This window comes from Lepisma saccharinum, chromosome 30 (assembly GCF_977018435.1).
Source record: "Lepisma saccharinum chromosome 30, izLepSacc3.1, whole genome shotgun sequence".
NCBI lineage: Eukaryota > Metazoa > Arthropoda > Insecta > Zygentoma > Lepismatidae > Lepisma > Lepisma saccharinum.
Window position 1 is genome coordinate 1,467,905 of NC_139258.1, and position 136,524 is coordinate 1,604,428.

General features: G+C 39.2%; 2 protein-coding genes across 5 annotated transcripts in view; one reads left to right on the top strand and one right to left on the bottom strand.

Moving 5' to 3' along the window:
- LOC145981899 (oxysterol-binding protein-related protein 9) overlaps positions 1–16,198 on the top strand; it is a 340,511-nt gene extending 324,313 nt beyond the window's left edge. For all 4 annotated transcript variants that reach the window (XM_083115391.1, XM_083115393.1, XM_083115392.1 and 1 more), the window contains 4 exons: positions 6,112–6,331; positions 8,709–8,830; positions 11,651–11,756; positions 13,530–16,198. In XM_083115391.1, the coding sequence (XP_082971517.1) occupies positions 6,112–6,331; positions 8,709–8,830; positions 11,651–11,756; positions 13,530–13,640 (559 nt within the window). In that variant the 3' untranslated portion in view covers positions 13,641–16,198. The remainder of the gene's footprint in view (positions 1–6,111; positions 6,332–8,708; positions 8,831–11,650; positions 11,757–13,529) is intronic.
- An 18,674-nt stretch (positions 16,199–34,872) lies between these two features.
- On the bottom strand, positions 34,873–85,738 carry LOC145981859 (uncharacterized). Its single transcript, XM_083115309.1, has 3 exons — positions 85,665–85,738; positions 42,572–42,940; positions 34,873–38,354 (listed from the first exon to the last, which is right to left on the bottom strand). Exons 1-3 carry the CDS (start codon positions 85,693–85,695, stop codon positions 35,425–35,427), a joined length of 3,330 nt encoding a protein of 1,109 aa, XP_082971435.1. The 5' UTR covers positions 85,696–85,738; the 3' UTR covers positions 34,873–35,424.
- Positions 85,739–136,524: the final 50,786 nt, after the last annotated feature.

Genomic DNA, 136,524 nt, shown 5'->3' on the forward strand with positions numbered 1-136,524 from the left:
TTGGAGTCTCATTGTGGACACGCTGTATATGGTCAGCCAGTCTATGTCTCTCTTGAGGAGTTTGGATATTTAACATTTGCAGGAGGATGGACTTTTGCAAGTGTTTTGTGGACGGAATTCGGTGTCGAACAATGGCCAGGAAGAAATTTAGGACGGAATTTAGTCTATCTAAATTTGAGGGGCATGCCATAGACCAGATCGGAAAACAGTATTCAATTTTAGGTAACACAAAAGATTTGTAAAAGGTGCAAGTATGCAAGAATGAAGAGAGTTCAAGTGCTCCTGCATAGCAAATTGATTAGCACTCTCACCTTTAGTGTAAGCCATCCTAAAAACATCTGGGCAGAATTGTGCTGGTGCCACATATGGGAAGAGCAAACCGAGAGCGGAACAAAAGTTGCTGGTTCCCGTCAACCGGGCTGCTTTGCCTAGTTCGAGCATCAGACCGATCTTTCTCCCTGACCTTTCGAGCAAATGCTACAAGTTTGTATCGCATGGATTACAAAGACCAAGTCTACAACGAGAGCTTTCATTCTCTTAAACCTCCGAACACACGGGATTGTGCTCCGACGTGGCAACAGCGCCAACTTCTGTCACCCGCCTAATTTCATGGCTGTGCAATTAGTTGAAGTTCCCAGTAAGAGCTCCCAAAATTTCGGTGTTGACCCAGCATCATGAGGACTTTTGGGAGCTACTTGACAAGATGAAGTAGCAGTCTCCAGTCTCGAATGCCAGAAAACATTGGCGATGGCACTCGATATACTGACTATGTGTCAACCAATCAAAAAGCTGCTTGGCAAGCCTTGGCTCTCAATGTAGCTACACGGAGTTTCTTGTAGAGGCTAACTCAAATATAAATTAGAATCATTCTGTACTCTGCATGGAACTGTATTGAGCTCAAACTGGTTAAACTTACAAATCCTAATGATCCAGAACTTCACACCCTCGTGAAATACTGTATTTGCTGGTGTATAAGATGCACTTTTCCCCTTTAACCCCATAAGTGTGGAATTTGTTGAACAAGTCGCTAGTGGAAAATGTAGTTTTTTTTGTCAAATTCAGTGTACGCCCTCTGCATTGTACTGCTGTAGTGTGGAAGGCGTGTGTATATATATATATGCTTTGTTTGGTTCAACTATATTTGATTTATTGTGGCATATATAGTCACACAGATGTTTGCTGTAGTAGAAACAAAAATTAGTAGCAAGAGAGGAAAAAGACGGAAGGAAAGAAGAAGAAGGGAAAAATTAGTTTCATCTTCTTTTTTTTTATCTTTTTCCTCTCTTGCTACTATTTTTTTGTTTCTACTACAGCAAACATCTGTGTGACTATATATGCCACAATAAATCAAATATAGTTTAAACAAATATAAGGCATATATACCAGGTGTGCCGGTTAATAATTCTTAATTGATCCGAAAGAAAACAAGTGTATCTGGGGAGAAAGGTAACAAATACTTTATTCAAAGTATGCACCATCGCTAGCTATACATTTTGCCCATCTGTCTGTCAAATTGTGGATGCCCTTCCAGAAAAATTGTTCACATTTTGAGGTTATCCAGTCAGCAAGCCATAGTTCGACATCTTCGTAATTATTGAAGTGTTGCTGGGAAAGTGAGTGAACATCGATGAAAACAAGTGGTAGTCCGAAGGGGCTAAGTCTGGTGAGTATGGCGGGTGGGGCAAGAATTCCCAGCCAAGTGCAGAAATGGTTGTCTCTGACGCCTTTTGCTGTGTGTGATGAGGCGTTGTCGTGCTGCAAAATCACTTTTCCATGTCTTGTCGCCCAATCTGGGCACTTTTCCATCAATGCATGGTTCAAATTGATGAGTTGTTGACGGTAGCGAACGGCATTCACTGCTTCACCTGGTTTCAGAAGCTCATGGTACACCACACTCTTCTGATCCCACCAAATGCACAGCATTGTCTTCTTCATTTTGAACCTATTCGGTTTTGCGATCAGTGTTGAAAGTTGTCCTGGGTCAACCCATGACTTTTTGCATTTTGGGTTCTCGAAGTAGATCCATTTTTTGTCCCCAGTCACTATCCGATGCAAGAAAGACTTTCTTTCATGCCAAAAAAGCAACACTTCACACACCGTTCTTCACTTTTCCATTTGTCTGTCGTTCAGATGATGTGGGACCCATTTTCCTACCTTGTGGGTCTTTCCCATGGCATGAAGATGATCAGATATGGTTTGGCGACCAACATTTAACTTCTCTGCCAGTTGTTGTTGCGTTTGCTTATCGTCTTCATCCAACAATGCTTGCAATTCGTTGTCTTGGAATTTTTTCGGCTGGCCCGGACGATCTTTGTCTTTCAAGTCGAAATCACCACTTTTGAATCGTCGAAACCAACGTACACTCGCATTTTTCGTTAGGGCATTGCCACCGTACATTTCCACAAGGATACGATGGCTTTCACTCGCGTTTTTCTTTTGATTGAACAAGAAAGGCAGGACGTGCTGCACATGCCCCTTATTTGGTTTGAAGGTCAACATTTTCCCCACACAAACCCAATATCACGATCACTCGGTTGCACATCCACGGCGTTTTGACAGGTACTGTCCTGGCAACACACTGACATAACAGTTGAGACTGTGCACCAACCCTTGCTTCCAGCGCCATCCAGCGACGAAATTAAGAATTATTAACCAGCACACCTGGTATATATACGCCCTCCACACTTAAGGGGTTAAAAATAGATCTGAGAAACAGGGTTCATCTTCTACCCCGATATTCATTTGCCTTCAATTCTGGAAATGTTGTTCTGTTCTGAGTTAGACAATTTCTTTGTTCTTGCGGTGTGTGGGGAAGGAGATTAAAATGTATTCTTTCCTAATTAGATTAGGTAAGTTATTTGCTCCACATGTTACTTTAGATTTGGTAATACTATCAATTAACTATAAATTCAGTGATGAAGCTTTTTCATCAAAAACATGTACAAAAAAAGGATGTGCATCTTATACACTGGCAAATATGGTAAGTTATGTTGTAATATGTGAGCAAAATGTGCCAAGCAGTGTTACAAATGAATAATTTTTAGGGCTCGTCGCCATGCGGTCTAAGGCACCTTGCTTTGGATGACGACTGCATTACGGCATGGGTTTGATCTCGGGTTCAGTCTCGGCGATATTTCGACCTGTGTATAGGGCCGGTGGCAATCCCCCATCGTGAGGAAATTGGGGAGCTTTGAATGAGTAAGCGTAATCCAGTCGCGGAGTCCTACTATAACGGCTGGAGATACGTCGGGCTGATTCCCCGACTATTCCAATACTGGTTGAAGATCTCCATGCTTAAAGGTGAAGGAAAGCGTGGAGGGAGACCGGCAGCCGGTAGGTAAGCCAAGGCCCTTCATGGTCTGTAGTTCAAAGGACCCCGTTTTTGCGGACCCCGTGAAAGACACAAATGCCAGAAAAGTATCGGCTGGTATCGGTAGATGAATTCCAACCAGTACTTTCCGATACCACTGGTATGGGCCGATTCCAATACATCGGCATCGGCTCAGCCCCCCTAAATCTTTTTACAAAGGTTCAATTTATAGTCATTTTGACTCCAATTTATAGATACACCCTGTAGATGGAAAATTCTGTATACACCCCTGTTCAATAATGATCGTTCTCATGCACTTATGCTTTGTTGATGACAACCCTCTGCAACCTTGAGTGGGATATTTCGTCTCATCCAGCATAAAACATTCATTTGACTGTCCAATTACCACTTGTTTGAACCACTGGAGGTTTTAAGAGACAAAGTTCACGGAAATTGTGTGAAGGTGCTTTCACAGGCAACGGAAGGGTTTTCGAAAAGAAATGCAGAAGCTTCACAATTATGGAATAAGTTAATGTTCTTCTTGAAGGTTCATAGAACCACTTTTAGTACATGCAAAATAATCTAACAGTTATTTTTAATGTTTTTTTATTTGATTTTATCTGCGACATTTCGTTCTGGTTTCCCTGAACTTTTTCAAGCTACACATACTGGGTGGCCAGAATTAAAGTTACCCAACTTGGAGCCCACTGTAGCCTGTTTGAGGCATCGTAAAACTCTGAAATTTGGTGAGTCCACTATGCAGACCATGGGAAAGAGGATGGTGATAAAAAAAAAAGTAGTTCAATTTTCCGCCACCAGGTTGAAATGTGGCACTGTACTTCCATGATGGGTTGTAATAATGACGTAAACTGCTCCAGTATCGGGAACAAGAGGGTCTATCCGCCACTGCAATAACCACTTTGGTGACAACTTCTGCAATCAGCCAGCAACCCATTCCTGCTGCAACACCCAGTTCTCCAGTCTCTTCAAATTTCTTCATTGTCTTTCTTAACCCATGCGTCATGATGGGCCCCCTTCAAAGTCCTTTCGCATGACGATAACCTCGCATTGCAGCTGCACTATGACTACCATTCTGATAAAACAACTTCACCAGCAATGCACGTTCTATCTTATTTAATGGCATGGTGATCACTTCCTAACTTTTGTTCAGCACTCATGTTAAGTGATGTAGCCGAGATATTAATTAGAAAGACATTTGTTAGTGGCTGGAAGTTGCGAGAAAATAATCTCTCGTTTATTGCAAGGTAAAGGCAAATCCATAACCAATTGGAACAGTTTTCGTCATTATTACAACCCATCATGGAAGTACAGTGCCACATTTCAACCTGGTGGCGGAAAATTGCAACTTTTATTAATCCAAATGAATTCATACATTTGCAAGTGCCCTGAGCCAGGATTTTCACAGTTTAGCTTTTATTTTTATTGGCAAACGAAAAGAGAAGCTGTGGCCTCCTGATGGTGCAGTGGTAGCGTCATCGCCTTGTAATGAAGGGGTCCTGGGTTCAATACCTGAAGGAGGCACACTTTAAACTGTAGGTCCAGTCCTGATTAGCCTTACTGTGCATAAAGTGGCCTTAAAACTCCATATCGATGAAAAGAGAAGCTGCGTGGAGAATAAAACAGAATTCTCTCAATCCGTTTACTTGGTCAGTGTCCTTTGCAGAACAATCTGTCTGACAGGCAGAAGATTATTGCAAGATCAGGTATCTTCAGGTTGATTAGGTAAATTGGAGTTTGAAATTCTCATACAATTGACAGTTTTTCGTAGATCAGCACATCCTGTAACATTTGTGACTTCTGTTTGGAGCTGTTTGGAGATGTTTTTTTGAGTCTTGAGTCTGCGAGAGAGAGAGAGAGAGAGAGGGGGGGAGGGAGGGGAGAGAGAGAAGAAAAAGAGAGAGAGAGAGAGAGAGGTGTTTCTCTCTGTCTCTTCTTCTCCCTCTCTCCCTTCTCTCTCTTCTGAGAGGTTTCTCTATTTCTATACCTCTCTCTCTATCTCTCTCACTCTCTCACTCACTTTCTCTCTCTCTCTCACTTTCTCTCTCTCTCTCGCTCTCTCTCTCTACTTTCTCTCTCTTTCTCTACTTTCTCTCTCACTCACTCTTTCTCTCTCTCTCTCTTTCATTCTCTACTTTCTCTCTCACTCACTCTTTCTCTACTTTCTCTCTCTTTCTCTCTCTCACTTTCTCTTTCTCTCTTTCTTTCTCTACTTTCTCTCTCTCTTTCTTTCTCTACTTTCTCTCTCTTTCTGTACTTTCTCTCTCTCACTCTTTCTGTACTTTCTCTCTCACTCTTTCCCTACTTTCTCTCTCTCTCTCACTCTTTCTCTACTTTCTCTCTCTCTCACTCACTCTTTCCCTACTTTCTCTCTCTTTCCCTACTTTCTCTCTCTCACTCTCTCTACTTTCTCTCTCTCTTTCTCTACTTTCTCACTCTCTCTCTCTGGAAAGGGAAGGAAAGAAAAAGGAGAGAAGGAAAGAAAGAAGGAATGAGAGAGAGAGCTGAAAGAAGGATGGAGAGAAAGAGAGAAATTTTCTCAATACATTGGAATCACAACAGACCCTTTATATTGTTAATATATTTGTGTGGACATATATGTAGGTGGTGAGAGGCGGTAATACGTAAGGTTGAAATAGAGAAAACATCTGCTAGAACTCCTAAATTTTTTGAAAGTTCTCCTTGAAAACCGGGAATTGTCCTAGAGTAGCCACCCTTTTACAACAATTCATGTACTTGTGTTATGTGTTGTATGGGTAGATAACGTGTCTGGCATGTTTTAGGTCCATATTGACGGTGCCATGGATTGAGCTAGGGGGTTCGGTGTCGATCACGTGTGCCAAGACTGGGTATTCTGCCAACATAGAGTTCCTGACGAAGCCTTTCTATGGAGGAAAGAAGAATAGGATCACGGCCGAGGCCTTCAAGCCCAACGAGAAGAAGCCGTTCCTCAGCGTGGCTGGACTTTGGAATGGAGCCATGGAGGCGAAGTGGGCTGATGGGGTAAGGAAGGGTGTTTTGAGTGCTACTGTACGTCAGGTGTATCTTTTATTTAGAGTAAGGTATGTGTCTTTCAGTTGATTGCAAAGTTTTATGTACACGATGATTAGAAATATGTACTTCCAACAGTTCCCGTGCATATAGCACCATGCCACGAAGGCACATTTAGGAAATATGAAGGTAGGGCTCCACACATTCTTGATCTTGGCTATTTTGGAGTACTATGCTCTGGCTGCCTTTATCCCACAGGGTTTTTTCCAGGGCAAGCAAGGTAATTTTTTTCCAGGGGGGGGGGGGCTAAGGGGACATATTTTCCTCCAAAATAGTGATGCCCTCTCAAACAACACTATTTCAGTCTGAAATTATCATGTTTCTTCAACGAATTTATAATAATTAACATAAATTACTGTGATTGAAATGAAATTATGTGTGAAATATATAATTTTTAGGTACACGTTCATTTTCCAGGGGGAGGCCATGCCCTCCTCTTCCGGACACCCATGCCTTTGATATGATATGAGGCTGGGTCAGCCCCAGAGCTGCTATATGTGGGAACAAGGCTAGAGAAATTCTGACCTTAGATCACCCACCCTGGGAATCGAACCAGAGTCTCCCATGTGGCAGTCAGATGCCCTACTGATGAGACCGGTGTCTCTTCCAACAGTTATATGAATTGTTAGACTTGATCGTGTTATTGATTCTTCATTATCATCCTTTGCAGTTTCCTGCCTCTGGCTGGGTCAAGCCTCTTCATTTTCTTCTGGTCTTCCACCACTCCTCTCTTTCCACTGTGTTCCAATCTTGTCCTCTTCTCCTAACACTCTCCTCTATCTACTCTTTCCACCGACATCTTGGTCTCCCGCTTGGCCTTATTCCCACTCCTTGTGCATTGTAAGCTATTACTGGTAGTCTTTCTGCATTCATCCTCTTCATGTGTCCGAACCATCTCATCTGTGCCTGATCTATCCTGTCCTGAAGCTTCACCACACCCACTGTCTGTCGGATCTCCTCATTCCTTATTCTATCCCTTCTAGTCTTCCCCAATATAGCCCTTAAAAATTTCATCTCCACTGCCTGCTTCTTTCTTTTGTCTCTCTCTGTCATTGTCCAATTCTCCGTATGTAATTATTGGCGCATAGTATGTCTTGTATATTGCCTTCTTGCATTTCATAGGTACATCCCTGTTCCATAGTAATCTTCAAACTCTTTGATGTAGTCCACCCCATTTGTCCTCTTTTGTTTACCACCTCATATATTCTTCCACTCATTTTGAAATTCATAATTTTTTAATTGAAAATGTGTGAAATTGCCTGACATTATTCAGTAAATTATATATGTATGTATGTAATTTACTCTGAATCATTGTGTCCATAATTTGGGACAGTGATCTGCTAACCTTGCCCACTGGACAAGAACATTTAATATTTCAAGGATCAAAATCTACAGATAGACAATTTCCTACAGAAAGAAACAAGTTATTTTAATAAAACATTAAAATACTGACCAAGGCAGAATTTATATTATAAAAAATATATACAATAAAAAGGTAATGTTTCCACCTTCTAACAGGGTCTTCTTCAGATGAATATTCACAATAGACAGGGTCCATACACAAAACAACAGGAAGGCACCAGTCCTTATCTTAGAACATTTCCTGTGAGGAATTCCTGAGTGTGGAATCTCCTGACAGGTAATTGACACTGCCTGACAGGTGATTGACAGGTACCTGATGAGAGTCTGTGCCTTATCAATTCCTCCACTAATGGACCTAAACAGATTCCTTATCTCCTTTACGCCTTCCCCCCTGTCTTCTTTCTTCATTATTCTTCCTTCTTCTTTCATCCTTCCTTTCTCTCATCCTTTCCACTCTTAATTTTTAAGTTCTTTTACTGCTGACCAATTATTGTTGTCAATTCCATACATGGTTTGTTTATTTTCGAAAGAAATGTTTCAATTAAAGTTTGTCAAATATCTGTGAAACTACAAGATTAATAGAAGAACAGGCTCTACAAGAGTTGTTTAAGAGGAATAAAAATATTAAACAAAAAATAGCTTTCCGTGTTTTAAAATTGAGTGACCTTCAAAATGGCCGCCTACTATAATATACATAATAGCGTTCTCTTTCCCCCTTAAAGTCAATTACCTTTTATTTCAAACATTTCTTTCAAAAATGCTTCGTTTGTAAGACATTTTGAGTTTTTAACTTAAATGGTCCACCCTGTATACAGTGGAACCCCGATTTTGCATTCCCGGATTTTACATTTTCCTGTATTTGAAGTTGTTTCAGCTTGGTTTCCTGAAAAACGTGAAATCGAGGTTTTACTGTATTGATTATGAGAACCACATTCTGTGTTAATTGTTTCTTCCTTTCCTTCTACAGAGGACAGAGACCTTTGTTGATGTGAATCAGATGGTAATAAACAAGAAAAAAGTGAAGCCTATTGCTGAGCAGCTGGAGCATGAGTCCCGACGGTTATGGAAGGAAGTTACAGCAGGGCTGAGGTAATGCTCTACGTTCATCTACTCCTATTTTATTTATTCACTTCAAATGTTAAGCACTCCCTTATTCCATTTTCAGGAGCTGGGAGAAAATTGACAAAGGTTCGACTTACAAACAGAAAGATTAAATTATCTACAGAGTTGTCACAAAGTGGGCGTACCCTTTATTTTCAACACTACGATGGTTATGGTTGAATGCTTGGTATGGACAATACCCGATTGTTTAAGAGTCCAGAACATCTGTATGGAGACGGTCACTTTCGTACCACAGACAAATGCTAAGCAATGTTCTGCAGATGTTTACGGAGATAATGTGGGGTCACATTCATGAAGGCATCTTCCACGGCCTATTATTTTTGACTGTTTGATGAACCCCCAGAGAGCATTATCAGGTGTTGAGGTCAGGACATCTTGGAGGCCACAGGAAGAGAGCTGGGTAATCGTCAGAACCTCTTAGTCGCCCACCCGGGAAAAGTCTTAATAACATATTGATGCACGTGCGCTGTGCTATGAAAATGACAGTCTCCATATCAATATTCTAAACTCTTAAACCATCATGTATGTGTCCATATCATGTCCCGCACCGTGGCTGTGCAGTCTAAAGCGTCAGGTCTTTCGGCTCCGGTTACGGGACACACGCAGGTTCGAGTCTCCGGGGGGAAGCGTAACAACTTCTCTCCTGAGATTTCAGCCTCTGTGTGGGACCGGTGGCCACCCACCTTGTGAGGAAATTGGGGAGCTACGAATGAGTAGCGTAACCTGGTCATGGCAACCCCTACTGGGGGTTCGTCACCTTGACCACCCCGTAACTGGTGGGGCTGACAGTCAGTAGGTAGGCACTGGCCCTCGCAGGCTGTTGCACCATGGGTTATTATTGTTGTGTGTCCATATCCAGCATACCATAACCATCGTAGTGTCGAAATTAAAAAGGCTGTGTATGCCCACTCTGTACAATGTGACTTAGTTCTTCAGCATTAAAAACAGAGTGAGCAGGCCATCCCAAATAGCACTCTCACCTAATTCGATCCCTCACTGGGAGCTCCGAAGATTTCATTGTTGCCCAAGCATTGTGAGGACCTTTGAGGAGTTACTTGAAAAGAAGAAGTAGCAAAGTGTCATGTGTGACGCTATGTATATAAATGGACTAGTTTACAAGACCTTTGGAGTTGTCAATATGTTAGTAGTAACAGATTGTGTGTTGTCTTTTATACATGGAATTCGTTATAAATTGTTAAGTGGTATAGATCGACCACAAGGAAAAAGACCTTGGGACGAAAAGTCCCTGCGCAGCTTTCCCTTCTTCCCTCCACCTCGGGCCACGGGAGTACGGTGCACAGGAGTCGCGGGTCTGCGCAGGTTGTTTTGCTCGTGGTTCCACTATAATTTGGTGTTAAATAAATTATGTTTGGTTATGCGATGCATATCTTTTAAAATCAACTCAACACCTTGGTGCAAACTGCATGTGTTTGAATACACAGAATTATTAAATGGTTCCACCTTCTCCAAATCCAACTGCGTACATTTTCTTAACTTCAAACGTTGAACTATAAAATTACTACTTTGATTGTAATAAGTGTTAAAGTTATTTGAAGAAATAGTCAAAGTATCAATTTCAAGCACTAGCATATATTGTGTTTAGCGTACAAGAATATTACAGACAGAAAAGGAACGAACGAGGAAAAATCAACGTCCATGGAGTCGAGACTGCTAACACAGAATACTCCGTGATGTACCACACATACTACTCACCAACATTGATAAGTTCTACACTCCGCCACCAGTTGGCAGCACAAAGCAAATACACATCATAGAATGCAGTGTTTCTATTATTCTTAACAATAAGATATGACCGTATTGGAGATTTCTTTGAACAATTTCTTCTCTGGTAGTATTGGAGAGAATAACTCACATAAAACTTCATAAGGTTTGGTGCCAACTGCAGATATGAATCGAGGAACTGAGGAACCTGAGAAATGTTGAACACCCAGCAGTACGTTTCCAAATAAGCGTTGATGGTTCCTTCCTCTGGATCATATTTGTCAAATCCTGACATGTACGACATGATTCCTACAGCAATAATTAATTCCAATTAATCATAGACAAGAAAAGGTAAAAGGTAAAGTGCTCCCCTGTGCTTAGCACCATGCCATGAAGGCATGTAGGGGTAACGCCCTAAACTTTCTTGATCTGGTCGTGAGTGGGGGTGATGTGATCAGCATCATGCCCCTGACCGCCTTTACCCCCCAGGGTTTCCCCCAGGTACCCATGTCATTCGACGCTGGGTGGGTGCTGGGGCCACTTGCAATGTTAGAAAAGTTCCCGGATTTGAACCGGCCGGGGATCATAGACAAAACTCACCTAATTCTGTACAGCGCCGTTAATATTTTCTATTCCAAATTTTCCTCGCCATCATTTAATACTTATGTTGTGTATTCAAAGACATGCATATTGCACTCAGAGTTGATTTTAAAAATATATGCACCATATAATGCAACATCATTTATTTAACACCAAATTGCCACTTAATAATTTATAACGAACTTTATGTGTAAAAGACAAAACACACACTGTTACTACAAACATATTGACAATTCCAAAGGTCACACACACCACGACACAACCTATCAGGTGGCGATGGTGACTGAACTTGATCCATTGACCATGTATGTGCTTGTTAGGCCTATAAGCTCAAGATAGCTGTTTATGTCATGGAGTTTTGCTTAGTTTGGAGATTGTGAGATGTCTTCACTTATATGTTATGTTTATCTGTATGTATGTGTGGAAACTACATCAGTGCTATTAAGTGTGAATTTCTTCTTGCAGCCTTAATGATATTGAGCGAGCAACGGCTGCAAAATTTGCTTTGGAACAAAAACAGCGGGAAGAAGCGAGGGAGAGGAAAGATACTTGCGGCAAGTGGAACACTAAAGTAAGTACCCTCACACCACCCTCCCCCACTAGACCTCAGGCTCCCTGCCAAAGGGGGTGAATTTTATTTCCGCTCCATGACAATGTAATGGTCACATTTGAAACACAAAATTCGTCTAAAATAGCATATCTTTTACCAATGACTGTGCAAAGTGTGGTATAAACGATGCCTAAATCTGCAGTGATTTCAGTTTTAGTTTCATGTGGATTAGGGTCCACTTACCATGTGAATTTTACTCTTTCTGTTCTTTATGGCCGACCAGTAGCAACTGAAAGTGTTCACTGAATTAACCACTTTTATGTTTTTATTATAGAACAAGGCAAATGTCAGCTATCAGCATCTTTTTAACGTGTGTATTTTCGTATCATGATTGCGTACAAAAGAAAATTCATCTCATGTTCTGAACAACTGCGACAAATCTTTCTCATCTATGCACTGCCTCTCCTTGCCTACCCTGTGACACCGTGTTTGTCTTTCCTGCAACTTGAGACCGACCGCCAACATCCCTGCCTATCCTGTTTAATATTTCAACTCGCCTTGCGTTTTTGTAACGACAAGAAATGTCTGATGTTGTTGTAGCTTGGTTACATACAAGCCAAACTTAATTTTATGAAAATTAATACGTACAGAGGCTGTTCAGCGTATGTTTGACCAAAAGCGATTCCGTCCCCCTGTGCTCAGAATGAACTTGCCCAACATGTTTGTCAGTGAGTATGTGAGCTGTAAGAGTGGTTGTGTTTTCTCACTGGGCCGAAAATCCTGCCCAAACTGAGCCACTTTTGAGAGGAGTACGTTGTATAACTTTTCCAAGTGTTTGTGCTTTCTCACTTGGCCGACAATGCCACCAAAACTGAGTCGCTTTTGGGAGCATTATGTTGTAGCCCTTTACAATGCAAAGTTTAGTGTGTCAATGATCAGGAAGTAGTGTAAGAGCAAGGATTGTGACGTTACTTTGACTTAAATAATCAAGAATGTGATCTGCAAGTATGATTGCATGACCCCAGCGTTCGATTCTGCAACAAAGTGGATGAGAACACAGCGATGCACACAAGCCACCACCAGTATGCAGGCAAAACTTCAGCATGGCCATGCAAGAGAATCCACCGACCCAAACACAGATGGCGAATCGTCTAAATATGTCTTTGGAAACTGTTAACCACATCTTGCACCTGCATACTGGTGGTGGCTTGTGTGCACGGCCGTGTTCTCATCCCCTTTGTTGCAGAACCGAACGCTGGAGTCATGCAATCCTTATACTTGCCGATCACATTCTTGATTATTAAAGTCAAAGTAACGTCACAATCCTTGCTCTTACACTACTTCCTGATCATTGACACTGAACTTTGCGTCATAAAGGGCTACAACATAACCCTCCCAAAAGCGACTCAGTTTTGGCAGCATTTTCGGCCAAGCGAGAAAACACAAATGCTTGGAAAGTTACACAACGTACTCCTCCCAAAAGTGGCTCAGTTTGGGCAGGATTTTCGGCCCAGTGAGAAAACACAACCACTGTTTCACAGCTCGCACACTACACTGACAAACATGCCCGACCAAGGTTGGGCGAGTTCATTCTGAGTGCAGGGGCAAGGAATCGCGTTTGGTCAAACATATGCTGACAGCCTCTGTATAAATGCATTACGTACAAATAAAGTTTAATTAACACATTTTAAAATTATATTTTGCTGGGACATACAGTAATTTACGTATAAAGCAGTCTCAACTGGACATCGTCATCGGTTCACCCGTAATATTTATTCATTCTCTGTGTTGCAGATGTTCAAGGAAGCCGGCGAGAATTGGGTATACTGCCATCCTCTTGCGAGTAGGCTGTCTGCCGGGAAGGAAGCACATTCCTCGAGAAAAGAACCGACACCGAACCGATAGTGTGCAGTCCCCGACGTGTTGTATTTCCAATAAAGCTGCTCAGCACACCGGAAAGTGAGGATAGTTTCGCTTAGTGACAAAACAGTTGCCAGGTTGCGGGGTTCGTGCTGACATTGTAGCAAAACCACTTTCGTTGTTCACATTTATCGTAAGAGTATGCAAGTGAGCAAAAATTAATAAATACTTGTGCATCAAGACAGGCTGTGCGGAGGGTGCTAGTTTCACAATAGAGAAGTGCATCTACTTGCTTCGGATAGATTTGTTTCCTAGCGAGAATTAGAGAAGAAAGCGAGAAATATGTACAAAAAAATGCATGATAATTTAAGGAAAGAAAATATAACAACTAAATTGGTAGCGTAACACCAAAATGGTTCCTTGGTATTTGAAAATAGATGTGTGTGAATGTTTTCTTGCGTACGGATCAGCGTACGTATAATAATAACGTATGTATGGGTAAAACTGCATGAATTTCTCTCATGTACGTGACGCTAGTCACACAAAAGTATGCCTTATATATTTCATTAAGGATAAGTTCTTGTTATCCTTTACACATAAATTACTTAGAGTAGATGTCAATTAACAGAAATAATTCCTTACCACTTAAATGTCCAACAAGAGCAAACCAGGAAGCTTAATTTCTTATAACTGTGACACAACTGGACTGTTGCATTCTTCTTTCTGTCTTAATTTGTGTGCAGCAAAAATTTTTACATTTTTACTATCATTTTAATGTATACCTGTTGAGAACTTAGGTTGTTCCTAGTTAAAAAAGGTAACAAAGACATTTACTGTGAAAGCAAGATCAAACGATTCCACTTTATATAACGGAGAAGCATGCATTCCACTTTCCTATTAGTGTTCTAGGAAGGGACCATGTACTCAAGATGTGCAACGTATGTAATTGGAATCAAATATACTTAGAAAGTGTATTTTAGTGGTCGATATTGTACCATTTATTCTGATTTCCGATTGCCTCATAATTAGGCAAATCTTGTTTAGGATTCAGGTTAATAATACGTATACAGATAGTCCCTCTTATTTATATATTATTATTAGTGCATGACTATTAATACAAAAGGGAATTGTACGTAGTTTCCTTGTGTAATGAAATCAAGTAATCTGTATTAGTTTAGATGAGTTATTAATCAGATTTCAAACAGATTTGTTAGCTGTTCAATTATTTAGTATAGCGACATAGTGAACATTTCAAGTCATTAATCATATTATTTTGCATGTTAAGACAAAAGCAAGAAAATCATGAAAATATTTTCCAAAGTGTTCTTGCATTTCACTTTTGTTTTAATGTGGTTTATTGCGTTCTTTGTGCACAAAATTATCATGGTTCGTGTCGACTAGTATCAGAAGTGCGGCTCACGTTCTTAAACTTATATTTTGATTACGTCCATTGTTGAATATTACTTTCAATTTTAGTTCATGCTTTCTGAAAACAACACTCTGTATCCATATTAGTGCAGTTTGATAATTATTGGAAGGATATAGTTTTCACTAAAGTTGCAATTTTCGACTGGTAGGTATTTTAATGATTACTAATGCAATATTGATTGGACGTGCTCTATTCTTTGGTAACGTTCTGCGTTGTCATGTCAAAGCTTGTTTTGAACCACATTAGAACATATTAGTGAGAATAGGATAGAATAGATGCATGTGGAGTGTAATCTGTGTATTACTGGTAAAAGAACCTCTTAAAAGTCAGTGATAAATAGAGGCATATCAGATTAAGGCATTCTCGTACCATGTAACGTATTGGAATGTGAAAGGAACTGAATGAATTATGTCAAGTGATTTCTTGAAAGAAATGTAAATAAAAGAGAACGTGCGTGAGTGTGTGTGTGTGCGTGTGTGTAAAGAGATGAAAATATATTCCTAGAATGTGATAATTAAAGAGAGAATAGGAAATGTAAGAAATATTCACCAAGCGTGCACTTATAAAGTGCAGTGTTATGAGACTTGTACGGTTTGACTTATGTACTTCTTCTATTAGAGTATTTATTAGTTTACAAGTTTCAAAATAAAATGCAGTAATGAAGCGAATACAAAAGGTGAATGTACTTCCATCAATTTAAGATTTTGTTAGATCTTTTGTGTGTATTTACATGGTAACAAATTCTATGTCATTGGTAAAGAAAATGTAATAATAAGCATAATTATTAATCGATTGTATGCACAAAATAAACCTGCATGCCACGAATGTTGCCATCGAAAGTTGTGATAGGAAAGTCTCACTTGACCGAATTTTCTCTCTTTCAATAGAATTAATATTTTTAATTTTCAGAGCCTGTAATCCTTTTTGTAATCAGTATATAATACTGCTCGTAATTACTCAATATTCTTTGTCTGGAAACTTTTTCCAGGAAGGCTTTCGAATGTAGAAATATCCTTACTCCAGCTCAGGGTAAAACTTTCGTTTGCCGAGATTGTTGTTTACTCATTTTCTCCCTTAAGAATGTTTGTTTATAATTTAACCATAAAGAGAAAGCAGGGCATGCAGATCGTTTGTGAGAGCAAACAAAAATACAAATAAATTGTTGTGTTTTCTACTTTCTGGATTTTCTTTTTCCCTACAGATTCTAGAGAATGCAAGACTTGCTTCTTGTTTAGCAGTACTCTTTCAATAGCAGAAAAAAAATTGTATGGTAAGTTATGCTCAGGGTACAAACCCTGTGAGGAATATTGGGTCTGTAACATAGACATTCATTATTAAATGCCAATAAAAGTTATTTAGGCCGTTCAGAATTGATTGAGACTGTGCCCTGTGTGCCTTGGACTGTGCGCCACCTGAGTTCCATTTTCCTAGCGGCACACAGCACTCTGTGACGCATTTGTTTGTACACCTTCACTTGGCAGCAGCTTACTTGTGCAAAACTCCGACTGCACTGTGAGAAACAATTGCCTGTCACGTGGTGCTGTGTGCAGCTAGGAAAATGAAACTCTGGCGGCGCACAGTCCAAGGTCATTGCTATTACACACCACCCTCAACTCCATTCTCGGTTGCGGCCTATAGGCACACAGGGCACAGTCTCAATCAATTCTGAACGGCCCAAGTATTTACAGTGAAATCCCAATTTTTAATCTTGGATTTTACATTTTCCTTCATTATACATTCACAGTACATATACAGTTCCAACATAGCAACATGTCATAAAATTTTCCTCGATTTTACAGTTTCCTGCATTTTAAGTTTTTTCACCTCGGTCCCCTCAAAAACCCTCAAGGTTCCACTTTACTTACAACTGCCGCAAATTGACTTCGGACCTCACAACAAAAGCACAAAAAATTACATCTTTATCACAAGCCAGAGGCTAAGTCCCGAATCATTGACTTTTTGATAAAAGCAAGAAACTTGGTAGAATTAATTGTTCTATCATTAAAGATATTTTCAGTCAGGTAGCCAATCGATATCTGCGCTCAGACGGCCGCCATCTTGAAACATCCGCCATATTTGATTTTTTTTTTATTTGATATATCTCTGGAACTGTGTCCCCTATCAACATCCGGTTTTCTCAGAAATGTTCCAAATAGTGTAAAATTTCATAATAAATCAATAAATCTATTTTTGAAAAATAAGAAATAGAAGTTTTTCAGAAAGTCTTAATAATTCTCAAACCAAACAATGGCATTTTCTTTTTTTTGTAAGATTACTTAGTGTTTGTTAGAAGTGTTTAGACGAACTGAACCCCTATTTTTTCTAGATTTATAAATTTACCTTAAATAACATTTTAAGAGAAATACAATTTACAAACAAGTCAACGTAATTTTTGAAAAGAGAATCATTGTTAAAACTTTCAACTCGCCATTATTCTCATAAAATGTTTTGTAGTTTTTTCTGAAAAACTTCTATTTCTTATTTTTCAAAAATAGATTTAATGATTTATTATGAAAGTTTACACTATTTGGAACATTTCTGAGAAAACCGGACGTTGATAGGAGACACCGTTCCCAAGATCAAATCCAAAAATATCAAATATGGCGGATTATTTTCAAGATGGCGGCCGTCGGAGTGCAGATATCGATTGGCTACTCGACTGAAAATATATTTAATGATAGAACAATTAATTTTATCAAGTCTCTGGCTTTTATCAACAAGTCAATGATTCGGAACTTAGCCTCCGGCCTGTGATAAAGATGTAATTTTTTGTGCTTTTGTTATGAGGTCCGAAGTCATATTGCGGCGGGTGTACTTGACATTTCAACACGTACATATATGATTTTTCAAGAGTAAGCGAAGCTCTTTAGTCTCTTTAGTTGCAGCTTATAGATGTAGTCACAGTAGCACGTCCACATCGAAATAATATATACACAATTTTATTTTATAAAACTTGTTCATTGCAATAAGGGCCGAGCCGATACTCTTCCCGATTCTCACCAATCCCGATGCTTCAAAATTATGACAATTATAATTTCAAAATAGTCATTAATTTTAGTGGGTGAGCAGTTAACTGCAATCATAAGCATCAATTTGCCAGAAATTTGCTTCAAAATATTCAAGAAATACGAGGTGGTATCAAAAGGTTTCGAGACTAGTTCTGTAACATGCCAACAGATGGCAGCGCAAGGCTGCACACACAGGCACAGGGAGCACCAACCTTCATAAGTCAGTGCGCCAAGAGACATCGTCCTGTGTACATCGTGAGCTGTGCAGCTAGTGCTCTTCTGACCACGTGCATTACCACGTCTGCGATTTCATCATGGACAGCAAGTTAGAACAACAAGCGAACGTGAAATTCTGTGTGAAGCTTGGCAAATCTGCCACGGACACTTTTGACATGATTTGGCAAGTGTACGGCGATGCTGCAATGATTCTTCACAGTGGAAGAGCCCATCATCTCCACGACCGAAAAAGGCGAGGCAGGTCCGCAGCTCGACCAAGTGCATGCTCATCGTCTTCTTCGACATTCACGGCATTGTGCATCACAAATTTGTCCCCAGGGGCCAGTCCATCAATAGCAAGTTCTACTGCCAGGTTTTAAGGCATCTTGAGGGAGGAAATTCGGCGAAAGCGACCAGATCTGGGGCATGCGAAAAACTGGCTGATCCATGACGACAATGCACCCTGTCACCATGCTCTCCTCACACGTGAGTTTCTCACCAGAAACAAGATGATCGCACTTCCGCACTCACCCTACTTGCCAGATTAGGCTCCTGCAGACTTCGCCATCTTCCCGAAACTGAAGATCCAGCTCAAAGGTCACCGTTTTGACACCATTGAGAAGATCCAGCACAAATCGCAGAAGATGCTGACACGCTTCGAAAAGAAGAATTCTAGGACGCATTCCAGCAGTGGCAGAAATGCTGGGATTGCTGTACAAGGTGACTATTTTGAAGGTGATCGTGTGTAAACGTAGATAAATAAAGTACTTTCTTGTAAACAGAGCTAGTCTCAAAACCTTTTGATACCACCTCGTACATCAGATTATTTAAGTACCTGGGTTGTTACATAATCACAAAATCCATTTTTTCACCCAATATTGGTGAGAAATTAATGGAAACTTCGAATTTTGTATAATTTACGGATTATTATACTCTGCAAAAGTGTTGCGGGACATTTTTTGTCCACCCTATGAAGACCAAAATCCCGAAAAAGTATGAACCGGTACCTGTCAATAAAATTGAACCAATATCAATTCCTAGTTGTTTGAACCTTGTTTTGTAATTCAATATTTCAAGAATGTTAGAGAATGAAGCATTGAGGGTGCCAGGTTTTTAGTAAGCCACTCTATCCTAATTACATCCTTGGTAGCTTGGACAGTTTCTGGGATAATAGTCAATGCAGGCAGAGTGGTGTAACTTTTTGGATCATGTGTCTTTTTATAGCAGTGGTATTTATGATGTGAAGGAAGAACCAATAAAAGATCAAAAGGGGTTTGTAAATTCCAGAAGGAAAATTAAGAAAAAATCACCCATCCTAATCCAGAGTTTGAAATGTTTTCTTCTTTATACAGGGTACAAATCAATAAGGAAGTTTTGTATTCTCATGTCCGAGTGCTTGATTCTCAAGTTTTCTACATTATAAGTGTTGGGCATTTTGTGGAAATTGCAGTTTCTATTCTAGAAATGTGGAAACAGTCACTTCAGAGGGAAATATTGTGTAAAATTAAAAATTTTCAGTCTGTCTGGAAGTTACTAATATTTCACGTTCCGAGAGTTGGGAATCCATCTGATCACAAATTTTCTGTCCCGTGCACAGAAAGGCTAATCGTGAAAGACAGCAGATTAAGTTCTTATGCAAATTACCCTAGTGGTGGGGATGCTACATGAGAAATCTCTTAACTGGGCGAAAGCTCCTTTCCTGCACTTTAAGTACTGCCCCCCCTACTTTTTTGAGAAAAATCCTGCTGACAGCCTTGATTAAGCAATTAACGTCCAATTATAAGCATGCATATTGTATTGGTAAAAAAGATGATCTGCATTTGAGGTTTAAATGAATGGAAACTAATTACAGCCTACTGTATATTAAGGGCGTTCGGAAATGAATTGCACAAGCATTATATAATCCACATTTGTTATATTGTACCTGCAATACAAAGATGTACATTACCAGTAATCTCCCCCTGACTGAATGCACCGCTCCCATTGATCGGGAAGTTTCCTGATGTCTGCAGAGAACCACTCTCTTGGAGTAGAGTTGTACCACTCACGGACAGCGGTCTGGAGTGTTTCATTAGATTGAAAGTGTCGACCACGCAATGCGTCCTTCATTTTGTCGAACAGTGCATAATCCGAGGGGGCTAAAGCCGGTGAATATGCAGGATGTGGGAGCACCGTAAATCCCATTGTTGCCAATGCCTCCTGTGTTTGGCGGCTCGTATGCGGCTTCGCATTGTCATGCTGAAGAATCACCCCGAGAGCCCATTTTCCTTGCCGCCTCGGCTGAATTCTGCGTCGCAGCTTTCGTAGAGTTTCACAGTAGCTGTCGCTGGGTAGTGGGAAGCCAGTCCACCAGCAAACTTCCATCTTCATCCCAGAAAACTGTACCCATTTGTTTCTTGGGAGCGAGAGTCTGTCGAGGTTTCTTGGAGCGTGGACTTCCAGTGTGTTTCCATTTCATGGATTGCCTTTTTTCTCTGGAATTTCGAAGAGGAACCAAGATTCGTCGCCAGTCACCAGTCTTTCGAAAAAATGGTCTCTCTCTTGGTTGTAACGGCGCAACAATTCTCTGCACATGTCCACCCGCTGTTGTTTCTGCTGATCCGTCAGATCGCGAGGCACCCACTGAGCACAAATTTTCCTCATTTGCAGATCCTCATGAATGATTGCATGCAGAGTTGTTCGCCCGAAACCAGTTTCACGTTGCAGTTGTTCAATTGTTACACGTCGATCTCCCACAATCAAGTTGGAAACACTTTGGATTGCTGCTAGGGTACGAGTTGACCTTGGGTGACCACTGCTGACACCTTTGTCAACACTTTTGTTTCCCCTTTTGAAATTTTGAACCCACTGAAACACTGTACTCCGTGAAGGCGCTGACCCACCACAAACGGCCACAAGTCGGCGATAAATTTCAGATGCCGAAACACCCTCTTTAAACAGGAACCACGTAGTCCACCTCTGACCACGAGAATCACCTTCCATTTCGTAGCTTCTCCACGTATTCATTCACACCCGTTCACGTTACGAGTCAGCAATTCTCTGGAAGTGGCGCTAGAAGACCCATCTTGTGGTGGAATGTAGAACTATGTCCGACCGTTAAGCAAAACAAAGTTCGCTTGACAGATGTTACTTGCAACAACGCAGTGTTGTCAGTCCAATTCATTTCCGAACAACCCATATAGTATTCTGGGGAGCTCTTGGTGAATATTTATAAGATTATTAAGACAGCAAATCAACTAAGTTCATTCCCTTTCTCCTCTCTAAATTCATATTAAAGTTTTCTTCACGAATCTAGTCGCAACTATTTATTACTTACGTGAAATTTAAAAGATTTCGTAATTCCGCGTTGCACAATTTAATGGTTCAATCCTATTAATTTCGAAGATCCACTGTCTACATTCACAAAAGGGTACGCCGTATGAAGACAGTGGATCTTCGAAATTAATAGGATTGAACCATTAAATTGTGCAACGCGGAATTACGAAATCTTTTAAATTTCACGTAAGTAATTTTAAACCGCGTTTACCGCAACCACCATGAACTATTTATTACTTTTAGCAATTCCATAAGATGATGTGAGATCACCTGTCTCCCAAGGAGAATGTCCGTGATGATTTTTGTAATAGATAAAAGCATGAATAAAGTTAGCCCCAGCTAGCTAGATAGTGAAGAAACTCAAAACAACATGTGCAGGCATGCTAATTGCGACCACTTCCAACACTCGCTGTGACGTCACCATGCTTCTCATACACCAAGGTATGTTTGTAGCAGGTTTCATTACTTTGTGACCAATAGTTTGATTTTTATAAGCAAAAATCAGGGACCGAGAGCGAGTGAAACACACTGTACCCAGTGGCGGCGATTAGACGGCAGTTGCCCCCCCCCCCCCACACACACACACACATTTTTCGCCGCTTTTACCCCCGCACTATGCTAAACTGTATCTACAAAGGGAAATACACCCGCCCCAAAATGACTTCGGACCTCATAACAAAAGCACAAAAAATTCAGAAAATTCATGTGAAAAGCTATTATTTCAGATTCCATAAAAAAAATTTCATTCCATGTCCAATATTTAGGCTTCGTTTCCATGGAAACCTTTGTAACAATGGGAAGTTGAATCTCATTCTTAGGACTTAAATTACTTCCGAAGTCTTAGTGATTCCATGCCCATGTGCATCCAAATGTTTCTCAAACGTAAAGGCAACATGACTCTGTATGCATTTTTTGCGGTATCTAATAGCTTAATAATAATAGCTTCTCTCATGAATTTTCTGTATTTTTTGTGCTTTTGTTATGAGGTCCGAAGTCATTTTGCGGTGGGTGTATACTGTCTTTGTCCCCCTAGTTTTGGCACCTTGCCCCCCCCCCCCCCCTGGTTTTGGAACTCAATCGCCGCCACCGCCTGTACCTATCTCTAGACTGGAACTCGCTACTTTCTTTTCAGCATACGAAATAAGTTGAGGCACTAAGTAGGTAGAAGCTGCTGGATGACTTTGCTTGCTGGAAACCACAAGGATAATGGCGTTCAGAACATTGCATTGACATGATAAGTATACTTTAATTTATTAGTCACAATTAGTATTAGCAGGCAAAGGTTAGTGCAATTGTTTACCCAGAACTTTCCATCTGGAAGAGTGTAAGTAGGGTGATATTTGAATCCTGGGCTGAGGAGGAATTCCCATCCCTTGGGTCCTCTTTCTCTTTGAGGGTTGGATGTTATGTATATATGAGGGTGGATCAAATGAAAATGGAACAGTGGATGTATTGGGCTATATTTATGAATGTGAGTGGCAACAACCCTGTGTAGAGTGGGAGGTAAGGAAGGAAACCCCTACCACATAATGAACTTAGATAACTGCACACGATACGAGAACGTATCAAAAAGTTTTGAGACTAGTTCTGTAACACGCCAACAGATGACAGCACAAGGCTGCACGCACAGGCACAGGGAGCATCAACCTTCATAAGTCAGTGTGCCAAGAGAGATCGTCCTGTGTACATCGTGAGCTGTGCAGCTGGTGCTCTTCTGACCACGTGCGTTACCACGTCTGTGATTTCATCATGGACAGCAAATTAGAATAGAGCGAACGTGAAATTCTGTGTGAAACTGGGCATCTCCGCCACAGAGACACGCGCGCTTCAAGAATGGAAGAACTACACTGAAAGACGGCACGCTGACGTAGTTCTTGGCAGACTTGGACCTTCTGCTATTGGGTCTGCAGCCTGGGGACGAACTTGGCAGCAACACGGCGCATGTTCAAATCACACGTGAAGATTGCCTGCACTGTTCCGTATGACACACCGACAATGGCATCAATGTTGTGGATTGTTCTCCGATGATCCTCATGCACAAGTTGCCGAATAGTTTTGACATTTTCGGGTGTTGTGCTCGTTGAAGGTCGTCCTGATCTCTCGTTGTCTTCCAGTGATGTTCTTTCACTCTTAAAGCGTGCGCGCCACTCAAAACACCTCGCACGACTCATTGCAGCATCACCGTACACTTGCCGAATCATGTCAAGCGTCTCTATGGCAGATTTGCCCAGTTTCACACAGAATTTCACGTTCGCTCGTTGTTCTAACTTGCTGTCCATGATGAAATCGCAGACGTGGTCAGAAGAGCACCAGCTGCACAGCTCACGATGTACACAGGACGATATCTCTTGGCACACTGCCTTATGAAGGTTGGTGCTCCCTGTGCCTGTGCGTGCAGCCTAGCGCTGCCATGTGTTGGCGTGTTACAGAACTAGTCTCGAAACTTTTTGATACGTCCTTGTATGTGTAGGCGGTCGGGCAGCAGTATCATCCGAGCAGCAATCAAGGCCAAACTGCCCAGCCTGTTGTCCTCTGGAGTGGTTTTGCTGCATGACAATGTGCGGTCACATACATCAACTGTTACAAAGAACACAGTGACGTTTGGGTGAACACTGTTGGAACACCCACTGTATAATCCTGACTGAAAAGGCATTGAAGTGTCAGCGCTTCCACTCAGACAATGTTTGCAACTGGTTCCGATCTCAGCCAAAGGAGTTCTACGAGCACTGCTTGGTGAAACAGTGGGACAAGTGCTTGTGTAACTTTGGAGATTTCGTTTGGAATAAACCTTGTTGATTTCATTCTGTGGCCCCTGTTCCGTTTTCATTTGATCCACCCTAATATAATTTCTATGATACCCCAATGCTTCAAGAGTATTTACTGTGTCCTCCACACTGGGTGTAATGTTTTCTTTTTTCCCAGGTTTAAAGGTAGGTGTGGTGCTGAAATTTTGGGGAGTGGTGTTGTTAAATTTTGAAGCATAAGTTAATTTCTTGTCCATTGTAGAAGGGGGAGGAGAGAGGTCAAGTGTTGCCAATGCTTTAATACATTACAATATTCTGAATGAAACAATAAGTATTTTACATGCAGGAGTGCAGTCAAATAACTATGCCATGCCACCATGTGAAATCCTTAAAAAGACTTACAGAGACAATATCAACACCGAAATGTAAAGAATAAAAAAGTTGTTTCAATAAAATGAGAACATTTTTAAATACATTAATGAACACCGTTGCCGTCGAGTAGATATTGCCTAGGACATTTTTTCTACAGCGGACAGAAGCAAAGAGGGAGGCCGTTCCGCTACCCTGAAGAGGCAACAAGGGAGAAGAGGACGCCAATGCAAGGAAAGAGTGCGGAAGGACTTTTGGGTTATTCATATGCCTGTTAAGGGGCCCTGTTGCCGTTCGTACCTACCGGATCAGCCAGTGTTGTCACATGGGATTGGCAGAAAAGAGCTAAATCCCGCCTAAAATAGGAATACAATTTCTGTGAAGCAACTAGAGGTAGACTGCAAAGCCAAGGGGATTGAACTACAACTGAGACTAGTTAGGTAATACACGAAAATATAGTTCCTTGGTGTGATTCGTGATTTGGACAAACCTTGCTCCAAAATACTAAGTTGGCAACAGTAGTAGTACGTACAGCTGGGCTTCCCTTCCACGAAGGAGTTCTGTCGTCTGCTCAGTGCTCACCACACAAACGTCAAACTGACCCGAGAAAAGTGTGGTTCTTCTTCTTCCCCTTCGCACCTCATTGCAAAGAAACCGAGACAGATGAAGAATTGAAAAGGGTCTACCACTATTCATTGGATTTTCGTGGTAACTGTCTCATGAGTGGGGTAGTTCTTTCTAGGAGTGTTTGTGGCTAAATCACTGTGCTGATTGCAAAACAAGAACGAAATGAACAAATATCTACTTCGAAGACATGTTTTCTTTACCGGGGGGGTGGGGGAGGTGATAACCACTAGCAGGCTTAATTGTCGTGCTGATAGCCGGTAACATTTTTGAAAATGTCACGCCACCCCCACTGGACAATACAATCGAGGGATCGCAGGTTCGATACTCAGATCCCACTTCAAACTGTAGGTCCAGTCCCAATTAGCCTATTTGTACATAAAGTGGACTTAGAACACAAACAAACCAGGGACAATACACTGGTGCACTTTGGTAGCTGGAACAAAGATGCAAGAGAGGTGCAACTATCATTGATTGCCAGAAATCGCGAGAATTTGCCAATAGAGCATTCATAATGAGTGTTCAGTTTCTGAAGATCTACATAACTTATCAAAATGATTTGGAAACATCCTCAAAATGTATAAAGTTCCTTTTTGAGCAGAGCGGGCCTCTTCCACTGTCTGGGAGTAATTGTTTTTATTGTATTGTGTTTGTCCCATGCAGGTTCCTTCAGCGGGTAGAGCCGCCGTGTCATGGCACTACCCTCAGAAGAAACGCATACTTCGCCAAGTATTGTTAAATGAATGCATTGATAGTTTACAGACAAGAAGATTCGAATCTTGCAATCGGTCAAGCGTGACGTGACGACCGCCCCAACCTCCTCACTGCATGCCAGCTGTTTCGTTCGGACCCTCGTGAGGCAACTGTCCGTGCCGCCCAAGAGCTGGCTTAACCAGTTGACACACGTGCAGAGGGTTGAAGAAGTCTCCGCGAGGAACATTTCCACCATGAGCAGAGAACAAAGTGGCAGGGAACGGTTTAGCCCATAAGACACCAGCCGTGCCCGTTTTCGCCTGGCACGGCGAGGGAATTTTCGCAGTATTGACACAGTTGCCACCTTCAGAGAAAAGTCGCTAAATACGACTGATTTGTAAGACCCGTTCGGGAAGTAATTTCTGCCTACTTTTGGAGAAACGAACCTAGTATTTTTCCAAAGTTAAATTAATATTTTTGATAATAGATAGATGCACCAAGAGGGTCATCCAGACTTTTTTTTTAAATATAAAGTAAAAAATCCTATGATGATGCCAGTTTCCTTTGCAATTTTGACAATTTCTTTTCTTAACAAATATATTTTCGACATCCAGTTAGAATACGTGTGCATGGGGGAGGAGAAGGTGATAGGAGTTGTTTTTCCTTTCCTCTTGTAATTGTTATATTTTTTAGGGAAGTGTCCTGTACATGGACGTCCGCAGGATTTTTTCCAGGGAGGGGCAAGGAAGGTATTTTTTTCGAGGGGCCAAAAAGTCACATTTTCCCCCAAAAGAGTGTTGTTCCCTAAAAAAACATTGCTTAAATTTGAATTTATGGTGTTCATGCAATAATTAACACATATTATTGTGGCTAAAATGAAATTTTATGTGTGAAATACATAATTTTTGGTTGACTTTCATTTTCCAGGGGGGCCACGGCCCCCCTTGCCCCCCTTCCGGACGCCCATGGTCCTGTAGTGTATAAAGATAGGTTAGTGAGTGAAGATGAATCGGGTTAGTACGTTATTACTTAAACACACGTTGTATTCCACGTTAACAAGCGAGGATAAACATCTTGGCCACTGGCGCAACCCCAAAGAGGGGGCGGAGGGTTTTTTTCGATTTCTTGATCACGTTGGCACTACCCATCACGTTGGCCGCCACTGGATCCCTCTACAACCATACATTTTAAACTTACTCAAGGACCTTTTTTTCGAGTATCATATCGTCCCTGTTATGCCTTGAAAAAGTAAGAAGAACGCTCAGGTTGTCCAACATCGTTATCACATAAGCAAAACCTGGTTTTGAACTTGACCACCAACCCCGTCGATCCGCACCTGCACCTAACCAGAACACACAATAAAACCGCAGCTGCACACACTAGCTTAGGACGCATGATTTTTTTTTTTTCGGGAGGAGCTGGAATTGTAAAGATGGATAGTGCATAGCTGCTTTCTATGGGAACAGCATACACAAGAAGATATTTCGTACACCCAACGACGAAAGAAACAGTAGGCGAATTGTCCACCACCATTTTCAATACGTCAATAAGCAGAGGGCAATACCTGTTTCGAACCAACATAGTTTCATTCCTTAAAACAACACAGAATGTAGAATAAAAAAGTAATCAAAATAGTGATGGACAATTTGCCTACCATTATCTTTGCCGTTGACTGTACATTAAAAAACTTTCCAATCTCAAAAATGGCAACCAGGAGTCATTTTAAGGCGCATTTGCATTTACCACTCTAGTTTTTCCAGAGTTCTTCACAGCTTTTGTTCGAAAATGTTGATTTTCTCAAAATTTCGGAGAGTGTTGTAGCATCTTCAGCCCTCCTCCCCTCCCTGTGTACGCCAGTGGCCTGGAAACAAGATATGGTATTCATGTTTAAAACCCAGGGAAACAAAACCATTCACGTTAAAGTTGCTTTCAGCGTCAATCACTTCGTTTGTTTCCTTGTGTTTATAAACAAAGGCCACAGAAATTTGTAGTTATCTCTACGAGTACGGGGTGTCTCACTCCCACAGTGCATTCCGTGTCGTCCTGAACAGGTTTCACGTGTCGCACCCTTCGACTGGTGACGTCAGAATCAGACGTCACGAAATTTAATTATGTTAATGCTAAGGGATTTTAACCTAGCATGCCTAACCTATTAATTCTTTCCTTTATTTTGCACATAACAGCAAAGAACGAGCTTTTAAACAGTTTTTCGTCCATTTTAATAATGCGTAACCTAACAACGAAGGAATTTACATGACGTCAGAACACGGAGGTGCGAGACTTGTGTTGGTTTCCCTGTGCGTTCACCCTCTGTAGAGGGCAGCACAGCACAGCGTTCTGCATCAGGTGACAGCGAGGCACCTGTATGAACTGCAAGTGGAATGGGGCTCTGCGTGACTTTATCATGTTTTGATGAAGCTCTATTTTAAAAACAGAAATCAGTGAACGTGTTTCAGTGCATTATTTACATAACGTGTATGTTTTTCGTCCTGAGAACTACCAAATTCAATACCTGGATCTTGAAGAAGAAAATATGAACATACGTAAGTGAAGGGCCTTAATTTGCGTAAGTGTAAAACCTTTTTTCATTAGATAGTTTTGTCTATTAATCAGAGCCGTAGAATTTTGTTACCTTTGTGCTTTCAGTCGATATTGCACTCAGGCTCATTGGTGCTGGGTGTGGGTATACAGTTTACTTGTGTTAACTTCTTAAATTCAAAAGTGGCAAATTTATTATCTAGGGTTTGATTTCTTACAAATGAGAAACAACAGAATTTTCTCGGAAACCGCGAGCCTTATGACTTACATATATAAGCCTACATAAACGTACGTAGGTAGATCAATTGAAATTTCTCGTATGCCTATATTGTTTTAGAAAGTAACGCATTAATAACAGTAACGCGTTACTCTTTTGGGTATGACTTGAGATGACCGGACCCCTCTCCGATTTTCTTCATATTTGACATACTCACTAATTGAGGCCTCCTAATCACGAAACTGAAGTTAAAAATTGTCGGTCACGTCTAGAAATTGCGAACCATTGATGCTAGCCCCACGAACCATTGGCGCGTGGTTAGGTTAGTTCGGTTAGGTTAGGCAAACATAGTTAAAATTTGGTGTCGTGGTCAGTGGCGTAGCGTTATAGTACGCCCGTACGCCCGGCGTTCCCAGATTTAAAATTTCAAAAAAGCTTAAATGCTGTGATTATAAAGTAAAACGTGACTAATTTCATAAATGTTTGACCTTCATGGCATTATAATAGCTATTTTTCGCGATCCGCTTGCAACGCTCCACTCTCAACACTCGTTCTAGCATCTTTTTACAATGCCTTTCCTGGCCGGACGCCGAGCAGGTTCGGCGTAAAAAGACTCTATATTCCTTGCTGCCTTTCTGGAGGGAGAGCTTCCATTTCTACAGCACGCGCGTAAATGCTCTCTCTTACGCCAGCGTACGGAGAAGAGAGGTCTACCGTGATTGGTTCATGTGACCCTTCCTGCCTTCTGAAGCAGACGACAGCGGTAGAATTCCTACCCGGTTCTTCGCTCTTCGCGCTCATGCAACTGTGCTATGTGATGCTACAATACGCAATATTGACTGACGTAACTTTACCAATCTCAAATATACTGCTTCTTAATGGCCACTGCATTGTATGATTTATCGCACGAACAGCGATGTGCATTAGAAACTAAAAGATCAACACAGTTTTTGTCAAATAAGTTGGTGAAGTCCTCGTGGTAGAAATTCAGCCTGTGGCTGCTCTACCACTTAACCCGCAAAACTATTAATTTTTTATTGTATTTTTTTCGTTATTATCTAACTACTTAATACTGTGTCAATGGAAATGTTTAGCATTCATTTGAAAACTCTTAGCATCGAATGGTCTCTGGACAAAATTATTTTAAAATGTTTATCAGCATTCTCAAGATGTAATAAACAGTGGTCTGAATTACTAATCGGCACTGTTACGTCAGTAGAGTGCACGATATTTGGATCATCCACTCTGCTTTTCACAGTGCGCCAAGACGACAGAGGTCCCTGGTTCGAATCCCGGCGTGAGTACGGGTGTTCTTTGTCAGTGTCCCTTCATCAATATCATCACTCATATTCATATTCGCGATTAACCAAAAGTGGTAGAAAAGCGAAATAAAATAAACCAAATCAATCAGTAGTTGGATCCCCACAACAATGACGTCTACTGTTGTGCAGAGGCGCTTGTGATTCAGGTAGGTTTTTAATGACTTGCGTAATGCAGAAAGGTATTAATAAAGGTATAAAACACGAGAGTTCAAAACATTTTTGGCGGAGATCTTCAACCAGTATTGGAATAGTCGGGGGGGGGGGGGTCAGCCCGACGTATCCCCAGCCGTTATAGTAGGTCTGAAAACCCAGCTGACTTCAGGCAAATAAACTATACCTGTGGCGACTAATACCATAAGTAAATTATTAAGCAAGAAAGGGCCGACCCTTCCTTCGGACTTGGCGTTCCCACCCGAAATGTCCATGCTACGCCACTGGTCGTGGTAGTATCAGGAATATATATATTTGGTTGTGAAACAAAAAATTTCGCGAAAATCGACAGTTTCCATTCCGAAAACTAACGCCTTATTTTCGCTTATTTTGCAATTTCTAGACGTTTCCGACAACTTTTAACTTCAGATTCGTGATTAGGGGGCCTCAATTAGTGAGTATGCCAAATATGAAGAAAATCGGAGAGGGGTCCAGTCATCTTCAGTCGTTCCCTGAACCATGGCTACAATTAATTTGATCCAGGTAGGCCGTTGCTGGATCTCGGGAAAGTTCGAAGCTTGTCACAGGTCAGGCAATCGGTGCAACAAGCAGACATGTAGCCAGGGGTGCCCACAGGGGGGGCACCATCTAGATTTTGGGGGGATTTTTTCCCTTCAAATAATGTAAAAATCAACATTTATATATTTTTACAAAATATATGTAAAAATTTTTCACCTTAAATGCATCATATTTAATCCATTAGATGAAGAAAATAAAATGTTTAAGGGTATTTTCGAAGGGGGGGAGATAAATATCAAACTTTTACATATTAGGCCATAATTGACACGTTGGTTCTGGGGGGAATTCTGAATTAAACGTTGGGGGGACAGTTTCCAACTCTAGGATCTTTCATTATCAATTCTTGTGTATTACTATTGTCTTAGACTGTTGCGAAAATTCTGGTCTGGAGACTGAGAATTAATTGGAAGAGGCAATATCCACTCTTCAATATCAACAGTAAGTCTAAAATTGGCATGGAAATTTTGGTGGTAGGATTGAGTATAAAATTTAAAGGAAGAGATATGAAGATCTTGGTAAAGTGTTAAATCTTAGATTGTCAAGGGATTTCTGTAGTGGAGACACAGTTCGACCAATAAATTTTCGAGATTGTATTTAGCAATATGGTATCCACACGTTTTCGACCCCGAACGTGCCAAAAGAGGAGCTGGAAAGGACTAAATATCTCGGGATCTTAAGAAGCGCATTAAATTAATATTCTTGAAAGCCTGCAAAGAACTGGATGTAAAAATTTTCTTGCTCGCTTCGCTCGGAAGGATGTGTTGCGAGAATGCGTGTTTGGCGCTTTGCTGAGGTGAATGTGAAGTTTTATACAGCTGCATTAGAAGACATAAGATATAAGATATTCTCGATATTCATTAATAACATCACTTCTTAAAATATAATGCTTAGTGTTGGTATACTGCTTAATTTAAAAAGAGGTGCATCATTTGGAACGAAAGCTAAGACAAGAGTTACTTTCGGTAGACACGCTGTCGTAATTAAATTCTGTTTTTGGGAGGATGCGCCATTGGCCTTCGGGGGCGGAATGGACACCCCTGCATGTAGCTACTGGTAATTAGCGAGATAATTGGTCAAAGATGAATGTGTTTTTAAAAACTATTCTCCAGTTCTTAGGGACGAAGAAAATTTTCTCTATTTCAGGTACTAGATTTCCCTACACTTTACACACTGTTTCAACATTTTTACTACAAAAACCTGTTTTTGCTCATGTACCGGCATCTACGTAAGAGGCGGAGGTGACTGTGACCAGTGGCGGCGATTAGGGAGCGAGGTGGGCAGTTTGCCCACCCATTTTTCGTAACTTTTGCCCCCGCACTATGCTGAACCTTATCTACGAAGGAAAATATACTGTCTTTCCCCCCCCCCCCGTTTTGGAACCCAATCGCCCCCACTGATTGTGACCCTTCGTACCCTCGGGAGAAACTTGAAAGTTGTTAGTGGGTTGGAAAGATTGTTATTCATATGAACGTTTCTAGTTGTTTCTAGCGCGATGAGATGCGTTGTAAGCGAATATTTTGCGATTTTATGATATCAGGGTACTCACCGGGAACTCCTTGAATTCCGGGAATTATGATTGAATTCTTTTCCGTAGACGTGAAAAATTGCAACTTTTATTAATCCAAATCCCATTGCATTTATACATATTTTTTTTAATGCCCTGAGGCAAGTTTTTCACAGTTTAGGTGTCAAGAATGGGAAAGAATAGAAAGCTGCATGTAAATTAAAATAAGATTTCCCTCAATCCGTTTGCTTTGCTAGTGTTCTTTGCAGAACAATCTACCTGACAGACGGAAGATTTCTTGAAGTTGATTAGGTAAATTTGAAATTCTTGTACATTTAACAATTTTTCGTAGATTACTATATATCGCAACATACGTGACTTATGTTTGTAGATGTATTTCTAGTCTGAGTATGGTAAATGCAAACTCCGCAACTTAAATTAAGTAAATATGTATGTATGTATGTACAGAGCATTCCCTGACATTCGCTACGAGACTCGGCGGCAAGCGGCCCGGCGTCAGAGCTTGTCTTTCCCGGTGAACGGCTTCCGAGACAGTTGCACGCTACAGTCTGTTTCTTTCGCTCCCCCTGCCTTCGCTCTCTTTCCCTTTCTGTTGACGTTGCAGACTGACGCCAGCATAATCCTCCCTCGGAAGTTGTGTTGTGTCGTGTCTGTGTGTTGAAGATTGTGGCTCGATATGGCACCACAAAAGTTTACATTACAACAAAGGATTTATCTTGTCGAGTGTTACTTCGGAAAGACGAATTGTGGAGAAGTGCGACGACGTTTTGCAACGAAATTTCCTGGTGTTCCCGTTCCACATAGGACCACTATATTTTACATCAACTTCAGAATCATCCCCGACCCCCGTGACAATGAAACAACAGTACCCAGGCTGGGATTCGAACCCGGAAACGCGCTCGTTCCAGGCCCGTAGCCAGACAGGGGCTGGGGGGCTCAGCCCCCTGGAACTGCCTTCACCCCCCCCTGGCACTGCCGTCAGCCCCCTTGACATAGCGTAAAACTATTTTGTATAATTTGTTGAAGAGTGAAAATGTGGACAGCAGATATTATTTTGTTCACAACTTTGGTGAAGGATAAATTCACGGAACATGAACAGCAGCTGTTACATTCTTTATCTGTACGTACGCTGCCCTTGTTGCGACCTCCCGTTTAAACGAAAGTCTGTGACTTTGATGTCATCTGCATCAAAGGTCAACATATCCCAAGTTTTGGGACCGAACGGGAGTTTCATTGCTTTAACCGGCGGTGGAATATATTGTGTCTATGATTGAATATTATGCATATTTTCTTGGCTGATATAAATATCTGTATCATCAAACGTGGTATGGAGTGTGTAGTAAAGGATGATTTCAGTAGCAGTCAATTAACACTTCAAGCGATTTTTTAAAAGATACAGAAAAATGTTTTTTTGTATGTTACTAAATATTGTGTAATTTAATGGTCTCCCCCACACACATAATTTATCTTAATTTAATACTGTTAAACTTTTAAAACATGGACTTGTTTTACAAAGCCCCCCTGATAACCAGTGAGCCCCCCTGGAGATCAATTCTGGCTACGGGTCTGGCTCGTTCACAGAAAGGTGCTGCAATCAATTGTAAGACAAGATGTTTTATTTTGAAAATGTTATTTATTTCATTTAGATACATTGATGCATGGTTCTAATTATTACACTGTTCCTTTCTCGTTAATTTTCGCATTTACAAGTATTCGATCATTCGTAACGGTATATTTTATAATTGAATTTTAACTTTATTATAAAATAATGACCATCCAGAATAGGGATGTATTGATTATGGTTAGTCGACTGTTCGGTGTTCCGTATATATTTTTTTCATTTACCTCAAAAACAATCTGAAGTATTTTGAAAACAAAAGAAGTGAATTTAGAAAACCAAAGAATTAGCTAGCATGCTGATATTTATAACCACGGAACGGATTTATATGTATAAAAAATGTTCTGAATATGTAAATACATATTTAGTTATTTTCACCAAAAGAAGGAGTTAAATATGGACTTAAATTGTAAAAAAATACCTTTTTAATAATATAAGACACTACACGAGCTACATAAAATACAGTACGCTTATTGTAATTGTGAAACAATATACAAAATGTATTTTTATTTTCTGTTTCTAAAACAATGATTAACAAAAATCTGTTGTAAGTGTTCGAACGTGAATTTCCATCTGTTGTCTCTTAAAATGGATTTATATGGACTAAAACTGCGTTCAAGACGCAGGAAGTAATGAGAGTGTGTTTCAAATTTGTCAGTTATTCGCAAGAAATTCATCCAACTCTTTCGGTCACATGGGGACATGTAGTAGTTATTGCGCGAATATGGAGTATATGTTGAGAAATGTTCTGAAATATTGGAAATAATATGTAAAAATAACTAAAATATGAGCTAAAACCTAATATATGTACAAGTATGGAAAATAGAAACTTAATTTTTTGGCTCTACATACCATGTTGCGCAAAGATAATACAAAATATAACTTATTTCAGCTTCATATATAAATATGTATTTACATATAAATCTGTTTATAACGAAGTAGTTGAACAATGAAAGAAGTATTACTTGTAAATCTTTTGGTTGATGCACTGTCGGCTACTATAGTAGTGCCAAGACTTCTGAAACCTCGGAAAATATGCGAACTACGGGCTTCCCTGGCGACACTAGCGCCACTGCTCCCAGGCCAGGGTTTCAAATGCCGTGGCGAATCTGTATGCTGACACAAGAAAATGTAGAACAACACGGAAAACTGGTAATTAATATGTAATGAATTACACTGGTCTGTGCATTAACTATATATTGATTTTGATCAGTCTCAATGTACATAAAAATGTAGAAATTGATAAAAAATAATACACTGTATATACACAATATGCACACTTCATAGAGTGGTATGCTGTGGAAGGGCCTTAGTCATTCCCTAAAACAGTATTTACATCATTTAGGTGCTGGTAAGGAATGTGGACTAAAGGCCTTCCATTGGCACCAGTTTTTGCGAAAACTCTTATTGTTATGGCAGTAAGTTTCAGAACTTCTTACATCTTCTCGTCGGTTATCCTTTGACTTGTCCATCTTGCCCACATTAAGAACGACTCTTGCTGCTGCGACGAATTCTTATAGCACGATAACCTCGACTGTAATTGTATCCTGAAGGTGGCTCTGCCGAGTAAGACGTATCCGGAATGCCGTTGCGAATCTGTGCTTCTTTTTCCAATTGCGTGATGTCCAATTCGATACTTGGAACAATTTCAACAGAAGATCTGTCCACTTCCGCTGTCCTGGAAGAATCAAATTGGTCTCCCAACCTGAAAGGTTGTGGTGAGCTGAATGTGTTCAGTTCTGAATCTTCCTCGACAGCTTGACTCTGACCTTGTGCCGAATTGAAATAGAGTCCTTGTAGTTCCTCGTTGGTTCTCAAAGGAGACAGGTGCTGCTGTGAAAAAGTGTCTTCTTGTCTTTGCCCTCCCGAACTGTCTACGTCATAGAACAAGGCTGCATTGTTGAATCCGTTCAAATTATTCGCTTCGGAGTTGGCAACAGGCTCTTCTTCAAACGATTGGTCAGGGACTGGGTAATTGTATGCCTCCTGATCGGAAGAGGGGAAAGACTCCTTGTATTGCTGCTGGTAAAAATCTCTCGACGGTTCCGAAGGCGCTAGAACAGGCCTTTGTGGTGAAGGACCAAAACTTGACACAGACTGCTGTGGTTCTTCAAGAGGAGGATTATAACTTGGTCTATGATATGGACTTTCAGATACTTGCAGAGGGGGACCGTAACTTTGAGATGGCGGAGAGGAAGGTGGGTTATATGACGGTCCTGAGGATGGACCCTGTGGTGGTGGAGCATAAGAGGGTCTTGGAGAAGGATTCTGTGGTGGTGGAGCATAAGAGGGTCTTGGAGAAGGATTCTGTGGTGGTGGAGCATAAGAGGGTCTTGGAGAAGGATTCTGAGGTGGTAGATAATAGCTTGGAGAAGGACTCTGAGATGGTGGAGCATAAGAAGGTCTTGGAGAAGGACTTTTAGGTGGTGAACCATAGCTTGGGGAAGGACTTTGAGGTGGTGGAGCATAAGAAGGTCTTGGAGAAGGACTTTCAGGTGGTGGACCATAGCTTGGGGAAGGACTCTGAGATGGTGGAGCATAAGAAGGTCTTGGAGAAGGACTTTGAGGTGGTGGACCATAGCTTGGAGAAGGACTTTGAGGTGGTGGACCATAGCTTGGAGAAGGACTTTGAGGTGGTGGAGCATAAGAAGGCCTTGGAGAAGGACTTTCAGGTGGTGGAGCATAAGAGGGTCTTGGGGAAGGACTTTGAGGTGGTGGAGCATAAGAGGGTCTTGGGGAAGGACTTTGAGGTGGTGGAGCATAGGAGGGTCTTGGGGAAGGACTTTGAGATGGTGGCGCATAAGAAGGTCTTGGAGAAGGACTTTGAGGTGGTGGAGCATAGGAGGGTCTGGAAGAAGGACTTTGAGGTGGTGGGCCATAGCTTGGAGAAGGACTCTGTGGTGGTGGAGCATAAGAGGGTCTTGGGGAAGGACTTTGAGGTGGTGGAGCATAAGAGGGTCTGGGAGAAGGACTCTGTGGTGGTGGAGCATAAGAGGGTCTCGGAGAAGGGCTTTGAGGTGGTGGACCATAGCTTGGAGATGGACTCTGAGGTGGTGGTTGATAACTTGGAGATGGACTTTCAGGTTGTTGAGGCGGAGGAAGATATGTTGCAGCGGGTTTTTCAGTTTGGGGAGAATGTGAGGTAAAGGATGGACTTGGGGAAGGACTTTGAGGCGGTGGACCGTAGCTAGGAGAAGGCTTCTGTGGCTGTTGAGGAGGGGGTGGAGCATACGTAGGTCTTGAACTCGGAGAGGTGTATGTTGGTCTCGAAGAAGGACTCGGAGATGCAGAAGTATATGTTGGTCTAGAAGAAGGCCTTTGAGTTGGTTGAGGTGGAGGAAGATAAGTTGGACCAGGTTTTTGAGATGGCCTTGTACTCTCAGGTGGTGGCCTATAACTGGAAGCAGGCGTCTGAGGCCGTTGAGAAGACGAATAAGTGGGTCTAGCAGAAGATGGAGCGTATGTTGGTCTCGAAGTTGGATCCTGTGATGGTTCAGGGGGTGGAAGATACGTTGAAGCAGGTCTCTGTGGAGGACTATATGTTGTCTTCTGTGTTGGTTGAGTTGCCGGTGGGTAAGTCGGTCTTGGAGTCTGCGTTGGGCGTTGAGACGGTGACGTATACACTGGCCTGGTCTGTGGTCTTTGGGTTGGCCTTGGTGTCGGTCTCTCGGTTGGCCTGCTAGAAGGTTCTGGGGGAAGATACGACGATCCAACAGGACGTGATGTAGGTCTTGTTGTGGCAGGGCGTGAAGTGGTGTATGGCTTGTTTGTGGTGGGTCTTGTTGTGTAAGGCCTTCTCGTCGTTCTGGTGGCTTCAGTTCTTGAAGTTGTATATGTTGGGCGCGATGTGGAACTGGAGGGCTGAGGAGGTGGGAGGTAGGTGGATCCTGGTCGAGATGCAGTTGAAGGTCTTGTGGTGTATGGCCTCTGGGTCGTTGGTCTTGTGGTGTAAGGCCTCTGGGTCGTTGGTCTTGTGGTGTAAGGCCTCTGTGTTGTCGTGGTTCTTGTAGTGGGTCGTTGAGTGGTTGCCGTTGTTGTGTATCGCGTGGTTTCCGTTGGCCTAGCAGTGGAAGGCGTGAAGGGTTTTTCTGGCTTCTCATAAACATATCCACCATCTCCCGAGTCCTTGCTCAAGCTGCTGAAAGGGGTTCCAGCTGCCGCGCCTTCGTATATCTCGTGTCCGTTGCTGGGTGAAGACATTATGATTCCCGAGCCAGATGCAACTCGTCCGATGTCGTTGTTCTTGCTGAAGAACTGCTCCGACGTTGAACAGTCGACATTGTCCCACCAGTCGCACGTGAAATATTCCTGACTGAATATGGAACCATTGGGGCAGAGGAATGAGTTTCGGAGTGAATTCCCAGAGCAGACGTGAAACGCTTGACAACCAGCTTCCATGTCTGCGTAGTAGCCTGTAAGAAAAACAGGTTCAAATTATAAAAACAAGGAAATGCTATCAATTGTACTTTTTCATTTGTACTTAACTTTTTTAATTTCACACCTCGACGAAATAGATTTGGCAGTTCTCTTTCAACTGTTTTATTTTGTAACATAGTAATGTTTATGCTGTTTCTCTAAGAGTAATTTTCACCAAGATTTAGGCAATGATAATGGTTATTACAAGGGTTGGATAAAAAGTAATGGCAACACTGGTATAATTGGTACTTGACTGTATTGGCAGAGGAGCACGTGTTACATTCCTTCAACGTAATCGCCCCTCATCTCTACGACCTTCTGTCACACGTATGGAAGGCGTCGTACACCGTCAGCGCGTCCATCTCTGTCGATGTCCTATAGCACGTATGATGGCTTCGCGCGTGTCGTAGTGCTTCCCGCCCAGTGGTTCCTTCATTTTGAGAAAACGGTCGTAATCACACGGTCTCGTACCGGTGAATACGGCGGATGTTCCAGTACCTCCCACTACCAGTTATGCAGGAGCGCCGTCACATTGTTCGCAGTGTGACACCTTGCATTGTCAAGCAGGATGATGGGACACCGTGCCGTCGCTTCCTTCTTAATGCGAGACGAAGGTGGTGTTGCAAGAAGGTGCAGAAGTAGGCTGCATTGACCGTCTGCCTGAGAGACGTTGTTCTTCTTGCCTAAACATATTGTTAGGGCGCTTGCACTCTCGTCCTCTGCTTCAGAGCACTGCTGTTTTTGACCGAATAACATACAATCGCACCCCACTCACTATACTTCCTCGTCTGACATTCCTTTATCAGCCACGAAACGCTTGTGGCGCTGTGACTCACCCCTTTCACGGGACAGCAGTGTTGCCATTACTTTTTATCCAACCCTTGTATTTTGATTGCATACCATCATTTCTTAGTTAACCATCAAAATGATAGGTGGTGAGCAGGTTGAATTGAAAAATAGGGGCTGACACAGAGCATTTCCTGACATTCGGTACGAGACTCGGCGGCAAGCAGCTTAGCGTCAGCGCTTGTCTTCTCCGGTGAACGGGGTCCGCGAAAGTCGTACGCTACAGTCTGTTTTTTTCGCTCTCCCTGGCTTGGCTCTCTTTCCCTTTCTGTTGACGTTGCAGACTGACGCCAGTATAATCCTCCCTCTGAGAAGATTGTGGCTAATATGGCACCACAAAAGTTTACATTACAACAAAGGATTTATCTTGTCGAGTTCAGAAAGAGGAATTGTGGAGAAGTGCGATGACGTTTTGCAACGAAATTTCCTTGTGTTCCCGTTCCACATAGGACCACTGTATTAAAGATCGTAGAAAGGTTTAGAGTAACAGGGTCAGTTCTGAATAAAAGTGGAAAGCAAAATGGGGAAATCTAATAAATAAAGTATACAAAGACAATCCGCACACCATCCGTGAGTTAAAAGAGAGTATTGTACGAGAATTACAGTAGACGAACTTGCACGTGTAAATGCCAATTTCCTTGGGAGATGCCAGGAATGTGTTGCAGCAGAGGGACATCATTTTCAATACCTTCTGTAGTCAAGGTTAGTACACAATATGAAAACTGTAATTTTAATAGCCGACTCTAGCGACTGTCACGGACCCCGTTCACCGGGAAAGACAAGCGCTGACGCCGGCCCGCTTGCCGCCGAGTCTCGTAGCGTATGTCAGGGAATGCTCTGTACTATAAAAGCACCTATTAGGAAGGTCTAAACCTTGGCAACTCTATTATATGATATAATTTAGTAGTTTAGATATTCTGCAATATTCCAGTTAAATTGTGTGACAAATCAACTTCCGTTGAAGCTGTACTGTTTTTTCCTGTAGGCAAGAATGAGAGAACAACGCTGTATGCGAGTGTAATATGATAACGAAGAAAAGCTTAAATAACAAGAAATAATATTAGATCCAGTGGACGAAAATTAAAGTTTCTGATTAATATATTTGGTATTGTCATTGAAAGTTGGCGAAAATAAATAACCCTTGATTATACAGCAAATGCTAGACAAGTATATTTTCATTATTTAATTTTAGTACTTGGTAAGCCTTTGGGAGTGGAAGGGGGGGTCCGGGCCCCTTAGGCTTCGCTCTTAAATATGTCCTTGGCAGTGCGGTAGAACAGTTTTGTCTCAAGAGTCATTGTACAACGTTAGCTTTTGTTTAGACAGATACACATCAAATTATTGTTAAATAAACCAATTATAAAAACTAAAACTGCCTTCAAATAAGTTCGGTGGAAATAAATATCACTCGATTATGCAATAAATGTTAAACAATGTATATTTTCATTATTTAATTTTTGTAGGGGCAGGAAGGGTAAAGTGGCCAATGCGGGCAAAGTGGCCATGTGAGTTTTCTTCGCTGTATAGTGCTTCCGCCACGCGGGAGGCGGGTGAAACAGTCGCCACGGATGCTGTGAGTGTTGTCTGTGGCTTTGAAGCGGGAGGCTGCACTTTTCTAGATGTGAACTCATTTTATTGTTTTTCCGCAAGTCTGATTTTAGCTAAGTGGTACAAATTGTTGATTATAGCTAAATAATAGTAAGTGTTATAATTATATGCTCTTGTGCTGTTTGATCAGCGTGAAATAACCTTTTAAATGATGTGTGTTTGAAAACTCTGTCATGTAGGTTAGACGTTAGACCACAGTTTTTGTAATGACGTCATTCCGGGCAAAGTGGCCGCGAAAGAGACAAACTCGAAAGGCAATGAAGGATGGATTAGATGTTCAAAATGTAAGAAGTGGGCACATGAAGAGTGCGCCGGTTGTGACGAAGAAGATGATGAGTTTGAGTGCGAATTTTGCAAATAGGCCTACGCCTAATCCTTTATTGATAGACTATTGATTACGAATTACTATTTACTTTATCTTGTAATGATTTCAACTTAAAAACATAATACTTATTCTTAATGTGTATTACTTCAGCTTGTGTTGATTAAATACACACACTGAATCAATGTGATTTGTTCATTTACCTATGCAAGTAAAATGGAAAGGGGCTGGCCACTTTACCCAACCTCGGCGGGCAAAGAGGCCACTTCGTACTTTTTTTTTTAAAATTGTACATTTCCAAACAACAAGAATTAAAAATAATGAAGTAGAAATTGGAAGTAAAGTTATTATACTTACTATTGGTCTATGTTTCTATAACTTTGCTGATTAAAAAGGTATGATAATAATTCATCAAACGTTCTCTCTCTCTTTCTATCTCTCTCCCTCTGTTTTTCAGGGAGAGAGGAAAGAGAGAGAGAGAGAGAGTTCTTTCTTTTCTTCTTTCTGTCCTCTTTCTTTCTTTAAAGAGAGAGAGGGAGAGAGATAAAGAAGGAGAGAAGGAAAGAAGAAAGAATGAAGGAAGGAAAGAAGGGGAGAGAGAGAGGGAGAGTCCTTTCTTCTTTCCTTCTTTCTCTCTTTCTTTCTTTCAAGAGAGAGTGAGAAAAAAAGAAGGGAAGAGAGAGAGAGAGAGAGAGAGAGAGAGAGAGGAAGGAAAGAAAGAAAGACAGAGTGGCCATTTTACCCTTCCTTCCCATACTTGGTAAGTTTTTCGGGGGGGGTCCGGACCCCCTAGACCCCACCCCCAAATACGTCCTTGAATTTGACTACTAAGATTGACTGTAAATCCAATACATGAAGGGGGAGGATATAGAGGAACGTCATTCCCTAGGTAAAAAAAATTGCATGACTTTCACCGTTTCAACCAAGTTTAGTCAAAAGGTCTAGTCCCCGATGGCGCAGTGGTAGCGTCTTTGCCTTGTAATCAAGGGGTCCCGGGTTCGATACCCACTTTAAACTTTAGGTCCAGTCCCGATTAGCCTTACTGTGCATAAAGTGGACTTAAAAACACCAAATCAATCATCTAAAGGTCTAGCCGACATCTTACTACCATGGGCGTCCGGAAGGGGGGGGGGGGCAAGGGGCGCCGTGCCCCCCTGGAAAATGAAAGTCAACCAAAAATGTTGTATCTCACACATACAATTGCATTCTAGCCACAATAATATGTGTTAATTATTGCATGAACACCATAAATTCAAAATTAAGCAATTTTTTTTAGGGAACAATTGGGGAAAATGTGCCTTGTTTGCCCCCCCTGGAAAAAAATACCTTCCTTGCCCCTCACTGGAAAAAGATCCTGCGGACGTCCATGCTAACTACATACTAACTTCCAATTCTTGAAATTGTACGCTTTTCGCACAGGTTTCTACCCAAACTTACCAGTGGCCCTTCCATCACAAGAAAATCTGGTGTCCGGAATCTTATTGTGCACGGGGTAGTCCTCCCCCGGTTCCCCGGGCACCGACTTCCGGATGTCCCATTTGCTGGGGTCATCGTCGTCATGATGATGATGATGGTGGTCGTCGATCCTGTTGCCCGGGGGGCGGGCGGACGCCGAGCCCTGGTTGGCAGCGGCACCGAAGAGCAGCGACCCGTCCTCCACCGGGGACTGGTAGGTAAGGGGGTTCTCGGGGGCCTCCTGCTTGTAGGGCCCCTCCTCCCCTGGGGGCTCGTGCTCCAACTGGTTTTCAGGCGTGCTGTACTCGTACCCCTGGCCGTCAGCGTTGGGAACCAGGACTGACAGAAGGGCTGCAAAGATGAGATACATTTTTATTTATTTATTTCGGCTTTGTAAGTGCATGGGCGTAGCTTGTAGCCTAACTTTGGAGGGGCAAAATCGAACTTGGGGACTTAAGGGGGTGAATCAAACTTGAGACTTAATTTTGGGGGGCAGAATCAAACTTGGGAGATAACTTTCAGGGGCAGAATCAATTTTGGGACTTACCATTGCAGCTCTGAATGAAACTTGGGACTTAACTTTCGGGCAGAATCAATCTTGGGACTTACCATTTGGGGGCTGAATGAAACTGGGGACTTCACTTTCGGGGGGCAGAATCAAACTTGGGACTTAACTTTTATGGACAGAATCAAACTTGGGACTTAACTTTTATGGACAGAATCAAACTTGGGACTTAACTTTTATGGACAGAATCAAACTTGGGACTTAACTTTTATGGACAGAATCAAACTTGGGACTTAACTTTTAGGGACAGAATAAAACTTGGGACTTAACTTTTAGGGGCAGAATCAATCTGGGGACTTACCATTAAGGGGGCTAAATGAAACTTGGGACTTAACTTTTAGGCACAGGATCAAACTTGGGATTTAACTTTTATGGACAGAATCAAACTTGGGACTTTAATTTTAGGGACAGAATCAAACTTGGGACTTAACTTTTAGGGACAGAATAAAACTTGGGACTTAACTTTTAGGAGCAGAATCAAACTTGGGACTTAACTTTTAGGGGCAGATCAATCTGGGGACTTACCATTAAGGGGGCTAAATGAAACTTGGGACTTAACTTTTAGGGACAGGATCAAACTTGGGACTTAACTTTTAGGGACAGGATCAAACTTGGGACTTAACTTTTAGGGACAGAATCAAACTTGGGACTTAACTTTTATGGGCAGAATCAATCTGTGGACTTAACTTTTAGGGGCAGAATCAATCTGGGGACTTACCATTAAGGGGGGGGGGGGCTGAATGAAACTTGGAACTTAACTATTGGGAGCAGAATCAAACTTGAGACTTTGGGAGCCAGGATCGACAAGCTTTCCAGCCCGTAAAAAATCCAGAACTATTTTGCTAAATAACTTACATCATATAATATACTCTTCAGTACATTGCTACTCAGGTCACAGTAGGTTCATAAAAGTATCCTTAGTTTTTAAATTTAGTAACCTGAAAATTTGGGGGGGGGCAATGTTTTCAACTAATAACTAATAATATTATGAATTCAAGAGGTTTTCTCGTGCAATCAGCAGACTAATAATTATTAGTTATATAATAATTATTAGTTGATTATAATCGATGTTAACGGTCTCAATTTCAAAACACGACGAACCCACAAGGGCCCGGGTTCGAATACCGGCCTGGGCATGCGTGTCCATTTCGAGTGTCTATTCATAAATTTCATCATATCATCACTCGCAATTAGCCATACGAACCAAATCAATCAATCATTCATAGGCGTGCGCAGACACAGACCCTTTGATTAAGGGAGGCAAAAGCGTTGATGAAAGTTCAGGTCTTAAAGAAAACCTAATTTCATCTCACTGTTTTCGTTTTATTGTATTGATGGGTGTGGGTGTGTGTGTATATATAAGATTCCTATACACTAAATTTCTAGGTGAAAGTAACATAGGTGCATGAACGTCTGGAAGGGGGCAAGGATGGCCACACCTCCCCCTTAGAAAATAAATGTCAACCTAAAAGTGTAATTTCACAAGCATAATTTGATTTGTCATAGTAATTTAGATTAATTATTATAATGGGGATGGAGGAATGCGGGGTAATATGCCCCATGGAAATATTCCTTGATCACCCCTCCGTGGGAAAAATCTGCGAACGTCCGGGGGCAATTGCCCCCCCTCCTCCCCGTTCGCACGCCTATGCACCCAATCCATTTTCAACCACAGGTACGCATAATTATTTTTATATACAGTTGAAACTGCTTTATACATAACTCAGTTCTGCGTAATTCTCTTTTGTATGTAAATTACTGCAAAATATAATTTTAAAATGTGTTAATTAAATCTTATTTGTACGTAATGCATTTATACGTAATTCGGTGTTATGCGTACTAATTTTCACAAAATACAGTTGATTTGTACATAACCAAGCTACATCAATGCCACAGAAATGACAGTTTTCAGCTTCTACTGGTCGGCCATGAACAACAGAAAGTTCTTGACGAGAAAGTAAAATTTAAACGGGAAGTGGACGCTAATCCATGTAACGACCGCCATGTTAGGCAGATTTCAGTTGTATATTGGCATTTATCTTATTCGTATACTTTCAAGTTAAGAACTTGGATTAAATTATTTATACTTAATTGTTTTCATAATTCATGTATATATTTATGTTTTATATTATATATTATTCGCGTATTTTTGAAATATTTATTCAGAATTTATAGGCTAATGATTATCCCAAATAATATATGCAACGTATTCATTGTTTTTCAAGCACAAGTTAAATACATTTCTTCTTAATATCGATTTTTGTTCAACAATGTACAAGATTGAAGTAATTTGTCTTCGTTATAAACTAAATCTTTATTTAATCATTTTTATGTGCAAGGGCAAATATGATTTATTTGATAAAATGAGTTTAGTTATTTCTATATAGTTTAATATTGTAATATTATAGCAAAGTATTTCTCCCTCGTTTTCAATAAAATATCGTATTCCTATTGGCTGTTTATGTTAGGAGTGGGGGAACTACGCTTCGTGTTCTTGGCGATGTAAAACTTCCACGTTGGCATTTTTAATTGTTGCCAACCTGAACTTTAGCTTACTATCTCTAATTAACATTGATGTGTTATATAAATTATCAGTTTTTCTTGTGTTATTTTATGTTATGAGTTTGTATTGTAAGTTAGAACAATCTGTTATGCTGCGCCTCGCGCTTGAGGTAGGCAGTTGAGGTCTTGCTATTAACTGTGAAGGCGGTGCGCGGACTCTCGTGTTAAGTAAGTTGCTTATCACTGCCTGCGAGCGTGCATGACCCAACAAAATATATTTTTTAACTTGTGCGAATCAGTATATACGCGCGCGATTCGTGATTAAAGATTTTGGACATTTTAATTATAAAGTATTTGGAATTTTATTTACTGTCACGTGTCGCAATTCGGTGGTTTCCTTCCTGGAGGAAGGGTGGATCGTCTTAATCCCGATCCCTGGGTGAGAACTGGTGCTCCCAACTGACCAGCCGGAGCAAGGAGCGGTGTGTTGCCAAATCGGATCTCCATACCATGGAGTTAGGAGTGGTGGCACGTTGCATTGCATCCACATAATATAAAACTTAAATAGCCGCGGATTTAGACATCGCTTATACGATACTTTGCACCATTAGTGAAAGTAATGCTATTTTAGACGATTTTCTTTAAAAAAAATGAGAGAGTACTGTAGTATTTCAATATCAAATGTTCACTAATAAAGTGGCAAATATAATGTATTTAAGAATCAAAGTTTTAGATTCGTTAATTTATTACTTTATGACAGAAATAACATGTATTATACCTTGTTCCTCAAAAAAGATACAATTACAGTATTTTAATATTAATATGACATGCTATCTAAATCTGATTTGTAATTAAGGCTGGCTTTAGACGAAACATTTCCTTTAGCATTTTTGCTAGCATAAATGCTATGTAAATGCTTCCAAAAATCTCATAGCAGATCGTACTTTACACGAAATCATTTCATGTAACTTTTCGGCTAGCTTTTGCGATTACAATGTATAATATATATACAGCACGAAAGGCACATCGAGTTGCGCCATCTATGGGGAGTGCACGGCTTTTACAATTGAAACAACTAAAATATTCTTCCATACCTTAACAGTAAACGTTCTAAAGTATGTATTTAAGCAGCGCCATGCTTCTCTACCTAAAACCATTTAATACGAAACGTAATTCCTCTCGGTTCAATAGTTATCGTGTTTTAAAAATGTGAAGTGATACATTGTTTACATCTCACGCGGCCGCCATTACAACTTCACTCGTGTTCTGGAGGTCGCTTCTGATTGGTTACGCTACGAAAAATGCTACGGACCGAGCCTATCCTTGAGAAATGCCATGAAATATGCAATTGCATCTGAAAAGCCATAAGATTTGTCACTTTACACGGTAACATTTTGGTCATGCCATAAATGTTAAGAAAAATGCTAATGTAAATACTTTCGTCTAAAGCGAGTGTTATTCTCAGTTACACGTATTATTTTCTATATACACCCTACATACATATAACTCAGGTTCAACTGTACTTGACACGGATGGACACTAGTGCAGTTACATAACTACGCTTTATCATCTTTGCTAATTAGAACCGTAAAACCGTTACGACATCACTAGCTCTTCTCTCTTGATACGAAACCGCTGAGCACCATTGACCTTAAGTTGTGACTCTTGTCAACACTGGACGCCAGCACTTTCCGTGGCATTTGTGATACGCGAGTGTTGCAATCCGGTTCTGAAAGTCACGTTCGCTTCCAAAGTAAACCCTTGGGAGCTTCGTCTGATGCTCAGTGGAGCAGGTCGCCAAATTCATCACCGTTAGTGTGCACGAGAGCATCTGGAGTTACGTAATTTGACCAGTGTTCGCTTTGATTGCATCGTAGCAAAATCGGTCCAGTGGCCACGATTTGATCAAAACGAAGCTCTGTCATTGCTTATAGATAAGCAAAACTTTCTCCTTAACGAACAACAAATAGAATAGCTTATCATGCACGAAAGATAAAAAAAAAAGTAGCAGGGCAATAGCGATTGTGTAATAGACGTGTAATCAAGAGGTCCCTTGTTCGAACACCGGTGTAGACACGTCTTTTCTCTTTCCAAGTCATTTCGCTGCCCAAGTCTTCTCATACCATTTAAGTGTTAACCTCACTTTCACGAAAAATAGCCCGTGTTCCAAGGTGGCCAGTGATGTGCGTCTACGCGTAAACAACGATAGTCTATATTCTACACGTAGACTATTTTATACAGTAGATTACGTAATCTATGTAAACAACATGGCGAAAGGTGATAACTTAGCAAAGGGCGCCGTGGAATTAAAAGAAAATTATACTGCGTATCAGTTGCTGATGTGTGTGGAGAACTTTTCATCTTTCTTTCAAATTCGAACAATTTCTCACCTAGGAAGAAACCTAATATAGGAAATATTCTAGTGTTTTATGGGAAGAAGACCACTCTTGCCTCACGACTGCCATCTGTTGTTGTTTTTTGCATACTATTTATCTTCTTCCATAGTTGGTAATAGAAGAGAAGAGAAATTTATTGTAAATAGGATTCTTTTCATTTCGTTAAGAACCAATATAGTTGAAAATGTCACTTTCCTTTCATGAAAGCCTTGAAAATTAATTTTAATGCACTTTAGATTGTCTACGTAGTCTATGTAAACTACAACCCTATGTAATCTACGCGTAGATTACATGTAGACGTAAACTTAAGTCTACGGCACATCACTGAAGATGGCCCACATTACGAAAATCATATTACTATTTTACACAGCTAAGAAATGACACAACATTAATATGCTCAGCCCCCTTCAGGTGCACCATGCAGAAAACTAACTGTCACGGGCTGAAACAGCCATTTTATTTAAGTTATTGTGGAAGCCCAGCCGTCGTAGGGACTGTCCAGACCACTCCTCCACGGAAGTCGGCTATTCGTCGTTCTTTACTGTACAGTGGGATCCAGGAGTATTACCGTGCAAATTGTCCATCACCATGTTCGTGCACTTTATTTGACCCAATAAAAGCTTCAAGAATTAAAAGAAAACTCAAAACAAGCTGTTGACACCTTCTGCATCAGCATACATAAAAATCCATTGCTTAAAAACACATAGGATGTAAGAGAAAAATTAATGAAAATAGTCATGGACAATTTGCACGGTAATACTCATGGATCCCACTGTACATAATGCATGTCAACAATCAAAAGTTTGACACCAACAATTTTCTCTAAGATGTAGAAACGTGAATAAACATGAATAAATATTCTGCAAATTAGATTTCGAAAAGTGGTTCCCAGCCTTGTTTACCAAATGAGTTGCAGAAAATTGTACGTAATTCAATAAGAAAGGACTTCCTGTTCAATCAATGTTACTGACAGAAATTCTCAGAAAGAAAATCTTCCGGCGATAATTGTTTAAAAAAACCTGAGAACTTGAAGTCATTTTGAATCTAGCTGTTTTCATAGCGGAGATATCGCACGCGATTTGGCGGGAGTTGGCGTTCGCGAGGCCGCCAAGAGTGCCGCCGTCAAGCGCACAAAAGGGAAAGAAATACCTTATAAGCCGTGCGCCACCTTGGGAACAGATGTAACGGTTTTGTAATTTTTTAAGTTACACGCAATGTTACAAAATATTCATTTGGTACACGTTGTTAATTAGTTATAGCCTAGGAGTTAGCGCATTTGTTTTAATTTCAGAAATTTCTCTCTCATTAGCGATTTGTAAATTGCCCTCCAAGCAAGTAGGGTCACATTTCGTTCACCTACCTTAGTACATCCTGTACTGTATTTTGCAGACTAACGAGGCAGGGACGTATCTAGAAATATGTTTCGGGGGGGTCCGTCTCAGGAATAATAATAATAATAATAAAATATTATTAAATATTAAATTTAAATAAATAAAAAATAAAATATTTATATTAAATCAAATTAATACTAATTACAATACATAAATTAAAATTATATTATAATGACACGATTAGGTAAAAAAGACTGTATTAGAATAGAGATAACAGCGCATATTCATTACGTAGCTTCTGTAGTTAAGATCGGAATAACTTACATAAAAACAAGTGCCCTGGCAATTAAATTAATGTTAAACAGATGAATAATTGAATATTTATCGAATAACAAAAATGATGTTACATGTAGTTGGAGAAGAGTAAGTTTCTGATTAATATTTTATGCATATTATTCTGAGTAGTAGTGTACATAAATCTTCTTTTTAATGTCATGTATGATAAAAATATAATCCTTGCCTTCTAAAATGTTCAGAAGAAATTAATAACCATCGATTATGCAACAAAAGATAATATTTTCATTACTTAATTTTAGTTCTTGGTAAGTCTTTTGGGGCGTCTGGACCCCCCCCCCCAAATATGTCCTTCCTGTCCATCAATGCCGTATGATCCCAATATAATCCTTGTCTTCCAATAATTTCAGAGGAAATTATACAACAAATGCTAAACGAGTATATTTTCATTATTTAATTATCGTACTTATTAAGTATCGGGTTGGGGGGGTCCAGATCCCCCGAAATACGTCCTCCGTGTCCTTAAAAGCCGTATGATCCCAATATAATCCTTGTCTTACAATAAGTTCAGAAGAATTTATATAACAACGACTAAACGAATAAATTTTTCATTATTTAATTTTATTACTTGATAAATCTTTCTGGGGGGGTCAGGACTCCCTTAACCCCCCTAAATACGTCCTTGTACGAGGCTCTGGCGTCTAAATTCGGGCAGTATATTCCTCTGTCATTGTTCTTTCATCTATTTTATCATATCACCATTCATCTATATCTTCGCAAATAGCGAAAAGTGGCAGAAACGCCAAGTAAATGAATCAAATCATTCATTCATTCGGCCTCCCCCATGGCGCAGTGGTATCGTCATTGCCTTGTAATCAAGGGGTCTCGGGTTCGATACCCGGTGGAGGCACAAGTGGTTCGGATCCCACTTTAAACTGTAGGTCCAGTCCCGATTAGCCTTACTGTACATAAAGTGGACTTAAAACAGCAACTCAAATCATTCATTCATCTTTGAATATAGGAAACTTTGTGGAACAACAAGACGTCTGCCAAGTTGAAGACCATGGGAAAACGAAAGGCAAAGATCTTGGAATAATAGCAGGAAATAAAAGTTAGTTAAATATGCTATTTTGTTCACAAAATATTCGCCTGAATCGTATTGAGGAAACGATTCGTGATTGCATCGTATTGCTGTTAGCGATTTACTCCGCAGTCACACTGATGCATGCTGGGTAGGCAAAGCGTAGCGAACATTTTCATCACGGTTCTTCAATCGCCACATCAAATTTTACCTTTCTCGCAGGCAACCATAAAAGAAAGGAAAAATGTTTATACACTTTCGAAAAACATATGCAAAAACATCGTTCCGTGCAGTTTTTATTTTTCTTAACTTTTTGTAACGCGTTACATAAGGTTGGTATTTCAGTTGCGATCCTCTTTTGTCCGAATTGTGACTTTTTGAACTGAGCAATGTTGCGTACAATTGCATGATATTGCAATTTCCAGCTCTTCTGAGATAATCGCAGAACGTTCACTTGAAATATTTGCGCAGTCATTTGTTTTTGTACCGGAGGAATTAGATGGGGTAAAGCTTCTCATTCTATTAAAGGCATTTTCTGTAATTTATTTCAAAGGTCGACATCTGTCACAGCTTAATGCTCTAGAATCTGTGTCAACCACAGAGCTGTGTGGGTGGTGTCTTGGATATTTAAAAAATGGAAAGTGGCTTTTCATCTTATCAATCTGTAGAACATTTACCATGCAATTTTCTAAATTTTATAGAAACAGTCTTCGGCTGAAATCAGTGGCGTGCCCAGAAGTATCGAGAAGGGGGGGGGGGGGTACGTAAGCTTTTTGTAGTAGTCAGTCCTCATTTTTCCATCTTTTCCTGTCTTTGAAGTTCTGTTTTTAGGAATGCTGGACCAAAGAGGGGGGGGGGAGTTATGACGCTCCCGGGAGCGCTTTTGCTTTTTCCAGTCAAGTTGTGAATGCGGGTTCATTTCTTGCTCTCTGATTGGCTGTTGGAAAGTTACGGTGCTCTGATTTTGAGAATATCTTATTTGCGCTGTACGTTAGGTTAGGTTAGATTAGATTAGAAAGCAGCAAATTTACGCTGAAAATAGGAAATAAGATATTCTCACAATCAGAGCACCGTATCTTTCCAACAGCCAATCAGATAGCAAGAAATGAACTCGCATTCACAAGTTGACTGGAAAAAAAAAATTCGCCTTCCGGGCACGCCACTGACTGATATGGAAGTTATGGGGAGTTGTTACCGTTATTTATTTTTCTACTTTACTATATAGCTTTTTTCCAGTCTTACGGCTGGCGCTCCACATGCTTTCAAGGGAAGTGAGGAGCAAGGAAGAGACCAATCCAGCACGATAAGAAACTCAGCAGCCTGTAGAACGAGGTGCACGTAGTAGTTCCTCCCCTCGACGTCGTAACTCTCTGCGCCACCGCTGTTGTCTGGTTGGACTGATGCGTATTTCCCGCTCCCCACTTCCCTTGGCAGCATATAGAGCGTCTGCCCTAAGAGTAGAGAAGACCTATACTCGGTGCGAAGATTCCGCCTCTTCTTGGCTCCTCTCAATGTGTCTGTTTTGTTCCTTATTTTATTTTACGTCGTGTTTCCCGTTGGTTATTCGCAACGATAAGGAAGAATGATGATTAGATTAAATCGATGTCTCTTTCGCAACTCTCATGTTACAGGGCCAGGATTTTGATAACATTCCATCTTTTAACTGGTGCAGCGTACACATTGCTAACTAGTACAGAAATCCTGAACACCCTCCTCAGGCTGAAGAAATGTAATTTTTTGGGTCATTTTTTGGTCATTTTTAGGTCTTTTTTTACATTTTGCGTCACTTTTAGGTCATTTTTTAAAAAAACTTTTGTGTCATTGCATGCTGAAACATAAGAAGTTCAACAATTTCTGTTTTGTCTGAATGTTATCTTGCGATACTTACTCTATGTTTAACTACCAGATCAACAAAGCCTGTCTGAAAATCGTGAAATGCAACATTGTCGAGTTTCTTATTCACAGTCCGTACAACACACCAAGGTGAAGAAGCAATATATATACAGGGTGAGTCATAAGTCTCCATACAAATGGTGAAAACAGTGATTAATGTATATTTTTCCTTTTCAGGCAGGTGAACCAATGAAAAAGAGATGCCACTAACGAAGGAAGAACGGATTGACATCATTCTGTTGACTGGGAGTGGTACCACGCGTCATGTAGCACGTACATTCAATGCAACCCACAGAACGCAGATAACCTATGACACCGTGGACAAACTTATCAAGAAATTCAGAAGGACAGGTTCTGTCGCCGACGAAAGCAGGCCTGGAAGACCAAAGACAGCAAAGAGATGAAAGGAGGGTATCGCAGGTGCCAAGGTGTCATGGGCCGGACCTTGTGGCCGAGTGGTTAGCACATCACGCTGCGACGCCAAGGGTCCCGCGTTCGAATCCCGCTCGGGCTTGGTTGCTTGTGAATGTCCATTCATCAATTTCATCGTTTCATCACTCATTCCCATCTTCGCAAATTAGCCAAGAGGCACAAAAAGCGAAGTAGAAACAATCAATCAATTTTTTTGCAAGAAAACTGTGCGCCTGTGATTTTGTAAGACGCTTGTGTGAGTCATGTATCAACCTAGATGCAAATCAAAGTGTTCCTGCAATTCCAGCTTCTTCACTTTCGCATCCACTCCTCTCCGCCGGTGGACAAATTGCCTCACTTGACCTTTGAACTTTCGCTCGCATTCCAGGTCAAGAGACAGTCATTTGTTTCACGGAGTGACGTTTTGTAAACACTGCTGTGGGAAGCCTTTTACCACTCAATGTCGCCGTATGATGTCAACAGCTTAGCCTGCGGTCCCGTGTGAACATGTTGCATTTGCCACACGAAAACCGTGGCACGTGATCCATGTTACGTGAAGAAGTGTGTCGTCCTAATCCGCCTGCTTGGCGAAGATGATGAGCTAATGTGTGTAGTTGTTTCCCGTGAATTCTTAATGCTTCGTTTTTTTTTTAGTTTAGAATTTACTAGCAGCTTGCGTTACACCTGGGGCTCCATCAGGTAGTGTTACCAGGTCAATTTTTACTTTGAACAGTCTTTTCTTTCTAATTGTCTCTCAACTTTATCTTTGCGTAATGAAATAAAAATGTTTATACAGTACTTAATAAAATTATGTTAATCATTGAAGATGATATTATTTACATGCTTTGAAACAGATATTCGGACTTGGCAAGAAAACAACTTGCAAACTGAACAAATATGTCAATCAAAATTTCATACTATATTTTGCACTTATTTTTAAGACTTAAAAGTCACAATGCTTTCGCCGCTGTTTCCCACGACGATTTCTCAAGCAAAGTATACTTTGAAGTTGTCAAAACTGGCACGGGAGAAATGTTTCGCTACAGTTTGATGCTTTTGACTTTTCCAGCTTATTTGTCAACGACTTCTCCACTTTGCTGTCTGCGCAGGCATACCTCCTACCGAACGTGAACATTTGCGTGCGTGCTGTAAAATGGGAGGATATGTTGCCGAGACTTTTCTTGTCATCTGATCCTTTAATATCAACGGTTTGGCATCTTCCATGGAACGGACCACTTTCCACAGGGGTAATTGAAACTTCTGAACTTACCACTTCCTGCTCAGTGAGTACAGTGGGATATTGAGTATTAGAGTGCAAATTGTCAATCACCATGTTCGTGCCCTTTATTTGACCCAACAAGAGCTTCAATTATTGAAACAAAACTCAAAACAAGCTGTTGACAACTTCTGTACCAGCATACATAAAAATCTATCGCTTAAAAACACACAGGATGTAAGAGAAAAATTAATTAAAATAGTCATGGACAATTTGCACGGTAATACTCATAGATCCCTCTGTACAAGGATTAGACAACGAAGTCAACGGCAAAGATAATGGTAGGCAAATTGTCCACCACTATTTTCATTACTTTGTTATTCTACATCCTGTGTTGTTTTAAGGAATGAAACAATGTTGGTTGGAAGCAGGCATTACCCTCTGCTTATTGACGTCATTATTTCAATTCATTGTCATCACATTTTTTTTTTTTACAGACCGAATTAAAATGGTGGTGGACAATTTGCCTACTGTTTCTTTTGCCGTTGGGTGAACATAACAGCAGCGATGACTGTGACAGGGATGATCAGATTAATGAGTACGTTGCTTCTACCATATTGCCTTATTTTTAAATGTTTTTGGAGTGTGTATAAATACCATTAACATTTCGAAATAACAATATAACAACAATTTAATGCATTCCTGAAGGTGATTTGGTAGGAAGTCTTCGTTTGGCGTTAAATATTTTTGAACATTAACTATATATTTTCACTCTTATCATTGTTAATATTATTATTTAATCTATATCTGGGAATGTACCTGTCTTCAAAGTGTCTCGCTTCGTATTACTGTTGTCCAAACTGTTTATTGAAATAGGTCTACAATTTTTGCATAAAAATCTAAATAGTCTTACGCATTTGCCGATTTTTTTGCATTCTACTTCACTGTACATTGTCGGGGATGATTTTATTTCCGACTCCATAAAAATTAGTCACCATTTGTCACAAATGTTTTCCTCATGTAAACGTTTTAAAGCAAACAAGTATTGTTTCGAATAGACTGGGATGCATAAGTATTACTGAGAAAATTTTCCCATTATGTTCATTCTCTTTGTTTTATGCAATGAGAGCTTCAAAAATTGAAACAAAACGTCAGACAAGCTTAGTTTAAAATAAGTGAGATGAAAGAGAAAGAATATGGACAACTTGGTGAGCAATATTTGTACAGTGGGATTCATGAGTATTACCGTGCAAATTGTCCATCACCATGTTCGTGCGATTTATTTGACCCAATAAGAGCTTCAAATATTAAAATAAATCTCAAAAGAAGCTGTTGACAACTTCTGCACCAGCTTACATAAAATCCATCATTTAAAAACATATAGGATGTAAGAGAAAAATTAATGAAAATAGTCGTGGACAATTTGCTGTGCAATACTAGTGGATCCCACTGTACATCACTTTAAGTATGGAAAAAATTAAACGTTCTTAATTCGTTTTATAACACTTCGATGTCATATAAATGTGTGACTATAACGATAACAGTCGGTGATGGAGAAATATTGATACCTCATCTAGGATTTGATTCGTAAAATAATCCTAGCCAGTCTCTGTGCACGCTCTACGTTTTCTAGAAATTTCGGTTTACACTCACGCGCTAGCGGAGATGCCGACATTTTCGACCAGTTTGGATCGTTTGGAGGTTTCGAATGTGCAACACTGTATCAAGATTACGTTGCAGACTAAACCGTTAAAAGTCAATGGTTTTCGTGAGCATTGTTTGCAATCTGAAAGCTCCGAGCTTGTGTTGTTCTTTCCTTCGCGACTACAGGTGCCCTGGACAGAGCTGCGAATGAATCGAGGAACAGACCTTGAACCAAGAGCGTGTTAATTTCGTACTGCGTAAAAGAGTGTGGTTTTTGGTTACTTGCCGTGCTACTTCTTTGTGTAGTTGCAGTGCGTGTGTTGTATATAAGTGAGGATATTGAAATGCCAGCCACAAAGTTCACGTTAGAACAAATAATTTTTATGTATGACACTTACGTGAAAACAGACTCGTGTCGAGACGTGTGTAGGCAATTTGCACAGAAATTCCCTGGTGTTTCACTTTCAGGTAGAGAAACTGTTAGACGTCTTGCCCTTACATTACAAGAAACCGGATCGTTAAATTTTAGAACCCCTAAGCAAAAACGACGAATTCTAACCGAAGAAAATCTCGACGAAACTGGGGCAGCGTTAGAACGCTCTCCAAACAAAACTCTAAATTTCATCAAACGATGCCAGGAATGGTTGAACATCACTTTGAACAACTCTTATAAAACAGGTTAGTGCTCGTTTTGCAATATTATAAATATCTGCATGCTAGAGATATGTCCATGAAAATAAGCGGGACGTTACTGGTCGAAAATGTCGGCATCTCTGCTAGCACCGCCCGCCACTCTTCTCCCGATCTCTCGGCCTCGCAAGGAACTGGATGCACTGTAGTTAATTACAATTTTTAATGTTAGATTTGCCACTTCTAACAAACAACATACAGGTCGAACAACTTACAAAACATCATGCCACATGTGACTGTTATAAGTAAAAATCTTAATTAACTAGAACTCAAGAACAGCAAAGAAGTCACATCTTTCGAAAGAGTTACACTTCATAACCTTATACTCATAGGTACCGGGTTTCAGTCTAGATGTTCGTATATGTCTATGGTTCCGATCTTCCAACTTCTACGGATAAAGTAGATTTTTAAAACAAATTGTCCTGTTGTAGAAACCGTGCCGAGAAAATCTGTAGGAAAAGCAACAGGCCTGGCAACGCTGGGATTTGGCTTAACCGGTCTAACAAGCGACACATCACATAAGCATTTTGTGCTATATATATACAAGAACGTTATTAAGGTTTTAGAATCCAAGAAGAACTTTCAGTATTCGGCATTCGTCCTTGATGCCATATCTTCAACACACACGTGCATACTGATGAGACAGCAAAATAAATAAACCAGTTTATGAAAAGAATGATGAAAGTAGCATAGCCAGTTGGCAATTGGGTTATTATGTTGAATAATCTGAAACAAAAGAGATTGCATCTTCTCCCCAAGGGGAAGTGTTTCACAAGAGGCAATGAGGTAAGGTGAAAGTTCTCCCTCTTGTGGTGGGCAATAAAACTTTGAGATTGGAAGATGAGCTGGCTGTGATGTGCTTCTTGCGGGAATTAGATAATACTCGAATAAAAGCGTGGAAACGGAAGAACGAACGCGCTGCAATTTGTTGAACAGCCAACGACGAAGATAAGTGTTCTTTCGCTCTGCTTAGGGGTGCCCACAGGGAGGACTATGGCGCAGACTGCGCCATCGAGATTTCTGGGGGATTTTCCCCCCCCTCAAATAACATAAAATTCAACATTTATATTTTTTTCTAAAATATATCTAAAAATTTTACACCTTAAATGCACCATATTCAATCCATTAGATGAAGGAAAGAGAGTTCTTAGGCCGCGGTGCTCACAGGTGGAAATTTGACACAAGTTACCATTGCTGCTTTATAAATAGCGATTTGTAGATTTCCAAGGGAAATGTAAAGGGTAATATGGGTCATTCCATGTCAAATCATCCAGAATTTTGTGAAAATGTCACCCACCATCCCCGATTTTGATGAAATTCGGAATACTTATAGAACTTTTAATGCTGATTACAAAAATGACATTTTTTTTTAGATTGGTCAAGGGGTTCAGAAGTTACGCGCTTTTTAAAATCACCGTGTACGCCACTTGCGGCTCCACTTTGAATGACACGCATTAGGTTATAAATGATGGTATCTTCCCTCAGGTTTGCCGTAGAAACTTCAAGTTTGTTTTCTTTTGTTCAAAATAGTGTAAACTTTCATTTAAATAAGGTTTCAGATTATTGTATTAATTACCATGTATTATTATGTATAGTTTCATGTATTTTTTTAGAAGAAAAAATGACTAACTTCAAGAGCGAATTTCGTGCAATGCCCCCCCCCTTCAATTTCCTCCCAATTTTATATGTAGGTAGCTCAAAGTGTGTACTAATGCCTGATGGAAAAATTGGGATGGGCGGTTCAGAGACAGGGTGATAAAAAAATAATTTGCATCAAATGACATTAAAAGTTAATTTTGTTTAAAATGCTTATGTATTTAGCACAAAGCCTGAAGTACAGTATGTTTTAAGGTATACATTTCTGTTCACTATGTGTGAAGGTATGCATAGGTGTAACCTGGCGGGGGCAAAGGGAAGCATTTGACCCCTCCAAAATTTATAGATTAATTAAAATTTACCAGTTAAATATATATTGTGAACCTTCTGCCACTTGAGGAACAAACAAATAAAGAGTAATAATTGTGATTTTTCAAATGTATTTATCAAATAATCTTAAACACTATTTTTATGGGATGGAAAACTTTGTGATTCTTTCAACCCAAAGATAGTTCCCAAGTTACGCCCATGAATATAGTACTAATAATACTTACACTATTGTACTCTATGCATTGCCAAAGTTTCATGTACTATCAATTGTGCCCTACACATTTTAAAAGAATATTTTGACCATTTCGAACACACTAAAGTGTTTGACTTATCACTAAGTACATATGTCCTTCCATTTGTGTTGTTAAATGTCCACTGGACACAGAATATTTTGTGGTCAGTAGTAGGAAGTTGATGGACCAAGTGGATGCAAGAATTTAATTGCTGCATTTCCTTTATTTCGCATGGACTTTTGAAGCAATCTTACAAACAAGTTTTAGTCACACACACAAGCTACTGCATAACTATTTAGAGTTGGAATTCAGAAAGAACCTTCTTCACAACAGCCAAACCACACAGTTATACAAAACTTATTTCATCAGCTCTTATTATTTTTGCATTGACTGTTAAACAACTAGTGCTTCAAAGTAACTGATTGCAAGTAACAGTTACTTTTTATTTAGGAATTATAACTGTAACTAGCGACTGGAATTGCTGGCCTGGCAAGGAAGCTATGCTTTGTTGCATGCTAACTTTAGAACATCCATGCTTTACTTCAATTCATTTTTAATTACATGTGAAAACTTCAGTACTTTTGGTGGTCTGCTGCGTTCTTTTAGAATGTGGTTCTCAAGCTAGGAAAAGTCATTGTCAAAGGAGTGGACCTTGTTGATCTTGGAATGGAGGAGAAAGAAATAGGTGCAAGTGGAATCAATGACACCATATTCAATATACCGTGGTTAGCATACTAATGATTTCTTAATTAAAATCGTTCAAGCAAAGCTGAAACTGTGTTTCATCATTTATTTGCAGTAGTAATGTAAATATATGAAGGCATATTATCTACTAGAAACATAAATAAAACACTCAAGTCTTCATGATCATTGATTTTGTGTAATTTTTACACAAATAAATGATCATTAACTGTAAGTTACTTTCACAGTAATTGTAAAGTAACTCATAATTACTTTCAAAGTACTAGTAACTGTAACTGAGTTAGTTTTTAAATGAGTAACTGTAACTCGGTTACTTGTAAAAAGTAACTTACCGAACCTGTAGCCTAAGTTCAAAATAGTGCATACTACTTAATTTTCCTGGTTCTGTTGTTTAGTACTTTGCAATCGCTGACACATCGTACTGCGCATTTTGTCATTTCACTTTACATGATTAATAAGAAATGTATGCCTTGAATACTATTTCTAATTGGTACATCATTTCCGCACTTGATTTAACTGTTCCAACTAGCCCGTCACAAGAGTTTCTGTGGTATATAGCAAAATCTCCATGGAAAAACTTCAATCAGCACAAATGTGTATTATTAATTCTAACTTCATATTACGTATCCCCGTGAAGAGTAGCCAAAGAAAGAACTTCCATATTGAGATAAAATGCACAAAAAGAATGTTCTCGAAGATAATTTGCTAAACTTGGGAATGCTAATAATGATGATTATATTTCTTAAAAAAATTGAAGACAGTTGAAACTTACTTAGATACAGTGGAATCACGATTTTATGTTGATCAGGCGAACAAGCTGAAAAAACTTATAATGCGAGAAAATGTAAAACGAAGGAAAATTTCTTAGCAATTTGCTATGTTGGGACCACCAAGATTGAATATACTGTAAAATGCAGGACAATGTAAAATCAAGGAACTTGAAATCGGGGTTCCTCTGCAATTATTATTTGTAAATTTTAATTAATTTATGAATTTTGGAGGGGTCAAATGCTTCCCTTTGCCCCCGCCAGGTTACACCTATGCATACCTTCACACATAGTGAACAGAAATGTATACCTTAAAACATACTGTACTTCAGGCTTTGTGCTAAATACATAAGCATTTTAAACAAAATTAACTTTTAATGTCATTTGATGCAAATTATTTTTTTATCACCCTGTCTCTGAACCGCCCATCCCAATTTTTCCATCAGGCATTAGTACACACTTTGAGCTACCTACATATAAAATTGGGGGGAAATTGAAGGGGGGCATTGCACGAAATTCGCTCTTGAAGTTAGTCATTTTTTCTTCTAAAAAATACATGAAACTATACATAATAATACATGGTAATTAATACAATAATCTGAAACCATATTTAAATGAAAGTTTACACTATTTTGAACAAAAGAAAACAAACTTGAAGTTTCTACGGCAAACCTGAGGGAAGATACCATCATTTATAACCTAATGCGTGTCATTCAAAGTGGAGCCGCAAGTGGCGTACACGGTGATTTTAAAAAGCGCGTAACTTCTGAACCCCTTGACCAATCTAAAAAAAATTGTCATTTTTGTAATCAGCATTAAAAGTTCTATAAGTATACCGAATTTCATCAAAATCGGGGATGGTGGGTGACATGGCCTGGATGAATTGATTTGGAATGACCCATATGTATTATCGGGATGGGGTGGAAGGAGATATCCAACTCTTACATATTGACACGTGGATTCGGGGGGGATTGAGAATTAAACGTTGGGGGCGGGGGGAGGCAATATCAAACTCTTGAATATCAATGTTAAGTCTTAGATTATAGAGGGTATTTTAGTTAGGGGGTGGAGCTTTAAATTGAGGGGTATCCAATTCTTGTATATTACTATTGTCTAGACTGTTGCAAAAATTCTGGTGACTGAGAAATATTTGCTTTGGAGGAGGCAACATCCACTCTTCAACATAAACAGTACGTCTAAAATTGGCACGGAATTTTAGTGGGAGGATTGAGTATTAATTTTAAGGAGGGAGATATGAAGCTCTTGATAAAGTGTTAAATCTTAGATTAGCAATGGATATCTGTAGTGGGGGAGAGTTCGAATATTATATTTAGCGATATGGTATCCACACGTTTTTGGCGCCGAACGTGGGAAAAGAGTAAATATCGTGAGGTCATAAGAAAGTATTGACATCCAATTCAATTAATATTCTTGTAAGACTGCAAAGAAATGGATGTAAAAATTTTCTTGCTCCCTTCGCTCGCAATTTTGTGTTACGGAAATGCGTGTTCTGCATTTTACTAAAGTTTTATACTATAGGTGCATTACATGACATCACTTCTTAACATATAATGCTTATTGTGTTGGTATTCTGCTTAATTTAAAGCAGGTGCATTATTTGGATGATGTACTCCTATTAGCCGTATTATTGTAGTATTGATTCCCTGTATGCTGTAATAATTGTACTAAATGTACTTCATACAGTAACACCTTGCACGTTACCCGATAAAACAGAAAAATAAAAATAAATAATATCAAATTCCTTCGCATTTCTAACATTTCGTCGCAGGACAATTTTACTTTAACAAGTGACATTTGCACTGAAGATAGGAACCATGTAATTATTGCTATGGAATACTAAAATAATTATATTTACCCCAAGTAGAGGGGGAGAGTACTTTGAAGGAGGAACCGTATTAAATTCTCACCATTAAGCTAAGGTTCTGTAATTCTCGTGAAACAATAATTGAATTGGTCACACGGCTGCAGCATGTTATTTGGTTTGCCCAGGTTGAATTTTCTATCTTAAGTTGTGTAACAATTTCTGTTAAATACTCAAATTGTGGGTTTTATAAATTTCATAAATTTATTCTCCATTCACAAACACTGCTTAAATGCATATTTATATGATTTAACTTATCACACTTAACGAATCAATATGATACTTTCCGTTATTTGGAAAACTGAACTATTAAATATATATGGACAGTTTAATATGGTATTGTATTCAAATAAATATCAATTATTATTTATTCATCCAAACTATTTGGGGGGATTAAGAACGTTTTTCGGGAGATAATGCATCCACGGTCTTGGGATGATGTTCGATTAAAGGTTATTAAAAGTAGGTTGTGTTCCAGTTTGGGGAATTCATTATTTTCAAGTATGCTTGTTTTGTGTAGTGAGAGTGACATTCTTGCACAAATTCCAAAGATGAAATTATAGTAAATTCGCAAAGTCCAGTATTCAGAGACGAAAGCTTCTTTTAAGATCTTCATACTAAAGTTCGTTTTAGTATCAATGCTGTCTTGCAAATAAACATTAATTTGAAAACAGCACATATGTTCTACTTCTGATATTATTTTTCAATGAGTAATCAAAAAACAAAGCAAAATGAGTAATATGGCTTACCATTTACGTGATACTCTGAGAACTTAAGGTGTCTTGTCATAAAAATGTACTGCGTAAGCTGTTGATCAATAAGTTTTTAGTTCTTACTAGGAAAACAATTGTACATTTTGTTCATATACATCTTTTAATGAATGACCACGAGAAATAAATAGTAAAAAGTCAATACATGTCTTTACTTATGATTACCTATTGTATTTCCAAACATGCAGCATGTTTTCTCTTAACAGAACTTGCACATTGTCATTTCATATAAATTTAAGCAGATTAAAAATGATAATGCATTTTATGACGTTAAATATGTTATAGTTATCCTTATATCCATAACATGTAGTTTGATGTGGCAATTCATCTCTTATCCCCTGATTAATGGTAAACCTTGCTCATACTAGACACAAAACAGATCATCGAGTCTTCACTTTGCACTACACAGTATTTGATGTGATATTGGTTGTCCAGCGAAAAGAATAGACTGTTGGGTTGCCGCAGGGGCGAGTAACGGACCTGCTGGCGGTGAAAGTACAATACCAAACAAACGTGGGTGGCGCTTGAATCGCGGGTACGTACAAATTGAAGAAATAAGTTCACGGTGAGCTATTATTAAAAAAGCAAATGTGTGTTCACCTTTGGGCTCAGTAGTGAAAACAATATTTAGAAAGAGGGAGGATGTAGGGAAAGTAAAAGCCCATTTGAAGCAACAGTCTATTCTTTTCGCTGGACAATCTATAGTGACATGTTAGATAAAGAAAAGGAAAAACTCAGGACGGGGAGTATCAAGTGAAGTGTTCATTAAAACTAAATAGAAAAAAATATATATCCGGAAACACTGTCCTAACTAAAATACTTTGAGGATTTTGACATGAACTTGTGGGAGGGTGCTTCATTGGCTTTTGAGGGGATGCGTCATTGGCTTTGGGGGGGGGGGGATTGCGCCATTGGCCTTGGGGGGGGGATGGGCACCCCTGCTGATTTCCGTAATGTGCGGTTCATGAATTGAAACACAAAAATCAATAAGCATAAGAAGATTATTATTATAGTACATGGCAGAGATAGAGGCGTCTTGTGTTACCCTTATAAGGTCACTCTGAAAGTTTTGAGAATGGAAGCCTTAAAATGAAAAAAAAATATATATTTTTTCCATTACATCTTCTCAATACTGTCCACCACACTCTATACAACGTGTAATCCGTTCAAACCACTCTTAGAATGCTGAACGCCATGCGTCATGCTACAAAGACACTGTTCATATGCAGCCACCGCAGCTTCAGGTGAGTCAAATCGACGACCACGAATGTTTTCTTTCACTTTAGGAAAAATAAAAGAAATTCACATGGGGCCAGATCTGGGCTGTAAGGGATGGTGTAATGTTTGGACTCGTGACTCGTTCAGAAAATCTGTTGTCTCTCTTGCGGTGTGAGCAGAGGCATTGTCATGATGCAGCATGATTTCGCGCAGGCCTGTCTTTGCACGGTTCCTGCTCAACGCATCGAACACTTTGGGCAGACATTTTGTCGTGTATCATCTGGCAGTGACTGTTTTTTGTTCTTCAAGTGGAACTGTCACAATGTGCCCACTATCAGAGAAAAAAGAACAGATCATCTTTTTGCCAACACTTCTAGATCTCTTCACTTTTGTTGGAGGATCCTCCCAGGGGAGACCCAGGCTGATGACTGCCGCTTCGTTTCAGGATCATATTGGTATATCCAGCTTTCGTCACTTGTTATGATGTTAAAAATGTTTTTTGATCTTCCTCCACTGAATTTGTCCAACATTTCCTGGCACCAATCCACTCGTGTTCTTTTCTGCTCCTTTGTTAGGTTGTAGGTGATCCAGCGACTGCAAATCTTCCTGACATGACGTTTTTCATCCAGGATCTGTCTAACTGCTGCCGATCCGATATTTAGGCTTGTCTGAATCTGCACATATGTACATCGTTGATATTCTCTCAATATTTGTTAAACTTTCGCCACATTTTCATCTGTTGTGGCTGTTGCAGGCCGCCCTGAACGATCTTCATCTTCAAGGGAGTCCCTTCCTCTCTCAAATTCTGCAAACCATCGATAGATGGTGGCTTGTGAAGGGCAAAGATCCCCAAATGCACGGTGCAATCTTTCACGACACTCGCTCTTGCCTAAACCAACTTTGAAGTCATAAAAAAATCATAGCGCGGAAATGCTCTCGTTTCAGATCCATCCTTACTCGAAACGAAACCTCAATTGCTGCTGTGTAAACTATCATACTGACTCAGCCCATTGTTGGAGCAAGTTGAAACTTGCAGAGTTTGCTATTGAAATGCCAATCTAAATGTAGAAACACCAGCAGCGTGTTGCGTTGGCTTATTGTTGTCGATTCTCAAAACGTACTTTTCTTGTCCGGGAAGTTTTGGTATAGTAGGCATCTCTCCTGTTAATTGTGCTATATTGAACTCTGACTGCCATGCCCCTCCATCAATTGTCATCTAATCATAGGCGCCGACTCCATGGCGCTTGGGGGTGGGGGGCCTCGAGCCCCACAATGTTAACAATGTGGGGGCAGAGCCCCCAAATAATTTTGCTTAAGAGGATCTAATGTATTATTTTGCTTCTCTTGTAAAGTTTACTTTGAATTGTGCCACATAAACTTAACTTTAAATACACATTTGAAATGTTATAGAGCAATCAACTTTGGGGGGCTGAGACCGCTAAACCATCAACTTTGGCGGGGGGGGGGGGCTATGACCAGAGACAGCAAAACACATGATTTATTACGTATTGTTAACATTTTTACTAAAAAGAGTTTCAAAAGAAGATGTGCATGAACTAGGGTAGTGAATGGGACGTTCGGGCTACAAATGGCTCTTACACGCCATTCAGAACGAGATCATTGATATATAAGGGAGATCTGTTTTGCGCTCCATGGTACCAGATATTAGAGGAAAAGGTCTAAATATGGACCCCCCTTTTTATGTTGTCATTTTTCGGAGGATAAAAATTAATATATCAAAGCACCTGCCTTTAAAATGCATATCTATGAAATATATACTTAAATGCAATAGCATGCTAAAGTATAGAAGGTCTCCATCTTTTTTTTTAAAAAAAAAGCAATTTCCAAAAAATGGTAAAAATGATGTATTTCAAAATTGTGGTCTAAATATGGGCTACTAGTCGCAATATCACAAAGAGCAATTAAAATTTTAAAGAACAGTCATTTATCGCTAAAACATTATAAAATTCATATTTCTGAATAATCTGTTGTTTTGAAACTCACGCGAAATGTAAAAAATCGACATTAAGAAAAACATCCAAATATTTGTTGAATATCTGATCTCAACATTAGACCTCATGTCATAGCCCATATTTAGACCATCACGCTATTTTTCTTCTTCAATTTATTTTCGTTCTCTGTGGTACGTATTTGACAAACAAATCATGGCATTATAAAAGCCCACATTTGTTTTATGTACCGCTAATATCATAACCTATACAAAGCAGATGAGAATTCAGAAAACGCTGAGTTAAAACATACCTGCAAAAAGTTTTCGGAGGTCGCAATTCTATAACAGCGTCCAAGGCCGAAACTAACCATCATTTTCTCTTGCAAATTGGCGCCGCAACCTTTGTCCTTGACAGATAACCAGTTCCAAAAGCCTCTGCTAGTCTGCATCACCCGGGAGCGCTGATAACTCCAAAACCCATATTTAAACCTTCGCCCATATTTAGGCCTTCTCCTCTAAAAGTCGGGAATATTTTGCTATTATGGTTGACGAAACTAGTGACATATCCATCCGTGAACAATTGACATTCTGATTCGAACTGTAAATGAAAATTTTAAATTTTTTGAGGAATTCATGGGTTTTTACAAGATTCCGAACACTTGAGGCCAAAACTTAAAAAAGGGAGGGAGTGAGTCATTCATTAATTTATTTCAGTGATCAGAGCCCCCCCCCCCAATAATTTTGACAAGTCGGCGCCCCTGCATCTAATCATCACTTATTTTCGTGATCAGTCAAAAGCGAAGTAAAATAAACCAGATCAATCAACGAATATTTCCCTAATGTAAACTTGTTCAAGAAGTGAATTCTCGTGTTTTCAAATGCCTTAAGTGCAGTGGGACGTATGCACACAATACATGCAAAACTTGAATATCTAACGTTGATGTATACTGTGTAAATTCCGTGCTGTGAACAGACAATAATGTTCAACAAATTCAAACAGAATTCGAGGGGTATGACTTAAAAGGGGTGGTGGGATAAGTCTTCCTTCTTTAGTAGTCTGTCCTGTATGTTGACCAATTGAACGTTCTTTTTTAAAAATGCCACGCAAAAAGGAAGGCGGATTAAGACATCATTGGAGAGACACCACTATTTGTGGTGTAGTGGAAATTGTAACGTGGTTCGTTCCAGGGCAAGACATTGCCGTTTATGTATCTTTGTTCTTAAATTTACATGCTATTAGTCAGTGTCGGCGATTAGGGATGCATTGGAAGGCAGTTGCCCCCCCCCCCCCATTTTTGGCACCCAATTGCCATTACTGCCATTAGTTCATCTTCACGATTAATCTTAAAAAGTAAGGGCCTCCCCGATGGCGTCGTCGCCTTGTAATTAAGGGGTCCCGGGTTCGATACCTGGTGGGGCCTCATACTGGATTGGATCCCACTTTAAACAGGTCCAGTGCCGATTAGCCTTACTGTGCATAAAATGGACTTAAACACCAACTCAATCAATCAATCAAATCTTAAAAAGTAGAAAAATAGCATAAAGTAACTGAAATGACATGCAAACAGTGACGAAATCCAAACAATTGGTTTCAGCAATGATTAAAAACAAATGATAATTTATTTCGCCATCGCAAACCGTGTTCGTGCCGAGCAGCATTTATTATACTTATTTGTCATATTGTTAGTTATTCCAATTTTGGATAAATGTTGCCTAGTACACAAATGAACAATATGACAAAAAAGAAATGTGAATGTGGCTGGGAAAGTGCAGATGCACAACATATAATACTGGAATGCTCAAAATATAATATAGAGAGAAATATCTTGTATAAAACTTTAAATCTAAAGGTTCAGTTTCCAATAAATGTGTTAAGTTTAGTTGTTAATCCAGATGTGCGGATTGGTTATAGTTTGTTATCATTTTTAGGGAAGTGTAACATACAATTGTAAAAGGGAAAGTGTTTCTTTTAAATGTAATATCTGTAAAATAGGGGGAAAAGACTAATAACTTTAATGTAAAACAACTGTGTACATTTTATATGTGTATTGTTATGGACAAAAAACTGCATAAAAGCTGATAGGTTCCAAATAAAGGAATCAATGAATGAATATTTGTCATATTAGTCGAACATAAAATAGGTTTATGCAGATAATAACTCATGGCTAATGCGACCATAAACTGTGATTTTATCTCAACTGCACAGTTTAATGGCCATTTTATACAGCGAGGGAATGATCTTTGAAGAGCACCATGTGTTTTTCAAGCACCATTCACTTTCGGGCACTTACGACTTCCGTTAATTTCTTCAATCACATTTGATTTGCTCAATTCGTTATTGTTAAAATGTTTTGTTTCCAAACATTGTCATACTCAAATATGTTCACGTTAATTTTTCATAGTGTGAGATAGTCTGTGAAGCGACTTAATTTTTTTGTTCAATCTTATTGTGTTGCTTCTAAGAAGAGAAATAAAACTTCTTATGTTCGGTTCGGCGTATTAATCATTATGCATATGTATTATCAGGTTTGATAATGGCTTCAAATTTTTAACAGTTATAAATCAGTTTGTGTGCTTTCGTTTTGTGTATCGATGCACCTTCCAGTTATCTCGTGCTCTTTAGATCCTGTCACTCGGGTATTAAAAGAACGCATCAGAAAGACATCGAGGATTTCTCAATCGAATTCTACCCAGAAAATAACGATACTAGGTGAATTCCGAGATGGCAACTTTAACGAAAGCCACAGACGCTTTCTCTCACTTTTTTGTGTACTTTTTCGTTTCTTTCCAGGAAAGAAACGGATCGCGTTACTGTCGCCAACAAGGTTGCATTTTTCTCTGATTCATCTACTACAGCGACGAGATTATAGAAAATGAGGTACTTTATGAAAACTAATAATAGTTAGGGAGCGGAAGTTGATCACCTATAAAATATAGGCATATGACCTATAGAATGTCCTAAAAAATGGAAAAAATGACGTTAAAAATGCAAAAAATGACCATTAAATTTGTTAGATGGTTAAAAATTGAAATGAAAAGGAAATTAAACAAAATTTAATCTTACTTTTTTAAAAAAGGCACCAAATGATACCACATGCACATTCAATCAAAATATGCAACGAGGTTTTCCAATGGAAACAACCGAATAATTTTAAAACAATTTAATGAAAAAGTCGTATACACTGAATGAATTGGTGTAAAATGCATTAATTTCCCGCATCTTTGCTTGTAAATTGCAATCCTGCGAGATATATATAGGCCTGTCTCCACCTTGGTGAAAAGACTCAAGAATATTACCAAAATGAAAGAAGTGACAAAATATAACGAAACAATACACCGAATATTGCGAAAAATGTCAAAAATCGAGGAAAATTACCTAAAACCTGAAAATTGGCAAAACAAATGCACTTTAAAATTACCTTTTTTGGGCTCTAGACCAAGTGTAATATTGTGTAAATGCCCATTAAGGGCATCGTGTCCGAGATGTCAGAAAAAATATGACATTTCATCAACTTCCGCTCCCTAATAATAGTTAATATTAAACTACGTATTTACGAGGGGCGTACTATAATGATTTACACTATATTTGTTTTTCAGGACCCAAGATCCACCATTCGAAAAGTGAGGACTATGAGTCTAGTCTACCGATTGCAGGCAGCAGTGCCCGGTGTTGACACAGCAGCACGTTCCGTACATCATTGTCAGCGGACTATTGGACAACATGGAAAGCGACTATAATGGTCAACGTTGGACAAGTTGGTTTCTATGGAGAGAGGGTGTGACGACAGCAGAGATTTACAGACGATTGGGGGCAGTGTGTGGTGAACATGCGCCTTCACGGAGGACCGTTTACAATTGGGTGGAAGGCTGGAAAACATAAAAAGGGGCAAGTTCTGGAAGGAGAGTGACTGTGACAACACCAACAAACAAGCAAGTCATTCTTGAGAACAGGTGCATCACGTTTTTTTTCGGGAATCAACCACGGCCATTGCTGAAATGGGGTTTGAGGTCCTGCCACACCCCGCGTACTCTCGTTTGTAAATCTCTGCTGTGGTCACACCCTCTCTCCATAGAAACCAACTTGTCCAACGCTAACCATTATAGTCGCTTACCATGTTGTCCAATAGTCCGCTGACAATGATGTACGGAACGTGCTGCTGTGTGGACACCGGGAATTCTTTTTGGGCACTGCTGTCTGCAATCTCTAGACTAGACTTGTAGTTTTCAATTCTCGAATGGTGGATCATGTGTCCTGAGAAAAAAAATAAAGTGTAAGTAATTATAGTACGCCCCTCGTACATAAGCATCAAATAAAGCAAAATACAATAGAAAAGAGGCTTCTGGATTTTTTTAAAATTTAAACTGATTAGAGAGGGATTTTTTTTAAAAATAATGTACATATCTTCATTGCTTTGTCTTAATAATAGGTATACTTATTAAAAAAAACAAATTTTGGCAACTGAACGATATTTCCATGTTGTTATTTTGTGTGTGCTCAAGGACTGGATGTATTGTTTGACTGGCGTGAAATGTTACTGTTTGGTTAATCGGGAGAAAGAAGAAAAAATACAGAAAAATACTGATAAAAGAGAAATTCAAGAATATAGGAAATACTGCATATAGTGTGCTGGTTGCAGTTCTAGCACTATGTACTTGTCTAGTCGACCTAGACGCCATCATACTCTGCTAACCCCCTAGCGGCCTCCCAGATGGCGCAGTGGTAGCATCGTCGCCTTGTAATCAAGGGGTCCCGGGTTCGATACCCGGTAGAGACATATAGTGGTTCGGATTCCACTTTAAACTGTAGGTCCAGTCCCGATTAACCTTACTGTGCAAAAAGTTGACTTAAAACATCAACTCAAACCATGTATAGGGGAAGCTTATATGAATGCTATAATGTGTACTATTAAAGAGTATTAACAATTTAGTTCACACTGAAAAAGAAAATGTTGTGAAATATCCAAAGGGGCCTCCCGATGGACATGTAATCAGAGCAGAGGCGTCTCGTGAACGCATGCGGTGCATTCTGCGCATGCGTTCACGAGACGCATCTGAATCAGAGGTCCCGGGTTCGATGCGCGGTGGAGGCACATATAGTAGTTCGGATACCACTTTAAACTGTAGGTCCAGTCCCAATTAGCATTACTCTGCATAAAGTGGACTTAAAACTCCAACTCAGTCAATCAATATAAAAATAAAATAAACTAAGCGAATGGGAACGGCCCAATGCCATTTCTGACGAGACGGAAGAGGAAGGTTCCAGATATTCACGAACCGGACCGCTGTTCGAACCAAGGTTTCATGGTCCTTTTGCCACTCCAGTCGCAGGCACAAACAAGCGTTTTCTTCCTCATAAGCAGGGTTGAAAAAGGTCCAGGAATTTTAAATAAATTCAATTCCGGTCCAGGTGAGTCAGCAAGCAAGAATGGGTTCTGAACCGTAAAGAATCCTTTTATGTGTAAAGTGTTTCAATTCCGTCCAGGAACTTTTTTCCGGATCAATTTAAATACGGTCCAGGAACATTTTTTTCAATGAAAGAATACGCACTTGGACAGAATTTAAATTGTGCGAGAAAAAAGGTTCCAGTCCTGCAGCGGAACCCTATAGAACCCATTACAATTTATGGGTTACTGGACCTTAACAACTCTGCTCGTAAGTGATCAACCTGATGTACCAAAGTCTTTTAATATTTCCCTCCACGAACTCCCGTTCCCCCCATCAAACATCAGATGAAATGACTAGGAATTATGGCCCTACCCAGAATTGTTTTGAGGGAGGAGCCAGATCCTTGTACGGTGTACAGTGGGATCCATGAGTTTTACCCTGCAAATCGTCCATCACCATGTTCGTGCACTTTATTTGACCCAATAAGAGCTTCAAGAATTAAAAGAAAACTCAAAACAAGCTGTTGACAACTTCTGCACCAGCATACACAAAAACCCATCACTTAAAAACAGACAGGATGTAAGAGAAAAATTAATGAAAATAGTCATGGACAATTTGCAAGGTAATACTCATGGATCCCACTGTACATATCCAGTATTAGGCATATTATATTGACTCATTAGTTGAAAGAATGAAGCACAGATTAACTCACTTTATGTAGAGAAATTTGACAGATTTAATGTTTTGTGATACACATTGCATTGTTATACACGCTGCAAGTACTGCCAGTACTTCGTATGACCACCTTTGGCTTTTTTGAGCCCATTTTAATCATTTTTTCTGTACAATTCCTTTATCACTCTTATTTCTAAACTTCAAACCACGTGGTTTATGATATTACGCGTTGCTTCGAAGATACAAATAAAGAACACCCTTACAACAATCACAGTTAATATTATTTCCTTTGTTATAACCAAACAAATAGTATAAATAACACGGTAAACATGGAAGGTACGTATTGTTCCAGGCATTTTTGTCAATATGCAAAGGATTGTGGGAAACAAGATTATATCGAAGCAGATAAACAGTTTAATCCCATAAAAAGTTATAACAATCGTCAAATATGTTTAGTTAGAACACTTTCAAAACAAGGCGCTTCTTTTTTGACAATGAGTCCCAATAATTTATCCAGTACTGTATACACACACATGCATACAGTCACGGACACTTCTGGATTGTAATTACTCCATTAAAAATCAATGGATTTGTTACAACGCAGAACGGTCCGTGACTGTACAGTGGCGCCTATTTTGGGCACCTGGGGGCAATTGCCCACTGACTTTTTTGATTTATACCGCTCTGAGGATGTGTCTACTCAGGATCTGTGGAAATACCATTGGAAATTGTCTCGATTGGGGATGTGTTCTGTGAACCGGTTTGCTAAAGATTTGAGGTTGTCCTAACTCAGGATGTCTTCTTGACTGGAGCCCTAGAGTGGGAGTGACTCAGTGTTGCCACATGAAGGGAAATTTCCCTTTTGCAGGGAAATTTGGACCGAAATTTTATCCAAAAGAAAAAAGGGAATTTCGATTAACAATACCACAATTTCAGGGAAATTTTATGACATCTGACTCTACATTATAAGTTCCAGTTTCATATCCACATTTTCATTTTTTTCTGTTCCTTCTTATTTCTGCTCCCTTGAATACAAGCCTGTATCTACTTCTATTTCTTTTAAGTTTATAGTACGTCGCTTTTCTGTATCTTAGGATAATTGTAACGATGAGAATTAACGATTTATTGGATCCCTGACCAGGATTCAATCCTGGGGCATCTGACCAGGAAGCGATGAAACTGACATGTATGTGAACATTTTGATTCATTTTTTTATTCATACGAGCATGGACTATTACTACTACTACTGCTGCTGCTACTACTACTAGGGCACTGCTAATAATAATAATAATAATAATAATAATAATAATAATAATTATTATTATTATTATATTTGTTTAGGTAAAGGGAAAAATTGGTGCAAAAAGGGAAATTATGCCCCTTGGGAAGGGAAATTGTGCCCTCAGATTGTGGCAACACTGGAGTGACTCATAGGTATGGACATTGAATTTTCGCGATGCGCGAAATTTCGAAATGTGAAAAAAGGATGCAATTTCGAACATTCTGCACGTAACTACATCCCCAATGATGAAATATGCATGAGTTTTATTCGCGAAGTAATGCGAAATGTGTGCTTTTCCACGAAATGTACGCTTTTCGCGAAATAACCGTGAAATATCATCAAATTAAGTAGAAAACACGCAAAAACCGACAATCGAGGTTGTGCGCGCAAACTGTCGATTTGTAACGAAAGGTTTGACTAAAGTTTCCTACCACTTGCAGCTGAAAAACGTTTTATCTTCGATCACATCAGGAAGACGCTGCAAATTGGGATTTCCCATGCACATAATCTCAGTTCGAAAACTTCGCTCCCTGTCCAGCTGCATTCCTTTCTTCCCCCGAATGTCTACTCAACTTCCAGTTTCATTGAACTTGCTAGCTGTAGCAGCGATGAGATTAGTCTGTTCCCGCACATCAAGGGAAACAGTGGTGTCATTTGTGTTCAGTCATGAATGAATTTTGTTTGTCATCATGTGATTTTCAACATGTGTGTGTGTATGTGCAGTAGTGATTATTTTATTTCTTGGACAGCAAGGATATCCTTTAAATACATACAATGAATAAATCACTTGAGATATGCAATTTAGAAATGAAGTGAATTTGTGTTGATGTTTTCCTTTTGGTTGGACAGCTAAGTACTTGTGTATGTGTACAGTATATAAAAATGAAGTAGTTTATCAATTTATAGCTCTTTGTATGTTGTTTCCTCTCATAATGAAAAAGTGTGTGCCAATTATTATTTTTTTTCACCGCTGGTATATACCGCTGATCTAACATTTTATTTACCGCTCTCCTCAGTTTTTATTTACCATAAATTTGTCTCCCTACTCATAGGGTAGACATTCCACCGCTTGAACATGCACGTGCACGCGAGTTTCGCGTAGCAATGGAAAGATACGATTCCTAACCTAACCTAATTTTGTCTTTTCAAGGTGATTTGGACTATGATCTCCCCTTGCTCTTAATGGTCGAAATTCTCAAGAAACCGGTCTTACCCCCTCCCTTCCCTTAGGCAATTAAAGGACACCCTCAATCCCGACAAATCCCACTGAGACATCAAATCTGTGATATACACTTTTCAAAGAGATCCTGAATCAGGACATCCTGAATGTGGACGTCAACCACTTTTCTTTGCCACTTTTGTCCCCGTACTATGACCTCTTAATGCTTGTCTACCAAGAGAAAATAACTCTCCTTGCCCCCCCCCCCCTTCTCTAGTTTTGGCATCCAATTGCCGATAATGGTCAGAAGTATTCGGATAGTTCTGAGTTTCGCAAATTAAAAATGATTTCAAATTTCCTTTATTTTCTTATACCGGAACCATTGAACAGCCACGATAATTCTATGGATGAAATAATATACGAGGCGTATTCGTATAGTAAGTTCCCTTTGCAAATATTGCCGCCGTAGCGCTGCAGTCGCGACCGTGTGAGTTCTCGCTGACGTCCTTCATCCGTTAGTTAGCCACAGGCAGTCGTGGGAGCAGGTCATGCTTGTCCTTCGTAGGTTTATGAAGGTTTGAAATGTTCAAGAAAATCAATCGGCCCGCCAACTGTGAAGTCCGGTCCTTGATTCGTTTTCTCAATGCAAGAAACGTGAAACCCTTAGACTTCCACCGTCAACTGTGAGACGTCTTTATTTTTGATGTTTAAAGAAGGTCGTGAGACAGTTCACGATGAGCCAAGGAGCGATCGGCCATCTGTTGTGACCGAGAATTTGGTGCGTGCGATCGACGCGGAAATTTGTGAAAACAGACGCTTCACAATATCGTCGCTTTCCATGGAATTTCCACAAATTTCAAGAAAACAGTCCTCTACGAAATTGTGACAGATCGCCTGGAATATCGAAAATTGTGGTCAGCGTTTCGACGGGGATGACGACGTCGAAGCAGGAGTGCATGGATGGCTTTCATCACAGACGGGGACATTCTATGACGATGGGATACAAAAACCAGTGCCACGCTGTGACAAATGCTTGAAAAATGGTGGAAACTACGTAGAAAAGTAGTTTAAGGTCTGTAGAATGCAATGCAAATAAAAAAGGGTACAAAACTATTTTACTTTATTTCTTACACCCTTTCGGTACTTACTTTCCAAATACGCCTCGTATTTATAAATTAAATTACACGCATTAGCAATTATTATTACAATAAAAAATTCTAAATGTGAGTTCACCCCTAGCCCTCTGGTAGCCTGTAGCAGCGATTGGGTGCCAAAACGGGTGGACAAGTTAGTAGACAAGTTTCGGTTTGAGTTTTTGTTTTGGGTCCACTTTCATGCACAAATAGATTAATTGGGACTGGACCTACAGTTTAAAGTGAGATCCGAACTACTATGTGCCTCAAACAGGTCTGGGAAGACAAGGCTTAGTATTTAGAGGACATAGTACAGGAACAAAAGTGAAAATTGTGGGGCAACTGCCTCCCCATGCCCCTCTAATCACCGCCACTGCTGGTAGCCTTGCATCTATGGTGATAAGACAGAAAGTACCCAATATTGCAGACTGCAGACTTCTGGAGGATGACTCTACAAGACAAACACATTTATGCAATGACAAAATAAAAATTAAGAAGTTTGAAAAAACTTAGATGTTATTTTCGTAGCTTTTTATAGGTTCTAATTTTAAAAATTAATGGCTAGAGAGGGGGGCATGGCTCCCATGCACCTCCCCTGGGTACGGACCTGCTAGGAATGCATACAAATGCATCTAGACTACCTCATTCGGCGATGCATTCTGCTCTCGATCAGATTCATTGCATCGTGCCTCACTTTCCATCTGTTGATCTGTTACATAACATTGCTTTTAATGTCAAGCTGTAAAGGAAACACAACGGCTGCAATAAAATCTTCACTTCAAAGCTTTCGCTTGTAATCAGTTGCATTCTGCAATCAGCTCTTTTTTTGTGAGTTTTCCAACTGAAGTTTCAACGAATGTAAATTGGCCATTTAGTGTTTTTTTTTCCGTGGTCCCAGTGGGATATTTCCCGACACCTGGCTACTATGCTCCTTTCTTCTGTAGTCTTTTGTCTTCATGCGCGCAGCCAATCTTGAACTTTTATCATTAGATAGTGAGGTTGAAAATCAGGTTTTGGCAAGTGAAAGCAATAACTATAAGGAAGGAATTTACACGTAATATCCTGCGGTGGATGTTGAACTATTGAAAGTGAGATGTGAAGAAACACACACACACAGAATCGTCTCCATTTTAGGCATGGGCCAGATCGTCTCTGAAACGTTTAACGCCTGTTTACATAACTGCAGATCAAGCTAGAACTTGCTCATTGTCGTAAGTTAGTCCACAGCCAGTGTTGGGTGGAGTCGGGACGAGATTTTTTTCCAGTCAACTTGTGAATGCGGTTTCATTTCTTCCTCTCTGATTGGCTGTTGGAAAAAGTTACGGTGCTGTGATTGTGAGAATGTCATATTTCCTATTTTACAGCGAAATTTTCTGCTTTCTAACCTAACCTAACGTACAGCGCAAACAAGATATTCTCACAATCGCAGCACCGTAACTTTCCAACAGCCAATCAGAGAGCAAGAAATGACTGGGGAAAAAATGCGCTGTCGGGACCTGGACATACACAGTGTGTTGCATAATTTTGCGGACTAGGACGAGAAAACAGGAATTGCACATGCAAAGACACTCTGGGGGTGTACATTATTCAAAATACATTCCTTGTTCCTTGTGCTTCAATACACTGAAAGTCTTTGACGGGAATAGAGTTCCGATACTCGGTCGAAGCTCTCTGAATGTCTGAAGCAGCATCAAGCTGGGTCCCTTTCAGCCCCAATTTGAGTTTCGGGAAAAGGAAGTAGTAGAGAGTAGACAGATCAGGGGAATAAGGGGGATGATCAAGCAGAACAATCCCCTTGGAGGCCAAAAACTAATGGACAAGCACATTGTCGATCAAAAGAGACCACGTGCCCTGTTGTCGGTATTGTGGGCGTACCCGAACTCCCCTGTGACCGTCTGTCCATTGGGAACAAATTATCTATGAATGATACCCATGGGGTTGAAGAACGTGACGCCTAGACACCTACGGGACTTCTGCAGGCGAACTCTCTTGGGTTTTGGGGACCCTGGAGCGCTTTGTTAACGGCTCATATTGGTCACGATAGTTTTCAGGAAATTGGAATCCCTAATCAGGTCTCGGCAATGTTGATTCCTTTGGTTTTTCTGGTCATTTCCGACATGGTGACCTTGGGTGGTGTCGCTTGTGTTACTGTAACTTATAAGCAGTGATGTGCGTCTACGCGTAAACAACGATAGTCTACATTCTACACGTAGACTATTTTATACACGTAGACGTAATCTATGTAAACAACATGGCGAAAGGTGATAACTTAGCAAAGGGCGCCGTGGAATTAAAAGAAAATTATACTGCGTATCAGTTGCTGATGTGTGAGGAGAACTTTTCATACTCTTTCTTCCAAATTCGAACAATTTCTCGCCTAGGAAGAAACCTAATATAGGAAATATTTATTGTTTTATGGGTAAAAGACTACTTTTGCCTCACGACTGCCATCTGTTGTTGTTTTTTGCATACTATTTAACATCTTCCATACTTGATATTAGAAGAGAAGATAAATTTTCTTGTAAATGGGATTCTTTTCATTTCGTTAGGAACCAATATAGTTGAAAATGTCACTTTCCTTTCATGAAACCCTTGAAAATTAATTTTAATGCACTTCAGATTGTCTACGTAGTCTATGTAAACTACAACCCAATGTAATCTACGCGTAGATTACGTGTAGACAACACATGTAGACGTAAACTTATAGTCTACGACACATCACTGCTTATAAGTTCAAATTTACCAGCAAGAGAGAGACAGGGTGCGAAATCACTGGGGGGGGGAGAAAGTTCTTAATCTTCAAACTTCCCTCCCCACAAACATATGTGTAAATTATATGATATACATATTTGTAACGTTATTAAAAGTAAAAATTAACTACTCAATCAAAAATATATTATTATTATTAATTACATAAAGGAAATTAATTTGTTACTTTTATACATATCAGATATTGTATAGCAGATAATTCCTTTAATGACTGGTTAAAGATGTTAATAAATTATGAAATAGTTGAAGTGGTTTTTATTATGTGTAAGTTTTTGTTTAGTTTGTGCTTTATGTTAATATAAATCAATTAGATTTCATAGTTATTATTGTTTTGCATTTTTGTTTTACCTTTATTGGGCGTATTGATGTAGATTTGTTAACGATCTCTTGAGTGAGAGAGAAAGCATTCAATACTCACAACTTTCGATATTATTCTTAGTACAGTATATTTGAAATTAAAAGTAATTGCTTATCTTTTGTTTGTTATAACAAAAACTCTCCCCCGGATTTTTTTGGTGGAGAGATTTTTGTGGCCAAGATTGTTGGTGGGGGAAATCCCCCCCGTTCCCCCCAGGATTTCGCACCCTGGACAGAGACAACATTAGGGTAATTGGGGAAGGGGTGATTTTCCAAATGATGCAATTTGTAAATGCACTTCGACATCAGTCCGGAAAATTACGGGACACACTGTATAATATACACAACGCCTATAACCAAAATTGTTCAACTGAAGTCACAAGATATGGAAAAATCATATATTTCAATTTGTCAAAAGTACGGTGTCCTATCAGATAATGCTACGATGAAAACATATATTTTTGATGTTGAATCCACATACCTCTGACATCCCACTAACTCCCCCCCCCCCCCATATATTGTCACCAAAGGAAGTTATTATAATTTTGGTGCTAAATTGGAATCTGAATCCCCTTGATGTACTTTGTGGACATGGACGTCCGCAGGAATTTTTACAGGGAGGGGCAAACAAGATATTTCTTCCAAAGGGGAGCAAAGGAGGCATATTTTCCCCCATAATACTGAAGCCCCTTTAAAAAAAAAGTTTGAAATTATCATATTCCTTCAACGCACTTCCAATAATTAACATAAATTACTGTGACTGAAATGAAATTATGTGTAAAATATACAATTTTAAAGTGGATATTCATTTTCCAGGGGGGCATGGCCCCTTCGACGTCCATTTTGTTGAGTCTTGAGGAGGGAGGGGTGTAAATTCGTATTTTTTTGTATTGCGAGGAGGTAGCCTACTTGCACGTTAGGTTTATGTTTTACACCCTGAAAGAGTGGACACGAGAGAAGGAATATTAATTTTAAAAGCGAGAGAGAAAAAGAAAGAAAGATTCAAAACGGAGACAGACAAATCATAATGATTCTCGATCTAGCTAATTTTGAAGGTGATGTGATCAGTACCACGCTCCGGCCGCCTTTGATTTGAGGCTGGGTGAGCCACTGAACCGCTTTAAGGATCTCGATCTCTGAGACGCGGGGTAACACGGGAAAATCCGGCACCAGAACTTCTGTCGTCGGCTTCCATTAAACAGTGGCGTCGCGTGAAGTTCGCATACTAGTGTTCACAATAATGTTTTTGTACTGAGATTTACTCCTCTCTCTTGTAACTTCATCTTCATTTGAAAAAAGTGAGAATAACAGTTCAATTTATTTTCAACAATTTTCCCCAAAAATCACGCTATATTTGAAGTAATACAAGAAGGCCATGGGGAAATTGACCCTCTCCCCCTTAAAATCCACCAGGTTTAGGGAATGGTCGCTAAAGTTTGCAACTATGTAGCACAGACCTTTTCGAGTCCCCCTAGACATGCCTTGTATATGCTGCACTCTGGTGCCGAATGTAAGAAGTATTCCCGCTTGCATCAGTGTTCGCACAGGGAAGTGAACATCTTCGGGGTATAGTGGCCAACAGCCCCTTAGCTGTCAGCTCTATGCAACACGCACAGCAATTGTGTTCAACGCCCTCCATGGAACACCGTGAGAGTCAGTGTTACCAACTATCTAGAAAAGTTATCACACGTGAAAGAAGTCGTGTCAGAGTAAATTGTGTGTGTATACTCGTACATTAAGCATAGTATTTTTTCGAATAAATATATGTATGTGTGTGTTCGTTTAATATTTACGTAGCTAATTTAAGACATATACATGAGTGTTCACGTGCGACGCTCCTGCCATTAAAATCAAATGGTGTAACGCTTAGTACAGGGAACCGAAACACGGAATTTACGGCTAGAAGTCTGCAGCTTATTTTGAGGGATATAGCCCACTGAGACACCGGAAGCGAAACTTTTCCGTTCTGTTCCCGCGTCTCAGTGGGCATGAAGCTTTATGCTGGGACATGGCAGGAAAAATTCCGACCGTAGATCACCCACCTTGGGATCGGACCCGCCCTACCGTCTATACCCGAGGAAAGAAGACGAAACAGGGTGCCCACAAAGGAACATCATGGCACAGGCTGCGCCATCGAGATTTTGGGGGGATTTTTCCCCTTCAAATTATATAAAATTCAACATTTATATGGACATCCCCCATGGCGCAGTGGTAGCGTCATTGCCTTGTAATCGAGGGGTCCCGGGTTCGATACCCGGTGGAGGCACAAGTGGTTCGGATCCCACTTTAAACTGTAGGTCCAGTCCCGATTAGCCTTACTGTGCATAAAGTGGACTTAAAACACGAACTCAAACCAAATCAACATTTACATATTTTCCCAACATAGGCTATATGTAAAAATTTTACACCTTAAATGCACCATATTTAATCCATTAGATGAAGAAAAGAAAGTGTTTAATGGCAATATCGAAAGGGGGGGGGGAGAAATATCTAACTCTTACATATTAGGCCTTAATTGATGACACGTGGGTTCTGGGGGGATTCTGAATTAAACTTGGGGGGACAATATTCAACTCTAGGTCTTAGATTATGGCGGGTATTTTAGTTAGAGGGGGATTGAGCATTAAATTGAGGGGGTATCTAATACTTGTGTATTACTATTGTCTTACACTGTTGGGGAAATTCTGGTGTGAGAGACTGAGCATTAATTTTTTGGAGGAGGCAATATCCAGTCTTCAATATCAACAGTAACTCTAAAATTGGCATGGAAATTTTGGTGGTAGGATTGAGTACTAAGATATGAAGCTCTTGATAAAGTGTTAAATTTTAGATTGTCAAGGGATTTCTGTAGTGAAGAAAGAACATGAAATTTTGGAGACTGTATTTAGTGATATGGCATCCACACGTTTTCGACCCCAACGTGACAAAAGAGAAGCTGGAAAGGGCTACATATCTCTTGATCCTAAGAAAGTATTGACACCACATTAAATTAATATTCTTGAAAGCCTGAAAGAAATGGATGTTAAAATTTTCTAGCTAGCTTCGCTCGCAATAATGTGTTACGAGAATGCGTGTTTGACGCTTTACTGAGGTGAATATGAATTTTAATAATATACGATAGCTGCATTACCAGACATTCTCGATATTAATTGATAACATGACTTCTTAGAATGTAATGCTTAGTGTTGGTAAGAGCAGGTGCATCATTTGTAACAAAAAGATAAGAAAAAAGTTACTTTCGGTAGACACGCTGTCGCAATGAAATACTTTGTGGGGATTACGATATGGTTTGAGAGCGCGAATCATATGATTTTGGCGGGACGCATGGCATGATTTTGGGGAAGAGGCGCCATTGGCCTTGGGGGAGGGGGCGGAGATGGACACCCCTGAGACGAAAATATAGAAACATGCTATAAAGATAAGCGGAAAAGAGGAAAAAAGATATGCAATAGGAAGAAGGGGAATATAAGTGGATAATGTTTCGTTATTCCAAAGGGGTCGAATGACACTCCCTGGGCGCATTTGCGTACGCAGAGGAGGGGCTGATGGGGCTACGGCCTCTTCCGAAATTTTCAGAAAATGAAAGTTTTCAATTGAAAGCAGTAAAAAAACTCGGGAAAGACCAAAGTTGTAAATCTAAAAAGAAAATTAATATGAATTTGAATTTATTACTTCATATAAACCATAGGCTATACATTGGTATTTGGAGGGTTCAGTACAGTTCAGACAAAAAATATAATTACAGAATTTCTATAATTTACAATTTAAGTATTCACTAACGCTAAAATATTCCTGGTTTAATAATAGTTTTCTCCTTTTATATCATTTGGTTAACATTTTTGCCTTTGAACAACTTTAAAAAGAAAGTTTAATGTGGTAATTAGAAATATGGTAGTATATAATGCCCGCCCCTTGAAACGCAGCTATGTAATATACAATTCCAGCTCCCTCTCCCCCCTCCCCTTCGAAAATACTCATTACGCATACTGGTGCCTGCGAGCGCCCAAAAATCCACCGATTCACACTTATAGGCACTTCTTACTTCAATGATCCCCCACCCTCACGCACGAAAGCACTTTCCATGCATCTTTTATGTGCAAATCTTCCCGCCTAAAAGTCATAATAATCCCAGACAATAGCATGGAAGGTTCACACATAACCTTCATTATGATGGATTCTTTCCGACATTGAAAGTAATAATTCAGTGTTTGTTGCACGATAGCGAGATCTCTCAATGAATGGGTGTTTAATTACACTCATTTTTCCCACCGGAAGTAATTAATGCCGAACGAAACATGAGATTAAAAGGTCTGAAAGTGACTGTGGCCGGCAGCATCTATTATTTAATATTAACAGTCTTTTTGCACATGACTGGTTTAAGATTTAACTGACTCGTTTAACCAGGGCCGTATCAAGCTTTGTGGAGGCCCCTGGGCAAAATGTTTTGTGCCCCCCCCCCCTTTTTTATTATTTTTTACTAGGAGCTTTACTAGCTCAATATGTTAACCACCAATTTTCAGCAGTTGAAATGGTAGAAAAGACTGATTTTAGAATCAGTAGTCATTCACAATGGAACATATCGCAGATAGGTTTGCAGGGAGAATAGCGCAGTAAAATAAAGTTACAGGACGAAAGTTGTAGCGCTGTAGCAGCAGTAAAATTCTGCGTTTAAATGTCTACAATATATTATGAAGAGTGAACACCGTAACTACAATATATAGTAAATACTGTACTAAGGGGGTTCAGACGGAAACAGAGAACTGAGCAGTAGACTGTACTTACCATAGGCGCCGACTCCATGGGCTTGGGGGGGGGGCTCGAGCCCCCCCAATGTTAACGATGTGGGGGCAGAGCCCCCCAAATAATTGAAGACTGAAATTGGTAAACGCTGTAAGTGCCACAATAATTCAAACACCGTTTTCCACGTTAAACTGTGAAATGTGTCATGCTTTATAATGTGGTAAACGTGAAATGTGGCTGGTAGCCCTCTAAGTAGTTCAAAGGGCGTGTAAAGAGGTCACCAGTGTGCACGTTCTTACGGGCTGATGTGCGGAACGATGTGATTTCCCAACACTTTCGCTTTTGGCACTTACAACGTTTACCACTTCTACACCTCAATTTTGCTTAAGAGAATTTAATGTATTATTTTGCTTGTCTTGTAAAGTTTACTCTGAATTGCGCGAAATGAACTTAACTTTAAATACACATTTGAAGTGTTCTAGACCATCAAGTTTAAGGGGCTCAAACGCTAAACCATCAACTTTGGGGGGGGGGGGGGGCTATGACCAGAGACAGAAAAACACATGACATATACTAAGTATGTAATTACGAGTATTGTTAAATTTTTTACTAAAAATAGTTTCAAAAGACGATGTGCATGAACTAGGGGAGTGGATGGGACGTTCGGGCTACAAATGGCTCGCACATGACATTCAGAACGAGATCATTGATATATTACGGACATCTGTAACATATGTTAAAAGTCAGGAATATTTTGCTATTATGGTTGACGAAACTTGTGACATATCCATCCGTTGACAATTAATATTCTGAATTAGAACTGTGAATGAAAATTTTAATATTTTTGAGGAATTCATGGGCTTTTATGAGATTCCGAACACTGAGGCCAAAACTTAAAAAAGGGAGAGAGTGAGTCATTCATTAATTTATTTCAGTGATCAGAGCCCCCCCCCCCCCCTGGTGCAGACTAATCCAAGCCATCACTCACCCTAATCTAAACCCTCACCCTCATCATACTCTCCCCTGGATGCCAGAATGATTGTCCCTCCTGTACATAGCATTCCCTATATGTCTCAAAAAGTGTTCTTTTATACTCACTCAATACGTTCTGCACTACTGTATTTTTCATGTTCTAATTAAGTATTGTATTATGATTCCTTCCATGAACTAAGCTCCGCGACAGGTTAACTTTGCAGTAACTTTTCGCATACATAGACCCAAACGTGCGCGCAGAATATAGTTCCGCTGCAATAATGGCGATTTTCTCAATGTCTGTGATATGAACAGCTCGGCGGTTGAGGCAAGACTGGCACGGGAGATGCTGAGCGCTGTTCTAGCGTGGATTAATACATAACATCTGCTGCAAAGTTAACCTGTCGCGGGGCTTAGTGTATCTTGTACATCAATTAAATTCATAATTGAAATAATGAGAGAGAATGAATGAGGGAAACAGAATGAGAGATAAGGAAATAAGACTGAAAGAAAATTGATAGCAAGAATTAGACAAAGAAAGAAAACTTAGAGAATGAAAGAAAATGAAATGAAATTTTTAAAAAATAAGAGGTGGAAAGAAAATTGAAAAAATAGAGAAAGAAAAATTACAGACAGAAAGAAAATTGAAGGAAAAATGAAAGAAAAATGAGAGAGAAATAAATTGAAAGAAAGTGACAGAGAGAAAATTTAAATAAAAATGAGTGATATAGAGAACAGGACGAGGAGGGAGAGAGAGAGAGAGAGAGAGAGAGAGAGAAACACATATTGAGAGAAAGAGGGAGAGAGAGAGAGAGAGAGAAAGAAACACATATTGGGAAAGAGGGAGAGAGAGAGAGAGAGGAAGAGAGAGAGAGAGAAACACATATTGAGAGAGAAACATATTGAGGGAGAGAGAGAGAGAGAGAAAGAAACACATTCAGAGAAAGAGAGGAAAATAATTTTAGTAATAATAAGCTCAGTTCCATCTGAAAATATTTTCTCCAGGAAATTCTAACAACGTCACCACCTTACAAGAGACTCCTGCTCCATCCAGCACCCGGAAGAGGAATTAAGAGGACGAAAGCGTCCGAGGCCTTCCCTGAAGGTACAATCCCGGTTTGAGGTACTCACCTATAAGCAGCGCGAGCGTGTTTCCGTCCATTGGCACTCACTTGTTAAGGCATAGCCACAATCAAACACTGACGAGCAACACGTGGGTGAGACCATCATGTTCACAAGTTTTATACGACGGGCGGGAACTTCTACTTTCATCTTCCCCAGCTCGGGCTCTCATAGGTTGCTTGCCACGCGGCTCTCGGGCAGTGTTGCCAACTATCGATTTCTATTCTGTGCGAATCCCTCAATGTTTTGGTAATATTATACGCAGTGACGTGCCCAGGATTTTCGAAATGGGGGAGTACGTATACTTTTATTATTCAAACCTTATTTTGCCAACTTTTTCTGCTTTTGACGTTCTTTTTTTAGAAATTCTGGGTGAAAGGGGGGGGGGGTTGTAACCAGTGATGTGCCGTAGCATAGGCGCCGACTCCATGGGGCTTGGTGGGGCTCGAGCTCCCCCCAATGTTAACGATATGGGGACTGAGCCCCCCAAATAATTTTGCTTAAGAGGATCTAATATATTATTTTGCTTCTCTTGTAAAGTTTACTCTGGATTGTGCCACCTTTGAAATGTTCTAGACCATCAACGCTGGGGGGCTGAGACCGATAAACCATAAACTTGGGGGGGGGGCTATGACCAGAGACAGCAGAACACATGACTTATTACTATATACTAAGTATATAATTATGAGGATTGTTAACATTTTTACTAAAAAGAGTTTCAAAAGAAGATGTGCATGAACTAGGGAAGTGGATGGGACGTTCGGGCTACAAATGGCTCTCACATGACATTCAGAACGAGATCATTGATATATTACGGACATCTCTTTTACACTCCGTGGTAACAGACATTAAAAGTCAGGAATATTTTGCTATTATGGTTGACGAAACTTGTGACATATCCATCCGTTGACAATTAATATTCTGAATTAGAACTATGAATGAAAATGTTGATATTTTTGAGGAATTCATGGGCTTTTACGAGATTCCGAACACTGAGGCCAAAACTTGAAAAAGGGAGGGAGTGAGTCATTCATTAATTTATTTCAGTGATCAGATCCCCCCAATATTTTTGACAAGTCGGCGCCCCTGTGTCGTAGACTATAAGTTTACGTCTACATGCGTTGTCTACACGTAATCTACGCGTAGATTACATTGGGTTGTAGTTTACATTGACTACGTAGACATTCTAAAGTGCACTAAAATTAATTTTCAAGGCTTTCATGAAAGGAAAGTGACATTTTCAACTATATTGGTTCCTAACGAAATGAAAAGAATCCTATTTACAACAAAATTTCTCTTCTCTTCTATTACCAACTATGGAAGAATATAAATAGTATGCAAAAAACAACAACAGATGGCAGTCGTGAGGCAAGAGTGGTCTTTTCCTCATAAAACACTAGAATATTTCCTATATTAGATTTCTTCCTAGGTGAGAAATTGTTGGAATTTGGAAGAAAGAGTATGAAAAGTTCTCTTCACACATCAGCAATTGATACGCAGTATAATTTTCTTTTAGTTCCGCGGCGCCCTTTGCTAAGTTATCACCTTTCGCCATGTTGTTTACATAGATTACGTCATCTACGTGTATAACATAGTCTACGTGTAGAATGTAAACTATCGTTGTTTACGCGTAGATAGGGTGACCAGATATTTGTTGACCAAAAAGAGTATAGTCTATAGGTTGAAGGTGCGCAATCACAAAACATAAAAAGAAAACGAAAATAAGGGTGTCTATTTGTTATTGCTTCCATTATAGCCCCTATAAAATAGGACTACACTTTACAGATTCAAATTACTTGTGGGTCTAATGTAATTAAATTATGATTAAATCGTCCTTTATTGCCAGTCCAAACTCTCCACACTGAATTTCACTTTCATTACTTTTTCGAGTGTTGACACCAGGAGTGTACTTTTTTCCTCTCGCCAATTAGTTTTAATAACACTGAAGAGTCTTTCACAATCAACATTTGTACCAGGCAGAGTAAATAAGATTTTTATAAGAGGCACAATCACTTTTAAATTTGACCCAGCCTGTACTGACCTCCACTTACCCATCAATGTTTCTTTTCTTTCTGTGGATTTTAACGCATTTTTTACGCGTAAAAGTATATTTGGGGATTTTTGCAAATTCACAAGAGTATACCTAGGTAGAGTATATGAACCTCTAAAAGAGCTTAATACTCTTAAGAAGAGTATGTCTGGTCACCCTACGCGTAGACGCACATCACTGGTTGTAACCACCACCAAACCCCCCCTTGGGCACGCTACTGATTATACGAACATCTTCTCAAGCTCTGAATCGACACGCCCACTTTCCAGAAAGACTTCGCGGTGGGGAATGTACGAACAAAGAGGGATCGCTTCGCACAATTACATCCACCCGTAACTTGGCGGGTGTAAAGCGCCATGCTTTGGGCTCCGGCTACGGGGCGTGCACTGGTTCGAATCTCCTGGGGGAAGCGTAACATCTTCTCTCCTGAGATTTCGGCCTGTGTATGGGACCGCTGGCCATCGTGAGGAAATTTGGAAGCTACGAAGGAGTAGCGTAACATGGCCATAGAAACCTACAACGACGACTGGAGGTTCGTCGTGCTGACCACATGCCACCCGTAACTGGTTGGCTGCTGCTGTGGCATGTGGGAATGAGAGCGGTAATAGGTAGGTAAGCCCTGGCCCTCAAGGGCTGTTGCATCGGGTTATGAAAATATACGAAAAATTGACAACTGACAATATCGTGAAAATTGCTGTCATCATTCTGAGCAAAAATGAAGGTTCCTTTGGGTGGCCGAGGTGGCTCAGCTGTCGGCCTCCGTGGCCAAGTGGTTAGCACACTGCGCTGCAATGCCAAAGGTCCCGGGTTCGACTCCCGGCTCGGACGTGGATATTTGTGATTGTCTGTCCTGAACTAGAAATTTGAGTGAAAATTATATGAATGAATGAAGTGTGATGGGGGAAGCTTCCAATTAGGGAACGCGTCTGACTCCCATGATAAAGGTCCCGGGTTCGATCCCCGGCCGGTTCAAATCCGGGAACTTTTCATACGTTGGAAGCGGCCCGGCGCCCACCCAGCGTCGAATCACATGGGTACCTGGGGGAAACCCTGGGGGGTAAAGGCGGTCAGGGGTTTGGTGCTGATCACATCACCCCCACTCACGACCGGATCAAGAAAGTGTGGGGCGTTACCCCGGCACCCCTATACGCCTTCATGGCGTGGTGCTAAGCACAGGGGAACACTTTACCTTTTTTTTACCTTTTTTACCTTTGGGGGGCAGAGCACCCTCCTTGATACAAATATGATTTACGATGATTTGGATCGCACAGAAACGGACACTTCATTTTTCTTGTAAGGAGGTTTGGGCCTCCCTTAATCAAGGGTTCCCGGGTTCGATACTCTGTGGAAGCACACAGTGGTTCGGCACTTGGAACTGTAGGTCCAATCCCGATTAGCCCTTGTGTGCATAAAGTGAACGTAAAATAACAATCAATTCAATTGTAAGGGGATTTAGAAAGATGTAAACATCAATTTGCGTGTCGGTGTTCGGCGAGCTTTGGTTAAAACCTGCATACAAGGCAGCAGCACACGGAAGATGACACACGGAGTCTCTTGAGTTGGCAACACTGCGCCGACGACGTCTCCAGCCAGGAGCGGCAGAGGCTTGACCCGACACAGAAACCGCTTTCACTCTCGGTGGGTGACAAGGGCGTCCTTCCATGTAAATCATTCCTCAAATAGCCAACGATTGCGTACGCAGAGTATATTTGCATGCTGTTACGATCGGAGCAGCAAGCAATTAGGCTCTTATCCCACCTTCGGAGAGCGAGTGTTTACTCTGGTTGCCCTCAAGGCCACGCATGCGCAGTCCCACACGCTGACCGTCGGTCGGAAGGTGCAGTAATCGCTTGTTGACACTGGCAGTCAGTTGGCGTAAGGGTAAGATGAGATAATGAATGATGGAAAATGTGAATCCTTTTGTATGATTGCAATATGAAGAGAAATTTCCGCATTTCACACCAAAAATCAACATCTGTTGATCACATCATTAAGCCCGGAAGTTTAGGCACTTATTTTGGTTAAAACAGTCAGTCAAAAAGGCATGATAAATGTCTGTTATATCGGAGACACATTAAAATCGGATATTTTGTGTTTCGGATGGTTCGTACTTACCAATTGTGTATTGCGGAACTTAGTTGAAATTTTTCACATTTCGAGTAATTCTTTTGGTTCCTTTCTTCCGTTACGGAACATACAATATGGCGCGCACAGCTGTGGATTATCGCGCGTCGTGCTTGTGTTTTGTCGATTTGGAGTGGGTGTGCAGTGTTTCCAACCTTCTTAACCGACAAATACCTACTTTCGCGTTCACTATGTCATCACAAACCATTGACGAATAGCCCCAAAAACCATTCACGATAGCCCCACGGACCATTTCTGTCAAGGTTAGGTTAGGCTGGGTTAGGTTAGGTAAGCATAGTTAAAAATATCTCGTAAAAAATTGCACGTTTGGGAACACTGGCGAGACCGCGTGACTTTCGACGCTCGAGCCATCTGCAGGAACATAATGGAAACAACGGCATAATGTTGTCGCTTTGCACAAAATGCAAGTTTATTATATCAAAAGTGCTTACTTCTTGTTGTACAGCATTCTACGGTGAGGAAACACCTCCACGAACTTTCAAAATGCTACAGAAACTTACTTCCGTAAGTAGTTTCTTCTGTAAAAATGAAGAAATGTGTCTCCGATATAACAGACATTTACCAAAGGCATTTAAGGGTTGTTTGATAAATAAGTGGACTGGGCCTGTGGTTCCGGTACATGTAGAAATAAGGAATAATCGATTGTGTTTATTGCGATTCAATTCCTGTGTGCTGAAGGTTCAGCCAGTAGAGATTGTTCGCCAGTTAAATGCAATGTACGGCAGTGTTTAATTGATTCAATGAATTCCGAGAAGGGAGAAGAAGTACTATGTGCAAAAGTGAATGACATTCTGTTACGAGATCGTGGATCAACACCGCATTTAACTGGCGAACAATCTCTGCTGCCTGAACCTTCAGCGCACAGGAAATGAATCACACCGTTACGCATATATGGAGAAATCCGTCCCTGTACTCATTCACGTTTAAGGATCGAATGTCTACGCGCGAATGAAACAGAAGATTAACAATATGCATGTAACATGCGCAATGGACAAGTGTATCAATAAACACAATCGGTTATTCCCATGGGCGTTGGGAGGGGAGGTCGAGAGTCGGTGGACTCCCCCTGGAAATTGACATAGTTCATTTGAAGATACAAGAAAGCCGAAAGTTTGTTACTCTTATTGTTAAGAACAGAAATATAGTGCATTTAGTTAGTATTCGAACAGAAAAATCAAAGTAAGAATGCATTGGATCGAAAACATTTGAGTGAAAAATACAGGAACAAGGTTATACTATTCTACCATTTCATCCAAAGAACAAATGGTTCCACAGTTTTCAAAATTCTAATAATTACAGTTGTAGGTGAGAGGTCACACAACAAACTTTATGAAAAAAAATCCCCATAACATTTAAAGCCTTTTCTTGAACGAAACGTGCAAAATGCATTCAGATACTAACTGCATAAAATGCAAAAGAAATAATGGAAAATAGTTGTGCTTGTATTCACTCGTTTGGTGGATTGTCTCTCCCCATTTATAATAATAATGATTATTATTATTATTATTTCGAATGAAATTTGTTTTCATTAGTTTATAATATTTATTATTGTATAATGACATTTATAGCCCTGGTAATAATACTCATTGTTATTTTTTCTGCTATTCCACGCCTGCAAAAATATCTTGTGACGCCCATGCTTATTCCTTGTTTCTACATGCACCGAAACCACAAGCCCAGTCCACTCATTTATCAAACAACCCTTATATAATGCGAAAAATATGCACCAAAAGTAAAAACAAGTAGGCACAGTAAACCTAAAAGAGGCTTATCCATTTGGGTATGGATAAAATAAAACATTAATAGAATCGTAAATGTGATAGTAGGAAAATTTTCGTGTTGGTGTTTCCGTGCGTGAAGCATGGGAGTTTTTCTGTAGTGTGTTGGCAACAATGGAGTTAACGTGTGGTGTGCAGTACAGCGCCTTGAATAACGTAGTGTGGAAAACGACCCCGAGACGATGACAAGTAGATGGCAGTGCGATCGACACAGCTGCTAATTTTGTTATGAAAGTAATGCGGCTTAGTTAGTTTTTGGAATATATTGTGTAGATTTGTTTCTCTAGAAAGGCGGTAAGTGAATTGATGGAAACAGTTATATTTGTGGAGTGATTTGCAGTCAAGAAATGGCATTAATTTGGAAAGAAAAGTAAAATAAAATTAATAAATAAATAGCATGCGTAACACAAGAAGAAACATCGCAATGTGATTCCGGACGTCAGGTCTTGGACTGTGTATTAGAGTTCATTTTTCTATGTTATTAGAATATAAATAGTATCCTGAGAGATATTTCATACCGAGGCGACAAACCACAAATGTCGCTTGAAAGCGAGCAGTCGGAAATCAATGCAGCCTTTCGAACCGTAGGGACAAAAGCTCTGACTGCACCGTTTCCTCAAGGAGATTTTAGACCAAAGCGACAAACGATACGAGGATTTCACACCAAAGCGACACGGGTACTTCGGTCCAAGGCAACTTTCATACCGAAGCGAGACGCGACACATGTCGCTTGGAAACGAGCCAATCAAGAGCAACATTTCACATTGTAAAGGCATGACGGGCAGCATAGGCCAGTGTTCGTTTGGTGAAATCCTCAAGCGATAAGTGTCGCGTGCCGCTTGTCGCTTTGGTGCGCAATCTCACTAAAGCAAGACACTCATTGCATCGCGTATGCGCGAACAACAAACCACGGCAACATGTTGCAAGCTATTGAGGAAATGGCCCAGTTTGAGCGACGCAGAAGCGACAAAGGGACACGTGTGGCTTATCGTGTCGCCTAGATCTGTTGTTGTAATGTGCGATTTATCGTGTCGCCTATCTGTTGTTCGCAAGCAACGCTTGCTAATAGACTGAAGGCACCATGTCGCTTGTCACTTAGTTGGGACCCTCATGTGCAATGAATGCTATTTTACAATCTGGAAGTGTGTGTCACTAGTGTGACAGTGTGAACATCCCGTGTCGCTTGTCCCATTGGTTTGAAAGTTGCCTTACACTCATGTCGATGGCACTAAGAAAGTTTTGTGGGGTTCCCCTTGTCGTTTCATGCAATCATCATTATCATCATCGCCGCGATTAGTTTAAAGCAGAAGAAAAGAGATAAATATCCAAAATACGAATGCTTCAGTGTGTATATCTTTAAAAGAAATGATGATGATGATGATAATAATAATGAACCTAATTCATACACAAAAATTTAGTTGCCAAGAACATTCCACGCGTATTTTTTCTCCCGTATTATTAACGAAAGTATGACGATAACAGGACGTGGTCTACTGTCTAGAATGTTCGTTAATATCTTCGCGACCACTGTACCAAATATCATAGCAATTATCACATTCATAGAAATGCTTCATGTAAAAGAATCAGACGTTGCAGCGAAAACTCCATTTACTTCCATTATAAGCAGACGAATGCCTAGCACGTGTACCGACACCAGCGCCTCTAGCGGTATCATTTTCGAGTGGAACCAGCCTGAGAGCGCAGAAGCATGCCATTTTCCACACTACGTTATTCTAGGCGCTGTAGTGTGCAGTGAGTCGCAATAAAGTGTATGGACCATTTTTCTATTCTGAGAACACAATACGTCATATTCCTTACTTAGAGACATGTTGCAGTTATTTCTACTGCCCCAACTCCAACAAGACGACAACTTGAACATTGTGTTTGAATTAGATGGCGTACCCCACTCACTGGGCACAAGTGGTTCGTGATTTTCTTGACCAACATTCCAATTGTCGTTGGTGCGGCCGTGGGGGACAAATTGCTTGGCCTCCCCAACTCCCTAGATTTAACCCCTCCAGACTTCTTCGTCTGGGGTTTCGTTAAAGACACTGTCTATTCACAGAAATCCACAGACATTGATGATTTGAAACTCAAAATCACACAGGCTTTCGACAGAATCACCCCAGAGATGTTACAACAGACGTGGAATGAATTGAATTACCGTTATGAGTTGCGCAGAGTTCGCAATGGAGGCCATGTAGAAAACTGAAGCAAACTGTTGGTAGTGCATAAAAATAAAAACTCCCACCTTTCAGTTTTTGGTAAATTTCTCGTATCGGACAAACTGCTGAAATTTGCTAGTTCGTTTAATTTGAATATTCGTACTTACGTATTCTGCATTGAGAAACATTGATGAAGGTGGCATTTCGCTTATTTCACGGAAATAAGCTCTATTTGCGACATATCGAGTAAGTTTTCTTCGTTTCTTTTTTGCCTTCGGTAACACGCAAAATGGCGGTCACAGTTTCACTACCGTACTCGGCATGCAGTTTTTCCACCCCACTGCACCCAAAAATACCTACTTAGCCCCACAAATCATTGTCGCATAGACCCACGAACCATTTCCGGTAAGGTTAGGTAGGGTCACGTTTAGGTTACAATAGTTAAAAATTGTTTTTAGGAAAAAAAATGCGTAGCCCCACACACCATTCTCGCATAGCCCCACGAACCATTGACACAGCCCCACAAGCCATTTGCGGAAACGTACCTTCTTCAGTTACAAAAACACGTGTTTGGAAACACTGACCGGTATTACGTCATCAGACACAGACTACATCCACCTGGAAGTAAATGGATGCAAGAGCTTTCGTGCATCGGTCACACATTTATATCGAAAAATAGATGATTTACCGGCAAAATTCAATGAACGATGCGAGAAAACACTTCCCCGAACTTCCACAAGTATAAAGAAACTGCATTCGGTAAGTAATTTCTCCTGTAAATTTGAAGAAATCCGTTTGTCCGATACGAGAAATTTACCCAGTCTTTTGTATACAATATTTCAGGTAATTACATTTGACCAAAATAAATTAACATCAATTTTATTTTATCCAAACCGATCACCCTGTATAATTTCGTTCAATAAGTTAAAATCTACATGGAAATAACATTTTTACTTTCTAGTCTTTACTTTTCATTGTTGCCTTGATTGCACATAACTTTTTTTTTTTAAAAAAAAAAACAACAGTTTTCGACATTCATAGATGTCAGAAAGAATGCTTGTTCATAACAGAAAATGATCGACAGAAGTAATTGGATCATAGAATACATGCAACCGGATTGATATCGTAAAGTGTTGCTCGTTGGGATAAAGGTGGCTGCTGGAGAGATGGGAAGTCGTGAGTCTCCCCACCCCTCTCTGTCGTTGGTGCGTGGGTGGCCTTCCCGTTCCACATAAACCCAACCGCGGATCGAAAGCACTTTTAGTTTTTGATGTGAATTGTCTCTCGGGCATCAAACAAAATTGCAGCTCGCTTGTCTTCCAGTCGCTCTGCTGGAAATATTGAACACCACGCTCAGGCGGAAAGGAAATTAAGTTTATTTGAAGATTAGTTCCTGAACGGACTCAATTACACTCAGAAATAAGTCAGTAACAGTTGAAGTCAAAGGAAGTAACTTACTTTGTACATACGATTGATTGAAATCTAAATTCTTCGTGTGTCAGCGTTTCGGCAACCGTTTAACATTCGGGAACGAAAACGAAGTCAGCTGGGCCTTTCGCTGGCGCCAGAGAATCAGTTTTGGAATTTTAATTTTCTACAGAGCATTCCCTGACATTCGCTACGAGACTCGGCGGCAAGCTGCCCGGCATCAGCGCTTGTCTTTCCCGGTGAACAGGTCAGCGACAGTCGCAAGTTCGTCTACTGTAATTCTCCAGATTAAGAATTTTAGCGGCTCTAAATGCTGTTTTTTTTTTAAACACCCGTTTCTTGTGAGAGGCGGCTGTTCTAACCTTTGTCCTATCTCATCGAGTTTTTCCTCAGTAAGTACACGTGGGTGGGTTTTTCATTTCACTTTTATTCAGAACTGAGCCTGTTACTCTAAACTTTTTTACGAGGTTTAATATAGTGGTCCTATGTGGAACGGGAACGCCAGGAAATTTCGTTGCAAAACGTCGTCGCACTTCTCCACAATTCCTCTTTCCGAAGTAACACTCGACAAGATAAATCCTTTGTTGTAATGTAAACTTTTGTGGTGCCATATTAAGCCACAATCTACAACACACGGACACGACACAACACAACTTCCGAGGGAGGATTATACTGGCGTCAGTCTGCAACGTCAACAGAAAGGGAAAGAGAGCGAAAAAAACAGACTGTAGCGTCCGACTGTCGCGGACCCCGTTCACCGGGAAAGACAAGCGCTGACGCCGGGCCGCTTGCCGCCGAGTCTCGTAGCGAATGTCAGGGAATGCTCTGTACTTTCCTCCAATAAGAAACATGACCGTGTTATATATTTACGATTTTAATTACGAAAAATAATAGCCTTATTTATAAAATACTTTGTATTACTGTTAAAGAACACGGTTTTGTAGGTGTGTGTTTATTTCATACATGCATAATGACATCATATATAACAGTAATCTCCTATAAATTCCTACTTGATTTTGCAATATATGTACTTGGTTATGCAGCAGTAACTTCAACTAATTGTTGTAAATCCAACTCTTTTTAAAACAAATAGCCGCGCACCTGGTGGAGGCACATAGTGATTCGGATCCCACTTTAAACCAGGGTTGTTAAAGGTGAAGGAATTTTAAATAAATTCAATTCCGGTCCAGGAGAGAAAATCAGCAAGCGTAAATGAGTTCTGGACCGTAAAGAACCTTTCTATCTGTAAAGTACTTCAATTCGGTCCAGCAACCTTTTTTCCTGATCAATTTAAATACGGTCCAGGAACAGTTTTTCAGACTGAATTTAAATTCGGTCCAGGAACTTTTTCCGGCTCAATTAAAATTCGGTCCAGGAACCTTGTTTTGTTTACATAACCACGCTTATGTAAACAAAAATAAGGTTTGGTGGCGCCCTGGGCAGTCGCCCGGCCCTTAAGCCGGCCCTGATATCCTGTTTTCTGAAGCATCCTCGGAAAGTATACGAACTACAAGATTCCCGAATGAATTGCACGTTCGATGCGAGCGCCACCTGCTTCCAGGCTAAAGCTGCAACCAGTTGCACCTGTATCAAGCAATATTTGTCATCGCTCCCTTCCCCTACTAAAAGAAAAAAATAGTTTAAAATTCACACATGGGATATAACTACGAAATGTAACTCAACTGGTAGCTGCTACGCAATGAAGTAAAAATGTTACGAGAATATGAAATATGCGAGGCAAACAACATCTTACGCAAAGTGGATTTGTGGAAAATCATCGTCATCCATGAGTGTCAAACAAGACCTCTTTCATAATTCAGAGCTGGGGAGAGAGGGGTAAGATGCTGTCTTGCTTAGAATGTACTCGTGAATTTAAAGGCGTTTAGAATTCCACTGAAGGCTTTTCTGAACTTCATGTTTGGGATAAAAAGTATTGCGTAAGTTAATTTAGTACCTTGTATTATAGGTAGAGGCATGCATATTTCGTTTTTGACGAAAACACAAATGTGAAATAGGCACATTGTAATGTTAATTTTTCATGTTTGTGAAAGGTGTGAGGTGCATTTTTCTACCCTGTTTTGTCACGAAATGAACTTCAAAATGCGAAATAGACCCTTAAACACGAAATTTAGAGGTTTATTTTTACCGCCACGACACTTTCTGAAGTCAGAATTATCCTGTGAGTTATGCAATTCACGGAAATTTGATTAATTCTGCTGTAATTTTTTGAGAAGCAAGAATAAAAAAAGATAAAGTGCTCCCCTGTGCTTAGCACCACGCCATAAAGGCGTATAGGGGGTGTGGCGGTAACGGCCCACACTTTCTTGATCCCGTCGTGAGTGGGGGTGATGTGACCAGCATCACGCCCCTGACCACCTTTACTCCCCAGGGTTTCCCCCAGGTACCCCATGGGTGGGCGCCGGGGCCGCTTCCAACGTTAGAAGAGTTCCCGGATTTGAACCGGCCGGGGATCGAACCCAAGACCTTTAGCATGGTAGTCAGACGCGTTACCGACTGAGCCACCGCGGCCACTTTCGAGAAACAAGAATGGAACCCTTTATACAGGAATAAACTTAATACTCTGGTAACAACATAAATGTGCTATTAGAAGGAATATGTTTATTTTGTGTAGTAAGAGCAGTTTTTGAATCAAATGTAGGGTTATATTCACAATTTTAAAACCAAAATGTCATTTTATATATCGCTTTTTCACCGCTATAACAGCGAAATTTTATTTTATTTACCGCTTTTGAACCCGAAATTGACTAGGTTTTTGTACCGAAATTTTGCTTTTCTATTTACCAAAAATATGTGCCTCTAATTATAGGATATAATAGCCAGCCCCCGTGGCGGAGTGGTTAGTACATCGCGCTACGACGCCAGGTGTTCCGGGTTCGAATCCCGGTCTGGGCATGGATGTCTGAGTGTCCATTCATCAATTTCATCACTCATCCCCACCTTCGCAAATTAGCCAAAACTGGCACAAAAGCGAAGTGAAACAAATCAAATTATTTAAAATGCATTTAAATATCACTCCTTTCTTTAAGAATAACTTATATTGCGATACCAGAAATTTATGGGGAAGAGACGCGTTCAGTTGACATTTAAATAGAAAACAAAAGTTCAAAATCTGGCTAAAAGAGCATATATTTATCAAGGTTTTCTTGTTTGCTTTGCTCACTGATTTGGAACATTCCCCTATCCCTGCAGTGAATGGGTCTGCCCGTTCGCAATTCATTTCTGCAACCTTGTGTTCTGACGTCAGACGAGGAATGCCTACGAGGTTAGGTTCCATTAGCATAAATACAATTAAGAATTATTATTTAGGCCAAGAGAACTAAACCTAGCTAGCCTAGCCTAACAATGTAGGCACGTATCCTAAAATTAAAAAGCCTTCTCCCGTGACGTCAGTACACAAGGTTGCTAAAGTGTTGTGCGATAAGTGAGATCCCCAGTGCATCTGTCCCCCCGTTGAAAAATGTCATCATGACGTAGAAAGTTCTCAGCGTTGCCGAATGTAGCCCCAATCTCGCACCGAATGTTGTCCTGCGCTCTTGGGAGATTTATATCCTGAAACAAGCTTACGATGCATCCCAGCCCATAGCCAATCGGCGCTCACAGTCGAGCTAGCGACTATAAGCGCCTTGCATGACCACCATAAAATAATAATCAACTTCAAGGTAACTAAATATATAAGGTAGCGCCATCCGAAAATTGCCGATCATGCACGAGCGCGTGACGTCATATGGGAGGATCGGTTATTCTCGGTGCCCCTTCGGTTATGTTCGTTCAGCGCTTGGCCAAAGTAAACGGCCGCTATCATTTCTATGCGAGTTTCAGAGAGGAAACGTGTTTCATTACCTTGAGGAGTAAATATTAATTATCATACTTCGGGATGGTATTGAGGTATTCCTTTAATGATTAGTAACATAATTAAAGCATGCTACTTTTAAAATAGGGAAAATTGCGCATGCAAAAGTATTGTAAAAATTCATGTTTCTGAAAACTGATCGATATATTACAAAGAAAGTTGTCCGTGTTCTCATTAGCAATTCAGATTTCATCATTTCATAAATCGTATTATGATTTTAATAAAAAACGTTGCATGCTAGAGAAGAATTGCATAGTGAAAGAGTTACAAACAAAGAATTGATTGACAGATTTGGTTTATTTTTGCTTTTCTGTCTTTTTTTAAATATGAAAGGAAAACCCATAAGAGGTAGTCCCCCCCGTCGTTCTCTTTCTTTGTTTCCACAAGCCGGCCTTCTTTGCGTAGTGGTTAGCACATCGCGCTTCAACGCCAGGGGTCCGGGTTCGAATCCTGGCTTGGGCATGGATGTTTGTGAGTGTTCATTCATCAATTGCATAATTTCATCACTCAACCCTATCTTCGCTATTTAGCCAGAAGTGGCACAAGAAGGGAAGTAAAGTAAAGCAAATCAATCAATCAATCTTTGTTTCCACATATACTATCACATTTACTAAATTCTCAATTTTCTCATTAAGGACAAATCAATGTCTTACCCGATTGGATTCGAACCCGGGACCCCCGGCGTCGTAGTGCGCTGTTCTAACAACTCCCCCACGGAGATCGTCAGAGGCCTCCGAGGTACTACGGACCTCACAGAACGTCACAGGATATTAGAGTTTGGATAATAAATAAATAAATTATATAATATATAATCTATAAATAAAAAAACGTTCTTTATTTATAAAATTTCAAAGAGAGCGATAGTTTGCCAAACTAAAAAAAAACCTATTTTGTTCTCACGACGATAAAAATAGAAGGCATAATCAAAAAAAAAATGGTAACTATAGATTGACACAGAATTGAATAAGCTGAATTTTGATGTAACTCGTTTTTATGTGGTTCTACTGGTTAACTTTTAATTGAGTACAAACTTAAATATACGTAATTTTTAATCCGATAGTAGTCCAGTATAATCAATTTACAACATTTAACACAATACAGTACAAAAGCCTAATATTTAGTTTTCTGACTGAATCGTTCCTTCTTATTCATTCAGAACGTTGCAATCACTTCCAAGAACATTTCAAATTATACATAACATCAGAAAGTAAGTAATAATAATAATACATCAATAAGTACTAATATACTTAAAATCCAATCTTTACCGTTCTCCATAATGTAATTTTATTTTTCAAATTATCAAGTGAAAGATGCAATATACAATCTAGATAAAATTTTACTCTGAATTCGAAAGAATCCCCAACCTTCTTCATATATTTATTTACTGTACAATAATTTACGGATCAAAGTTCCACATGCAAACTTTTTTTGGAAAGTTTTATGTGGAGGAAGAATGACGAAATAGTTTGTAAGATAGTAGTTTCAGACTTTGAAAACGCAATTCCAGTTTGTAATTTGCAGATATTTTAAATTTCTCTGGTTCAAATTTGGCTGCAAGTTATCGTTGTCATAGTTCTGAAAAGTATTTTTTCGTATTAAGAACTTTACATACAAACGCGTGGAGAAGACGAGAAAAAGTGTACAGTACTAATTTAACTAACTTAACCTACTCTAAATACTTGATGAGTGCTAGGAACATCAAACTTGAATGTCTTAACCTACTAACTTCAAGCCTATAGAAATAGATTTATGATCACACGGTAAATGAAACGCTTTGAGAATATCGATGAAAATATCTTAGTTTAATTAAACAATAAAGGAGAAAAGTTACGTGAACTCACAATGATTGACCGTGCAACTGTACGAATCATTATTCGTTAAAGGACTTTGTCCGCAGATTTTCCATTTCCATTTCCATGTGTGTCTGTGTTGTATAACCGGAAAATATACTCCAAGGCTGATATGCGACACACATTTGTACATTAACGAAGTAACTTGCATTACACTAATCTTAGATCTTGATATTTTTGACAGAAATGTACTACAAAGAAATAATGAAACATCCATTGGTTTATATTGAATACAAGGGTACAAAATTATTCACAATGTATTTGTGAAATACCAAAATTGAACAAAGTTGCAAAAATTTCAATGATGGGTGTAATATTCAGTCATGCAATATTTACCATCGTGCACACAACTCTATGTAACTCGAATTGAAGATGTACTAAGTGAATTTAATTTCCAATAGCGTGGAAGTTAGTACGCGATATTCGAAATGCACATTTCCGACAACGTTTTTCACAATAATGTGAACATACAAATCACAATCAATATCGGCTTGTGTTAAATAAATGAATTTCTTAGTAATTATAAATCCGACTTACATAAAATGTACGTAACAAATCAGTTAGGCTCACTACGTACTTCGCACTAGTTGAACACATTTTCAAGATATTGATGACTTTTTTTGTGGTACAGTCGGTTAGGTTACGTTTTAGATTTTGAACTACTTTATTTAGTTAAAGCAGGTTGATAGAGGTTGTTTGTAATCTTTAATTTATTTGCTTCTGAATGCAGACGTGTGTTTCTCCTTTGTAAACGATCGAATATGTTTTCCAACTACGAAACATTGCTTGCAGTTTGTGTATATACCTTCGTCTATATATTTTTCTCTTTTCTGGCAGCATAGTCTTTAGCTTGTTTAGGGCACGTCTTCCTCGATTTTTTTTGGTACTAAAGTAGGTAAATTTCTTAAATTGGGTGTAATTTTAGCGATGGCACTGCAGTTGGCTTCAGCACGTTCTTTGGTGGAAAATACAGAAATTCTGCTTTTAGATCTCGCACATAGTCTTCTTCACAATAATTGGCACTGCACACTTGCATTTTGTACATTTCGAATACAAGCATGAATCCACTGTTTACTTACGCAATTATCGACTGGAAATCTAAGATATTTTATGTCAGTTCCTTTAGTTTTCTTGTTATAGTTTTCATAGCTTGCTACAGCACAATTAGACATGATTGCAGTCTACAAGTACAAAAATACAATAAAAATAAATCGAACGCTACAAAATCAACAACGTTCTTGTTCCGATTTTTGCGACGTGTTTGGTGTTAGTAGCTAAATGTACCCCGCACCAAACTTACTGCACATAGCAACGAGCACCGTCAAACCCGATCCTCCCAGATGACGTAATGCATACGTACTTCACATAGCAACGAGCACCCCCTGAATCAACTTCCGGGGAGGGGGGGGGGATTCGCCCATAGCTAATGATTGCATGGTCACTATGGACTGACTATACAAGCATTTTTTTTTTCATGGGACCGAACATAAATTAAATCTACCTACTGGGTGCGGCAATTAAACCTGACTGTTTTAAATTACAAATAAAAACAAAACTCTTTCATGCAACGAAGTCAATTTAATACATGTTTTAATACTCATGGATCCCTCTGTACAAGGATTAGACAACGAACAGCCAACGGCAAATTGTCCACCGCTATTTTCATTACTTTTTTATTCTACATCCTGTGTTGTTTTAAGGAATGAAACTATGTTGGTTCGAAGCAGACATTGTTCTCTGCTTATTGACGTCATTATTTCAATTCATTCTCATCACATTGTGTAATACAGATCGAATGAAAATAATGTAATTGTAATTGATTTTCGTTCTGTTGATTACATTGTTGATATTTCTATCTGCAGCAGTATAGAACACGTCATTTGTTACATATAACATTAGCATGATTACAGTACAGATACATCCACTTGATTACATATATGGGATGCAGCCAGTGATGTGCGTCTACGTGTAAACAACGATAGTCTACATTCTACACGTAGACTATTTTATACACGTAGATTACGTAATCTATGTAAACAACATGGCGAAAGGTGATAACTTAGCAAAGGGCGCCGTGGAAGTAAAACAAAATTATACTGCGTATCAGTTGCTGATGTGTGAGGAGAACTTTTCATACGCTCCCTTCCAAATTCGAACAATTTCTCACCTAGGAAGAAACCTAATATAGGAAATATTCTAGTGTTTTATGGGGAAAAGACCACTATTGCCTCACGACTGCCATCTGTTGTTGTTTTTTGCATACTATTTATCTTCTTCCATAGTTGATAATAGAAGAGAAGATACATTTTGTTGTAAATAGGGTTCTTTTCATTTCGTTAGGAACTAATATAGTTGAAAATGTCACTTTCCTTTCATGAAACCCTTGAAAATTAATTTTAATGCACTTTAGATTGTCTACGTAGTCTATGTAAACTACAACCTAATGTAATCTACGCGTAGATTACGTGTAGACAACGCATGTAGACGTAAACTTATAGTCTACGGCACATCACTGGATGCAGCATAATTAAAGCTACAAGTATATATTATTACATCGGTTTGATAACATACATGGGATACAGCAGTTATAGTTACACCGAACCACTATGTGTCTCCACCGGGTATCGAACCAGGGACCCCTTGAATACAAGGCGACGACCATAGGCGTAACTTGGCGGGTGCAAGGAGGGCACATCCCCTTTAAAAATATGCAGGCTTATTAAAATTTACCAGTTAATGGTACTTTTGTTAACCTCCTCAGCAATGGCGGCGATTAGGGGGAGCGAGAGGGGCACTTGCCCCCCCACTTTCTGCACTATGCTAAACCTTATCTATTAAGGGAAAGTAAACTGTCCCTGCCCCTCATTTTTTGAACCCAATCGCCACCACTGCTCCTCAGACTTGAGAAGCAAAGTACTTAGCAGTGGCGTATGCTGAGTCTAAAACCTGGACTAGCTCAGTATGACACCTGGTCCTAGGCTATGGAGGAAGGGAGAAGACTATAGGCTCATTCTTGACGTCTTCAAGGAAGCCACTTTGCCATCTCAACGGTGGTCAGGTTGCAAACTTATAAAACTTCACGTTGCCAACCTCTAAGAATTCAGGTTGCCAACTTCTAAGAATTCAGGTTGCCAACTCCCAAGAATTGAGATTGCCAACTCCCAAGAATTCAGATTGCCAACTCCCAAGAATTCAGATTGCCAACTCCCAAGAATTCAGGTTGCCAACTCCCAAGAATTCAGATTGCCAACTCCCAAGAATTCAGATTGCCAACTCCCAAGAATTCAGGTTGCCAACTCCCAAGAATTCAGATTGCCAACTCCCAAGAATTCAGATTGCCAACTCCCAAGAATTCAGGTTGCCAACTTCTAATAATTCAATTCAGGTTACCAACTTCTAATAATTCAATTCAAGTTGCCAACTTCTAAGAATTCAGGTTGCCAACTCGCAAGAATTCAGGTTGCCAACTCCCAAGAATTCAGGTTGCCAACTCGCAAGAATTCAGGTTGCCAACTCGCAAGAATTCAGGTTGCCAACTCGCAAGAATTCAGGTTGCCAACTCCTAAGAATTCAGGTTGCCAACTTCAGAATCTCCAGCATCTTCTTATTGAAATCGGGTTTATTCACAGTTTCTAATCGATTTATTATTAACAGTTTAGCAATATTGTCCTGGATGTTATTATTATGGGATAGATTTTTTTTATTCCTCTAGTTTGATTCTACCAAGGTTCGAAATCATTTAAGACTGGTGGGGGGAGAAAGATCTTAATCTACAACCCCCCTCCCCCACAAACATACATATAAATTAGACGATATAGATATTTATAATGTTATTAAAAGTAAAAATTAATTACTAAATTAAAAATATATTTATTATTATTATTATTATTAATTACACACAAAGAAATAAATTTGTTAATTTTATATATATCAGATATTATAAAGTAGCAAACTAATTCCCTTACTAACTGGTTAAAGATGTTAATAAATTATGAAATAGTTGAAGTGGTTTTATTATGTTAAGTTCTTATTTAGCTTTTGCTTTATGTTAATATAAATCAATTAGATTTCATAGATATTATTGTTTTGCATTCTTGTCTTACTTTTATTGTGCATATTGATGTAGATTTGTTAACGATCTCTTGAGAGAGAAATGGCATTGAACACTCACGACGACACTAATTTGTGTGTGTTTTCGATATTATTCTTAGTAAAGTATACTTGAAATTAAAAGTAATTGCTTATCTTTTGTTTGTTGAAACAAAAACTCTCCCCCGCCGGAAATTTTCGGTGGGGGGAAATCCCCCCCCGTCCCCCCAGGATTTTGCACCCTGGATTCTACCCCCTCAATCTTAGGTTCCAAGTTACGCCTGTGGCGACGACATTAGCACAGGGTTGCCCGAAATTTTAGCCAAACGGGAAAAGGGAATTTCGATTAAAAATACCACAATTTCTGGGAAATTTTAAGACTTCTGAGTCTACATCGTTCCTGTTTATGTTAAGTTCCAGTTTCATACTCACATTTTTATTTTTATTATTTTTTCTGTTCTTTATTATTTCTGCAGACTTGAATATAAGCCTGTATCGATTTATATTTATTTTGAGTTTTCTGTACGTCTTCGGATAATTGAAACGATGAGGGTTAACGATTTAATGGATTCCTGACCATGGTTCAAACCTGGGACATTGACCAGAAAGAGATGAAACTGACATGTATGTAAAAATTTGTAATATTCATACGAACATGGACCAACGGAAATGTTACTACTATTGTTGCTGCTGCTACTACTACCACTGCTAATAATAATAATAAATATTATTAGTATATTTGTTTGACTGAAGGGAAAAATTGGTCCAAAAAGGGAAATTTTGCCCCCAGATTGTGGCAATACTTCATTAGCACCACACCAGTCCCAGTCCCAAGCAGGCCCGTAGCTAGAACGGGGGGGGGGGGGGGGTCACGGGTTATCAGGGGTGGCTCACGGGGGCTTTGTAAACCAAGTCCATTTTTCAAAAGTTTAATAGTATTAAATGAAGGTAAATTATGTGTGTCGGGGGTCATTAAGTTAATTTAAAATATAAGATTTAGAAATACCATACAAATACTACAGTTTTTTTTTCTATATCTTCTAAAATATCTCTTGAAGTGCTAATGACTGCTACTGACACCATCAGTTAATACACACTCCATACTATATTTGATGATACAAATATTTATATCATACATGTTAAGATGTACAATATTCACTTCTATCATAGTGCCTACCGTACATTCCACCCCCGGCCAAAGCAATAAAACTTGGGATCTGTTGACATTTGACGTAGATGCGGAAGGAATGTGGATAATGAAATCAAAGTCACAGATTTCTGACAAACAAGAGGCTGCAACAGGGGCAAGGAAGGTACAGATAAAGAAGGCTCCTTATGAAAGAACATTCTAAAGTCTAGAGAATCTTCTAAACACTTGCTGATGCTTAGACTTGTGCTCATAAACAAGACGAACGATCGAAGTTGTAAACAAAAAATATATTCTATCTACATTATCACTCCACCTCAAACAAATTAGAATACAAAATAGTTTTAGCTAATGTCAAGGGGGCTGGCGACCCTGTCAGGGGGGGCTGAGCCCCCCTGGCCCCTGCCTGGATACGGGCCTGGTCCCAAGCAGGACGTTTGGGAGAATCTTCTTCCTCGGACACAGCAAGAACCACCTGCGCCCAGCTGTTGGTTGCAAAAGACGATCTCCGCCACCGACAGAGCTTTCTCCGAGGTGTCTGCAGAGTTACGCAAGGGGCGACCCAGTGGCCAGCAGATGGTCGGCTGGAGGCTAGAAGACGGGTACGCCCCCGTGGACCCACATGTCCGCATACTCTTCCCAGTTTCACTCACCCGGCAGCATTCCAGCGAGTTGCAGTCATAATAAAGCCCGCGAAGCTATTCACGAGATAGATATATCCATTAACATGGATTGCTTTGATAAGGTGCCTAATCAACTTTTAGGGTTGGACGAGTTTGGTGTTCGAACCCTGGTGCAGGGTGCGAAATCATTGAAGACTGGTGAGGGGACAAATTTCTTAATCGACACACACAAATAAATAAATATATATATATATTTATTGTTGCATGACCCGAAGATGCCATTCCCATTTCCTTCATCAATCAATATATCAATAAGCAATCAATCAATATTTCTGTTAGAATTAATATATTGTAATTAAGTAAAGGGTGTTTTTTTTAAGAGTGATAGAACTTTCGATAGGGATAGCTGTCATTTGTTTTGTTTTGATGACATGTTGTTTTGTCATTTCATATCAGTGAGCATTGGCAAATGATCATGGAAAAACTGACGCCGCAACAACGTTTACAAATTGTGGAAATATATTTCCAAAATCAATGTTCTGTTCGCCAAACGTATAGAGCACTTCTGAAATATCGGTGCTGTCAGTGAATTGGCCTCACAAGACCCAACGCCATTGGATTATTTTCTTTGGGATATCTAAAGTCTCTGGTTCATGCTGATAAACCAGCAACAATTGACGCTTTGGAAGCCAACATAACTCGTGTTATTAACGACATACGTCCCCAATTACATGAAAAAGTGGTTCAAAATTGGACTGATCGAATCCGGTTCATCACAGTTAGTCGTGGTGGACATATGCCAGAAATTATTTTCAAAAAGTAAATGTCAGAAAGTTATCTTTCAAATAAAAACACAATTGGCTTCAAACTTATTTTTTTATGTGTTTTATTTCAATTCAAAGTTCTATCACTCTAAAAAAACACCCTATATAATCAATATGCAAGAAATAATGTCGTGCAATTGTCAATGCATTTTTCTTTCTTCCCATTGATATTTCTTCTTTTAATATACAGCGTTGTTGTAATTGGTATGTATACATTTCTATTTCCCAATGTACGCCTATTGAAATTGGAGCAAAAGCTGTTGTAAGTGATAAGTAGAGATTGGATTTGTATGTAATTACTAGACGTCGAATTTTAGGTTTTTAACCTATTTGTCCTTTGCAGGTAAATAAGAAATAACAAATTATATCAGCGTTTTTATAGTGCCTACAGGCTCGTAGCCAGCCAGGGGGGCTGAGGTCAGCCCCCCCCCCCCCCCCCCAGCACTGCCATCAGCTCCCTTTACATTAGGTAAACTATTTTGTATATTTGTTTGCAGTGAAGAGTGAGAATGTAGACAACTCACAACTTTAAGGATAAATCCACAGAATATGAACAGTATCTATTACATTCGCTCATTTTCTTTATGAGCAGAAGTAGATGCAAGTATTTACAATATTCTCTAGACTTCAGAAAGTTCTTTCACAGGGGAGCTTCTTTACCTGTACCTTCACTGTCCCTGTTGCAACATCCCGTTTAGACAGAAATCTGTGACTTTGATGTCGTCATGCAAGTTCCCTCCGCATCTGCGTCAAAGGTCAACAACAACTCCAAAGTTTTGGGAAGGAAGGGGAGTTTAATTGCTTCGGCCGGGGGTGGAATATACGTAGGCACTGTGAACAAATATTGTGCGTTTTTTTTTGTGTGCGATATACGTATCTGTATCATCTAAAATAGTATGGGATGTGTAAGCGATGATTTCAGTATCAGTCAATTAACACTTCAAGACATCCATTACATTAGGCACACACAGGAGATGTACTATGTAGATTTTCAGCGAAAAATGCAGGCTCGATCAGGACTCGAATCCGGGTCTCTGGCAATCCGTGCCATTGCTCTACCACTGAGCTACCGAGCCGGCCTGGCTTCCCCTGCATTTTCGCTGGCGCTGTTTTACCTGTGTGAAATCGTCTCTGCAAGTGCTACTGCAACGGGATCTGTTGCCTTTGAAACACTATAGACGTCGACGTTGCCTGGTTCCTCCCAGCGTAGAGATGTCAATCCATTAAATTAGGCACACACAGGAGATGTACTATGTAGATTTTCAGCGAAAAATGCAGACGCGACCAGGACTCGAACCCGGATCTCTGGCAATCCGTGCCATTGCTATACCACTGAGCTACCGAGCCGGCCTGGCTTCCCCCTGCATTTTCGCTGGCGCTGTTTTACCTGTGTGAAATCGTCTCTGCAAGTGCTACTGCGAAAATGCAGGGGAAGCCAGGCATTACCTTCTCTATCTGAAAGCCTGATGGCTTGCTCTGGTCACGTGACTAAGCGTCAGCAGCTGGAGGCGAGATAGCCGCCATGTTTGATTTGCTTCTTGGGAATCAATGTTAGACCTTTTTAGTAAATGTGGAATTGTAATGAAAATTTATGAACTGTATTCGAGTTTACACGACGTGTAAATATGCTTAAATGTACAAAAGGTAAGAGTAAAGTTCACATTTCATCAAGATGTTGCTGAAAATGAGAAATGTGTAGAGCAATTCCATGTGATTCCTACGAAAAAATGCAAGTTAAGTAACAAAGGTTTCATACTCATAAATTAATAACAGAAATAATTCATGATGTAAAGATTTCATGTGTCCGGAATAGACATCTAATACGAGTATACTCTTAGATTTGGTCAATTTTAATCTCTTGTCAACAAGTTTTTTAGAAATTTCAAATAATTTATCTAAATCTGAATTACAATGTTAAGATGCGTTGATGCTTATGGTTGCAAAATAATTTGTTTCAAGATTTAGTCAACGTTTAAAATATTACTGTCATGTCTACCAAAGCAGTTTGTTAGTGAAACTGTTATGCAAGCATTCGATAAAATATTCATATAATTTACACAAATTTTCAGTTTCAAAGTATCTATGCTTAATGAAAGAAAGCTATACAACTGGGCCAAATTGATACATGTGTACATTTTCATTCTTATTTTACTCCGCTTTTATTCTTCTTTAGGCTAATCGAAAGCTAATGGAAGATACGAATATGTTATGAATTCAAATACAAGGGTACGATGTGTAACAATAACTTTGATTAAATATTCGTGTGTAAAATTATCCAAGAATATATTACTTATGTTTCAAAAACAAATGTTTTCATACAGAAAGCATTTTATTACCTAGCTATGTTAATACGAACTACAAGTGTAATACATTTTATAAAATTGTTTCATGTGAACTGTTATTCTATTTTTTGTCTTTGTGAAGCTTCGATGTTCGTAATTTTGATTATTAAATCAGTGTTAATGTTTCATAATTCACTAACATTCTTCACGATTTTATTAACAGAGTATAAACACAGTGTAAGGAAATATTCCAAATGTTTATTTTCCAAATGAACGCTAAGATCGAAATATTAATCTGTATTTTTTTCAATAAAAATGTTGAAACTCTGTCACACATCCTACTAACGACAATGAAAAGATTTAATTTGCTTATTATATTTCGTTCAATAAAGTCAAAAGGGTCGAAATTACAATGTGACAAGTGATTTAGATTTAGTCTTTATTCTTTATTCACATAAATGTAACATTGCCCTTGTACCAATTTCTTTCATATTTACTGAGAGGTTATAGAAATTGAGTTTTTGTATTGAGATTATATAGCTACACAGAATAACTGCATTATCTGGTTGATTAATTTTGGGTAAAGTTAAAGAAAATTTAATTGATTGGCAAGTTTACGGTCGACCTAACATGCGAGATTTTGATTTAATCCATTGATTTTTACATACAAAAGTTCATACAAAAGCTGTAACGAGTTTTACTGTAGCTGACAAATATTCCGGATAATATTTTTCAAAGAAATACAATGTTTAATTTTTTTCCGCCAGGTAGTTTCTAACGGTTTTCAACTCTTTCTTTGTGCTATGGTAGGAATTTTTGTTATGGCCATAGTGACTTCCTGAATGAAAATTTTAGTGTAACTATTCAATAATCTACTATTTTCGTCGGGAGGGTAAATGTCAAAATTTAACATCATAAAAGAAATAAATATACCTCAATTCTCTACAATAAAAATACGACAATGGGTTTACACGACCGTTAAGACGATCGCCTACAGATGATGACATGTTGACTGAGCGCTGCGGCCTGAACCTCAAGATGGTCTTGAGCCAGGCCGGCTCGGTAGCTCAGTGGTAGAGCAATGGCACAGATTGCCAGAGATCCGGGTTCGAGTCCTGATCGAGCCTGCATTTTTCGCTGAAAATCTACATAGTACATCTCCTGTGTGTGCCTAATTTAATGGATTGACATCTCTACGCTGGGAGGAACCAGGCAACGTCGACGTCTATAGTGTTTCAAAGGCAACAGATCCCGTTGCAGTAGCACTTGCAGAGACGATTTCACACAGGTAAAACAGCGCCAGCGAAAATGCAGGGGAAGCCAGGCCGGCTCGGTAGCTCAGTGGTAGAGCAATGGCACGGATTGCCAGAGACCCGGGTTCGAGTCCTGGTCGAGCTTGCATTTTTCGCTGAAAATCTACATACTTCAAGACATGTTTTAAAAGATGTAGAAAAATGTAGTATTTGTGTAGTATATGATGTTTATAAATGAATGAGACCCCCCACACACATAATTTACCTTCATTTAATATTTTTTTTAAAAAATGAACTTGGTTTACAAAGCCCCCCCTGATAACCCGTGAGCCCCCCCTGGAGATCAATTCTAGCTACGGGCCTGAGTGCCTAAAATAACCTATTTTGCTTGTTAGAACCTATTTTAGGTTTATGCGCCTAAATTAAACCTTCTTTTTTAGGTTTTTATATTTATTTTAGGTTTTACAGGATTTTTATATCTCGCAGAGGTATTTACTAGGTTTTCTGGTGAAATAATTCAATGACTGGCGTGTTTGAAAGATGGTTTCTGTCGATTTTCCTCCCTCCAAGTATATGATCTTTATCAAAGCATTAAACAAAACAGAAAAATGTCTGACGTCACTGTTATCTGCAGGTAACAGTGACGTCAGAAAGAGTACAGTACATACTTCTTAATTCTAACCCTTGCCTACTAAGATAAAGTAAACTGTCCTTGCCCCCCCCCCCTCCTCCCCATTCTTAGTTTTGGCACCCAATCGTCTCTACTGCCAGCACAGTCCCAAGTGCAAACTTCTGATCTGTGCAGCCTTGCTCACTCTCGCGTCAGTTTGGTCCTTTTTGACATTGACACCTTGCGAAGGAATGTTTCAGCATTCAAATTTGCACTACTGACTATGTTTCTGTTGAAAGATAATTTTCAGCACATGAAATGATCCTCACAGACAAAAGGCGGAGTTTGAGTGTGGACAACGCAAAAAGATTCATGGTGGTCACTAGTATAATTCCTGGTTTTCAAGGCGAACTTTCCGAAACTTCAAGGATACAAGCAGATGTTTTCTCTATTAGAACCTTACGTATCACCCTCCCTTCCACACACAAAAATATTGACAATATAAAGAGTTTATATGATTCCAATGTACCAAAAAATTTACCTAATCAACTTCAAGATATATTATTTTGTAATAATCTTCCGTCTGCCAGATAGCTTGTTCTGCAAAAGACACTAACAAAGTAAACGGATTGAGAAAATTCAGTTTTATTTTCCATGTAGCCTTCTTTTTCTTCCTAACAAAAGCTAAACTGAGAGAAACTTACCTCAGGGCATTTATAAACACGTAGGCTTAATGGGATTTGGATTAATAAAAGTTGCAATTTTTCACGTCTACGAAGAAAAAATTGGAATAGAGAAAACATCCGCTTGTACCTTTTTTCATGTTTTACCAAAATTCAGAGCCAATGATTCACGCATAATTTCCGGAGCTAATAAATAACGTGTAATTCCCGGAATTCGGGGAATTCCAAGTGAGTAGCCACCATGATATTGTGCAGCAACTTATACAAACGTAATTCATTTTTCATATCAACAAGTAACATTTTCTAACAGCACAACTGCAGTATTATAATAATTTGTAGATAATTTTGAAAATTATATAAAGAAATGAAAATTTGTTTAGAAAATTAATATTTGGTTATTACGGTTCTTGTGAAATTTTGTTTTTAACGATTGTAACTGGTCAGTATTTTCAAGAAATTTTGTACCAAATTAAGTCCTTTTGCAACCTATTTCAGGATTTTTGGAACCTAATTTGAGGTTTTTAGAATCTATTTTAGGATTTTTAGAGCCTATTTTAGAAAAATAAAAATCCGAGGTCTAGTAATTACATATTCTATTCCTTTCTAGATACATACTTTGAACACGAAAATGTCAACGAATTATGTAACTGGCACCATTTTGCATAAGTTTTAAGTTACATATTTTTACATATTTGCCAGGATATTACATATCTTGCACATTTTCTAATTTACTTGACATAAAACAACATATTTCGGTATTTTTTTCTATTTTGATCCTTTTTCCCATGTATTCTCGATCTCCGAAACATGAGTAAGAAAATTTGTCTCTCATGTGATGTCATATTTTCTAATCAATGAGATTCACAGTGCTTACGGTCATCTAGAATTGACTGCCAAGTTGAAAGACAGGCTGAAGAAGAAAAAACTGGAACTGTTTTTTATCGAAAGATGCTAGAGTCCCCCCCCCCCCCCACTTTCTGGTTACATATTTTCGTTTTCTATTTTAGGTTCAGGCAAAACACCTAGAAACTTGACATCAGTAGAAAGCTACTTTCCTGCACGTAGCGAGTTACACAATATGCTCCCTTGTACAAAAAGTACGAAAGTAGCTATGTATTTTCATTCGATCCTTCTTTCTGTAGACGCTTCTTTTTTTACAATTTGTTTCGAAAGTTACGAATAGCTGTCTTACATATTTACATATTCTACAATAATTTGCGATGTGAAAAGTAATTAATAGGTGACAAAATTGGTTTCTTAAATATGTGCACGTTACGGTTTTTTGAGTTTATAAATCTGATACAAATTTTATTGAACAACTTATGTCCTTAAAGTTATATTGAGTATGTTCAAATAATATAAATTTCTAGCAGAATTCTTGAAATTGCTTGGATACTCGATTTTTGCTACAACCTTTTGATAATGCATATTTAGGTACATATTTTATCAATTATTGTTACATATTTATGTAGTACTTTGATATTACATAAAAATCCGAGGTCTAGTGTTAAGTATACAAGTATGTACTGCATGGCTGTCCAAGATTTGGGTGGGCCACATCTTCAAAGAGAAATGCATTTTGATATTCATATCCAAACAAGGATTTGCAATCCAACAAAGAAAAGTTGAGAGATTAGAAATTATAATCTAATTTACAACATAATTTGGCAAATATGGAAAAATAGTAAATAAGTGCTTATCAGAGAAATACTAAAACAATATTTATCATCCTCTACATGTCACACAATGGCCCACCCTTGGCGCCACCCCATCTTGGGAAGTTAAAAATCAAAAGAACAATATGCTCAATTTCCTGTTCATGAATCTGTGCTAGTGGATAAATATAGTGGTGAAATATTAGCTAGTTGCGTAATATATAGTTACAGACAAATTCAAGCTTAAATTGTGGATTTAATCATCGTTTTTATTGTAAAAGTGTTCTGTGTTATTACAAGACAGTACATTTATTGAAACGTAAGTTAATATTAAATAATCTTGTGATTTAGAAGATAAATCAGTGTTAAATCTGGATAGCATGGAAATCTCTGAGTCATCCAGATAAAGTTTCCTGCTTGTAAGAAATTCAACAAATTTCATTCAAGTGAGGGAAAATGTCTAGCGAGGAAATTATTAATCAAAGCAGAGAGGACGTCCAAATGGAGATGAATGAAGTAGTGGAAGTAAAAAAGGATACGTCTTCAAATAAAGACGGAGAAAATATGGATGTTGAATTGGTTGCTAAGCAACCAAAAAGTCAGAACTCAAAACGAAATCGAGCAAAAGTTAGTGGAAAGGAGGAATCTATAAATGCTCCAAAAATTTTCAAAGCAAACGTATTAGAGCGTACAATGCAATCAAAGGACAATGTGAATAAAAATGACTTATTCTATCCTGGGCACGATGGTCCATATATTGTTCTTGTTGAAGGCGCGGAACACAATGTTGGTAGCTTTAGTGCTATTATGTTAGGTAGTCACTTAAGAGAAGCTAGAATTAAGGTGAATTTTGTTAAGGCATCGGGTCCTAATCGTGCAAAGGTTTACTTTTTAACATCCAATGATGCAAATGACTTTTACTTGAACAAAGAGTTTCAGAAGAAATATAAGGTAAATGTCAAAATCCCGAAGAGTCTTTTACACAGAATGGGACTAATATATGGGTTACCGTTACATATAAATTTAGAAGATGTACAAGATGAAGCAGAGGCTGAGAGAAATATTCCAATAATCAAAATGGAAAGAATGAAAAAAAAGATTTATCAAGAAAATGGGGAATTTGAGTTCAAACCGACCAAATTGATCAGCGTAACGTTTCAATCACAAAGGTTGCCCTCGCATGTAAAGCTACTCAGTAACATATTTCAGGTACAACCTAAAATAAAATCTGTGATGCAGTGCAGGAATTGTTTCCGTTTCTCTCACACAAAGGATGTTTGTAAGTCCAAAGCGATATGTCCAAGGTGCGGTGATTATGAACATGATGATATATGTGCTGCAGTACATAAATGCATAAATTGCTCAGGAAATCATCTTGCAACTGAGAGGTCGTGCAGTAAGTGGGAAGAGGAAAGAGAAATTCAGAAGGTGATAGCATATGAGGGCTGTTCATATCAAGAAGCAAAGAGAAAAGTTAGTTCTAGTAGTTCATTTATGACCGAAAGAGACGATTATTCTTATGCAAACATACTACAAGATTTCCCAGAGTTAAAAACAACTAAAGCAGAGTCTTCCTTTGTACAAGCTCCAAGTTCAGCAATTACAACAGGTAACAGATATGAGGTGCTGGCCACTCTAAGAGATGAGGAATCAGGGACATCAAGAAACTTATATTCGTGGAAATCTTCTCAACCTCATCTTCACAACATGAACAATAGTTATGCTGATCGAAGACTTGGGAAGATATTTAAAAGTAAAGAAGTTATGAAAAATAAAGGTATGCAAAATCTAAAGTCGTGTGACAATCCTCAAACCCAAAACGAACAAGAAAGGCCAGATTATATTTTACTAAATTCCCAAAGCAGTCCAACGTCAGTGACAACAACGGAAAAACGAAAATTACGGACTAGCATCCCACAATATGACTCTCAAAAGGAAATAATGATTAGTTTGTTACAAGTTATGGCAAAACTAACGTCGAACATAACTGTGGATGATAATCTTCAGAGAATTAAAAATATTCTAGTCGATTGTGCAAATATAACTTCACAGTTATTGAAACTTATTGAAGAGCTTGAATCATATGAAGATGCTCAACATTAAATATAATAATCAGTAAGTTATTACATGCAAAATATGTTTTTGTTTGTGCAATGGAATTTATGCTCGTTTCCTTCAAGAAAACTTGAACTCATGAAACTGATAGAAGAGCATCATCCTCTCATTATATGTGTATGTGAAGTATGGGGGGATGGAAGAGTTTCAATTGAAATAAAAAATTATCACGCAGTAATTAATCAAAAAGGCGGAAAAGGAGTGGGTATATTTGTACATGAAAGTCTGGCATTCAAACCCATATCATTTAATCCCAATTTAGTGATTCTTCGAGAATATCGGGTGGAAGTAGTGGGAATACAAGTGCAAATTTTGAATAAAATATTTACCGTTATCTCGATATATATACCATCTTCCTATACATCGCAAAAAATTGCAGTGAAACATTTAAGGTCTATGATTAGTTCATTCAAGACTCCATTAATCATAACTGGAGATTTCAATTGCCACCACCCATTATGGGGTCGACAAGCAGCAGATAAGTTGGGTCGAACTCTTGTTGAATGGATGGAGGCGGAACAGTTAACTATAATAAATAATGGTTCACCTACTCATATGCCTAGAAATGGAAGTAATCCGTCATCTATAGACTTAACATTAATTTCAGAAAAGTATTGTGCAGACTTTACATGGGAGGCAGATGTGGACTTGAGAACAAGCGATCATTATCCATGTTATTTTTATCTGGCTGATTGCCATGCAACAAATGAAAGAATATTAACTATTCGCAAATGGAAAGTATTCAAAGCTAATTGGTCTAATTATACTAAACTTTTAAATATTTATTTCTCAGAGAATGATGGATTAAAACCTGATAATATTACATATGAGGAGTTTGTAAAAATCATTTCGGCTGCGATGGACTTGAGTTGTCCCAGGGTGATAAAAAGTAGTCAGCAACACTTCCCAAAGATATACTGGTGGACAGAGGAGTGTGCTGAAGCAAAACTACATAGAGTCGAATTAGCAAGAATATACTCACGTCAACCAAATCCGGAGAACTGGATAGCATTCAGACGCTCTGTGGCCAAATCAAAGAGATTATGCATAAAAGCAAAAAGAAAATCATGGAAATTATTTTGTGAAAATTTACACCCAAGCATGAAATTAGGATATGTGTGGAATAAGTTTAGGTCGCTCAAAAATCCTCGTACAGCAAATGTGGTCCCTTTGAAATCAAATTGGAAGACTGAATTTATTCAGAAACTCATACCTACAGTGTCAGACGGAGTAATTGAAACACCAAATGAATTATGTAGTTACACATCAAAACTACGTTCGGCGAAAGGTTTTGCAACTCCAATTTCAAAAGAGGAAATCTATGAAATCATCAGCAACAGTAAAGAATCTGCTCCAGGGATGGATGGAATTACTTATTCGATGATTAATCACCTTCCAGATGTAGCGTTAACGGCGATGTGCACAATTTTTAATAAATTCTTAAATAATGGAAAAGTACCAGAAGATTGGTCCAAACAGTTGATTATTCCAATTTTAAAAACAGGCAAGGACCCTCAAGTAGGTAAATCATATAGACCTATAGCTTTGACGTCAGTTATAGGAAAGATATTTGAGAAGCTGATACAAAAAAGAATAGAATGGTTTTTAGAAAGCCAAAATATATTTCAGTTCGAACAAATAGGATTTCGAAAGGGATTAGGATGCCAAGACGGATTAATCACTCTTTCCTCGTATATTTTCGACTCACTGAAAAGAAACAGAATTGTACTAGCTGCATTCTTAGATGTAAGCGCAGCTTATGATAATGTAGATATTAATATCCTAATCCAAACAATACAACAGCTAAAAATACCTCACAACTATGTTTTGATACTATGGAAGTTACTCACTAAAAGATCTGTATATTTCCACTTTTTCAGTGAAAGTAGAGGACCGTATTCAGCCTGCAAAGGGTTACCTCAAGGAAGTCCTTTAAGTCCTTTGTTATTCAACATATATATGACCGGGATGAAAAGGAAATTAATTCCAACAGTCAATTATCTTCAATATGCAGATGATATCTGTATCTATATGTCCACGACACAAATTCATACTGATTTTCCTGTTTTAGAGGAACAAATATTGGAAGTGCAAAAGTGGCTTGAAAGTAAAAAACTCTCCATTTCAATGGAAAAATCTAATATTACAATTTTTAGTAAAAAGGGAACACCTCCAATAGTTCACTCAATGTCCCGAAAAACAAGAATTCCCATTACATCCAGAGTAAAATATTTAGGTGTTATCTTGGATGAAAAACTAACTTGGAAGGACCAAATTAAAGCAATACAAGTCAAATCAGAAAAAGTGTTTAATTTGTTCAAAGCAATAGCAAATACTCAGTGGGGATGTCATCCTCGAGTTATGCTTTTATTTTACAAGAATTATTTTCGGCCTATGATAGATTATTCTCTACTGGCAATGTGTAACTTGACAGAAGGAAAATTGAATTCCATTGATGTCATACAGAGGAAATTCTTGAGAAGATGTTTAGGAGTTATGAACAGCACTCCAAACGTAGTAGTATACATGGAAGCGGGTGAATGTTCCATTTCATGTAGACAGAAGATGTTAGCAGCAAATATGCTCTTCAAAGTGAAATCATATTGTGAGCATCCTTTCAACAATATACTAACAAATATGATACACTTATATGAAACGGGAAAAATAACAAACAGAAAATCTGCTATGTGGATAGAATTGTATAATTCGTTTTGTCAAGAATACCAGGATGTTCTACAGATGCGTTCACGGCCTGTTTTTTCATTAGATTATCCTCAACAGTCTCTGGATAATATTCATTTCCCTCGTTATTCGCACATATCGGAATATTTTACTCAATGGCCAAGTTTTTATTTCATATACACAGATGGATCTAAAAGTGAGTCAGGAGTTGGATGTGCAGTGTACGATCCACAACATAAAACAGACCTATTATTTCGGCTTCCACAAGACTGTTCAATATTTACAGCAGAATCTTACGCAATTTACCAAGCTTTAATATATGTCCAAAAATTAAATTTACAAAAGTTCTTAATACTTACTGACTCGCAAAGCGTATTACAGGCTCTTAAATCTTCTTACAAGAGTCTTTACAAATTATCCCCTTATATTATAAATTGCATACAATTAGTTCAAACAATACAAAAATCTGGAAAAACCATTGAGTTTTCTTGGGTTAAAGCTCATAGTAATATTATAGGTAATTCTCATGTAGATGAATGTGCAAAGAAAGCAGTGCGTCTTCCAAATATTACGAACTTATCATTATACTATACGGATCTTCTCCCTAGAGTAAAGAAGAAAATTCTGAATGAATGGTTTGATTGGTGTCGAAATGAACTTACAACAGTTGGAGAATCATACAGACCATTTGCTGAATTCAAAACACAAAAACCATGGTTTCATCATGTAAGTGCTACAAGAAATGTAATTGTATTAATTAATAGACTGAGAACGGGGCATTTGTGTACTAGGCAACATTTATCCAAAATTGGAATAACGAACAGTAAGAAATGTGAATGTGGCTGGGAAAGTGCAGATGCACAACATATAATACTGGAATGCTCAAAATATAATAGAGAGAGAAATATCTTGTATAAAACTTTAAATAATCTAAAGGTTCAATTTCCAACAAATTTGTTAAGTTTAGTTGTTAATCCAGATGTGAGAATTGGGTATAGTTTGTTATCATTTTTAAGGAAGTGTAACATACAATTGTAAAAGGCAAAGTGTTCTTTAAAAAAAAAAAAAAATCTAATATCTGTAAAATAGGGGGGATGGACTGATAATTTTCATGTAAAACAATTGTGTACATTTTATGTGTGTATTGTTATGGACAAAAAACGGCATAAAAGCTGTTAGGTTCCAAATAAAGGAATGAATGAATAGTGGATAAATATCAGGAAAGGGTCATCATGTATTATTGCACGAAAGAGCTTTGTTTTTATTTGTAATTATTTCAATTCATTCTCATCACATTGTGTAATACAGATCGAATGAAAATAATGGTGGACATTTCGCCTACTACTTCTTCTCCTGGGCTGTAAATTTGTTCAATTGAAGGTGAGCTGAGGTAGTGTGTCAGTGCGGTGCGTCAACTGTTTATAATATTGAATAAGTACATGTCCATGCTTGCGTAAGGTAATTTTTGTAATATTTTATTTTTATTGTTCACAATTCCAGTGTAAAATGGCCATCTGTGCTGTATCTGAACGTGTAGACTAGTGGGAATTAAGGTAGAAGTAAATCTTATTAAAATCACTGCTTGGAAGTAACTAGTTACTTTTAAAAGTGAGTAACTGTAACTGAGTTACTTTTTTACGATAGAAGTAACGTTTTAACAGCTACTTTTAAAGTTACTTTCAACACTTAAATTGTTATGTAAGTGTCATAAATTATTGGCGATTTTGGATTTTCTGCTGTGATATAAAAGCCCATTCTTTGATACATTAATTCTTGCAAACAATAGATGAATAGGAAAAGATAAAGTTGTTGTACTAAATTTATATCCTGGCGGTGGTCAGCTCCAGCCAGGTGCCAGGAATTTCAAGGTTTATCGTATGTTTCATCTTTCGTTTGGTAGACCTGAATTCCAAAGCGATGTAACAGCCTCGGAAGAGGGTTGGATTTCCCAGAAGCGGGATTGATATTGATATGTTGTTTTAAGTCCACTTTATGCACAGTAAGGCTAATCTGGACTGGACCTACAGTTTAAAGTGGGATCCGAACCACTTGTGCCTCCACCGGGTATCGAACCCGGGACCCCTTGATTACAAGGCGGCGACGCTACCACTTTTTTTTTTCTTCAAAAAGGAATACCCCTAACCGGTAGTATCCCCCGTTTTCCACTATATTCTCAAGATTTTCATTTCTCGGTTATTCTCAATTTTCAGTTTTTCTCATTTGGACAAACACAAATATCCATGCCTTACCCGGGACTCGAACCCGGAACCCCTGGCGTCATAGCGCGCCGTCCTAACCAGTCCGCCACGGAGGTCGACACCACTGCGCCATCGGGGAGGCCCCCCAGAAGCAGGAAGATAAGCCTCTAGAAGGAAAATTCCTTCCTATTGCTACAGCGCCTTGAATAACGTGGTATGGAAAACGACCCAAGAAACTGGTTCCCCAGACGGATGAGAAACATAGATGGCAGTGCGATCAATGTCGGTGCTAATTTTCTTATGAAAGTAATGCGGCTTTGTTAGTTTTTGGAATATATTATGTAGATTTGTTTGTCTTGAAAGGCGGTACGTGAATTGATGGAAACAGTTATATTTGTGGAGTGATTTGCAGTCACGAAATGGCATTAATTTGGAAAGAAAAGTAAAATAAAATTAATAAATAAATAGCATGCGTAACACAAGAAGAAACATGGCAAATGTGATTCCGGGCGTCAGGTCTTGGACTGTGTATTAGAGTTTATTTTTCTATGTTATTAGAATATAAATAGTATCCTGAGAGATATTTCATACCGAGGCGATAAACCACAAGTGTCGCTTGAAAGCGAGCAGTCGGAAATCAATGCAGCCTTTCGAACCGTAGGGACACAAGCTCTGACTGCACCGTCTCCTCAAGGAGATTTTACACCAAAGCGACACGCGACAAACGACATGAGGATTTCACACCAAAGCGACACGGGTCATTCGGTCCAAGGCAACTTTCATACCGAAGTGACACATGTTGCTTGGAAAGGAGCCAATCAAGAGCAACATTTCACATCGTAGCGGCATGACGGGAAGCACAGGCCAGCGTTCGGTTGGTGAAATCCTGAAGCGATAAGTGTCGCGTGCCCCTTGTCGCTTTGGTGCGCAATCTCCCTAAAGCAAGACACTCATTGCATCGCGCATGCGCGAACAACAAACCACGGCAACATGTTGCAAGCTATTGAGGAAATGGCCCAGTTTGAGCGACGCACAAGCGACAAAGCGACACGTGTGGCTTATCGTGTCGCCTAGATCTGTTGTTGTAATGTGCGCTTTATCTTGTCGCCTATCTGTTGTTCGCAAGCAACGCTTGCTAATAGACTGAAGGCACCATGTCGCTTGTCACTTAGTTGGAAACTCCCCCTGTAGCGCGTCGCTTCGGTCTGAGCACCTTTCCTTTAAGGAGCTTTCCGACCGAAGTAACAAGTAGCACGCTAATACGCCATATGAACGTGTCGTTTGCTGTTTGGACCCTCATGTGCAATGAATGCTATTTTACAGTCTGGAAGTGTGTGTCACTAGTGTGACAGTGTGAACATCCCGTGTCGCTTGTCCCATTGGTTTGAAAGTTGCCTTACAATCATGTCGATGGCACTAAGAAAGTTTTGTGGGGTTCCCCTTGTCGTTTCATGCAATCATCATTATCATCATCGCCGCGATTAGTTTAAAGCGGAAGAAAAGAGACAGTAAATATCAAAAATACAAATGCTTCAGCGTGTATATCTTTAAAAGAAATGATGATGATGATAATAATAATGAACCTAATTCATACGCAAAAATTTAGTTGCCAAGAGCATTCCACGCGTATTTTTTCTCCCGTATTATTAACGAAAGTATGACGATAACAGTACGTGGTCGACTGTCTAGAATGTTCGTTAATATCTTCGCGACCACTGTACCAAATATCATAGCAATTATCACATTCATAGAAATGCTTCATGTAAAAGAATCAGACGTTGCAGCGAAAACTCCATTTACTTCCATTATAAGCAGACGAATACCAAGCACCGGGTACAATACCAGCGCCTCTAGCGGATCATTTTCGAGTGGAACCAGCCATAGAGTGCAGAACCGTGCCGTTTTCCACACTACGTTATTCAAGGCTATTGCTGACAGTTTGCAATTGTCACTTGTGTGCTGTGCAGTGTCTCTTGTTTCTGTAGTTTGTTCCTCTGTGACCTTATAACTTCCCCCTTTTGTAAATAAGCTGAAAAGGGACGTACTGCAATATTTCAGTGCTTCCATGAAAGAATTCAACAATACTGGTAGTATGAACAAAACTGAAGAAGACGAGAACTAGCAAATGCGCATATGAATGGAAAACTATGTAATTGTTTCCATGTGATTTCATTTATCTCAGTTCCTGATAATTTAAAAATGGAAAAAAAAATATTTTCTGTTAGAATTCGCTTATTTATGATTATTCAGCATTTCTGGACATTTTGAAAAAAGTAATATATTTTGGTAAGTGCTATTCGTTTAAGATTTAAATGAGAACCCATTCTCTTGCAATAACAGATACGACAGATCTCACCATTATTGTTGATACAACAGTGAATTACAACACTCAAATGGCAAACGAAAGAATCAGGAAGACCCTGACGATCATTCTCGCTTGTTTATGTAATCGTCTCAGAGAGAACTGAAGGGGCAAGTTTAAAATGCCATTTTCGCCCACAACAAATTTATTTCTCTCTGACACGCCCTTTATGCGAAACAGACCTCCCTTCTTAGAATACATTATACGTGAGTGATATATATCTCTCTCTCTTTCTATACAGTTTTTAGAATTCCCCCACTCTAATGGACAATCATAATAAATACAAATGTTTAAGTCGCAGTAGCTCAAGTCAATCTACGTGGCGGAGTGATTAGCACAACGCACTATATGTCAGGGGTCCCGGATTCTAGTTCGGTTCGGACATGGATGTTTGTGTCCGTTCCAATGAGAATATAGAAAACAGAAAATTGACATAGCTACGTGAAAACTGGGAAAATGTTAATAACTGGGGATAATACCGCATAGGGGTAAGTCGTTTGGGTGCCTGACTACCATGCGAGAGACCCCGGTTCGATCCTCGGTGGGGAAGAACCGAGATTTTTTTTTCCACCTGTTGAAGCGGATCCAGTGTCCACCGAGCGTCGTATAAAGTGGGTATCTGGAGGAAATTCTGGAAAGGGCGGGGGGGGGGGGGGTGTTAAGGATGCCAGGGACGTGGTGCTGATTATATCACCCCCACCTTCGGCCATGATCAAAAAAAGTATGGGGCTCTAACTCCACACCCACTACAGTCCGGCCAGGGAAGACGAAACTACCTGGAAAGGACAATTCCAAACGCGAAAGGGGAAGCAGGGAGAAGCACTCGCCAAAATACCCTGTGGTATTTCGCTTGCTGTGTTGTGTTTGTGATTCGTGATGGCTCTTACAATTCGTAAGAAACCGTTTCGAAGTGGAATAAAGGAAATTGGGACGTTTTAACCCCTGTTGCACATTCTACAAAACACCCTCGTTATACTAAAAAAATGTTACAAGCCATTCAGTTACTACATTTATAATTATAATACTATATACAATAATACTATTATTAGTGAAAACTATCCTGATGAATGCTTTATAATATTTACTAAGGTGATCAATTTAATTGAATGATCTAAAATAAAGCTACTGGTTTACAAACAAGTTTATCTACTAATGTGACGTGATGAATACTTTCCTGATATGTTATATTTGCTGATATAGTATATAAATGGCTTTAATTTCGTTCCGAACCTTTATATAATTCGTAAACATCTCTATATGTGTTTTGGCGGTCATGTTACTACGTTGAAACTTCATTGCTGTTTCTACGCAGACGATTTTCAAGGAACCCGCTTCCTGTCCAAACTGCCGTCACCCCTATTTAGCCACTGAACACGTCCGGTTGGCGCATGCGCACTTCCGTCCATGGTCTCGGCTAAGGCAGCCAGACAGCAGACAGTATACGCCTTCACGCGCCTTCATGGCGTCGCGCAAAGCACAGGAGAGTACTTTATTTTGTAATAAATATAAATTTACGAAGACTTATATTATGTACCAGTAACGTAAGTAAAATATATGTTAGTCTTCACAAAATATTTTATTACAATCAATAATGATCGATTTGTGTAATTTGGTTGCAAGCAATTTTTCAGCAGAAAGTAACTCTAACTAGTTACCTTTTTAAAAGTAACTTTCCCAACACTGATTAAAATGCAATAGACTAGTATCCAAGGGTTTAAGCTCCCCACCTCTACAAACTTCACTTCTCTACTCACGTTCACCTAGGTTGCTTGTAAAACTGTAATTCACGAAGACAAGAGGCTGTCGTTGGTTTTCAAGATAATCCATAACTGGCAAGGACAGTTGGTCAGAAACTTGTGCTTTTTCTGAAGCCTATCACCAGAAGCTTTCAATGTCCTTATCATAGCCATTCCACGGCAAGACAAATGACACATTTTGTGAAGGGCAGAAGAAGACGTCGCAAAGTTTTCTGGGGCAGTGGACGAGGAGAGTGTTTTCTCTTGTCCATGTCCAGTTCTTACGTAACAGATATACTTTGACACTTCACATCCATCTTGTGATGATACCCAATCAATAGTGTTCACGCAAAGGAAAAAGGAGGAAATAAAGATGAAGCCTTCTTCCTTCACATGGAATGAAACCAAGTATGGAAATAACAAACCTTTAAGTTTAAGTAGAGCTTATCTCCCAAACGCTTCGGTGGTCGAGTGCATTGTACGGTCACTCTCTCTCTCTCTCATCCTAGCGAAAGGTTCAAGGTTCGAGTCATGAGTGTTTCGTTATGAATGTTGTTAAGAATAATAGAAGCACTGCATTCTATGATGTGTATTTGTTTGGTGCTGCCAACTGGTGGCTGAGTGTAGAACTTATCAATGTTGGTGAGTAGTATGTGTGGTAAATCACGGAGTATTCTGTGTTAGCAGTCTCGACTGCATGGACGTTGATTTTTCTCGTTCGTTCTTTTTCTGTCTGTAATATTCTTGTACGCTAAACACAATATATGTTAGTGCTTGAAATTGATACTTTGACTATTTCTTGAAATAACTTTAACAAATGTTTATCAATTTTCGTTGCGATTGGCCAAACGTGGCACAAATGTGAAGCCTTTGAAGTGGAAAATGTTAGCTGGAGCGTTGCTCTTATGACTTATTGATTTGCTTTATTTTACTTCGCTTTTCTTCCACTTTTGGCTAATCGAGAAGATGAGGTTGATGAAATTGATGAAAGGACACTGACGAAGAACACTGATTCCCAGGCCGTGATTCGAACCTGGGACCCTAGCTAACCACTCCACCACAATGCTGGTCGTTTCTTGATTTCCAGAAATGAATAGATATGAATGAAGAATATGTATAAATAAAATCTTCAATAAAAAAGTTTTTTAGTCAAATTCATGTTCTGTGATTGTTTATGTAATATATAGGATTAACTGATGGCATATCTTAAGCTTCATTTGTTTGACTCTTAATAATTCTCTTATAAATGTAAAATTTGAGATCGAGGTAGGGCAGGCCCGTAGCCAGAATTTTATTTCTGGGGGCTCATCCCTTATCAACAGAAGCGTCGCCAGAAATATTTGTAGAGGGGGCCAGGCCATTGATAAAACTTGATTAGTAGAAATAATAATAACAATAATACGAGTAATTATTGCCACGGTATAATTGTCATTTTAAAATAATAACTATTATAAGTTATTAAAAATAAACCAATTTTATTCCAAATTTGTTGTTGTTATTATAATAACTTTGCTACTCGATCCACCGTATGAGTGGCGTTATTTTTCTTACATTTTGTACAGTTAGTCGACTGAAATTCATAGGTATTGTATTTTGTTATTAACTTTTACACATTCCGTTAAAAAATACTTTAAAAGTTAGGGACAAATTTTACTCATAAAGTTTATATTATGTGACCTCTCAGAAAGTAAAAACAATAACCAAAAACCAATCTCACCAGAATAGATTCTGTTCTCAGTTTCTTTCTTGCCATTGTTCGCCTTCTTTCCGACATGCATTCAAATCAGACACCATGGCTGCTGTGAATATTCACTCTTCATTCTTCCGTCGTGATCTGGCTGACATGAAATTTTTATACAAGATAATAAATGGCAAAATCAGAACAGATCTCCTAATCAGTGAATTCACACTTAGGGTACCCTAAAAGCAAACGCGCAACCTGCAACTCTTCCACAACCCGACCACTAGGCTATCCCTTCTATAACGCTCCTTGTTTTACAGGCTGCCAGAAATCTACATCAAACTTCCCCTGGATGTAGATATTTTCCTTCCAGAACGTAATTTTTATGTATTACTACTGACAAAGAACATGTAAATCTATCCCATCTTGTTATTGTTTTTATCTTTTGTTATTTTTTGTTACTACTTTATGTTGTTTCAGTGTACAATGGCCAAATAAAACTATATCTGAGACTCTGAGTAAATAAATAAATAAATAAATAAATTTTGGAAGCTGGTGATCCATTTATTCTTCGGATTAAATTGTAGAATAAAAAAATATTAACTGGTTGCTCTATTATACACTGAACGTTTATCGATCTAATGTTTAATCCTGGTAAGGAAGTAAAATTAATTACCACTATACACTATTTAAATTAGATATTTGTAGGATTTGCGTGGGGCTTCAGCCCCCTTAGCCCTCCCCCTGGCTACGTGCCTGAGGGATGGTCAATTGCCCCTCTTTGCTCTTCCCAGCCGACGCATTTACTTCATATACACAATGTAAATACTTTACTTTGTGTTACACACTATTTTCATACACTAAAGTTGCTGACCAAGGCAGTTTATTAGAGAAATTAAAAGCACTTTACACGTAACTAGATTAGTTATTCGGCTGAGGAAGACCCTGATATAGTGTAGAAACGTTACTCATAAAGTGCTTTTAATTATTATAATACATTTGCCTTAGCTACATTAGTGTATTTAATATGGAAACAAGGAATTGTGTTACTATTTTCATGTATAAGGGTGTAATTTCAATTTTTACCTCCATATTTTCATATTTAAACATGAGATTTATTATAATTTAATGAATACTAGTTCTGCTTTTAGGTAGTTATTAGTGCTTGATTGTATTAGATTATTTTAGTCGCTTTTCTTCAACTTTTGGCTAATCGCGACAACCGATATGCAACTGTAACAGAGCGACTTTTTGAATAACTGAGTGTTTTAAAATAACTTTCCAGACTTACAGAGAAACACTACCATGGGCGTCCAGAAGGGGGGCAAGGGGAGCCGTGCCCCCCTTCGAAAATGAAAGTAAACAAAAAAATATGTATTTCACACATATGATTTCATTTTAGCCACAATAATATGTGTTAATTTTTGCATGAACACCATAAATTCAAATTTAAGCAATGTTTTTTTTTAGGGAACAATACTATTTTTGGGGAAAATGTGCCTTATTTCCCCCCCTGGAAAAAAATACCTTCCTTTCCCCTCCCTGGAAAAAATCCTGCGGACGTCCATGAACACTACAATAACATCTTGGAAGTATCTGTATTCAACTCTCCTCTAAATGGTAAGGAGAACATTTCCCTCGTATTACCAAAACGAGAAACTCCTAGAAATGAGGCCAGAGACTCCCATGTGGATTCGTACCAAAGAAGGCCTTAATGGTCCACATATCCTTGTGGCTGTCAACGGTCTTCTTTTTCTTGTCGTTGTGTGGTCGATTTGAGTGTCCTGTCCCGACTAACCGTCCAACGTTTTGCCATTTCTTTCTCCATTTGATGTTCCTTTTTTTAGAAATACTGAACCAAAAAGGGGGGGCTGTTGTGGCTCCTATCAACCCCCCCCCTACTTGGGCACGCAACTGTTTAATCCTTTCCATCAGAAGTAGGATGTAGAACGCACGACTTATTATCGCGGTGATTAGAACGCTACATTTTTATTTATTTAAAGACATGACACTACAGGCAAATGTCCATTTACAGTGTCTGTATTATAACACTGTTTGGTACACAAAATATGCAATCAGCAGAATTCATAAGGTACAATACTATGATAATATGTGTTACAGTAATATAAAAATTAATATAAGATTAGATATGAAAAAGAAAAACACCATTAAGCCTTGTTCCATGATTATGAAAAAATAAATATGCTGACCAAGGCAGTAACTTATTTTATTAAAAACATAAACTAAACGTAACGTTTCAACCTTCTAGCAAGGTGTTCTTCAGACTCTGTATCAAGTACAAAAGTAACAAGATACAAAAACAGGGCATTATATATACACAAAACATTACTCCCTCCAGACTATTAGAAAGTTGTTCTAGAAAGAGTGGAAAGGACAAGAGAGAAAGAGGAGAGGAGAAGGAAGAAAATGAAGGAAAAAGAGCGTGAGATATAAAGCCCAACCACATTCTATATGGAAGTATATATTTTTAGCCTTTTAGGTGATAGTACAGTTGACAAGCCACCTGCTACAAAGTTCCAGAACAACTTTCTAATAGTCTGGAGGAAGTAATGTTTGTGTGTATATATAATGCCTTGTTTTTGTATCTTCTTACTTTTGAAGATCTGAAGAAGATCTTGCTAGAAGGTTGAAACGTTACGTTTAGTTTATGTTTTTAATAAAATAAATTACTGCCTTGGTCAGCATATTTAGTTTTTCATGAAAAAGAAGTATCAAGTATTAACCTGACAGGTGAGGTTAGAACTTACACATGATAACCAAGTAAATAACCAAGGAGAAACATATGAGCTTCACCTTACATATAAACGATGATATATAGATGTAATGATAGTAATTAGTAAATAATACAAAAAGAAAAAAAGAAAATAGGATGGAATCTTTCGCCTGTACATAAAGAGACTAAAGCTACGTACTAAGCAAAGTTAAGTCTGGTGTTGGAAGAAAGTTTCAGTTTCCCTTTTGAACCTTCGAAAACTTTGGAAGATGTCTATCCTGTCATATGACTTTGCAATATCGTTATATAACCTACACATTCTCCGAGTGGGTGCCGCATTGGCTGACTTTGTTTGAGTTCTCGGTACTTGAAACAGCTCTTTCCGTGGTCTTACCTTATTATATGGTACATAAAAAGGGATTTCTGAGAGCAGCTGAGAGGAGTCTAATGAGTTGTTTAAAAGTTTTTGCAAGAATAGTAACTGGTGAATGTTTCTTCTATCGCCTAGTGATTGCACATTGAAATATTTTTTAGGGTATGATAAGGAGTATATTTGGGGTAAACGCCGTCTTTTTTCAGTCTTAGGAATCAGGAACTTACAGCTACTCTTCCAAAAAGTAGCTCGCTACGGTACTTTTGAGCTACTTCTGCATTAAAAAGAAACAACTTGAAACAACAGCATGTATTCATAGTTGTACTTACTGGAAAATAGATTCTGTTAATTGTTGTCATAATTCCCCTAATTCGTTAGATGTTTGCTCTTACCTTGCGGATAGCTGGGGATGCTCCTAATGGTATAAACGATTTACGTAAGCTTTCCCGTTGGGAATGCTTCCCTGAAGACACAGTGGAAATTTGTCACCTTGTGGCTAATCAAAGGGTTCGGATCCAGTCTCGATTAGTTTATGGCAGAGGTCCCAGGTTCGAATCCTGGCCTGGGCATGGATGTTTGTGAGTGTCCATTCATCAGTTTCATCATATCACCACTCATCCCCATCTTAGCAAATTAGCCAAAAGTGGCACAAAAGGTCAAGTAAAATAAATCAAATCAAATCAAATCGATGAGCTTATCTGTGCATAAAGTGAACTCTAGACAAAAACTAGGAAAGACTCCTGCTTCTCCATTCCCCCACACTGCTCATAATTCATAATTTTTCCTCCTTCTCACAATTAACCAAAAATGGCAGAAAGCGATTATAAATAAGAGAATTACTAAATAAACCTTTTATCCTCATTGTCATGATTAGCGAAAGGTACAGAAAAGCGACGTAAAAGTAGGAAAAATACATACATTTGGAAACTATATTGACTATAAAAAATTATCATTTACGCAAAAAAGTCAATAACTCGTACGCACTTTTTACAATATGACAAGAAAATTGAGGAAACTGACGTGTATACCTGAGTGTTCTCAACGTATTGTAATTTTAAAATTTGTGAACAAATATATGTAAATAATATTAAATATTATATAATTATTGTAAGGTAAATTTATTATATCGGACAAACGGCTGAAATTTGCTAGTTCATTTAATTTGAATAGCTATTCGTACTTACGTATTCTGCATTGAGAAACATTGTTGAAATTGGCATTTCGCTTATTTCACGGAAATAAGCTCTATTTGCGACATATCGAGTAAGTTTTCTTCGTTTCTTTTCGCCTTCGGTAACACGCAAAATGGCGGTCACAGTTTCACTACCGTACTCGGCATGCAGTGTTTCCACCTCACTGCACCAAAAAGAACCTACGTAGCCCCACAAACCATAGACGCATAGCCTCACGAACAATTTCCGGTAAGGTTAGGTTAGGTCACGTTTAGGTTAGAATAGTTAAAAATTGGTTTAGAAAAAAATGCGTAGCCCCACACACCATTCTCGCACCACAAACCATTTGCGGAAACGTACCATCTTCAGTTACAAAAACACGTGTTTGGAAACACTGACCGGCATTGACCGTGATTACATCACACACAGGCAACATCTGGCTGGAAGGAAATGGATGCAACAGCTTTCGTGCATCGGTCACACATTTATATCGAAAAATAGATGATTTACCGTCAAAATTCAATGAACGATGCGAGAGAACACTTCCCCGAACTTCCACAAGTATAAAGAAACTGCATTCCGTAAGTAATTTCTCCTGTAAATTTGAAGAAATCCGTTTGTCCGATATAAGAAATTTACCAACAATGATCAATGCTGTTAACGAACCGACTCGTTGATTGCTGCCTCTATTGCCTTGTCATTGTAGTGGAAAAGGGATCACTCGTTTTTGCACTGCAAGTTGTGTTTTACAGTAATTAATGACATTTTGCTGCGCCTTACACCATGGATATCCACAGATTTCTTTCCGGGGCTGGCGCAAACGAGGCATGTTTTTCCCCCAAAATAGCGATGCGGTTTAAAAGATAATGTATCTGTTAGCCAGAATATATTCATATATGTCAGTTATCTGGGTATTAGAATTGTTCTATACTAATGAAATAAATTATATGGATATTTCTAATATGCAATTATAACACCATTAAGCCTTGTTTCAATTATATGAAAAACTCAATATGCTGACCAAGGCAGAAATTTATTTTATTATAAAACATAAACTAAACGTAACGTTTCAACCCTCTAACAAGGTCTTCTTCAGACTCTGCACCAAGTACAAATGTAACAAGGTACACAATTTTGTATATATAGCCTATACAGGGTGACTGGTAATTAGATGTATTCCCTGAAAGGGGTTAAAGTAGAGACAATTTGCAATAAATTTGACCATATGATACCCCGTCCGAAAATTAGTAGTTTTCGAGATAATCGAGTTTCAATTGTTTTTTTAAAAAAATGACAATTTTCCACATAAAAAGATGAATTCAGAAAAAACTGCTCATTGTATGGAACTTATTTCAGCGTTTTCTGATAGCTAACAAATAAGTGGTTCATTGAAAAAAAAAAGTTTTTCCCAAATAACAATCACATGTAAGTACCGGGTGGGTCTAAACTTACAAGTGATGATAAAAAAATGCACTCTTAGTTTACTTGGCAACGTATTAATAACAAAAATGGTATGTCACGAAGCGTACAAATTACGTAAATTACTTCCTTGTGACATCTGCTATCCAACAAGGTACAAATGTTGGTAACATTCACATTTGTGTACAAGAAATAATACTTTGTTCATCTTCATGTGAATGGAATCAATGAACAATACAATTAAAGAACATTACACGTCTTGCTCAAAGTGGGCACCTCCGTTACGAATGCAGGCACGCAGGTTTTTACGGACATTTGTTCTCTTAACTCGTGATGTGATGGTGTCCTTGATCGGGGGATCGAGCCGGCCAGGGAATCGGACCGCCTCGGCCAATCCATTTCTTTGGGTAATTTTCATCCAGCCACTGTCGCACGCCCAAGCAGAAGTATGGATGGGAGTAATAGTAGTGTAAGTGTATTGTTTCAACGCAGTACTTAGTAGGTATGCATTTGTAGCCTCTTTTTTTATCAATTGAATATCAGTTTTTGACATATTTTGACAATTTTTGTCGATGTTTTAGCGTTTAGCGATGTTTTAGTAAAATTTCCCTTTTTTTCCCACCTCACACTTGTAGGTATACCACGATCTTACGTGATATAACTTAACCTATGCTTTTTTTTATTACGTGCTAAACTACACGAGAGCCTCTACATGCTTTGACCTACTTTAGAGTAGACCCAAATGGAGAGTTCTAAGCCCGAAAATGAGGCTCGGAGTGAGGCTCGGTGAGGCTCGCCTTAATGGTTTTCTCTTGTAAGGCATGAGCCTCATTTTCTCGCAGTGTTGCCAACACCTCACTCGATCACGATCTTGCGTGATATAACTTAACCTATCTTAAGATTTTTTTTTTTTTTACGATCTTCAGTGATATAACTTAACCTATCATTTTTTTTTTTTTTTGATTTGCACACCGAACTGTAGTAGACCCAAATGGAGAGAGTTCACCAACCGAAAGTGTGGGCTCGACTTAATGGTTTGCTCTTGTAAGACACACAAGCCTTAATTTTCTCGCAGTGTTGCCAACATCTCACTCGATCACGATCTTTTACGTGATATAACTTAACCTTATCTTACGATTTTTTTTTTTACGATCTTCAGTGACCTATCATTTTTTTTTATTTGCACACCGAACTAACTTACATTATATTTTATATAACCTTGTTGACTTTTTTTTTTAGTAAGTGGCAATTATTTTTTTAGGAATTTTTTTTTAAAACTGCTCCGTGACCCTCTCGTTCTTCACGTCGTGGACGAAGGACTTCTCTGCGACCAGGATGACGCTGCATAGAGTATCGGCAGGCAGCGCGTCGTGGAACTCGCAAACGATCTTGATGTTGGTGCGATCGTTGACCACCACCTGCTTCCTTTTCGTCGTGTTGATGACGGTCATGGGTCTGCGTGCTTTGAATTCGCTGGGCGCGTAGTACACGTCCACGCTTCCCTCGGTCACGCGCTTGTAATCTGGCCCAACCCATCGCAATGATGAAAAGTTCTTTGGTTACGGTTTCGGCCATGATCTGCTGCAACTTGGCCGTCCGCATCTTCTCGTCGGCTATCAAAAACGTATCGGTCAATGTCTGCACGAGCTGCTTTATGTGCTCGCGATTCGAAACGCAAGCTATGTTTTTTTCGTACAATTCGAGCAGGGCTCCCACGTCCAAATGGTTGATGTGTCCGGGAGGCAGGGATGCTGATTTCAACGCCTCGCAAGTGCAGGAGGTGGTGGTCCCCCAACCCTGGGATGATCGAAATTGATGCTGGCAGCGAGCGCAAGATGGTGAAGCCCGTACAGGATCGAAAAAACGAAACATTCGACTACAATCTCCAGCAACGCGATGAACATGTGCAGCATGTTCTTCTCGTGGCTCCTCTCACGGACTCGTGGCTCCTCTCCTCTTACAAGAGCAAACCATTAAGTCGAGCCCACACTTTCGGTTGGTGAACTCTCTCCATTTGGGTCTACTACAGTTCGGTGTGCAAATAAAAAAAAAAAAATGATAGGTTAAGTTATATCACTGAAGATCGTAAAAAAAAAATCGTAAGATAGGTTAAGTTATATCACGCAAGATCGTGATCGAGTGAGGTGTTGGCAACACTGCGAGAAAATGAGGCTCATGCCTTACAAGAGAAAACCATTAAGGCGAGCCTCACCGAGCCTCACTCCGAGCCTCATTTTCGGGCTTAGAACTCTCCATTTGGGTCTACTCTAAAGTAGGTCAAAGCATGTAGAGGCTCTCGTGTAGTTTAGCACGTAATAAAAAAAAGCATAGGTTAAGTTATATCACGTAAGATCGTGGTATACCTACAAGTGTGAGGTGGGAAAAAAAGGGAAATTTTACTAAAACATCGCTAAACGCTAAAACATCGACAAAAAATTGTCAAAATATGTCAAAAACTGATATTCAATTGATAAAAAAAGAGGATACAAATGCATACCTACTAAGTACGAGTGGGAAAAAAGGGAAATTTTACTAAAACATCGCTAAACGCTAAATCATCGACAAAAAATTGTCAAAATATGTCAAAAACTGATATTCAATTGATAAAAAAAGAGGCTACAAATGCATACCTACTAAGTACTGCGTTGAAACAATACACTTACACTACTAGTAATCAACAATAATTTCATCAAGCCATTTTTCCTGCCCAAAATCTTAAATGGCATCACTTATGAACATTTTTTGAGGAACGGGATGGCAATGTTGTTGGCGGATGTGCCTCTAGCTACAAGACGTGACATGATTTATCAGCATGATGACTGCCCAGCTCGATCCCCCGATCGATTTGACGCCTTGCGACTTTTACATTTGGAGCCACATGACAAGACACCGGTAAACTCGCAAGAAGAGCTCAGGGAGAGGATCTTAACAGCTGGTCAACACATCAAAGACATCATGACATCACAAGTTACCAGACCAAATGTCCGTAAAAACCTCCGTGCCTGCATTCGTAAAGGAGGTGCCCACTTTGAGCAAGACGTGTAATGTTCTTTAATTGTATTGTTCATTGATTCCATTCACATGAAGATGAATGAAGTATTATTTCTTGTACACAAATGTGAATGTTAGCAACATTTGTACCTTGTTGGATAGCAGATGACGCAAGGAAGTAATTCAAGTAATTTGTACGCTTCGTGTCCTACCATTTTTGTTATTAATACGTTGCCAAGTAAACTTAAGAGTGCAATTTTTTATCATCACTTGTAAGTTTAGACCCACCCGGTACTTACATGTGATTGTTATTTGGGAAAAACTTTTTTTTCAACTAACCACTTATTTGTTAGCTATCAGAAAACGCCGAAATAAGTTCCATACAATGAGCAGTTTTTTCTCAATTCATCTTTTTATGTGGAAAATTGTCATTTTTTAAAAAAAACAATTGAAACTCGATTATCTCGAAAACTACTAATTTTCGGACGGGGTATCATATGGTCAAATTTATTGCAAATTGTCTCTACTTTAACCCCTTTCAGGGAATACATCTAATTACCAGTCACCCTGTATATATATATATATATATCGTCCTGTTTTGTACCTTGTTACAATGTATATTGAGTTTTTCTAATATGCAATATTTATAATCTAGATTATCCGTATTTCCTTGTAATGGACTTTGTCTTTATAAACCTCCTGCAAAAGTAAGCGTTATTGTAGATTTTTTCTTTGACGCTGTTGCCTCATTCAAAATTTACCTCATAATTCCGAGAAGAAATGTAGCTGTAGCGAATATTTGAAGATTTATTGATTTGCTTTATTTTACTTTGCTTCTTATGCCACTTTTGGCTGATTTATGAAGTTGGGGATGAATGATGATATGATGCAATGGACATTTCCACTAATTTTCTTGAAGATCATTTTTAAAATCTACACCATCGACAAATAAT

What these genes read in the sequence shown, in the direction of transcription:
- LOC145981859 (XM_083115309.1), bottom strand. Translation starts at nt 85,695, where the DNA reads ATGGACGGAAACACGCTCGCGCTGCTTATAG. An exon ending in CACGCTCGCGCTGCTTATAG is followed by an intron (nt 42,941 to 85,664) that starts GTGAGTACCTCA and finishes TCATCTTTGCAG; the next exon opens with CCCTTCTGTCAGTCCTGGTT. An exon ending in TTGTGATGGAAGGGCCACTG is followed by an intron (nt 38,355 to 42,571) that starts GTAAGTTTGGGT and finishes TTTTTCTTACAG; the next exon opens with GCTACTACGCAGACATGGAA.